This window comes from Rhinopithecus roxellana, chromosome 8 (genome assembly GCF_007565055.1).
Source record: "Rhinopithecus roxellana isolate Shanxi Qingling chromosome 8, ASM756505v1, whole genome shotgun sequence".
NCBI classification, from domain to species: Eukaryota; Metazoa; Chordata; class Mammalia; order Primates; family Cercopithecidae; genus Rhinopithecus; species Rhinopithecus roxellana.
Window position 1 is genome coordinate 98,688,862 of NC_044556.1, and position 144,179 is coordinate 98,833,040.

The 144,179-nt window shown below is 42.3% G+C and overlaps 1 protein-coding gene across 4 annotated transcripts; it reads right to left on the reverse strand.

Annotated features, from left to right (window-relative positions):
- Positions 1-1,830: 1,830 nt before the first annotated feature.
- On the reverse strand, positions 1,831-86,218 carry TARBP1 (TAR (HIV-1) RNA binding protein 1). 4 transcript variants are annotated; one of them, XR_004058825.1, is made up of 31 exons: positions 85,218-86,175; positions 79,607-79,704; positions 78,111-78,180; positions 74,495-74,643; positions 72,639-72,691; positions 70,890-70,987; positions 67,325-67,460; positions 66,275-66,371; positions 64,689-64,778; positions 57,340-57,478; positions 55,391-55,490; positions 53,704-53,876; positions 47,075-47,172; positions 43,222-43,383; positions 39,569-39,783; positions 38,907-39,168; positions 38,625-38,813; positions 37,026-37,216; positions 36,767-36,838; positions 35,155-35,275; positions 30,383-30,493; positions 27,797-27,946; positions 20,091-20,177; positions 15,322-15,518; positions 10,324-10,405; positions 10,000-10,092; positions 8,188-8,359; positions 4,104-4,295; positions 3,821-3,945; positions 2,893-3,029; positions 1,836-2,236 (listed from the first exon to the last, which is right to left on the reverse strand). XR_004058825.1 is itself a non-coding variant. In XM_030936172.1 (30 exons), exons 1-30 carry the CDS (start codon positions 86,146-86,148, stop codon positions 2,068-2,070), a joined length of 4,866 nt encoding a protein of 1,621 aa, XP_030792032.1. In that variant the 5' UTR covers positions 86,149-86,218; the 3' UTR covers positions 1,831-2,067. The 4 variants fall into 4 exon arrangements, 3 of the variants coding, with proteins under 3 accessions (XP_030792032.1, XP_030792033.1, XP_030792034.1); XM_030936172.1 differs by lacking the exon at positions 10,000-10,092 and having other exon boundaries at positions 1,831-2,236; positions 85,218-86,218; XM_030936173.1 differs by lacking the exon at positions 10,000-10,092 and having other exon boundaries at positions 1,831-2,236; positions 55,391-55,487.
- Between the last annotated feature and the right edge of the window lie 57,961 nt (positions 86,219-144,179).

A 144,179-nucleotide genomic window follows, 5' to 3' on the forward strand; every position in this document is an offset into this window, starting at 1 on the left:
CCCACCACAGAGTTTACATTCCTTACCCTTTAGTATAGACTGGGCTTAGTGACTCACTTTTTTTTTTTTTTTCCTGAGATGGGAGTCTCCCTCTGTCACCCCAGCTGGAGTGCAGTGGCGCGGTCTTGGCTTACTGCAAGCTCCGCCTCCTGGGTTCACACCATTCTCCTGCCTCAGCCTCCTGAGTAGCTGGGACTACAGGTGCCCACCACCACATCTGGCTAATTTTTTGTAGTTTTAGTAGAGACAGGGTTTCACCGTGTTAGCCAGGATGGTCTTGATCTCCTGACCTCGTGATCCGCCCGCCTCGGCCTTCCAAAGTGCTAGGATTACAGGCGTGAGCCACTGCGCCCAGCCTAGTCACTCACTTTTAACAGACTGAGGAAGGGGACAGGTAGCAGCTTCCCAGAGAAGAATGTGGCAAGCGCAGCCTTCACCCGATGATGGGGGTGGTCCATCCTGCTAGTGCCATGCGCCATCTAACACGATGCGATGGGAAGGCACCTGACCACGGGCATGTTCTTCCTTAAAACCCACAACCTCAGTCTAATGAGAAAACACAAATTATGGGACATTCACAGAATACTTGGCCAGTACTCTTCAAAAGTGTCCAGGTCATGAAAGACAAGGAAAGACTGAAGATCTGTCAGAGATATGAGGAGACTAAGGGGACATGCAATGTGGTATCCTGGGTTGGCTCCTGGGGCAGAAAACAGAGTGGAAAACAGAGTGGAAAATGGGATACCTGAATGAAGCCTATAGACTAGTGAAGAGAACCACTATCAATGGTTAATTTCTTAGTTTTGATGAAGGTTACCATGGTTATTCAGATCACATTAGAGGCATGTGGGTAAAAGGTGTATGAAAACTTTGTGTACTGTCTTTGCAACCCTTCTGCAAAAGTTATTTCTAAAGAAAACTACAGAAGAGAATATTTACAGGTAATGGACTCAAATTTAAATATTATTAAAAAGGACCCAGATATAATTGAAGTTCATTGCTGGGGAGTGATAAATAGTTATACATAATTAAGTAATAAATGCCAGAGAAAAAAATCAAAAGAACAGAAACAGTCCATCAACACTTATAGGTTCCATTCTGTTTCGATAATGATATACAGGAGTAATTCAATTCCTTTAGGTCCATGTTCATAGTTGTCAGAACCACTATTTGATCTCCATGTGCAAAGGTGATATGAAAAACTTCATACAAACTTTTTTTTTGAGATGGAGTCTCATTCTCTCACTCAGGCTGGAGTGCACTGGCGCCATCTCGGCTCACTGCAGCCTCTGTCTCCCAGGTTCAAGTAATTCTCCTGCCTCAGCCTCCCAGGTAGCTAGGATTACAGGTGCACGTCACCACACCCAGCTAATTTTTGTATTTTTAATAGAGACAAGGTTTCGCCACGTTGGCCAGGCTGGTCTCGAATTCCCGAGCTCAGGTGATCCACCCGCCTTGGCCTCCCAAAGTGTGGGGATTACAGGCGTGAGCCACCGCACCCGGCCATAAACTTACTGTGAGTGATTATGGCCTAGTTCATGGCTTAAAAATAGATTAAAGCCTATTGCCTGAGCATTCTGAGCCTCACAGGGATGCTGGCTCTGCATCCTGCCAAGCGTGCTTCCCGAGGGGAGTACCGAGACGGAAAGTGGCACAGAGGCTGATGACCCCTCTTCATTCGGAACCTTCGCCTCAACCTCCCTGGTCTCCTTATGACTCAAGGGTATGAGTGTTCACAGATGATCGCTGCTTTAACTCTGTATTATCATAGACCACATTTCTGAGAATAGGCGTTTCTAGGAAATAAATTATCTCTTTAAAAATCCATTCTTTTATTTCCACAACTGCTTATTTTATTAATGGAAGAATACAATTTAACAAAAAGTGTTTATTAAAGGGGAAAATATATAGTAATATGTTTAAGGCACATGGCAAACTTTTGGCATTAAATTGCAAGAAAAAAGAAATACAAATTATCACAGTAAATTTCAGAATCTGTTTCTTTAGTCCAAATAGTTTTTTTAAAAAAAGTTTGAACAGCACCAGCACTTCACTGAGGAAGGCACATCATGGCTTGGTGTCTCCCTGCGAGAGCAGCTGCTGCCTGGTGTACTCCCAGATCAGCAGGGCGCCACTCACGTGGACGTTCAGGGAGCGGATAATGCCCTGTTGAGGAATTTCCACACAAACGTCCAACTGCTGGATCAGATTTGCTGGAATTCCCTCACGTTCATTTCTGAGGAAGAAAATGGAAGAAGGGTTAGTTTTCCTGTAAAAAACAATTTTTCTCTATTTTTTATTTACGTATTTATTTTTCTCTTTGATATTCTGAATGTTACTAAAAGAGACATTAACAAATGAAGTTAAGTCTGCAGCACTGGGAAATAAGTAAGAGTGTAAGAAAAAGACTGATGGGTCAACTCCGTGTTCACCTGACGATGCCAGAGAGATGAAATAAAAGGAAAGTCCGGGGCTTCTTAAAAATATTACAAATCAAAGAAAAGTGCAGGTATGAGCAGGAGTCAGGGTAAACTGTAAAACAGAAAGGGAACATCTTCCTAGCCAGGCACGGTGGCTCACGCCTGTAATCCCCCCACCACGGAGGCCAAGGTGGGAGGATCACTTGAGGTCAGGAGTTCGAGACCAGCCTGGCCAACATGGTGAAACCCCGGGTCTGGTGTAGCATGCCTGTAATCCCAGCTACTTTGGAGGCTGAGGCCCGAGAACTGCTTCAGCCCATGAGGCAGAGGTTGCAGTGAGCCAAGACTGTGCCACTACACTCCAACCTGGGCTACAGAGTGAGACTGTCTCAAAAAAAAAACCCCGAAAACCTAACATCTTCCAGTAGTTTGGGGCTCAGAGAACATACTATGGACAAGAGAAGATTCTTACCCCAACAAGAGTAGAGATTTCTCAGGAAAGCAATATTGGGTTAGGTCTAAACTTTTGGCAGTTTGTTCCACTCCAATGATGGTATAACCTTCTGTTTTCTTCTGCTGCAGATAATCAATTAGGTGAGGTGGTTTTACCTGAATATTAGTTTAAAAAGAACAGAATATTCATTCAGTTATAGCCCTGCTTGGAGTAAACTAGAATTAAAAAACATATTAACCTAAACTTAAGTCTTTTTAAAAGAAAAAGAACAGAATCATACATTATAAAAAAGAACTCTCCCAACATGATATATATATATATTCTTTTGAGGCGGAGTCTCGCTCTGTCCCCCAGGCTGGAGTGCAGTGGCCCAGTCTCAGCTCACTGCAACCTCTGCCTCCCGGGTTCACGCCATTCTCCTGCCTCAGCCTCTCGAGTAGCTGGGACTACAGGCACCCGCCACCACGCCTGACTAATTTTTTTTTTTTAATTTTTTAGTAGAGACGGGGTTTCACCGTGTTAGCCAGGATGGTCTCTATCTCCTGAGCTTGTGATCCACCCGCCTCGGCCCCCAGAGTGCTGGGATTACAGGCGTGAGCCACCGCGCCTGGCCAACATGATATAAATTTCTAAGAATTATTCCTAAATCAAGAGTGGGCTGTAACAGGGTATGTTTTACTGAACAGAATTCTACATTATTGATGATTTCTAAAGATGTGACCTATAAAAAAATAAGTAGAAAAACAGAAGTGAACTGTATTTTAATTTAAATATTGTTCTTAAACGATTAAAGGCTGCACTGCTATAAATATGCAAAAGAACTAATACACAAAGAGCACTACAAAATATTTTTACAAATACAAACTTTTTAAAAAAACTGTTAGGTTCACGGGTACATGTGTGGGCTTGTAATAAGAACTTTAATAATAAATTCCTTTCCACCCACCTCCACTAGAGGGAGCCACTGTTCGGCGGAGACACTGAGGTGCTGGAACTGTTTGTCGCTGATACACTGAAGGCTGCCAACAACGAGCGCCGAAGCCCCAAATACCTCACAGGTCCTGCACAGTCCTGCACAGAACACCTGGAATCATTCAGATTGTTCCCAACACGATGCTAAGCTCATCATGTCCCATACATTCCTTTGAAGCTCCCGTGGCAGTGGATTAATTAAAAAATGTTTAAGACCAAAAGATTTTAGGCAAGCTCCTGGAAAACTACCACTTTACCTCCTAAATTGGTTGGTTTGTCGATGAGCGAGGCCACGACGATGAGTCTACTAATTGACTTTCCAAGTCTGGCAGCACGATCCTGAAACAGGAGCTCCAGGTCTAAGTCGGGAACACGATTGTTCCACGGGATAATCTTCTTCTGAACGTCAGTCCACTCTGCTTGGTTATCTGCTTCGACCAAATTAGTACCTGGGAAGGAAAAAGAAAACAATCCCACATATAAATAAATCTGAATCTCTATATATTTATTTATACATGTATATGTATTTTTAAGAATTTGAAATACTTTAGAATGAGATTTATTTAACTAAAAAACTTCAGTTGGACTCAGACACAATTCTCATTTTTAGTAGCAATTTTAAGTTTTCAAACTCAGCTCTACTAACCAATATACTGTGATACTTCATGAAAACATGAGATACACATTTTTTCACATTTTAGCATATCTGAAATTGAGACACATCTTAGAATCAGAGTATCATAGTTTGGTAACTTTTTTTTCCTTGGAGGTACATAAAATAATGATGTATCTTACAAACAATAGCATATTAGATTAGGATTTTCTGTGGAAAGACTATTTCTGAAAACAATATAATAAAATATGATAATTTTATAAGTGCTTGGGGTAACTTTTCTAAAATGAAGGATGTTGTATAAAGTAGTTATCTCTTGACAGAAGTGATGAGGACACAGAACGTTACTAGCCTATCTGACTGCAGTGTTTTCATCTCTGTGGTACAGGACTGAGACTCTACCTCTCAGGCTCTTCCTCAACTCTGTCCTACTTCAAACTGCTTTCTGAGCAATCAAGGAGCACTTAGTTCACTTAGGATAGGAGAGACATGCAAATAACTGTAACACAGTACAAAAGCGAAGGTAATGCTCACACAGAAAGGAGTTACTAACGTCTAGGGGAGGGAGAGGCAAAGGGTAAGACCCCAGGAAGGCTCACGGGAAGGAAGGCAAAAGTTTGCAAAGCAGACAATAGATACAGTGCGTGCACATACATGGGATGTGCGAGCAACATGGTTCAGGCAGCAAGTACGTTGGTTTAGTGCAGTCTGCAATGGAGTGGAGAGAGATGGCTCAGACCAAAGGGCTTTGCTTATAATGATAAATAATTTATTCTACTGGCTGGGCACAGTGGCTCACACCTGTAATCCCAGCACTTTGGGAGGCCAAGGTGGATCACCTGAGGTCAGGAGTTTGAGACCAGCCTGGCCAACATGGCAAAACCCCGTCTCTACTAAAAATACAAAAAAATTAGCCAGGCATGGGGCTGGCGCCTGTAGTCCCAGCTACTTGGGAGGCTGAGGCAGGAGAGTGGCGTGAACCCAGGAGGCAGAGCTTGCAGTGAGCGGGTGTGCCACTGCACTCCAGCCTGGGCAACATAGTGAGACTCCATCTCAAAAAACAAAACAAAACAAAACAAAAATACAAACATTAGCCAGGCATGGTGGTGGACGCCTATAATCCCAGCACTTTGGCAGGCCAAGGCGGGAAGATCACCTGAGGTCAGGAGTTTGAGGCCAGCCTGGCCAACATGGCGAAACCCCGTCTCTACTAAAAATATAAACATTAGCCAGACGTGGTGGTGGACGCTTGTAATCCCAGCTACACGGGAGGCTGAGGCACGAGAATCGCTTGAACCCAGGAGGCAGAGGTTGCAGTGAGCTGAGATCGTGCCACTGCACTCCAGCCTGCAGCCTGAGAGACAGAGTGAGACTCCGTCTCAAGGAAAAAAAAAATTATTCCACAGATAAAAGCCATGAAAAAAATGTTAAGGAGAGTAACAGTACTGCTATGTGTTTTACAAAAATCTCTTTTAATAGCTATGTGGAGGCTAGAAAACCAAAGGGACTTTTGTACTAGTCCAGGTAAAGACAATGCCAGTCTAAATTAAGACAAAGCAAGAGGGGCTAAAGAAGAGGAGGAGGAGGCAACTTTGGGAAGTGAAATCGCCAAGACTGGTAACAGATGGATGTGGCAAGAGCAAAAACAGGACAAGAACGACTTCCGTGATGACTGAGTGACACCATTAATAGGCATACAGAGCAGGCAATTTTGGGCAGAAAGGCAAACTGAATTTGGATATGGTGATATTTTAAGAGCTTAAGGAATATCCCAGTGCTAAGGTCCAGTCTGTTCAGGACAGAGGCTGGGCAGTAGGTAAGGACTTGAAGGTTATAGTTGCACAAGCGGTGGGTTCAAGTTGGGGACATTAATAAATGTGTTCTGGGAGAGCATGAAGAGTGAGAAGAAGACCGGGCCAGTGAAAACCTTCAGTGGCAGGAGGAGAGGTTGGTCAGAGGGTACAAAGTTAGCTAGTCAAGAATAAGCTCTTGTGTTCTAGTGTAGGGTAAGATGACTATAGGCGACAATAATGTACTGTATCCTTCCAGATAGCTAGAAGAGAGGATTTTCCATGTTCCCACCACAAACGTGAGAGGTGACGGGTATGCTAATTACCCTGATTTGACCATTACACAATGTATATATGTATCAAACCATCACTGTACCCCATAGATATGTACAATTATTATTTGTCCATTAAAAATGAAGTAAAACTTTAATAAAAAAGAAAAAAAAATTAGGGGGGATGCTAACATTTAAGCCTCAGCATGGAAAGCCTATTACAACATGCCCCTCTTTACCAAAAACAGGTGGAACAAACAGACCTCGTTAGCCATTCTGCCCGTCCAGTAACGCTGTATTTCCCTGCTCCGCTTTACGCAGAACTCGACAGTTGTCTATAATGACACCCCTCTTCCCTCTCCTCCCCGGCTCCACGCAGCCACACTGGGAAGTGCCTCCTGTCACTGTCTCTTGCTCCAGAATCTTCACAGTTGCTCTTCCTTTCCAGTAAAGCTCTCCCCGGGACGGACCTTGCCTTGCCTTGCCCGTGCTTCCTTGGGGTCTCTGCTCAATGTCAACTCCTTAGAAAGGTCTTTCTCACCCTCCGTCCCTCTCTTTACCCCGCTTTGTTTTTTCACGGTACTTCTACTACCAGACACTATGGTAGGTGCGTGTCCCCTGTTGTCTCCTCTGTAAGAGTGTGGGCTCTGTGAGGCAGGGACTGGGTCCCACATCTAGCATATGGGAGACAATCAATCAGTCTTTGTTGAATGAATAACTTTAAGACAGTACGTCTTAAAACACATTAGTGAACCATCCAGAGGCCTGAAAAAATTTGCATTTTCCCAGAACTCTCCCCCAGAGATACTGAATTAATCTAAGGGTGGTTCCAGACCTATAATTGGCCTTTTTTAAAAAAAAAGAAAAACAAAATCTAAGGATGGGACATAGAATCTGAATTTTCAACAAGTCACACGTAAGTCCTGAAGACATGAAAAGTCTGAGGAAGCACCAGTGTCAGGGGAATGTGGGGGACTCAGAGCGAGAAGGGTCAGAGTGAGGAGAAAAGGCAGGATGGCGGGAGACCAGCAAACACGTGGCACAGAAAGGGCAGGTGCGATCTGAGGGCAGCCGTCCATCTGTCCACTCGGACTGTGTAAAGGAAACGGAAAGAAAAGGGAGGAGGAGGAGGAGGGGGAGGAGGACGGGGAGGGGGAGGAGGGTTCCAGAGGAAGCTGATGGAAAGGAGTCCCTGTACAGGGAAGGGTGAGACAGAGGAGAAGGGATAACATGAAGCAGCGCCCAACCAACCAAGAGGGAACTAGAATCAAGAGCTTTGCTTTATTCCTAAGAAGGACAAAAAAAGAGATTTCATCATTTGGTCCTTTGGGAAATGTTTATTTTTACAGAAATATACAGTAGAAAAGCAATGAGTGTTAATGAACGATACTACTTAAAAGGGAGGCCGCTGGCCATCAGCTTTATATAAAGCAGATCAGGCTTTCTTTGGCTTTTTTTTTTTTTCTTTTTTAAATAGCAAAGCTAACTTTCACTAAAAGTGTTAGTCAAAGTTATACCACACTTTTTCACTGTCTTTTCCCTAAGTGGAAAGGCAGAGTTCACCATGTCAATGAAAGTGATATTATTAACTACCTGTCCTTAGTAACTTAAAAAAATCTAACCAGATCAACAAGGAGAAAAAAATAAAATGAAAATTATTTTTTACCTATGTCCTGCTGAGACCAGTCACCTGGTTTTAGTTTACTAAGTTGAGTTTGAGAAAGGTACCACTGAAATCCCGCATCTAAAGGAACATCAGTGAATCTGGTAAATTTATCAATGGTGATCCACTCATCTTCAATAAGGCCTGAAAGGCGTGGAAGGATGTAAAATATGGTCTGAAAAGAGAATTATAAAATCTAAATTTCTTCCCTTAAAAATAACAAAGAAATATATAACATATTTAAAATACAACTTAATTATTAATGATATATTCTTCAAACTATTACATCTGATCAAACTATATACTTTCATTTGTATCTTATAGCAACTGTCTATATATATTTCTCATCTTCTCTGAGAAATTAGGGGATTAATTCAGGGAATCCCTGAGAGGAGAAAGAACTTGTACTCCAGTACTTCTAACTGTGTGTAATAAACCAGTATGTGCCTAATAAAAACAGTGTTTCAGAAGTAATCAGTTCTAATGATGGACAGTATTTGGATAAGTGCAATTTACTGATAACTAAATACCTCCAAAGGCAATCAAGTTCAAGCTCTTTTCATGACAAGTCTTTTACTCTCGTACCCATTAGATAAATTCACAATCTGAATTCTGGTTTGACTAATATAATTAGTTGTGTGACATTAGGCAAGTGATTCAGCCTTTCTTGGCTTCAACTTCCTCATTTGTAAGATGAGGATAAAATCAGATTACAACAGCATATTAAAGTGTCCGTGAAAACGGCATAGTCTGACAGCACTGTAAACAGTCATTGCATAAGCAATCCTCCTTTGCTTTTCTTACCTACTAAAAGAACTGAACCAGAAAAATAACCAACAGTGAAAAAAGTACACAGGAAGCAGAGGTCCAAGTAACAGGCAACTTAAAAATGAAACAATACTCTTAGCAGCAATGCACATGTCTTCATGAAAGGCTTTAGAATGAATATGGTTTTCTTCATGCTAGCCATATCTGTGCAAACTTAAACTGGCACAATGATCATGACGACATGTTGATTGAGGGGGCACTAAGTACAGCTCCAAATACATGAAGAGATACAGTTCTTATGAACAATTAAGCCCCATTATTTTATTTACACATATCGTTTTAATTCATTTCATGACTGGAGAATACATCATAAAACATATGAGAGTGAGGTGGCCAAAGGTAAGGATGAGGGAGGGCAGGAGGGAGGCAAAGGACTTACTCCTGTTGGAGGACTGTATAGAAAAAGGTTGACTTAACACTAGAGAGTGACTAGAGGAGTCCTGCAGAAAGATGCCGGACAAAGCATTCTGGGTGCTAAAGAACACAGAGCAGAGCATATTAAAATCTTTGAAAAATCCTAAATGATATTTGCAGTGAAGCAGCAGAAAATACACATTAGTGTTCTAGGATGCATATCTCACAATATATAGATCTATACCTTTTTAAAGATCAGTTTATCAATAATCTTAGTAATCTACCAAAAAAAGTGCTTATGCACAGTAGCTTAAGTTACCAATAACTTATACGTTCTTCAGAGGAAAAGCCCTAGGTCAATGATTTAAATTCAAGGGCGGCACATCATAATTACAGATGAAAAAGGGAGAAGGCAATGTCTAATGATTTACATATTGAATTAATTTACATGTTAATCATAATAAGCATGTTTATGGTTCTTACAATTATATAAGCACATTTTGTTACAGCCAATGAGGGGATGTATCATTTGCTACACAATTTTCATTACCCAGAACCTAAAATCTGCCATTAACAAGAGTATATCTTTTTGTTCTTTCATTAACAATGGGCTTCAGTACAATGAAATCTCACCTGCACAAATGTTCTCACTCATTTCCTTTTAATGTCAGAACAGATTTCTGTTTAGTTAAATATTCCCTTCCATGTTTACAAGCCAGACACTGCCTGAGAAATAGAAAGTGAAAATGACTAGCCAATTTTCACTGCTTAAGAGTGAAATGAAAGCAAGTCATCTGCATAAAGTGACAAAGTTAAATTAGAGCTTTAAAATGTTCAGGTGATGTTTGTAAGCAAGAAAAACACTTTACCCTAATCATAACCCTTCAACAAAAGCAGAAAGGAAGCATCAGGAGTAAACGTACAGTAGAGAATTTACACATGATATTCTCTGCTCACCTCTAGACAATAATCCTTGAGTGGGTGAAATGTTGCAAAAAAGAAATGCTCTTGAATGCGCTGCCAATTCTTCTTGGCATTCCTAAGGATTAAAAATATGGTATGAGCCACAGACAAATCAAACAACTCTGGTGAGGGGAGAATCAATCAGATATCTTAAAAAGGGGCTGCAGAGGCCGGGCGCGGTGGCTCAAGCCTGTAATCCCAGCACTTTGGGAGGCCGAGGCGGGCGGATCACGAGGTCAGGAGATCGAGACCATCCTGGCTAACATGGTGAAACCCCGTCTCTACTAAAAAAATACAAAAAACTAGCCGGGCGAGGTGGCGGGCGCCTGTAGTCAGGGCTACTCGGGAGGCTGAGGCAGGAGAATGGCGTGAACCCGGGAGGCGGAGCTTGCAGTGAGCTGAGATCCGGCCACTGCACTTCAGCCTGGGCGACAGAGCGAGACTCCGTCTCAAAAAAAAAAAAAAAAAAAAAAAAAAGGGGGGGGGGGGCTGCAGAGTTGAGAAGGAACAGAAAGTTTTATGAGCTTTATCCTAAGATTTATACACACCTCTCCAAGATCAATACATACTTTAAAAACCGACACTTACTAACTTTCACATTTGAAGTGGAACCTTAAACCTGTGTCTGGCAGAAAACTCTTTCTTCCAGGAGAGAAAACCATTACATAAAAGTCACTTTTTCTACTCTAAAGACTCATATCACATAGCCAAGCTGTACCCACTTTCACAAACCAAACAAATTTACTATGAGCAGGGTTTAAATTTTTAAAACATCTGTTGTCAAGTTTATGTTTTAAAAGGCAAAAAAGGTAGGGATAAAAGTTATACAATATGACAGGCAGGTTTCAGATGAAATTCATGATCATCAACCCATAAACTAAGCAGCAATTTCAAGACATTTTTCTCGCAAGATCACGCTCCTGCTCCGGCCAATGTATCTTCTTCATTCCCTGGAGTTCCTATGCCTTCCCCGACCCTCTCACTGTCAGCAGACGGCCATGCCTCACACATCACAGGAGACAGGAGTGAGAGATCCTTCTTCCTGCCACCTCCTTACCCCCCTGTCCTCTTTTCTCCTTCACTTTCAAGAGTCTCTTTTCAAATGGCAATCCCCTGCCCCCCAACAGATCCCATTCCCCTGGGTTTTGCCGTATCTCCCCCAACTTCTGCATCTCCCCTGTTCTCTATTCTAGCCTTTCCTTCAGCCTTTTCAAAAGGGCTTTTATATCTAGTCTTAAAAAACAAAACCAAACCTTATCAAAGTGTCCATCAGTACTAGACTCAAGTGATAACCTAAGGCATAGCCATACGATGGAATATTAGGTAGCTGTTAAAAGAAAAGCCAGTTTACTGGGGTTTCACCTTTGGTGGCAGAAGGGAAGAAGGAGACTGTCTTGTTTTTATTTGATGGCTTTCTGCAATGTTCAACTTCCTAACTATGAATATCACTTAAAAACAACTAATGTTACCAAAAATGAAACAGAAGCCCTCTTTTGACAGCACCTCCACCACTAGCTGTGGAACTTCCTAATATACTCTTTTTTGAGAGAATTTTCTAAATAAGTTGACTGTGTCTCACCTTCCTCATTACCCATTTTTTGAAAAATTAAAGACATGAAATATTTTAAACATTCCAAATATTCAGGTAAACAAAATTATAGACACCAATAAACCTACCACTCTGATGTAATATATGTTAATGTATCATCCTATCCACATTTGGACTGGGTTTTTTTGTATTTGTTTTTGTTTTCTGAGACCGGGTCTCACTCGGTTGCCAGGTTAGAATGCAGTAGTGCAATCTCAGCTCACTGCAGCCTCAACTTCTTGGGCTCAGGTGATTCTCTCACCTCAGCCTGCCGAGTTGCTGGGACTACAAAAGTGCATGCCACCATACCCGGCTTTTTTTTTTTTTTTTTTTTTTTTTTGTATTTTTATGGAGAACAGAGTTTTCCCATGTTGCCCAGACTGATCTTGAACTCCTGGGCTCAAGCAATCCACTCACCTCAGCCTCAAAGTGCTGGGATTACAGGTTAGAGCCACTGCACCTGGCCCCATCTTGGACCTATTTTAATTTGGTTTCAATCCCCTAACTATGCTATCGAATTGGCTCTTGATAATCCTTTAGGCTCTTATTTACCTCACCTCAAAGCCTGTCCATTTCTCTGGCCCTCTACTAATCTCATACTAATCTAAACCACAATTTTCCTCCCACTCTCTCTTGCTCACCTCTGATCTGCTCTTCACACTTTAAATAATGCAAAAGAAAACTGGATGATGTCATTCTCCAGTTTAATTTTTTGCTGGCTTCCCAATTCACTCAACATCAACCCAAACCCAGTCCTGGCCCCCTCCATCTTGTGGCTGCTCTGTTCCCTCCCTCAGCCAGACCAGGCTTGCTTTAGTTCAAGCTCTGGGCAAATCAAGTGGGACTGGGCATTCCCAAACACTGTCTTCTCCACAGAAATCTCTCTCCTTCACTCTTCATTGACCTAGTTCCTATTCACGCTTTGGATTTTAATGTAAACATCGTGTTACTTAGAAAGGCTTTCCCTAAACCACCCAGACTGAATAGTCTGTATTTCCTCATCACCACATATACTTTTCTGTGATTTATTTTAAAACTTAAAATTGCTCTGATTCCTTGGTGTCTATTCCCATCTGACTGTGAGCCACACGAAGGAAGAGGCTTCACCTACCTGGCTAACCCCCAGCACGTGGTCTTGTGCCTGTCATAAGCCGATCCCAAGGAGGTATGCTATCACAGAGCAGAGGCGGCTTAATGCCCGGCGTGCCTTATTTATTTATTTATTTATTTGACGGAGTCTCGCTCTGTTGCCAAGGCTGGTGTGCAGTGGTGTGATCTCGGCTCACTGCAACCTCTACCTCCTGGGTTCAAGAGATTCTCCTGCCTCAGCCTCCCTAGTAGCTGAGATTATAGGCGCCTGCCACCAGGCCCAGCTAATTTTTGTAATTTTTAGTAGAGACGTGGTTTCACCATGTTGGCCAGGCTGGTCTCAAACTCCTGACCTCAGGTGATCCGCCTGCCTTGGCCTTCCAAAGTGCTGGGATTATAGGCGTGAACCGCTGCACCCAGCTGGATGCCTGATTTTGATTGGCTGTATCTCCTTCCTGGTACTGAGATTTTTTAAGTTATTTTTTTAAATGGCATTTTATTGCTTAATAAAAAATATGAGTATAGCCAATTGCTTTTCGAAATCAAAACACAGCTATCAAGAAACTTAGAATAGAATCAACAACCAGGATCAAAATGTCTCAATACCAAATAATCACCATCTAAACATAGAGAAAACAAAAGCTGACAAATACCTACCTGCATGTTAAATTGTGGCAATTCCCTCAAACTCCCTTCCATTAAGGAAGGGCCGAAAGTCTATGGGGTAACTATACCCTCTGTTCCCTGGTTACCTATCTCTAACCATCAAACACAAGTAGCACGTAAGTTCATTAAATGAGGAGCAACTTTGGTAGCTTGACTTTGGATTATTGAATGATAATGCAAATGCGATCCTGAGAAATATTAATGTTCAAATCTACACACGTAAACTCAGCCATGTATTCACTAAATAATAGGAAATACAGCATACACCAAGGAGAAATAAGACATTTAAGGTTCCTTGAAAAGATCCAAGATTTCTAGTTTTCAGATGACAGTTGGGATTTTAGGGGTCCCTGGCAATGCTACAGTGAATGACTAATTTTCATGACCAGCCTTTGCTGGGCCAGGCACAGGGAGGTCATTCTCCAGTACACAGAACTGTGCACACTGTACCAGGAGTCCATTCCCACCTCTGTCCCTCCTCTGGAACCCATCTCCCCACAGCGAACTCTCTTTTTCTCCTGCTATTCCCTTTCCCCTGTTTTATCTCAAGCTATTCACTTTTCTCTCTTCTCCATTTTAGTATTTATTTATATTTACCAAGTATCTTTCTCCCAAGCCCCCTAAAACCTCCCTTACCCACTTAATGCCCAAATGCCTCTTTTCAACTAATGCATCAAAAGTCAAGGAAGGTAGAAAGGTACGTCGTGGCCAGGGAGGTACTCTCGCCCTGCCCCCATATGAAGCTACACAATGACTCAGTCTTATTTGTACCATGTACAAATAACTTGATGGTCACGGCCAAGACCTCTACATGTTACTGGTTTTCCAAATGCTATTTCATTTGCTTATTATGCTGTTTCCAACACTTAACCATTTGTGTATATAAATTAGTGGGTGCTTTTTCAGCTTTTAAGATGAAAAATCTTTTATGTTGGTTGATATTGCCTGTGTCTTTAAAATTAAAAAAAAAAATCCAGAATTCTTGGATGGCAGTAATCCATGATAATAATAAAAAGGCAAAACAGCGCCAACTCAGAGACGAGGAAACAAGTGCAGAGACCCAGAGGTGCTTATGACACTGCAGCCTGCTTCTGCGCCGTGACGGGTGCGGAGAAAGAGAGGCAGACAGGGGAACTACTGTGAGGGCTTCACAGACACTGGGTCCTGCACCACTCCCTCACCCCATCCACGTCACTTGCTTGATACTGAGCTTCCATGTATGATTTTGTTTGCGGAATAGCAGAGTTCTCTTAGAAAAGAAAAAAGGCTTTAGCTATAACTAGTATAGCTGAGAGGTTAAGAGCATGTCTTTAAAGTCAGGTCGTGCCACTTCTAAGCAGTTCTCAAACAACAGAGGATGACCTTTAGCTATACTGAAGAGAAACATGTAAAAGTATGTAAAAGATTATTTATACAATAAAGGATTGAGGATAAAAGGGCAGTAAGAGGTCAAGGTGGAGCTGACAATGAACTGTCATCAACCACACCCCACAGTGAGCTGGTGACGCCTGGCCCAGTCTGAGCCCGCGATGCCCAGCACAGCAGCATGAGGATGTGGAAGGAGAAGCTGGCGCGGCATGGGCACCACCCCTCCCTGTGGGCCCTGCTGGAGGAGAGTGAGGGCAACGAGGGCGACGAGGGCTCCTTACCCTGCCCCGTGCATGCTTTCCACTTGATGGAGGCTGGATTCAATCACAGGAGTCAGGGCATCAAATTCTTCAACACTTAACACTTTACACGCAGTCCAGAGTTTCTTAAGAGCAACTAAAGCATACAGTCGAACACTAAAATTGTGATTGAAGCACCACTGCAGCACAACAATAAGGGCTTGCTTCAGAATTAGTTTCTGAAAAGAAAGGCAAAACATTCCTCAAAACACAGACACGGCCCATTTTACTCTCACTTGTATGACACACAAAAATGTATACGAATGATACAACTGCTCCTGGTAAAATTTCTTCCACTGGCTTTGCCACCAGGGCCTCTCATTCTTCCCTCCTGGACAAATTCGGTGCACTGGCATTTGCAATTTACTCAAGGAAAAACATACTCTCCCAGCTCTAGTTTTCATTAATGCTGCAGTACATTTTCCCCCCATACTCTAGTACCTGAGTTAACTTGAAAAAAGTATGCTTTATGCTAACCATTATACAACCACAGTGTTTTTCAAATGGAGCCTCCATCACTTATTATCTTAATTTGTGCTGAAAAAGTCAGAAATAGTCTTCGAGTCCTACTTCTGAAGGCTTGAAAATGCTCCTAGAGCAAGATGCCACACCAAGTGCTGTCCTCCTCCTCGCCACTGATTTCTGAGCTACTCTGTTTTCCCTAAGGGTGATCCTGGACCCACACAGTACTGAGTAGTGGCAGGAAAATTAAGAAGTGAGGGGGAGGCTGGGCGCGGTGGCTCACGCCTGTAATCCCAGCACTTTGGGAGGCCGAGGCGGGCGGATCACGAGGTCAGGAGATCGAGACCATCCCGGCTAACTAAAATACAAAATACTCTACCAAAAATACAAAAAAAATAGCCGGGCGTGGTCACGGGCGCCTGTAGTCCCAGCTACTCTGGAGGCTGAGGCAGGAGAATGGCTTGAACCCGGGAGGCAGAGCTTGCAGTGAGCTGAGATCGCGCCACTGCACTCCACCCTGGGTGACAGAAAGACTCCGTCTCAAAAAAAAAAAAAAAAAGGGAGGGGGAAAATTAAAAAAAAACTGTTTAAATTTCCCTGTAGTCTTTTCCTGTGAACTTTAGTCTTCACACATATACTAACGAAGGAACCAGAAGGACCCAAACGTTTAATGAAATATCAGAAACTATTTGGATGCTCCTACCAAATGCACTTCTCCCCTAAGGCTCATGTGCTCACCGGCTGCACCTGGCAGCCCAGCTTCTACTGACCAATGAAAAACAACCATATTCACAGACTAGTTTACCAAAGGCATCAGCACGGCTGATAACAGACTTCAGTTACCCGAAGTTTCTCTGAGAAGGATAAAACAGATACAAATAATCCTCTCTCTCATTCCTTTACTCAACATGTCATCAACATTTATCAAAGGTCAGTGACTGTACTGCCAACATTACAAGGTATGATGTTATGATATACACTGGTTTTCATCCACAATTGCTGGTTTCTAATTCCCACAGTCCTTGTTACTGTCTTTTGTTATAACGATCCCATTTGGAAGGAAGTCACCCGTGCAGCCTACACTGAAGGAGTGAGAAGTCATACTCCCCCTCCTTCAGGGCAGAGCATCTATAAAAGTTACTTACAATTTTTTTTTTACAAGGGATTTGTCTTGTCCAGCCCGTCTTTTTTTTTTTTTCTTTTTGTCGCCCAGGCTGGAGTGCAGTCGCACGATTTCGGCTCATTACAATCTCTGCCTCATGAGATCAAGCGATTCTCTTGCCTCAGCCTCCCGAGTAGCTGGGATTATAGGCGTGTGCCACCATGCCTGGCTAATTTTTGTGTTTTAGTAGAGATGGGGTTTCACCATGTTGGCCAGGCTGGTCTCGAACTCCTGACCTCAAGTGATCTGCCCGCCTTGGCCTCCCAAAATGCGGGATTACAGGCGTGAGCCACCGTGTCTGGATTCATTTATTGATTCAATCATTTATTTGTATCGGTGTGGGCTCGAGGATATTTACTTTATTCTTTGGGTTGGGATCCAATACTGCTTTATTTTGTCGCTCACACTGTTTCAGCTTTAGCCAGTGGGAACACCTTCCCTCTGCACTCCCATCTCACATCACTGTGTGTACGTGTGCCGTGCCTTCTGACTCTACAGGATGCTCCACCAGGCTCATCTTGTATACTTTCTGCCCTAGTTTTAGAATCAGCTATTTCTCCAGCGATCCCTGGTTCATTTTATTGGAGAATAGTGTTAGCAACCAAGATCTTGGAGCTAGGTATACATTACTTGTCAATGAAAAAAAAAACCCACTATAATTCTCAATAGGGAAAACAGTGCTTCCTATGGAGCCCACACTCAAAAATGTTGGTACTGCCAGTGATTGCTTGGCTGGGGCTTTCAGGACTTAAATGATGCTTTCATATACATCAGTGTAAAAAGCCCTGCTCGTGAATTCTCATGTCCCGCTCATTTTATACAATGAGAAAGCTGACAGGACAATACACAACTACGAGCATAATTAAGAAAGGTTTTTTCTTTTTCTTTTTTACTCTTAGAGGAACACTTCATCCTCTGATCTTGAAACCACATTGCAAAATTGTAACTGAGGCGGGGAAAGAGATCTGACCTAACCAACTCCATCTTGCTTGTTCCTCCAAGCTGTCCTTGTTCATTCCTGGGTGTAGGCTGAACTAACTTCGGGAGGAACTTATAGTTTAAAACAATGATAACAGCCCTTTCCCAAAACAAACCTCCTACTTGTCTGGGGACTAGATTTTCTTTGTAGGACTAACAAATTAGCCTCAAGATTAGAAATAATGGTTTAGGAGTCATGTAGCTAGAGGCTACAAGATTCTGACCCTCCCTAAACTGCTCCTATGTCAGTGCTGGAGATATTTTGCAGACCCTGCACTCGATGGACCAGCTGGCACCACCCAGATCGATAAACTGGCTCATCTGATCTTGCGGCCCCCACCCCGGAACTGACTTAGCACAGAGGACGCCTTAATTCCCTATGATTTCATCTCCAACCCAACCAGTCATCACCCCTGACTCACTGGCCTTCCCACTCCCACCAAACTATCCTTAAAAACCCTGATCCCCGAATGCTCAGGGAGACCGATGTGAGTAATAAGAAGACTCCAGTCTCCTGCACAAGCAGCTCTGTATACTCTTTCTCTGTTGCAATTCCTGTCTTGATAAATCGGCTCTGCGTAGGCGGCGGAAAAGGTGAACCTATTGAGCGGTTACAACCTCTGTCATGTGTGACAATTGCTTTGAATCGTTAATTGCTCAGTACAGGTTAAGTAAGACGCTTTGAAGAGAATGGAAAGTCTTAAGTGATTGTTTCCAAGAAATCAGTCCTACATTTATCTAGGTAACAATGGACTTTACCTATCAGACATGAAGTGACTGACAAAGTCAGTCAGTTTGGCCTTTTCTTAGGTATGTCGGGTCAGATTTTTTTTTTTCCTAAGGTGTTGAAGTGGAAATTATTCCATTCGACTAATTAGTGCTCCTTTTTGGATGTTTCAAAAATAAAAAATAAATCTAAAATATGTAATATACAGCAAGTACAAAAAGGGCTTGATGGAAAAATAACATGCTATTTTTACCAGATCTAACATGAACATCTCCTAAGATAAATTCATTTTCAGAATTTGTCTAAACTATTCTTAGGCTATTCATCTACCCTGCAACAGGACAATGTCTGCTCTGTTTTAGCTTTCTCAATAGATTGTAAACAAATCTCTTTCCTGCACATATTTAAAACAGAAAGACAACATTTGTTGTCTTTGAATGAATATTTGTTTATCTGAAGGCCAGAGCCTTCTTGATCTTAGGAAAGGTGTGAACAAGTTTTCCTGGAACTGTAACACACTGCCATCTGGCTGATACACACTAGAAGACACCATCAATTTAAAAGTGTTACCATGATTTTAGAGGTTAAAATGCGGTGTGGAGAAAGGCCTGTCTTAGAATGGATGAAATAGGTCAATTAAAAACATACCACTGTTTAAAAACTAGAACACTGAAAAATTCTAGGAAAGCTTATTTTCCCTTATATTTTTATGGCACTTTCAACACTTAATAACACTATTTCAATTAAGTTTTCTCCTAGAGTTTATAGTGTATCAGTACATTCTTCTCTGTGGATGCAATAATACAGAATCTTATTGCAAATCTTACTGGCAGGTTCTCCTAAATTCTTCAACGGTTGCCATAGTGATTAACCAAAATTAAGTTATGATTTCTGCTTATCTGTGTGAGAACTTACTGGGGAAATTGTTCTAAACCTGAGAAACGTAAAGCAACTGTACTGCACACTCCAAATGATGCCAGTCATTTTATATCACCTTGAATTACCCAACAGCTTTTAATAGTCTGGCCCTAAGTTTCTTTGCATGAGCATTTGCTAAATAACTACCATTCAGTCAAAGAATGCAGTAAGGGAAGTCCTGTTTAAAGAATCCTAAGTAACCCTAATCCTAAGAATTATAAATAATTATTAATTTTATCCAAGTATCAACAAAAACTTACCCAGTAACTTGTCTATAAATTTGGTATGTACTCATGCACACCTCAGTGTGTATGCATGTAAATGGGTAATTCCCGTTTACTGGGTATTCGTGTCTAATACATGTGCACATGAGCGGGGCAGTGGAAAGGAAAGGGAGAAATTGCAAAAATCACAGGAATGCTCCACATATAAAAAACTGGTACGACTATATAAAATTCTTTTTTTATAGTCAAGTTTAAATTCCTACAAACAACTTAAACTCACCTTTTCTGGAATGTTTTGAGTAACAACGTCCAAATGTGATAAAACTGCTAAAAATGTACAAATGCTTGTTTTAAGATTTTCTTCACCCTGAAAAAATAATCAGATAAATATTCATTCAAAGCTTACTGTGAGCCACGCACGTGCAAGGCGCCGTGCTGGACTCTATGAGGGCCCAAGACGGGAGGCCGCCTCTTCCCTGGAACAGCCCAGGGTCTCGGTGGGAAGGGGGCTGCAGTGGCAGGCGCAGGACTGAAAGCGAAGGAATAATTTCCTAGAGCCACGTGCCAGTGCACAGAAAAATCAGCAGGTCACATAAAGTACTGAATAACTCAACTCTAAGAACAGCGGGGCTGGGCACAGTGGCTCACGCCTGTCATCCCAACACTTTGGGAGGCTGAGGCAGGCAGATCATCTGAGGCCAGAGGTTTGAGATCAGCCTGGCCAACATGGTGAAACGCCGTTGCTACCAAAAAATACAGAAACTCGCTGGGCGTGGTAGTGCGCACCTGTAGTCCCAGCTACTGGGGAGGCTGAGGTGGAAGAATTGCCTGAATCCAGGAGGCAGAGGTTGCAGTGAACTGAGATCATGCCACTGTACTCCAGCCTGGCCAACAGAGCGAGACCCTGTCTCAAAAAAAAAAAAAAAATGAAGTACAGTGTGCCCTCTGTATGCGTGGGTTCCGCATCTATGAGTTCAACCATGGATGAAAAATATTTAAATAAATAAAAAATTTTGAAAACACAATTAAAAAGTAATACAAATAAAATTTCAAACTGTATAACAGCGATTTACATCGCATGTACATTGTACTAGACATTGTAAGTAATCTAAGATTATTGAAGTATATGGGAGGATACAGTTACATGCAAATACTATGTCATTCTAAATAAAGAACTTGAGCATCCTCAGGTTTTGGCATCCATGGGGGGCCTGGAACCAATCACCCTGGAACCAATCAACCCTGGATACCAAGGGTTGATTACAGGTGGCAGAGCCAAGGGCATGCTCACTTCAGGAGAGGAGAGGCCTTCAGGATGGGAAGGACTGGCCTGGAGAAGGAGCAGGAAGGTGAGAGAACAGATAAGTGAATAAGAACAAAGGCACAGAGGCAAACTTAAGGGAAAGGCGGCAAGAGGAGATAGAGCCAGTTTGACAGGGAGTGACAGGGATAAGGCTCAAAAGCTAAATGGAATTATACTACAGAGGCTTTAACAAGCTATAGCAAAAAACCTATATAAGACTTAATCAGCTATCTTAGGGAAAGTTTTTTAAAAAGACTGTTCAATTGGAATCTGGAAACTTCTGATTCCAGTTGAAAAAGACTGTTCAACTGGAATCTGAAACTATTATTATTCCATAATAATAGTGGTTTGGAATAATACATTATTTTAGTGATAACAAACTGATAAATGCCAGACAGATTGGAAAGAAAAGACCATATAAACAGAAGACCAGTTTGGAAACCTCTCCAAGAGGCAAATCAGATGATTATTTAATTCCTTTATTTAATTAACAGTTACTGAATGTCTTCTACATGACAGTTACTATAGAAACAAGTTCCTGTAACTTAAAAAGCTACTGGAGAAGAAAAACACCAGATCAGATTAGTATTCTAACTTTAAGCGACACTATTTATGTGCTATGAAAACCTGAAATTAGGGGATCTAAATACTCGGGGAGGTAACTTCCCTTAAGAATGACAATATAGGCTGGGCGCTGTGGCTCATACCTATAATCCCAGTGCTTTGGAAGGCTGAGGCAGGCAGATCACAAGGTCAGGAGTTCAAGATAAGCCTGGCCAATATGGTGAAACCCAGTCTTTACTGAAAATACAAAACTTAGCTGGTTGTGGTGGCAGGCACCTGTAATCCCAGCTACTCGGGAGGGTGAGGCAGGGGAATCATTTGAACCCTCAAGACGGAGGTTGCAGTGAGCCAAGATCGCACCACTGCACTCCAGCCTGGGCGACAGCAAGATTCTATCTCAAATAATAATAATAATAATAATAATAATAATAATAATAATAATGACAATATGGGCCAGGTACAGTGGCTCATGACCAGCCCAGGCAACATAACAAGACCTCATCTCTACAAAAAATTAAAAAAAAAAAAAAAAATTGGCCACGCATGGTGGCATGTGCTTGTAGTCCCAGCTACTCAGGAGGCTGAGGCGGGAAGATCATTTGAGCCCAGTCGTTCAAGGCTGCAGTGATCTACAATCGCTTGGGTGACAGAGCAAGACTCTGTCTCAAAGACAAAAAAAAGAAGACACATGAACTGAGATGTGAAGCGAGAGAGAGTTATCTAGATAAAGAGAAGAAAGAAGACCGTTTTGTGTAAAGGGCACAACATGTACGATAGCCTGAAACCAAAAGGACTAGTGATAAGCAGGAAATACTGAAAAGGTCAGTGTGGTACTCAGTTACCTTGGGTGACCCCCAGTCAACCAACCCTCCCTACGCATGACTGATGCAGGCCCCTTCCACCCCAGCAGGGATGGTCATGTGATTTGCTCTGGCCAATGAACATTAGCAAGCCTGATGCACCCAGAGGCTGGATGAGCACTTGCCCATCAGGACATGTCCCCCCCACACTCCCGTCGGCGGAATGCTTATTCTTGCAGAACTGAATATAAAGAGGTCCAGCTACCCTCCTGGAGACATGGAGTGGGAGCGATGCCCAGCCACCAGAGCTGCTCCTGCCATTGCAGCTGAGGTGACAAATATGTGAGTGAAGGAGCCATTTGGAAGCCCCAGCCCCAGCAGACATCACAAGGAGCAACACTGCCTAGCCAGACAACACACACATCACGAAAAAAACCAAAACACTGTTTAGGCTGGGCGCGGTGGCTCACGTCTGTAATCCCAGCACTCTGGGAGGCCGAGGCGGGTGCATCACTTGAGGTCAGGAGTTTGAGACCAGCCTGGCCAATATGGTGAAACCCCATCTGTACTAAAAATATAAAAATTATTTAGCCAGGTATGGTGGCGGGCACCTGTAATCCCAGCTACTCAGGAGGCTGAAGCAGGAGAATCACTTGAACCAGGGAGGCAGAGGTTGCAGTAAGCCGAGATTGTGCCATTGCACTCCAGCCTGGGCAACAAGAGCGAAACTCTGTCTCAAAACAAAACAAAACAAAAAATATTGTTTATACCGCTAAGCTTTGGAGAGTTCTAGCAACGGAAAACAGATAATCAGTGTGCCTCGTGTAGTAAACTGAGAATGGACCATACAGAGAGACTAGAGAGGAAAGAGGCCTAAGATCATGCAAGCCTTACAGGACACTCCAAGGAGCGTAGTCTTCGTCCTGAGAAGACGTAAGACACTGTCTTTAGCCGGCGGGGTCACCTGTTGAAATTCTCACCGTGGAAACCCTGCCGGGGCTTCAGGGTGGAGAGCAGATGGAAACAGAGCCAAGAGTGGATGTAGGCAGCCCAGTGAGGGAACCACTGCAAGGGATGACAGCAGCGTAGACTGAGATACAGTGGCAGAGACAGACAAGAGAGAACTCAGAACTATTCAGGCAGAAAGATCAGGACCTGGTCACGAATCAGACACAGAGCATGGACGTGTCAAGGTTTCTGGTTTGTGCAACTGTATAGATAGCGGTGGTGTTCACTAGAGTAGGAAGAAGATCAAGTTTGAGGAAAACAATAAGGCACTCAGTATGAGACATCTACGTTTTAGATGATTTAGTCTAAGGGAAAGTCATCTACAAGGAAAACGTCTACAGCAAGGGTCAGAAAACTTGTTCTGTAAAGTGCCAAGCAATAAATAAAAACATGGCTTTGCGGGCCACACAGTCTCTGTTGCAATTGTTCAACTCTGCCACGTTAGCACAAACACAGCCACAGACAATATGAAAATGCATGGGCATGGCTGTGTTCCAATATAACTCTGCCAGGCCAAATTTGGCTGTAGCTTGCCAACCCTTGATCTAGAGTCAGGGGAAGATGTGCGGCATACAAATACAAATGAGTAAGTCATTCACAGTAGGCAGTATGTGAATCCACAACATAGATAAGACTGACTATAAAAATAAGAAAATAAAAAAAAAGCCTAGCCCTAGAGAAGCACCACCATTTAAGAGGTGGGCAGGGAAGGAAAAGCCTGGAAAGGACACAGAAAAGAGGGCAGGAGGGACCAAAAAAGTGTGTGTCACTAGAACCAAGAATAAGAAAATGGTCAGCAGCACGCATGTGGCTGAGAGAAGATGACGAAAGCTGACCACTGACTCGTGGAGGTCACTCTTGACCCCTGCAACAGTGTCTTCTGAGAACTGACTGAACTGGAAGTTGGTCTACCATGGATTCAAGTGTGGGTAGGGGAGGATGTGAAAAAATAAGGCTGGGTGTAGTAGCTCACGCCTGTAATCCCAGGACTTTGGGAGGCCAAGGCGGGCAGATCACCTGAGGTCAGGAGTTCAAGACCAGCCTGGCCAACATGGTAAAACCCAGTCTCTACTAAAAATACAAAAATTAGTCAGGCATGGTGGCACACACCTGTAGTCCTAGCTACTCAGGAGGCTGAGGCAGGAGAATTGCTTAAAGCTGGGAGGCGGAGGTTGCAGTGAGCCGAGATCGCACCACTGCGCTCCAGCCTGGGTGACAGAGCGAGACTCCATCTCAAAAAAATAAATAAAATAAGTAAATTTTAAAAAGTAATAAAACTCTGGAACACAGGCACCTCTTTCAGGAAGTCTGACAATGAAATAGCAGAGAGCCAGGGTGATTAGAGGAGAGGGACGAGAAAATAGCCGGTATAAATATCCACAGAAAATGGATGCAACTCAAACCTGCTGAAAAGCCAATGGAACCATTTGGTTAAGGCGAGACTGCGGATAGAAGACAGGCTGATAGCAACAAATGCCTAAGATGACAGGAAGGAAAAGGGCCAAAGACCCAGTGGAAGGATTACTCTGGCACTGGAGAAGATTCTACTTCTTTACAGTAAAAGGAAGGAAGAAATCTCAGATGGATACTGACATAGGCAGATTTGTCTGATTGCTCTTGAGAAGATATAAATATTCCTACGCGGCAACTGTTATTTTCTCTAAAAAATAAAGGGTAAGGTAATTTGCTTTGAATAAGGGAAGAAAAGGGTGTAATGGACAACTGCCCCTTTCTTTGATATCTATCCTGAATCCCCTTCCAAGTTTAGGGAATTCTTCCATCTTATGAGTGTTGGGGGACACTGAAAAATGCCAGATATTCATCTTCCCAGCCTCCTTGCCACTAACAAGAAGGCACTTGACCTGGTTCCAAAGACCCCAATTCTGATTTCTAAATTGAGAACTTACAACTTAGAGGAGTAGAGCTCACAGAAAACCCTCCTCCACTGCAGGCAGCAGAGACAGCAGGTATACAGTTAGCTATGGCAAGGCCCTGCTGAAGGCACCGTGTGTCCAGTGAACCAGCTCTCTCTGGCCTGCCTGTGGCTGCAGTTGTGGAAGCCACCGAGCCTCCCCCGTTCCTGCCAGTTTTCCAGGTCTGATTCTGCAGCTTTCCTGGCATTATGTAAGCTGCCTACTACCCCCCCTTCCCCACTACCTTTTTTGAATCCCGTTTTGATTCCATCAGCAAAAGCTTCCTTTGCCTACACCAAAAACTCTGACTTATGTCCACAGGTAAAATCAGATTTGAAGAGAATATACAAGGCCTAATGACAAGTGAGAGGCTGCGCTAAGCAAATAAAAATAACAATTGGCACTACTGTGGAGGGGAGCACCAGGAAGTTTTGGGGGTACACCAGAACCAACCTGCCCTTTGTGAGAATTCCTGGGGCAGTGCTAACCCATTTGAGAGTTGACATGAACAAACTACATTAATAAGACTATGGATCTAAAAATCAATTCAAGGAAAAATAACAGAATCTGTTTCTTCATTATAGGAACATGAAGATGAGCCAGAGGAGCATGGGAAGAGGTGAAAATTTTGAGATGGAGTCTCACTTTGATGCCATCTGGAGTGCAGTGGAGCCATCTCGGCTCATTGCAAACTCCGCCTCCCTGGGTTCAAGCTATTCTCCTGCCTCAGCCTCCCGAGTAGCTGGGACCACAGGCGTGCACCCACCCCACCTGGCTAATTTGTGTATTTTTAGTAGAGACGGGTTTTCACCATGTTGGTCAGGCTGGTCTCAAACTCCTGACCTCAAGTAATTCTCCCGCCTCAGTCTCTAAAAGAGTTGGGATTACAGGCATGAGCCGCCACGCCTGGCCAAAGCATTGTTATTTCTTAGTGGTGTGACGACTGACTTAATCGTTGTTTTCATCATCAGGGTAAAAACCCCAACCTGTCTTTGGGGATTACTGTGAGGCTGCTGTTTCTGCTGCTTATGGTGACACCCAGGTTTTAAGCTAGGAGACTGGAAGAATGAAAGATATCAGAAAGGGGAGCCAATTTTAGGGCCAGATGCTATCACCAGTTTAGTTTAACACAGGGTGAAGTTTGGGGATTATGGAAAGGCCCTGCAGGTAGCTAGAGAAGTAGGGACCGGCAGAGATGGGCTTTAGTATGCTAAGGGAGCACAGAAAGAGAAGCAGACGGGCTAACCAGCGACTCTTCAGATAAAACCAAGCATAAGGGTTGGGAGAGAGAAGGAAACATGAAAGAAATAGAGAAGTTATCAGCACAACAGGAAGGGAATTATGAAGTTGACCGCAGTGTGAGGATCAGCTGTGGAGAAAGCCACCCCAACGCAAAGGTGTGAAATTAAAGTGGGGAGTATGGAGGAAAAGAGAAAGGCTGTCTGCAGCTCAGATGAAATCCCTGAACCATCACTGTTGAAAATGGAGTGGACCGCAGTGATTTGAGTATGGCAAAGATCACACACTGAAGTTTAACAGTAAAGAAAGGAAGACACTGGATGAGAGCTGGGTGGAGGAAAAGTCAACAGAGCAAGTGTGAAGAATTCGGCGAGGTCCCAAAGGAGACACAAATAGGTCACAGGGGATATATGTGAAAAAAAGAATAAGGATATCTCTCCTGAAATAGGAAGAAATGGAGAAAGAGATATCTTGAGGAAGGCACTCCATTTTCACACAAAGTAGAAGACAAGATCATCTACTATGAAAGGGAAAGGTGATTTTGGGAACCAAAAGAAAACATTCAAGATTTAGAACTGATACTCAGGAACAATTTGCTATTTGTCAGGAAACCAGCAATGATAAACTCTATCACTAATTTTAGTATCGATTCCTTAAAAATGATTTTCAATATATGAGAAATGTTGGAAAGCAATTAGGGGAGTATGTGAGGGTACAGATGAAATAAGAAAGGAAATGAACTGATATTACTTCTATTCTTTCTACTTTGATTACGTTTGAAATCTCCCAAAACCTTTTTTTTTTAATTTTAAGGAATGCAATGAATTCCTCATCATTCCTATTTCCAAGATCAAAGACATTGCTTGGTAAATAAGAACATAGAAGGCACCTATTTCCCTTACTTCTTAATGACAAATGCCCTTTCCATCTTCATTTTGTTGCATGTAACAGCTCTCAAATAAAAACTATGAAATACTCAAAATTAATGCCAGAGATTTCGGTCTTCTGAATTAATTCAGATCTTGCAAAACATAACTTATGAAGTCAATACATTAGGGCAACTGAGAATCGAAAACAACTATTTAAGTGAAACAAATCCCCCAGCATTGTCAAAATCATTTCTTAGTTTAAAAAAATATTTAAAATGTTCTTTACTTACATAAGAAAAACAATCCCAGAACTTTGGAAGAAATTGAGGGAATTTATGAAGAATCAATATAATAATCCATTCTATAAAATATTTTATGGATGCTTGATTGTTGGTGAAACCAGCCTGGAAAATCCTGTCAATAATTCCATTCAAGAAATTCTGAGAAAAAAAGTTCAGAATTAAACAGTTACAGTTATTCATTTTAATTTAAAAAGTCTCCATTTAAAATAAAATAGCTTAAAGTTTTTATCATGTTATTTACTGAATCTACAACTCTCTTGAGCAAAGACTCTAAAAACTACTGATTAAAATATAATGATGAAGTACCTTCATTCAGTACTTTATAATTTACCTGGACATCAGTTGTATCTATAAGGAAGATTATTCATCACCTGTATTTTTGCAGGGAAAGGAAAAGACTCAGAAAAGCTGAAAAACCTTCCCAAAGTCACATACCTAGTAAGTCGAAGAATTCAGGTTCAAATCAAGATCTCCCAAGATGCCAGGGCTTAAAACTTGCAATAAGGGATGGTCCAGAGACTGAAGTCAGCAGGTGGGAAACAGCATCCCAGAGGGGCAGGTCTCAGGCCACTGAGCCCTCTGTTCAGGCTCCTCGTCCTCCTGCCCTCATGGTCTGTGTGGCCCCACAACTACTGCACTGTTCTCTGGCTAAGACCTTGAGCTCCAAAATGATCCCTCCCCCTTCCACCCTCTCCTCTTCAAAACTGCATTTCTATCTAGGGGACCGAACCTGTATCAGTAGCAGATGAAAGACAATACCTACTTATATAAGCGTATAAAAGTAGTATGCAGGGCTGGGCGCGGTGGCTCACATCTGTAATCCCAGCACTTTGGGAGGCCGAGGATGGACAGATCACCAGGTCAGGAGATGGATCCTGGCTAACACAGTGAAACCCCGTCTCTACTAAAAATACAAAAAATTAGCCCGGCGTGGTGGCGGGTGCCTGCAGGCCCAGCTACTGGGGAGGTTGAGCCAGGAGAATGGCATGAACCCGGGAGGCAGAGCTTGCAGTGAGCTGAGATCCGGCCACTGCACTCCAGCCTGGGCGACAGAGCAAGACTCCGTCTCAAAAAAACAAAAAAAAGTAATAGGTATTATGTACAAAAGAAGAAAAATCTATCTTACAAGAACTTCTACTTGGTAGAAAAAGAGCAGAAGGACTCATTTGAAGCCCTGAGATAGTCAAGTAGAGCATGAATCTTGTAGTCAGGCTTGATTTTGAATTCCACCTCTATCCTTCACCACTAGCTGTGTTACCTCTCACACAGGACATCTGACCTCTCTCAACTGCAGTGCTCTTGGAAGCAAAATGAGAATATGTATGGCCTACTTTGGAAGACTATTATGAAGATTAAACAAAACAGTAAGATATAACAGTTTACAACTCTGAGCCCCATAACAGACTGCTAGGTTTCCTTTTCCTTGCAGGTGTGCATGCTCGGGCATTTCCCCACCCTCTCCAACATTACCCTTCTCTCTAGGAGGCCCTCTCCATTCTAAGAAAAACATGTTCTCAGTAATCTAGTTGAGCATTTCTAAAATGTTTCCTTTTTTAATGCATCCTTATGTTTAATGACATACTTTAAATCAAATAATACAAAAAGACCTATGATGAAAAACAGCAACCTTCCCCACCCCCCACATCCATCAAAACTACTCCCCGGAAGCAATTCTTTTAGCTATTTCCTCTTAAATTATTCCAAATAGTTTTATTTGAATATACTTACATACTTACACTGTTACTGAAATGTTTCTCACAGATATAAGACTTCATAAGATTGTAAAGAAAGAGGCTAGTATATATATATATATATTTTTTTTAATTCTCTCACACATTTAAAAGAAGGTAGGGAGGATAGTAGGAAATTTTAATGTCTGAAGGATGTTTTTTGCATTGAAAAATGTTTTTAAAAACTGCATGAGTCATATACCATCACTTTCTCATAATGATGATCTATTTTCTCAACAGGAATATTAAGCAAAGATGGTCAGAAAAATCAGATTGTCCATTCAACTGTTTCTTGCCTCCTCAGGGAAGAGAAAAGATAACTTTGGATAAGGATACTTTGTTGTAAGAGACTTGGCCTTTACCTTAGCTGGTTTATGTCATCACGCTATTCATGAAGTTAAGGGCAAGGAAACCCACCATGTGAAACATTATTCCCATCCCAAACGATACAATTTGTCTGGTTTCTACAGTACAGATAATCCAAAATAGTAACACTCCAAAATAACGTACCTACAGAAAATTAGGAGTTAAGTATTTGCATTTTCTAATCAAATGGCAAATCAGACTTATTTAAACAGTTAAAATGTCACATTAAAATACCGAAGGGAAAAAATATTAAATGGGGCCATGTAAACCAACTTCTAACTTCTTTCTGCAATACCTAATTGCCTTGGTATTCTCTCTGTTAATAAAAACTTTTGAATAACTTCAATGTGAAGAACTGAAGTATAAATTTTAAACATTATCTTTTTCAATTTTAAAACGCTATATGACAGTTTCTGCAAAGTAGTTCAGTCATGAAATCATATGCTTCAAAGGTACAACTATAATAAAAATCTGATACCTGATCGAGTCTAGGGAAAAGTACAAGCAGAGTCTGCCAGACGCGGTTTTTCACTCTGTGCTGCAGAGAATTCACATAGTAGCGTTTTTTGGACTTGGACACGAATTCATCCTGGAAAGGAGAAGGGAGGGAGTCAATATTAAATTATCCGTTGAACTAGTGATTAACGAAAAAAATCAATGACAACTTGAAATGTAAGAGGCTTAAATTAGGTACAGGGGCTTTTTGTTCCCCCAAAAAGCAGTTAGGAGGATGAGAAAAAGAATTGCACTTTAAAATATTTCAAACATTGACATTTTGGGCTGAATGATTAAGAAAAATAAAAAAAAATTTTTAAATAAAACACTTCAAACCCTGAACTTAGTTGCTTTTGTTTAACTTACGTGTTTTTTTTTTTTTTTTTTTTTTGGTTTTTCTCTTTTTTGAGGTGGAGTCTCACTCTGTTGCCCAGGCTGGAGTGCAATGGCGTGATCTTGGCTCACTGCAACCTCTGCCACCCAGGTTCCAGCAATTCTCCTGCCTCAGCCTCCTGAGTAGCTGGGATTACAGGCACCCGCCACCACGCCCAGCTAACTTTTGTATTTTTAGTAGAGATGGGGTTTCACCATGTTGGCCAGGCTGGCCTCGAGGTCCTGACCTCAGGTGATTCGCCTGCCCCAGCCTCCCAAAGTGCTGGGATTACAGGCATGAGCCATGGCGCCTGGCTATGTGTTTTTAAAATTAGAAGAGGGGCCAAAAAACTGGGAGCTATGGGTTCCAAGGGTGAGAAGAGATTGAGATACTGGACATATATTGCCACATACTACCATGTACCTCACAGGCACATCTCACCTTGTGCCCCCGTGTGATATTCACATTTGGAATACCGGTATCTACAATCTGATGCAAACACCACGAAGAAAGAAGCCACCCCAGTACGAGACAGTGCGAGGCATCTCTAGGCATGATGTGTCTCTAGACACAAGAAAATGGCAGCACTGAGCCTTTCATAGTAGCAGAGAGCTCTCCCTGGCTTTTCATGGCTTGTGCCACCTAAATTCAGCCAGCTGTAAGATTTACTTTTATTACCATAACTATTAGTGCTTTGGCCATAAAGCAAGATGGCACTGAAGGTATATCAACTTACTCAAATGTCGTAAAGGTGAAAAGTCATTCACCACCTCCAAAACCATTTTCACATAATGTAGATGATCCTCTTCTACTTTGTAACTTCTCTGACCTTTCTTCTTCCATAATCTCATTCTCTGCATTTTAGTGTATATAGTTTCATGTCAGTAGCTAAATTAATATAGATTTTAATGACTCCCAATGATGTTTAAAATCTTATAATCTCTATGTAATTTCTGTTAAGAAATTTTCTTCTGATATAGGTGTGTTTAAGTTTCATATACTGCTCAACCTCAATGCAACTAAAAATGGAATCAGTAGGGTGGATCACTCATGCATTCAGGAAAGCATCTTCATGTCAAGAAAGCTGCCCTTAGGACCTCACCAAGTCACCATCCTCAACTGGAAGTTGAGAATTCTAAAATTCCCTTTCAGCTCAAAATCTTCTGTCCTTCTACTTGTTCCACTCAGTGTGCTCCTTTACTCAGAATATCTTTTCTCTATTCGTCTTTTTAACTCGTGGCCGGGTACTACTGAAGAAATTAAAAGTCACCAGCCACAACCGACTTCATTAAAAATATGTATTCCACACAATGGAGTACTATTCAGCCATAAAAAAGAATGAGATCCTGTCATCTGCAACAACATGGATGGAACTGGAGGTCATTATGTTCAGTGAAATAAGCCAGGCACAAAAAGACAAACTTTGCATGTTTTCACTTATTTGTGGCAGCTAAAAAATAAAACAATTGAATTCATGAAGACAGAAAATAGAACGATGGTTGCCACAGAGGCTGGGGGGGTAGTGGTGGTAGGGGGAAGGTGTGGGGATGGCTAATGAGTATAAAAATATACTTAGAATGAATAAGATCTAGTATTTGATAGTACAACAGGGTGACTACAGTCTACAGTAAGTTATTGTACATTTTAAAATAACTAAGAGTATAACTGGATTGTTTGTAACATAAAGGATAAATGCTTGAGGTGACAGATACCTCATTTACTTGATGTAATTATTACATACTGTATACCTATATCAAAATATCTCATATAACCTATAAATATATACACCTATTATAGATCCACAAAAATTAAAAATTTAAAAATATGCATTCCAGCTGTTTCTGGGCCTTCATGATTGCTAGACCAGTAGTTCTTAAACTGTATCAGCTCCAGAATCACAAGGACTCATTAAAACAGAGTGCTGGGCACCACCCCCGGAGCTTCTGATTCAGTAGACTGGGGCAGAGCCTAGGAATATGCATTTCTAACAAGTTCCCCTGAGGCTGATCCAGAGACCACACTTTAAGAATTACTGTGCTAGACAAGCATTTTGCTTTTTCAAGTCTGTTTTCCAAAGCAGCTGCACTGTTTTGTATTCCTATTAGCAACGCATGAGGATTCCAGTTTTGCTACATCCTCACCAATGCTCATCATTTTTAGTTTGTTTTCTTAACAGCCATCCCAGTGGGTATGAGTGGATAGTATTTTGCCTGTGTGATTATTGCTGGCCTCTCCCTAACTGTCATTTTTCTCTCTCTACTGGATCGAAATTTCCTTCAACATAGAAACATGCTCTAATTATCTCCCATCTCTAAAAAGCCCCCTCTTTAACTCCAGGTTCCGCTCCAGGAACAACTCCTTTTATTCCCTTCATACCCTTTCTAGGGTAAACTCCTAAGACAGTCCATACTCACTGTCTCCACTCGTTCAACTCCCATTTTCTTCTGAACCGGTTCTATTAGGTTCTCATCCCAGCAGTTCACTGAAATGCCTTTGTGGAGGTGACCGAGACAGCTGAAACCAATGGCCAGCCTGTGGCCTCCTCGTCCTCCATGCCGCACCTCCTTTCCTCACTTGGTCTCCGGACAGTGTCCCCTCCTGGTATCCTCATTAATTCATCCAGAGCTCAGCCCAAATGTCACCTGATTAGACCTTCCTGACCTTTTTAGACCTGTTTTTTTCTGAATTTTGTTTCTTTTTTTAGAGAGGCAGTCTCACTCACTGTGTTGCCCAGGCTGGTTTCAAACCACTGACCTCAAGCAATCCTCCTGCCTCGGCCTCCCAAAGTGCTAGAATTACAAGCATGAGCCACCATGCCTAGCCCTGACCCACTACATAAATAGTTAAACACATAACATGTATTTTTGTTATGATAGAATTCCCATACCCAGCTCCCATCACTTTAAACTCTACTCATCTTTTAGAAAACCAGTAACATACTATTTCCTCTGGGACATCTTCCTTGACTCCAATGCTACAGAAAGGGAATTGTTGCATAAAAACTATTTCCAAGGTTTTATATAATAAAGCTGACGTGCTATACCTTCAGAAAAATAGAAGTACGATGAACACTCCTGTTTTAACAGAGGGACTGATATGAGTTCGGTAGTCATCCATATGTCCACACCAAGGTCAGAAAGGTAACTGTATCTGTCATTTAACATACATGGGGAACAGAGCACCATGCTCAACTCTTCCCCTTCCTATTTAACTTGTCCCCAGATTTATTAAACTTGTTCTTCAGACACTATAATGTTCATTTAGAAATGATTTAGCAGGCTCAAAAACAACCTAGCTGGATTGTTTTTATCTGAATAAATAAGGAATTTTCATCAATCTTAGACAAACATCACACACCCAGATCTAGAAATAACAATACATTACAATGGAAGCAAATCCTGGGGTAATCTTTCACAGGTTCTCAAATCACCGCAATCAATTCCTAACATTTGAGGCCATTTTCTCAGTTTTTACTTTTTCATTCCATTTCTTACAGAAAGCAACGTATGAATATAGCACTGAAAACATAACTGGGGCCAAACACAGTAGCTCACACCTCTAATCCCAGCACTTTGGAAGGCCAAGGCAAGATGATCACTTGAGGCCAGGAGTTCGAGACCAGCCTGGCCAATATGGTGAAACCCTGTCTCTACTAAAAATACAAAAATTAGGCCAGGTGCGTGGCTCATGCCTGTAATCCCAGCACTTTGGGAGGCCAAGGCGGGTGGATCACCTGAGGTTGGGAGTTCGAGACCAGCCTGACCAACATGGAGAAGCCCCGTCCCTACTAAAAATACAAAATTAGCTGTGCGTGGTGGCGCATGCCTGTAATCCCAGCTACTCGGGAGGCTGAGGCAGGAGAATCACTTGAACCCGGGAGGCAGAGGTTGCCATGGGCCGAGATCCTGCCTTTGCACTCCAGCCTGGAAGACAGAGCAAGACTCTGTCTCAAAAAAAAGAAAAAACAAACAAAAAACATAACCGGGTTTGACTGGCACTGGAAAATACAGAGTAAAGTACAGATGGTACAGGAAAAACACTACCATTATTGTTCTCTAAAACCAAACTTGAGTTGGACAATTACTAACCAAGATATTTTTTTCTTTTTTCTTTTTGTAGAGACAAGGTCTCACTATGTTGCCCCAGGTGGTCGCAAACTCGTGGCCTCAAGCAATTCTGCTGCCTCGGCCTCCCAAAGTGCTAGGATTACAGGCGTGAGCCACAGTGTGACCTAATCAAGACTGAATTAAAAATACAGAACATAAACTTTGTGTTTTCTCCTGACAAAAGGTATGTAGAAGTACATATTCTAGCAACACAAAGAGCAAATGTTGACCTCCGATTGTTAAAAACAAAGATAATTTAAAGTAAAATACACTTACTTTATCTAATAGCTTGATTGCAAGATCTTCCATAAACAACTTATGGGACATATTGGAGCCATCTAATAAACACAGGAATTTGATGGCACAAATTCTCACATAATGGTCTTCTCTCTTAGTACTAAAAAAAGTAAATGATAAATTATGTTAATACATTTTGAAAACAGAAAGATAACATCAAATATTAGTTTCAAATATCATAACATGATGAAAACCTCTCCAAAGTTTTCTAAAGTTAAGTAGGTCCATACTTAATGGCAATACTTTTTAATTTAGAATAGATAACAGAAGATAACAAATGAATGTATTACAAGAAGGGTCTATACAGAAAGTATGAATGAGCACAAATCCATCCAGATTTCTGGAGAATCAATGCACATGCTGCTGAACCTCGCTCAACAGTACCTTATCTGTGGACAAAACAGATCACAGCTCATGAGCCTGTCCCTGAAAGAGGACCACAGATACCTCCATTCACTCAGGGGCATGAATACGCATCAAACACGTCAAGGCCTGTCTCTACCACGCACTATCAGCGCACATTCTCCAACTGAGGGGCAAACTCGGGAAGCACTGTGCGCTCTCCACGCCCGGCATTTTCAGTAGCCAAATGTGGAAAGATAAATGAAGTGAAACCGTTAGTATGTTCACATTCCATGATAGTTGTTATAATGTGAATAAATATTTTAATTTAACAACAAAGCAACTGTCTAGTAGAAATCACAATAAAATTATTTGGCAACCACCAACTAGAAAAAGTCACTTTTATTGCCACACCAAGCCAGCCAAGAAAAAACAACTAAAAACAATGAAAAAAATGTATATATTTAATGAGGAGTGACAGATGATTTAAAACGTAGTTAGGACTTTCAGAATAATAAATACTTTATAACTAAATATTATAACAATTTGATGTCCTAAACTCTAAAATTAGACTGAATGATACAATGCTATTTTAATCTTCTTTATAAACACACATACACATTTTTGAAAGCCATGTGAAAAAGCTACTTGACAAGCTCCAAAAAAATTAATTCAGTGGTTAGATAAAAATAGTCTTATCCCAGAAATCAAAACTTTAGGGCCTATCCCCACACTTATCGAGTTGCACACATTAACTATGTACAGCTTTTTACATGTTAATCAAACCTCAATAAAGAGTTTTTAAAAAACCAAAAAATTTTAGTCTGTTCCAAGAGTAATTCTATTTTGTGTGTAACTTGTTAAGCGGTGAATTTTAATTTCATATTAAACTTTACGCCAAAAAAAGGACTGGAGAATAAAGTGTCTATGCTGATGATCATCCCATCCCCGCAGAAGAAAGACAGGGGCTTTAAGCTCTCCACAGTCATTTCCTTGTTTATGCTGGACTCTGCACTAAACACTTTTAAAGTTTTATCAAATTCTAGTGAATACTGAAAGATGTAAAGGCAATATATTAGCAAGGGACTATAATTTCTATCATAATTTTGAAGGCTCATCCCATCTTATTAATACATTAGATGTCACTAGCAACATTTATTAAATTTAGCAAATAGAGAATGTTTGTCATATGACGTTAAATTTTTAATATCTCATTTATGTGAAGACAGAGAAAATCCACCATACTTACTTTTCCATAACAGTATTTGCCGCACAGTCATGTCCAAGGTTTTCTATGAAGGTCTGTACATCCTGAACAAGTCTTTCCATAAAAAACATTTGATAAAGAACAACAGGTTTTAAATAGAAAAAAAATTAAATCCCCAAGGTTAAAGTTAACGAATAATTTATATTCTTCTAATTGAAAGACTCAAAACAAAGACATAATTCTATCCCCAAGTAGGCACTTAATATAAGTTATGACCAGCTGAAATAATCGCATCTTTTACCTTTGATCACGCCTAAACACAGTTCCAAATATACAAGCCTCAAGGATAAGTTCGCTATAATTTTTAGCACTTGATAAAGATCCTTGGGACACATTTGAAGCAGACACTATCCAAGACTGACAGCAGTAACTTATCAGTGTATTGAAGACTCCAGTCTTTATAGCAGACATTTCAATTATCTTGTACATAATCTGGAATAAAATACAATGGTCATTTTATCCTTTGATTTAGTTTAAAAAAAAAATCAGTGCTGCTAAAAACTGTTACTTAATGTCAACATAATCAGAATAGTCTAACAACTGTTAAATTCATTACTGTTAGAATAACTTTGCAAGATGATCAATAATCAGCGTGCTATTTCATCTCTTGATAATAAAAATAAATAAAACTTTACTGATAGTGATATTCAAACTCTTCAAGAGAAACAACTGCCCAAAGCAGTAGAATCAAAGGGGAAAAACACCTCACCCACACACATTCAGCTTCCTTTGTTTGCATTTTGCCAGTGGCCTTCCTTGGGCTGAGGCAGCAAAGACCAGCGTCTCTAAGTGTGTACTGTGGGGCAGAAAAGGATCAAGAAAGGCAGCACAGGGCTACAGAGAAATAACGGAATCTGACTCTCCCCGTTCCCCTGGGGATCAGGAGCTACACTGGAATTCCACCTTGATATGTTCCTATCTCAGTGGCTGCAAATGAAAATACCTCCATAAACCAGCAAGACCTTTTGATAAGCATTACAGTCAGAAAAATATTTCTCTACACACACACACACACACACACACACACACACACACACACAAATAAAAAAAAAAAAACCTGAGCCAAAGTGCAATGACAAATGGCGCCTGACATTTGCCTTCAAGTGTCCGGGTGAAATGAGACTGATTGTGGAAAGAGCATGCCAACTCCTACTCAACTCAGCAATCAATTACATTGTCATGGAGGAATGACCGGTGTTGCTAGATTATCTCATTTTCCAAGAAATCCAGTTTTTCATACAGATTTCCCAACTCTCTCTTTTTTTTTTTTTTGAGACGGAGTCTTGCTCAATTGCCCAGGATGGAGTGCAGTGGCGTGATCTCACCTCACTGCAACCTCCACCTCCTGGGTTCAAGCAATTCTTCTGCCTCAACCTCCTGAGTAGCTGGGATTACAGGCATGCACCACCACACCTGGCTAATTTTTGTATTTTTAGTAGAGACAGGGTTTCGCCATGTTGGCCAGGCTGGTCTCGAACTCCTGACCTCAGGTGATCCGCCCGCCTCAGCCTCTCAAAGTGGTGGGATCACAGGCATGAGCCACCGTGCCTGGCCAGATTTCCCAACAATTAAATGTTGCCAGGTAATCAAAATTTTAAACACTGTATGAACCAAACAAATTGTTTCTGAGGCAGATGTGGCTCCAGGCTACCGTTCTGTACCTTCTCTTCTACATCTGTCAGATATTCTCATTCTTACTCTTGATATTTAAGAAGGTTCAAAAATATTTTTGACTGAAGGAATAAAGAACCACAAATCTGAGAATATAACTCTCATGTTCCTCATGTGCTGAAGCTCATACACGTGAAAAGAAAAGCAAAAAGAAAAGAAAGGTAGTTACCTCTTTTATTTTGAAATATGCCTGGCCTTTGATTTTGGCAGCAATGGTAAGAATTTTGTTATCAAAAACAAACTGAACAAAAGCTTTTAAATTAGGCCAGAATATCAGCTGAGTGTTGCTTAAAGAAGATATAATTTTCCAAGCCATGTCAAAAGACTCTATGCAGAGTGATTCAGAGGAGGTCAGAAGCTGGTAGGAAAAAAAAAAAATACATAGTTATTTTAGAAACTTTGATCGCCACTCCTATAGTTCCTCTTCAATTCATGTTTCACTCTATGTTACCTTGGGAACCAACACTTTCAAGCAATGGAACACTGGTAAAACTTGATCAGAAGAAAGAACGGTGAGGGCTTCTAGTGCAGACTGCAAAGTCCTGATTGGCCTCTGAACGGCAGGCAGAAGCGGTTCCAGAATTTCACTCCCTGTGCTTGGTATAAGGGTGTGATATTTTTTCAACAGGAAAGAGAGGCACACCCATTGATCATGAATATATTGTGCAACTATTTTTCCCCATCCTTGGGAAGATGACGATTCTTCTAAAACACTGAAATAAAAAATAAAGTTACTAGGCCATACTTCCCCAACTTGCATGTCTTTTGCATGTAGCACACTATCCTTCTAAAGGGGGGGTATACAGATATAAATGGTCATTATCAAACACACTACCTACCAATAACTAAGGAAACCACATAAACCTTAATTTTCTAACTCCTCTGAAAGTAGGCACTTTTGCTCATGTTAAATGATTCAGAGAAAACTAGATGCAGAAAAGTCAGCAAGTCTCCAGCAACAGAAATGAATAACTCCAGTAACAGTTACACTACACTTTCATCCTGAATGGGGCTTCAGCTCCAAAATTCTGTAACTATATAAGCAATGTTGGGCAATCATGAACCCCCGATGACAACAGAAATGGATTTTTTAAGCCTTAATTTTCCCTGTACCTGGTACACTCCGAGGGGTGAGCATAACTGCTCTGCTCCTCTGCGTGGGGCTTCTGCAGTGTCTGATTGAGCTGAAGAGAGGAAAGGAAGCTTTCCAGGGGCCCAGCATGGAGAGAGTCCAGCTGCAGCTCAGGCTTCTGGTCTATGGCCTCACACACCATGGCCAAGGCAGCCATACTCACTACTCTCTGAATCTGACTTCCAAGTGTTGGCTCCTGAAAAGGAAATGTGACCATGTTTTATTTAATATGCGCAAGTCTTAATCAGTAAGGACCTCAGTTGCCAGTCTATGGAAAGCTCAGGCTCTCCTTTTTCCTCTTCCTGCCTGCTCCTGAATATCAGGAGAAATAAAAGGAAATCCAACACACATCATTCACTTCCACTACTTCTCTATAGATTGGCAGTGAACAATTTTAAAGTAGCAATAAGAACTCAGCAATTTAGATTAAGACAACAATGGGATCTTTTCATGTGGTAAACAGGTAACTGGAACTGGTACATGACAGATTTGCTGCGTACAGAACCCAAAGCTGTGTGTAAGTCCTTCTCGACCTTTCTCCTACTCGCATACACGTCTGCATGCAGCATTCCTATGGGTGAGCCTTATTTTAACTGTCTGCTGAAACAAGTTAAAAAAAATATAAAAGACTCCAGGTTACAAATAATTCCTTCAATCAGCTGCACACTACTTTTGGAGAAGTCACCCAGCCCAGCAGTTAAGAGCTGGACTCAGGAACCACAAAGCCCAGGTCTGAATCCTAGCTCTGTGCTACTACCAGTATGAGTGTAGACATACTACACCTTAGTTTTCTCATCTGTAAAATGGGGACAGAAAAGAATCTGCTTCATGGGGTTACTGTGAAGATTACGCAAATGGGTTACTGCATGTAAAACACTTAGAACTCTACATGTAGGAAAGGAGGGTAGCCAAGACAACCTGGTCTATACTTAAAGAGAAAATCAACAATCTCTCACCAAGCTAGGAGTGCACGCAAGAAGTCAGACACAGAAAACAGCAGCACTGAGAGACTACAGCAGTTCTCTCAAATACTGCCAGCCAGTAATGTCTGTATCAGAAAGGAAATTTCTGCTTATTCCATACCCCTCCCTCACTCTCCAAAAATAAATCAACCATCTCTACAGAAAAATTTTACGTATCAACACTGCCAACATATGAAATAGAATTTAGGGTTACCATTGGGCCAACTATGGTCCCCACTAACCTTAATGTAATTCAGTGAATTACTAAAGGAAGCCGATTTTTAAGAATAAGAGTTACTGTGGCATGGTTCATGGTTTGGTTGTATATTTAGATATACAATGTTCTTTCACAACACTAACAGACTAATAGGTACCAGACAGGATGCTGAAATATTAATCATCTTCCTTATCATTTCCTCCTAGAATAAAATAAAATTATTAAAGCAATCGAGTACCTTCTTTGTTTTTCTTCGTAGCCTGGACTAGTTAGACTGATTGAGTTCAACTTATTAAACACTCACCACATGTTAAGTGAAAATGGCTTTTACTGAGGCCTTTCTATCTGCCAGGTACGGTTCTAAAGATTTAACATGTATGAATCTTCTTTAATTCCCACATCAGCTCTATAATCCCCATGTTGCAGGTGCAGTAAATGAGACACAGAGGGGTTAAATAATGTCGGTCACACAATTAGCAAAAATGAAGCCAGAATTCAAACCCAGCAACTCTAACTCCAAAGCCTGTGCTCTTCATTGCTAAGCCTTATTGTGCTATGTTCAAGAAATACCTTGACCAGGCGTGGTGGCTCACGCCTGTAATCCCAGCACTTTGGGAGGCCGAGGCAGGTGGACCACCTAGGTCAGGAGTTTGAGACCAGCCTGGCCAAAATGGTAAAACTCCATCTCTACTAAAAATAAAAAAATCAGCCAGGCAGGCACCTATAATCACAGCTACTCGGGAGGCTGAGGCAGGAGAATTGCTTGAACCCAGGGGGCCGAGGCTGCAGTGAGCCAGTGGCACCACCGCACTCCAGTCTTGGCAAAAGAGCGAAACTCCATCTCCAAAAAACAAAACAAAACAAAAAAAATGCCTTGAGACCAGGCACAGTGGCTCACACCTACAATCCCAGAACTTCAGGAGGCTGAGGCGGACAGATCGCTTGAGGTCAGAAGTTCGAGACCACCCTGGCCAACATGGCAAAACCCCATCTCTATTAAAAATACAAAAATTAGCCGGGCATGGTGGCACATGCCTATAGGCCCAGCTACTCGGGAGGTTGAGATAGAATTGCTTGAACCCAGGAGGCTGAGACTGCAGTGAGCCAAGATCACACCACTGCACTCAGTCTGGGTGACAGAGAGAGACTCTGTCTCAAAAAAAAAAAAAAAAAGGAAAAGATATATATGCATACATTACTCCAAAAACAAGAAAGATGGAAATACACACTATAAATGAGGCATAAAGAGCAACGGGAAGATGAAAGAGAGTGAGATACTAATCGATGAAGACCGCTAAGAGAAAAGAGATTCCAGCTGGTCCATAAAAGGGGGGACGAGATGCTGACAAGCATATGCTGGAGGAGAGGGCACCCATTCTCATGGAGGGACCAGACTAAATGACAGCCTCCAGGAGGAAGACAGGACACATGCTTGTGATTTGTAAAGCTCTAAATAGCCTAAAGTGGCTGCAAAGTCATGGCACTGTGGGAAGGAGGGGGAAAGGCAGTGGACAGTGGACAGCTAGGCTGAAAAATGAGGTACGACACCAAGCATGGAGGGCAATAATGTCAGACTACAAAATGTCCTTTACTGGACACGTTTGGGCAAAAGACCTAGTACAGGTGAAATGTCTGTTATCTAAATGATTTTAAGATCGATGCCTCTTATATGTTTAGTATTATATTAACAGCATCACCTGTAATCCCAGTACTTTGGGAGGCCAAGGTAGGTGGATCACGAGGTCAGGAGTTCGAGACCAGCCTGGTTAACATGGTAAAACCCGTCTCTACTAAAAAATACAAAAATTAGCCAGCCGTGGTGGCACGCACCTGTAATCCCAGCTACTCAGGAGGCTGAGGCAGGAGAATCACTTGAACCCAGGAGGTGGAGGTTGCAGTGAGCCAAGATGGTGCCATGGCACCCCAGCCTGGGTGACAGAGTGAGACTCCATCTCAAAAAAAAAAAAAAAGAGTATCAATCTTAACCACATCTTATCACCAGAGGGTACTATTTTAAAACTGAATTTTAGCTGGGCGCGGTGGCTCAAGCCTGTAATCCCAGCACTTTGGGAGGCCGAGACGGGCGGATCACGAGGTCAGGAGATCGAGACCATCCTGGCTAATACGGTGAAACCCCGTCTCTACTAAAAAATACGAAAAAATAGCCGGGCGATGAGGCGGGCGCCTGTAGTCCCAGCTACTCGGGAGGCTGAGGCAGGAGAATGGCGTGAACCCGGGAGGCGGAGCTTGCAGTGAGCTGAGAGCCGGCCACTGCACTCCAGCCTGGGCGGCAGAGCAAGACTCCGTCTCAAAAAAAAAAAAAAAAAAAAAAAAAAAAAAAAAACTGAATTTTAGCTAATGCTTTGTATGGTATCAAAATAGTGTATAAGAACTGAATATGTATTCCCTGTACGCCTTATTCAAGAACTGCAAACCTGGAATCAAAGAGGCTTACCTGTGCACTGTCCATCTCTTGAAGATGCTGAATGGACGCATTTTTCAAAAGAGAAATAACTCTCCAAATAGGGTTACCTCTTTTCCACCCAACCTTCAAATGCAGATTTATAAGCTCGGTTAACACCATCAGGTATAAACGGCAACGGTCCAGATCTGAAACCTAAGACAAGGATTAAAACACTTACGGGTACAAGCAAGATTCACGATTCTCACAAAACCACAAGCCTTCAGGCAGGAAGTTTACTTAAAAGACCACAACAACTACACTGATGAGAAAATAAGTTCTTTTCTCCAAGCAGCCTTCCATAACCTCCCATGCAGAGCTAAGGACTTCCTTCTCTGTGCTTACACAGTGACTGTGCATTCAGCACAATTACGGTGCATTTCACAATTAAGTCATCTGTCTCCCCACCTATGAGGGAGACCTTAGATAGCAGAAATTACCGTCTACCAATTCTTACGTCCCAGGGCTAGTACATCATAAATAGTAATGATAACGGTTATAGCAATGACTACTTCCATTGTTTACAAAAATCACTTCTCACAAAAAAGATCACTGTCCCACTTTCATAAGACAACTAAGTTTCAGGGAAGTTAAACAACTTGCCCAATAGCTCAGAGCCAGTAAGAGGGACAGCATTAAATGCAAATTTTTTGACTCATAAACCCAGAAAAAAATGGGTTCAGCTCTACTATGCACTAGCCCTGTGACATAGGACAAGTCATTTAACTCTTCATTACTAAGCCTTATTGTGTTAAGGTCTCATAATCCAGGTGGGGAGATGGATGACTCAATTGTGAAATGTGCCGTAATTGTGCTGAATGCACAGTCATTGCCTAACCTTGTCCTTGTCCATAATATAGAGATAGTAATATTTATCCATCACAGGGTTTCTGAAGGTATCAATGGGAGAAACTATTACTATATTAATATATTATTACTATACCAGAAGAGGCCTCCTATGGCACATAGAAAGCACACAGGAAGTAATTTGATCAATTTTTACTGAGCAACCACTGGATGCCTAGCACTTTGCCAGGTGCTAGGATACAGTGCAGGCAGAAGGTAACAATTACAAGACTGAACAAAAGGGCAAGAGTGAGGGATGAAGGTACCAGGGAGGGTTCCTAAGTTTTTGGCTTAAGAAACTGGCGGGATGGTGGGACATTCACTGCGACAGTGACCTGGAGAACCTCCTGTAGGAATGATGATGAGGGGGTCAGTTTTGAACACTGTGAGAAATTCGACTGACACCATCAGAGAGCAAGCGACTGAGGGTGTTAAGCTCAGAAGGGTGGTCTGAGGTGGAGACAGAGATTTGAGGGTCCCTGGCAGAACTGAAGCTGGGGATGTAGATGAGATCATCAAGTGACAGGGGAGAGAAAGAGAAAAGAAGGGGACAGGGCCAAGCTTTAAAGAGCTCTGGCTTCAAAGGTTAGGAAGCAGAGAATGGACATTCAAAGAAGAAATGGAAATAATGGCCAGAAAGATGCAGGGGCTGGGGTAAGGAGAAGCATGAGAGAACGACATCATAGAAGTTAAACAGCGTTTCAAGCGGGAGGTGGTCAGCAGTGTCCACTGGAACAAAATAATCAAGAAAAATACAGTTTGGAAAGTATCCATTAAGTTTATGACAAAGAGTCACTGACAACTTTTGCGAGAGTCATTTCTGTGTTGTAACAAAGATAAAAGCCAAATTAGAATTAAATTGGGTCTGCTTAAAGAGAAGGACATAGGGTGCTAGAAGGGAACATGAAATTGAGAGAGGGTTCTTTTAAAATGAGGGACCCTTGGCTGGGCGCGGTGGCTCACACCTGTAATCCCAGCACTTTGGGAGGTCAAGGTAGGCAGATCACCTGAGGTCAGGGGTTCAAGACCAGCCTGACCAACATAGTGAAACTCCATCTCTACTAAAAATACAAAAATCAGCCAGGCATGTTGGCGTACCCCCGTGATCCCAGCTACTCGGGAGGCTGAGGCAGGAGATCGCTTGAACCCGGGAGGTGGAGGACGCACTGAGCCGAGATCAGGCCACTGCACCACAGCCTGGGCGACAGAGCAAGACTCCATCTCAGAAAAATTTTAAAAAGATAAATAAATAAAATGAGGGACCCTCAAACCTGTTAAAATGCTCATGAAAAGAATTCAGGGGAAAAGCAGTCGTTGAAAACACAAAGAAAGAAGATAATCAATAGTGTAAAATGCTTAAGAAAATGGAAACGGATGGAATCCCAATTTCCTTACTCTCTTGTAACAAAGGGAAAACAGGGAGGATGGATTCAGGTGTGGGTGAGCATATAGCCTAAGTCCATACATCTGGCAACTGGAAATTGAGGGCATTCTAGCCAGACAGCCACTATTTCCTCTGTGAACCAAGAGAGGCAGTGGCGTAGCAGCTGCAGTGCAAAGACCGAAGGTCATCTCTCTTTCCAACTCAATGGCCTCACATTGGTAGGTTGAAATCGGCCGTGGAAATTGGTAAATACTACAGAGGTAGGCTCTTATTTCCCCTCGAGTCAGTCATTAAACTCTGACCAGCACACTACTGACAGGGGAAAGTGTGGGAAAGATCGCTATTAAACTCTAAGCTACTAAACAAACGTACTTAATTGGAAATTCGAATTAATTTATTAAAGAATGGCTTTTTCAAAACATTTTAAAACTATCATATATGGAATTATTTTTTAAAATCTTTGCACCTAAAAGATAAAATAACATCAAGCTTTCCCTTTAAGTTATATTTAGCTTCAAAATCCAAACAAACCAAAACATGTTATATAATGGGGCATCATATAAGCATAAGGGAGGGTCATTAAACTTCTTTTATATATGTTTGGAAATTTCCCATATAAAAAGGTAAAAATAATACTGAAGATAAAAAGTGGTATTGGAGCAAAACTTAAATTTTAAAGTTACTTAGATATTTAAATGACTTCTTGGTTAAATACATACACCAACTATGTACCCACAAAAATTAAAAATAAACATACACCAACTATGTACCCACAAAAATTAAAAATAAATAAATGACTTCTTAAAAATTTAGGTGTACTAGAATTCATATTAATGATTGCTTGACAAACATTAAGGAAGATAGAGATAAATATTCCCCACTCCAAAGAGATTTTCATAATAGTTTCCTTGACTTTCTATAATAAAATCTCAAGTCTTTCAGTCGAATACTTGTATTTTTATATTTTCATACCTGTGTAAGCTGTCAAACAAATGTATTAATATTTAATTGGGTATTTAAAAACATTCAGATTATTTCAACATTTGTCCCCAGAGATTTTAAACAAACAAACAAAAATTAACAGACATATAAGAACTGGTATTTTCAAGGTATTCTTTAAGGGGAAAAGCTTGTTTAGATGTCCTAAAAGAACAATTATGTACAGTCTAGAGATAGAGAAGACAGCTACAGTCACAGAGCATCCTCTATACCTAAAAACTAATTGCATTTAAGAATCACTGATGGATTTTTAACACACGCACCCCGACTCAGGGTCCGGTCTCAAACCTGCCACATCAGAATCTCAGGATATGGGCCCCAAAATGCACTGAATGTGTGTAGTACTTCAAATATGTTACATCATTTGAAACTCTCCAAACCCTTGGATGTAAACGGGGTGAGGCTCAGAAGATCTATGTAACTTGCCCAAGGTCATAGCTAACAATACAGATGGAATTGGAACTAGGAGACTCCAAAGTCTAAGTTTTTTTCTGCTGCTTCCTAAGACCGTTTCTTGAGAAAATTAATTTTTCTTTTCAATTTAATACAGTGTCAGTGATCACTGAAATATTGGTGAAAAGAATGAAAGAAATGAAAGTTACTCCAATGAATACTTACACTATTTAGCTCATTCATGGTAAGTCGTCTGAGAATAAATTCAGAAATGCTCTCTGTAGTAGACATGACAAAGTTCTGAAGAACAGTAAACACCTCATCTGTAATGGGGGAAAAATGCATGCAACTAAAATGATAGCAGTTCTTTGGTACAAAACACACCAAATATTCTAGTAATTGTACAACTGGGCTAAGCACATGAATCACTTGCCAAAAATAAACTGCAATAATATAATCATTATTCGCCCCATGGGGAAAGCTATACTTAACCTTAAGTCACTTAGGAGTCCCAGTTGTAGGTAGAATGGATCAGGGACACTCTTCCCTTCACCACTGAACACAGCTATAAACCCTGGACAGCATGCATGAAGCAGCTATTTGAAAACTCGACAAGGAAAAAATAGCAGGCGGATTCAGAGAGAAGTAACACTGAACAGTGGTGAGTTTACTAATGTTTCTCCCTCTGGTCCTCCTCCCAGTTGTAACCAGATGCAGAAGCAGTCAACAAGGTGGGCAGCAGAATGGGCGCCAGCTTTCTGGTCAGGGAATGACCAAGGAACCTTCAAACAAACTCCTAGAATTAATAAGTCCTTCAGCAAGGTCACAGGATACAAGGTCAAGAAACCAAAATCAATCATATTTCTATATATTAGTAACATCTAGTTAAAAATTGAAAATTTTAAAACTATCAATTATAACAGCTTCCCCTCAAAAGAAATCGTTATAAATCTTACAAAACCGGTGTAAGATCTATATGCTGAAAACTATAAAACTCTGATAAAAAAAAAACTGAAGACAAACTAAGTAAATGTAGAGACAGGCCAGGCATGGGGGCTCATACCTGTAATCCCAGCACTCTGGGAGGCTGAGGTGGGCAGATCACCTGAGGTCAGGGGTTTGAAATCAACCTGGACAACATGGCGAAACCCCATTTCTACTAAAAATACAAAAATTAACCAGGCATGGTAGTGAGCGCCTGCAGTCCCAGTTACTTGGGGGGCTGAGGCAGCAGGATTGCTTGAACATGGGAGGTGGAGGCTGCAGTGAGCTGAGATTGCACCACTGTACTCCAGCCTAGGTGACAAACTGAGACCCTGTCTCTAAATAAATAAATGTATGGAAATACCATATTCGTGCATTAAAAGTTTCAGCATAAGAAAGCAATTCCCCACAAACTGATCTATGTATTTAATGTAATTCCAGTCAAGATCCCAGCAGGACATTTTTTTTTTTTTGTAAGTACATGTAAGTTGATGATATAATTTATACGGACGGGTAAAGGAACTAGAATAACTAAAAATATTTTTGGACAAAAAAGAATTCGGAAGGAACCACACTACCTATTTTAAGACTTATTATAAATCTACAGTAACCAAAACTTTGTGGTATTGGCAAAGGAATAAACACTTAGATCAAAAGAACAGAATAGAGTCCAGAATTACACCAATACAAATGCAGCCAAATTAATTATTTGTAAACAATTTTTTGAGACAGAATTCACAGAGCACTCAATTCCCCCATTAAAGGTATCTAATTCAATGGTGTCTTGTATAGTCACAGATATGTGCAACCATCACCACAGTCAATATTAGCACATTTCATCACCACAAAGAGAAACTTCATACCCTTTAAATCATCAGGCCCTTAACCCCTGTTTCTTCCCAGCCCTAAGCGACCCCAGTCTACTTTCTGTCTCTACAGATTTGCCTATTCCGGACACTTCATTTAAATGAGATCATATAATATGTGATCTTTAGTGATCACCTTATGATAACGTTTTCAAGGTTTATTCATGCTGTAGCATGTATTACTACTTCATTCCTTTTTATGGCTGAATATGTATAAACCACCTATTATCCATTCCTCTACCCATCGACTTTGGATTGTTTCCATCACGGCCAATTAATTTTTGACAAAAGTACAAAACAATTCAACAGAGAAAGGATACTCAGGCTCCCCAACAAATGGTGCTGGTGCAACCACACACCTAAAGGCAAAAAAACTAACCTTGACCTAAACCTTACACCTTAAAAATTAACCCTAAATATATCATAAATCTAAAAGTAAAATAATAAACTAAGGAGAAATCCTGTATGACCTGGGGCTAAGGCAGAGTTCCCAGTCATAATACCTACTGCATGATCCATAAAACAAAACAAAAATAAACTGGATTTCATCAGAATAAAAACTGGGTTCCGCAAAAGACACTGTTAAGAAACTGAAAAGATAAGCTGCAGACAAGAAGAAAATATGTGCAAACCATGTATCTGACAAAGGACTAACTAGGCAGAAGACTTAATAGACACCTCACAAAATGCTGTATCTATCACTCTGAGAAGTGTTCATTAAGAGATTACACATATTAAAAATTACTTTTAAATTTTCATGTTACCCAGGGGCTATATTATATGGCCTCTGGAGTATCTCATGAGTCACATGCCAGGTCAAGAAGCCATCAGCAAATGATTGGAAAGTAAAAGGCTTTATTAAAAAATTTAAAACTATAACCAATGAATATGGGAAAAACAGAATACTCTTATTTTCCATATTCCATACTACTCTTTCTGCCTTTTCGTTCTCCTATATATACAGTCAACTCTTTAAATATCAAACTCACATTAATAGCATAAAATAGTTTTATTTTCCTTGTATACAACCAAACTCATTCAATTAAAATAAATTTGAGATTTCAAGGGAAAGCTTAGGCCTTGGAGAAGAGAGAACAAAATGATACGAAGAAAAGTAGCTGCCTTCAAGGCAACCAATATTATCATCCCTACCCCAGGGGGTTCCTCTTAATTACCACAATACAAAAGAGCCTCTGTCTCACCCTCAAGGCACATCCCTTGGTCACTGCCACATCTCTGAATTTAACACCCTGTCACAATATACAAACTGTGGTCAAAAGTTCAAGCCAGAATAAAAATGATGGTTTGGGGCCAGGCACAGTGACTCATGCCTATAATCCTCATGCCTGTAATCCTAGCACTTTGAGAGGCCAAGGCAGGCAGATCACCTGAGGTTGGGAGTTCAAGACCAGCCTGACCAACATGGAGAAACTAAAAATACAAAATTAGCCGGACATGGTGGCACATGCCTGTAATCCCAGCTACTCGGGAGGCTGAGGCAGGAAAATCACTTGAACCTGGGAGGCAAAGGTTGCAGTGAGCCGAGATCGTACCATTGCACTCCAGCCTGGGCAACAAGAGCGAAACTCCGTCTCAAAAAACAAAAAAAAAAAATTATGGTTTGGTTTCCTTCCCTATGCCTCATATAATTTGTAGTAGTAAACTGAATCCCAAAAGAAGTGGTACCAGAATTGGTCAAAAAGCGATCACAGTCAAAATCATGATGAAGTAGCACTTTATACCCATTAGGATGGCTGTTATTTTTTAAAGCCCATTAACGAGTGTTGGAGAGGATGTGGAAAAACTGGAACCCTTGTGCACTACTGGTGCAAACGTAAAATGGTTCAGCCACTGTGGAAAAGTGTATGGCAGTTCCTCAAAAAATGAGACATAATTACCATATGATACAGAAGTCGCACTTCCAAAAGAATTGAAAGCAGGAACTCAGACAGACATTTGTACACCCATGTTCACAGCAGCATTATTCACAAAAGAGAAGGTGAAAAAAATCCCATTGTTCATCAACAGAAGAATGGATAACTAAATATAATCTAGCCAAAAAACAGAATACTATTCAGCTTTTTAAAGGAATCAAAGTATGATACATGCTACAATATGGATGAACCTATAAGAAACGATGTTCAGTGAAATAAGTCAGATGAACCTATAAGAAACGATGTTCAGTGAAATAAGTCAGACACAAAAGGACAAATGCTGTATGATTCCACTTCTAGGACGTACCCAGGGGAGTCAACCTCATAGAGACAGAAAGTAGAATGGTGACTGCCAGGGCCTGGGGAAAGAGGAAAATGGGGAATTAGTGTTTGACAAGTACAGAGTTCCAGTTCAGGAAGAGGAAAATTGGAGATGGATGATGGTGATGGCTGTACAACAGTGTGGATGTACTCTATGTCACAGAACTGTACGCTTACATATAGTGAAAATGTAAACTTTATGTATAAAACTATCTATGTGTAAAACTATGTATAAAAAGCTATGTCAGGAAGAAAAGTTCCAATAGACAAGAGATTACTCCCACAAAAAAAGCGAGACTCAGCAAAGAAGACCAGCCCACCACAGTGACCAATTCAGCCATCAGTGAGGACAGAAGCAGTAATAATTACTGAAGGCTCATATAATCCAGTGTAATGAAAGGGAAGCTATATTGTAACTAAAAGTATGTTTCCTCAAATTTAAAAATAAACATTATACAGTTATTGCAGATTAAACATATAATCATGGAAACATCATTTTACAAAAACTGTATCTGCAGAATGGCAATCCCTGAATCTCATCTGATTAGGCACAGTAAAGTGGTATTGCACATCACAGGCTGGAGGATAACACAGCCGTCTGGACTGCCGTCACTGTGGATTCGCGATCGCAACCTCAAGGGCGCGCTCAGCAAGCCCAGCAATCCTACAGCACCGCCTTAGAGCACTCACAAAGCCTCCTTCCCAGACAGATGCTTATACCCTGTCCTCACACTGCCAACACTTCCACCCCTACCCTCACTCTATCTCCTCTTTCCTTAAAAAACCAGAATAAATTAGAAAAGAACTTCTACAACCCCCTATATCCACCCACCTGCACTTATCTCTATCAGTGCTCCTTCTGGAACCTTCTAGAACCACTTGTGTCCTGGATTCCATACACTCTCACCTATGCTTGGATGCCAGTCAGCAAATACCACCCCTTTATGTCTTCAAAACCTCCCTCAGTGAAATCATTTCCAACAGCACATACACATGGCTACATTCACCTCTTAAGGAAACAAAAAAACTTCTCGTTCCTCACCACCAATGGCCCCATTTCTCTGCCCCTCCACACAAAAAACTCGCAATTTTACTCACTATTTTCATTTCTCTCCCTGAGCGGCCCCACCACTGCCCCAGATTGCTTCCATCGAGGTCGCCACTGATTTCCATGTTGCTAAACTGCACAGTCAATTCCCAGTCCTTCTGTCAGGGCATCAGCAGCCTCTGGTGTGGGATCCCGCCCTCCTTCAGGAAACACATTCTTCACTGGCTTCCTAGTTTTCCTCCTCTCTGGCTATGAATTCCCCTAGGTATCCTCTGCTGTTCCTCTTCACCTCCCTAACCTCTAGCATTGGTGTCCCCAAGGTACTTGGACCCCTTCTCCATCTACACTTGCTCCCCAACACTCTCATCCAGTCTCACAACTTCAAATACTACCTGTATGTTAATGACTCCCAAGTTTCTAACTCTAACTCATAAATTCGAGAAGAGGGAAGATGTTAGGTTAAGTCTTCTTATTACAAAGAGTAATAATAATAGGAGCAGGAGGAAACTTTGGGAGGTGAAGGATACGTCTATGGCCTTGATGGTGGTGATGGTTTCACAGGTACCTATCCCCAAATTCATCAAGTTGCACACATTAAATATGTAAAGCCTTTTAACATGTAACCTCAATAAAGTAGTTAAAAAAAATAGTATCTTGTTGAGAAATATCTATATATGTGCTAAAAATCCTTTTCTAAAATGCATGGATGTAATAAAAGTCAAAACAGGAAGACAAAGAGTAACAGGAGGGCGCTAAACAGGTAAATTCATTCTTACGTTGCATGTGAGTACACAGGTGTTTAATTACTTTGCATCCTAACTTATATATAACTTACGTATCACACAATATTTTGTTTGTATTCAAAATTATGGCCATTTTTCAAGGGCACATGTGAGCCAGTTCTACACTGAAAGCATTGAGCATAGGAGTAAACAATCAGGACAGCTCCAATGAATTCAAATGTATGCCCTTAAGGAGTTGAAAGTCTTCTAAAAATTTACTGTATTTTCATAGCATTTGGTTCTGCTACTATCATTATAAAAAACAGGGTATTTCATAAGCATATATTAAAATATAATTGTATCAATTTTATTCTCAGGTTTAACCTAATACTAATGCTCCTCTAGAATTTTTAAATAGGAAATTTCTAAAACTGCAAACGACACTGGTCAGGAAGGACTGGGAGGTTCACCTGTCACTACTCTCATCTCTGATGTCTATGGGTTTTCAACTGCTGTTTTACATACCTTAGTTTAAGGAGAGAAGAAAGAGCTCAATGCTTCTACCTATTATCACTAACTTTCTCTGTGAAGTATTTTCTACTTAAAAGGTACTCAAAGATGAACATATTTAAAAACAAGTAATTATAAAATCACTGCCAAGAGTGGCAATCAGAAATGGATCCTGCTTAAACATATACAAAATAGTGACCATTTAAAATGGTCTGGAAATCAATAAGCACACACAAATTTTTCTAAAAAGCAAATGAAATTACATTATAGTAACCAACGCATGTAAACCACTGGAGTGTCAACTCACGAGAACAGATGGTTGCTCCTTCAACACTGTATTCCCAGCGCCACTGCGAGATTCTCAATAAATTATTTAAAGTTTTCTATTTTAAAAAGTCAGAAATTTCTTCTCACTCTAAATACCAATGCTGTATCAAGCAAGACACCAAGAGAAACAACTTATCCTCACCATCTTGGGCACTGGAACCTTTCAACCTGCATGTGTTCAATAGCTTCAACAGCAACTGGAGGCATCTGTCAGTCTTCAGCAAGGGCATGTAGACATTGGTACCAAACTTCATAAGCACATCCAGAAGAGGATCTAAGAATATCCGCAATACATTCTCTGTTCTCTGCTTTCCACTAGACATTAAAAGACGTGCCAAAATCAACCATTTCAAAAGCATAAGCAAATTGCTTCCCGCCTATAATTGGGTGAAAACTGGTTAGCTAACGGATCCAATTAGACAAAGTTACTCTCATGAAAGACCCAGACAACCAGCAGCTATGAGGACTCATCTTCTGGTCCGTGCTTTCCCGAGTGTAGCGACTCACTAAAGAAAGCACAGGGAAGAACCACCGTCCTCAACACCAGGCACCAGCAGGAAGGAAATCCTATACCCAATTTATGTGTAAATTAAACTGGTGAGACCCTGCTTCCATAATACAAAAATATAAAACCAAAACAAACATAAGTTAGTCAAGGAAACAGAACATGTTTTTAAAAATCCAAAACAAACAAACAAACAAAAACAACTAAGGATTTATTAAAAACTGTTATAACCAACTTTTTTTTTTTTTTTTGAGATGGGGTCTCACTCTGTCGCCCAGGCTGGAGTGCTATGGTGTGATCACAGCTCGCTGTGGCCTCAACCTCCCAGGCTCAAGCAATCTTCCCACATCAGCCTTCTAAGTGGCTGAGACCACAGGTGTGAGCCACCATGCCCGGCTAATTTTTTAATTTTTGTAGAGACGGGGTCTCACTTATCTTCCCAGGCTAGATAACCAACTTCAGTCTTTGTCTAGAAAAGAGATTTGGTGTAAGTCAAATTTACTGTATACCATGCAAATATCCTACCTGTTCTACCTAAGGATGCTGCTTATTGCAAAACTATAATCTAGTGAAAACTGATCTGCTTCCATTCTCACAAAATATAAATCAGATTGTTATGATTGTTTTATCTTTATTACTATTTTTTTAGATTATGTATTGTACAAAGGAGTCAAATCCAGTAAATCTCTTTACCTAAACTTACAATGGAATCTTGTAATCCACTTCTAATATTCTGATATAAAACCAGTGATTATTGTATATAGTTTTTTAATCTTCTCTAATTTAACATTAAATTTTTTTCAGACAGAGTCTCACTCTGTGGTCCAGGCTGGAGTGCCATGGCACAATCTTAGCTCACTGCAACCTCCGCCGCCTGGTTCAAGTGAACTTCCCATCTTGGCCTCTCTAGTAGCTGGGACTACAGGCATGTGCCAACACGCCCGGCTGATTTTTGTATTTTTAGTAGAGACAGGGTTTCACCATGTTGGCCGGTCTGGCCTCAAACTCCTGATGTCAGGTGACCTGCCCACCTTGGCCTCTCAAAGTGCCGGGATTACAGGCGTGAGCCACCGTGCCCAGCCATCTAATTAACATTAAATTATTAAGTTTAACATTTAATTTACCAATTTAAAAGCACTAATATGCCCTATTCCTATTTATTATTAACTTTAAACATTTCTTCGGTATACGGTGAATGTTCTAGTACCCTCCCTTAATACCTTGTGATCAACTCACTTCAATCATTCAAAAATCTGAATACACATCATAATTCTGATCAGGATTTTTTAAAATAGGCTTTCTTTTCAATTATAGAAACAATTACCTATATTGAGTCTTCATTCCTTCCACATCCACAGCCAGCAAGACCATCAGAGAAACAAGCTTGGCTTCAAACCAATCAGGCATAAAGCAGTTTTCTCCTGCTTAAATAACAACAGTTAAAGTTTGCAAAGCATTAACAAAATCCTTCAAGGATGATGCTTCAAAAAAAAAAAAAAACCCCACTAAATGATTATGCCTTATTAAATTATGAGAGAAATACAATTGAGATGAAATACAGTAGAACACCCTAGAGCATGGCTCATTATAATACGTATCTATTTCAACATGAACAAAAAACAAATTTGTGTACCTGCTACATGCCATGCCATTACCTGGGTGCTGCAGACACAGTGGTTCCTGTGCTCATGGAATTTAGCACACAGGAGAAAAGCATTAATCAAAGAATAAATACATAGAAAATTGCAATTATAGTGAGGGCTATAAAGGAGAAGTAAATGGTGCTAGCGGAGTCTACACTAGGAAGATGTGCCCTTATCTGGAGAGTAAGAGGAAGTTTTCCTGAAGAAATGACAATTGGGCTGAGTGTGACAACTCAAGAGGAAAGATGAAGGGACATAAGAACTTTCTAGACAGAAGGAAGAGCATATCAAAGGTCTTCTGGCACAAGAAGGCATGCATATTCCAGAAAACAGAAGTATGCTCAGGTGTGCACTACGTGACAGGGAGTAGCAAAAACTGAAGTGGCATACACAGGCATAACAGAGACCAGGAAACTTTGCAGGCCATGCAGAGGACCCTTGTCTCTGCCCTAAAGGCAACAGGAAGCCACCGAAGGTTAAAAGGAATAAATACAAAGAAGTGGAGGAAAAATGTCTAAGATCAAAATTTGTATTTTGAAAAGATTTATCTAGGTATCATGTGGAAAAGATATTGCAGAGGAAGCAACAGTAGATGCAAGGTAACTCGGTAAGAGGCGATTCTAGTATTTCAGCTGAAATGAGTCTTCCCTAAAATGTGACCAGCAATGAGATTAAATGAAGACACAAAGGCCATGGCCTCTCAGGCCCCTATCTGACCCCCCAGTGGATGTCCACTTCAGTAGGGACTAACATATTTACTTCAAATAATCTTCCAATGTAATAGCATAGGACATTTACTAGACATAGACAGACCAAAAAAGACTAAAAACACAAAAGACAAATGTTCCAAGAAGCATAAACTCATGCATTTTGGAAGGATAATTATCTCATCATTTAAGACCTAGTACATGGTCAGCTTAGAGAAACCAGGAGATGAAAATGACTTTGTGTGAGACACAGCTAGGAAATTTAAGACATGTTAAATTCGAAGATGCAATTTTCCTAAATTATCACCAATGACTTTAATGAAAAGGAAGCATTAGGAATATAAAAAGAATCCTAATTAATGAATCTGTTAAGAGCGCTTCTCTAATGTCTTACATATTTCCTCAAAGAAAGGATCTTTGTAAAATTGATGTTGCAAAGTATCTGCTGAAAAAGAAACTAACAAAACTATCCTTTTAAACACAGCTTTTGTTTAAAATTGTTTTTCATAATCAGTTCATACTAAACGTAGTGCTTTAAAAACGGAAAAGATAAACACATATTTCCAATGCACATATTTCCACTACAGAGGCTCCAAAGCCATATCTGCAGTATCTAGTTCACAGGGACCCAGTAACTGTAGAATAAATAAATTACTTTGTGTCCACTTCTTAACTCTGGCAACTTATTAGCGTCCTTAAATGTAAAGTAATTTAAAATCTCAAGTCTCAGAAGAGATAAAGTATTAATACAAGTTAGGAGACAGTATCTTTCCTTTTTTTCACATTATTTTACTGAAATACAAGTTTGGCATCAATAAATCATCATATATTCCATAAAGCCTAACTCTTGGTCTGAAAAACTAGTTAAAAGTTCTTTAAAATATTTTGGTTATATCAATCGATAAAAATGATTGCAGACTTACTTTCCCAAGCAGATGACTTAACATACTCTTGAATAAGGCTCTTCACATAAGCATTTAAAGACGACTTGTGAAGTCCAATGGAGCTACACATTGGGGATGGCTTAAAATAGCTTTCATTAACACGTAGCCAGTCACACAGCTGGAAAAGAAAACAGTTATTACTTTATTTTAAAAACCTAACCGAACAAAGGGTTTCTAATCTCCTTAAACCAATTTTCTTTATTTCACAATAAACTGAATTTAAATAATTGAATACAAAGTAATAAACCATTTACTAGCATACTTGAGTTCCACAGACAGTAAAAACAAAAAAACTAAGTGTATATATGTATGTATGTGTATATGTATGTGTGTTATATATGTGATATATATGTGTGATATATATGTACTATATGTGATATGTGTGTTATGTATACGTATATGTGGTGTATATATACATATATGTGATATATATACACACATATATATGTGTGTATGTGTTTTCTAATCTCCTTCAAAGAATGTATAAACTTCATTAACAGGCAAGAATTTCTAATGTAGCTTATATAAAATGTACATTTTAATGAGGTAAAGATCTCTATAAAAAATAATGCATTACATAAAACAAATTACAACCTTCAACTAAAACTTCTTCCAGCTTCACATGCTAAAACAAGAAGTTTTATCTTTGAGAGAAGGTAGAATTTGAAAATTAAGTTATAATCAAAGTTCCTACCCTCCTCACAAGTTTATTTTCTATCATACATGCATATTAAAATACTGTATATTAATTTAAAAGAGAAACACTGTCCAAGGCCTTCTCCATTACATCTCTTAGAAGGTTTGCACATAAAAGTCACATAACTTCACAACTCATCTTTGGTCACGTGTAATGGTCAAACTTTTGTTTTAAAATCTAAATATGTTCTCAATTTCCTTTTCATAATATCTGTCTTAATAAGCAAATTCAATAACTGAGTTTAAATATGAAGAAAATAATTATGAAATGAGTCTTTCTAAAAAGTAAGCATTTTTGAAAAATTATTTTTTGTGTCCATTAGGGTTATCCAAAGTTTACTACAAGGAGGCAAAGGAAGAATACATCATTCGACCAAAGATGAAACTGATGGATGACTCTGGATGAATGAAGTGGTCAGGACTAAAAGACACCACAGAAGTACAATGAGTGAGCAGGTCAATAACGCTAGAGGAGGTTGTTCTGTGTAGGTCTTTATCAAATCGGATAATCTTAAGATATTATCTGTCTAACAGTGAGGTCAGCCAGTATTTATCTTCTAACAGTATATACTTTTCTTTGTATTCCTCTAAAACTGGCCAGACTACATTTCCTAATTATTCCTGTAAAACATGTGAGGCTTTTCAAAGCTTGTATTTCCACAGGCATGATTCTGCTGTACCAAAATTATTTTTGACAACTAAACTCTAATTCATATTTGATATTTTTCTTTCCCTCTATCAAATCTGTCACAAAATTCAGAATATTTTCCCTTCAAAGAGTTTTCATGTCAGACTTATGGTTTAAAATGACATTTAAATGGCAGTCTCTGGGTAGGCAGGCTCCCTTGATTCCCCATTAAAATACAAATCTCAAAAATCTATGTGGACACATAAAGAGAATGAAAGGACAAGCCACAGACTGGGAGAAAATATTTGCAAAACACGTATCTGATAAAGGACTGGTATCCAAAGTGTTCAAAGAACTTTTAAAGCCTCACCATAAGAAAACAAACAACCTAATTTAAAAATTTGCAAAAGAACTGGACACCTCCCCCAAAGAAGGCATACAGATGGTAAATAGCATATACAAAATGCTCAGTATCATCTATGTTCAGGGAATTGGGAATTAAAACAGTAAGACACCACTATACAGCTATTAGAGTGGCTAAAATCCAGAACACTGACAAACCAAATGCTAAGAGGATGTGGGGCAGTAAGAACTCTCATTCTTTGCTGGTGGGAATGCAAACTAGTACGATTCGAAAGACAGCTTGGCAATTTCTCGTAACACTAAACAGAATCTTATCACTCAATCTGGCAACTGTGCTCCTTGGTATTTACCCAAATAAGATGAAAAGTTATGTCCACACAAAAACCTGCACAAAGATGTTTACAGTAGTTTTACTCACAACTGCCAAAACCTGGAAGCAACCAAGGTGTCCCTTAGTAGGTGAATGGATAAATAAACGGTGGTCCATCCAGATAATGAAGTCTTAGTCAGCACTAAAAAAAAATGAGCTATCAAGCCATGAAAACACAGGAAGGAACCTTAAATGCATATTACTAAGTAGAAGAGCCAATTTGAAAAGGCTATGTCCTGTATGAGTCCAACTATGTGGCATTACAGAAAAGACAAAACTAGAGACAGTAAAAAGATCAGCTGCCAAGGTTTGGGGGAAAGGAGGGATGAACAGGCAGAGCACAGAGAATTTCTGGGGGCAGTGAGACTATTGTGTATATGATATGTCTGTCAAAGCCCATGGAATGTACAATGTGAAGAGTGAACCCTAATGTGAACTATGACCTTTAGTTAATAATAGTAATCAATATGGGGGTCATGAATTGTAACAAATGACCCACATTGATACAAAATGTTAACAACAGGGGAAACTGTATGTAGGGATGGGAAGAGTGGTATGGGAGTATGTGGAAACTCTCTGTACTTTTTTTTTTTTTTTACATTATTACTTTATTTTTAAAATATATTGAGACAGGGTCTCGCTATGTTACCGAGGCTGGTCTCAAATTCCTGAGCTCAAGCGATCTAGCCTACTGGGCCTCCCAAACTGCTGGGATTATAGGCATGAGCCACCATGCCTGGTGGGAACTCTCTGCACTTTCTGTTTAATTTTTCTGGAAACCAAACACTGTTTCAAAAAATAAAGTCTATTAATTAAAAAGCTATTTAGAGTGAGCTACATAAAAAAAGCCATTTCTACAGGTTTAAAATGACTGAATATCAATGACTTTACATGACTTAACATAATAACTAGATATTTAGATAATGAGAACACTATGTACAAAAGTTATAGGATACAGTCGCATCTACACTAAAATATATATACATATATGTAAGTGCTTTCCAACAAAAAAAAAGAACTGAAATCTGGATTCAGCTATAAACAACCAACTAGAAGCTTCCTGAGGGTAGTCAACACGTTTCTCTCACTGACCACCGTATTCCCAACACTCAGCACAGTGCGTGGCCTGTGGGAGATGTGCAATACATAGTTCTCAACAAATGACTCCAAGACATCAGGAGACAGGCAAAACAAACCAAAGGAGAGTCAAAGACAAAAACACACCAAAGCATCACAGAACCGAAAAATCAAGGGGAACAGACAAAGAAATCTAACAGCTGGTTCCTTAAAAACAAATAAACAATACAACAGGCAAACACCTCACTCCTTAAACCAGGGCGAAAAGACATTATTGGTAACAGTAGATATTTACATTTAATACGGGCTAAAGGCAGCCTAAAGCATTTTTACACGAATTTTATCTTTTAAAACTCACAACTCATACCATACAACAAAATAAATTCCAGCCGGATTACAGTCCACAATTTTAAAGCTATGCCTATCAGCTGTAGTGAATAGGCTTTATTTGAATACCTGAACAAACACAATTGGACATCTGACCAAACAGAAATAAAATAAATTTTAAAAATACTGTTAGTTTTTTTAGGTGTGATAAGGGCTTATTTTTAAGCCCTTTAAACTCCTTATCTTTTAGCAGTACATACTCAAATACTTATAGATGAAAAATAAGATTTGATAGGATTTGATTCAAAATAATTGGGAGAGGAAGGGAGAGTAGGAGGTTCGGGTCAAAGAAGATGGGCCAGTCGGGTGCGGTGGCTCATGCCTGTAATCCCAGCACTTTGGGAGGCCAAGGCAGGCAGATCACAAGGTCAGGAGTTTGAGACCAGCCTGGCCAACATGGTGAAACTCTGTCTCTACTAAAAATACAAAAATTAGCTGGACATGGTGGCAGGTACCTATAATCCCAGCTACTTGGGAGCCTGAGGCAAGAGAATCGTTTGAACCTGGGAGGCGGAGGTTGCAGTGAGCCGAGATCACGCCATTGCACTCCAGCCTGGACAACAGGGCGAGACTCTGTCTCGGAAAAAAAAAAAAAAAAAAAAAAGACCGTAGATGGTGGGTGATGGGTACATAAGAGTTCATTATATTCTTCTAAGAATTTTTAAAATTTTTCAGAGTAAAAAGCTACCAGGAAAAAAACTGAACAAAATCAAAAATCAAAATGAAACTGAAAAGATGCCCAAACTTACAAACTATAAGAGAATGGTAAATTATAACTACATTGAAATGCCTTTTCCCATCCTTTTTTTTATAGTTACACTGAAATGCCCTTTCCCATCCTTTTTTACCAATCTGGGAAAATGCGTTTTCCCAGATTGGTAAAAAATCCTGCTTCACAACAGGAACTATCATACCCTGTGAAATTCCTGCAACCCTATGGTAGGCCCCAGAGATACCGAGGTCCTAACCCTGGAACCTGTGAATGTTACCTTATGCAGCAAAAGGAGCTTTGCAGATTAAGTATTCTGAGATGGGGACATTATGCTGGATTATTTGAGGGGGTCCAATGTAATCCTAAGTGTCCTTATAAAAGGAAGGCAGAGGCAGATTTGGCCACAGAAACAGAAGAGAAGAATGTGATATGAAGATGAAGCAGAGATCTCGAGATGCCAGGCTGCTGGTTCTGAAGATGGAGAAAGGACCATAAGCCGGGAAATGCAAGCAATACAGCTCCAGAAGATGAGGAAACGGACCTGCCCCTACAAGGAAGCACAGGCCAGCCAGAATCTTAATTGCAGACCAGTGAAACGGATTCCAGACTTCTGGCCTCCAGAACTGTAAGGCAATAAATGTATGTTATTTTAAGCCACCAAGCTCGTGGTAATTTATTACAGCAGCCATAGGAAACTATGGACGGAGATTCGGCAATCCCCAGAAAGATTACACAGTCGCCCAACCTCTGACCACTGATCCCAATTCTAGGACTCCATTCTGCAGACTATTCATTTATTGTGGCATTGTCTGTAAAAGCCACAAGACTGGACAACTCAACAGTTCGGCAATGGGAGAAGCTGAATAAACAATGGTACAACCACCAGATGGAATACTACGCAAGGTTTACTTTACAAAATACTATGCAAGCTTTACTTTACAAAAAAGACTAAGAAGGGTCTTTGCCTACTGAGATAAAGAAATCACTATGAATACATATTTTAATGAAAACTTGCCAGGTACTAAGCAGAGTCTATATCAAAAACACCTTTGTTTAGGGATAAGGTGGGGTAGGATAAGGATCAAGGCAGGATAGAAGAGCAAAACAATAATAAGACACTTCTGACCAATAGTTTTAATCTTCAAATCACGTAAATTCATTACCCATTCAGTGAGCAAAGCTAAATTTTTTAAAAAGGAACTAAAAAAAAAAGTTATTTGCAATGGGTGTAACAACTTGTCAATACCCTTTTATTTATTTATTTTTGTTTGTTTGTTTTTTGAGACAGAGTCAAAATCCCAAAACAAAATGGGGAAAGGACAGTAACAGACAATTCACAAAAGAAATACTACAAAGACATGAAAAAATGTTTTAAAAAACTGTCATCAGAATAATGCAAATAAAGTCACCAAATGCTGTGTTTCATCTACCAAAGTGGCAAAGAATTTACCATGCTGATACATTTGGTATTGCATCACTGTAGATAAAGTGGATGTCCACTGTCATACTTTGAAACCTCTCTCAATCTATATCAAGAACCTTAAAACTACTGAAATACAGCAAAATTCAATTTTATGAGCTTATCCTAACAAACAGGTATAAATAAAAACATATAGGAATAAGTTCCTCCCAATGTTATTTACTTTTTGAGACAGAGTCTCACTCTGTCGTGCACGCTGGAGTGCAGTGGCACAATCTCAGCTCACTGCAACCTCCGACTCCCGGGTTCAAGCAATTCTCCTGTCTCAGCCTCCCAGGCAGCTGGGACTACAGGCATGCAGCGCCATGCCTGGATAATTTTTGTATTTTTACTAGAGACGGGGTTTTGCCATGCTGGCCAGGATGGTCTCTAACTCCTGGCCTCAAGTGATCTGCCCACCTCAGCCTCCCAAAGTGCTAGGATCACAGACATGAGCCTCTGCATCCAGCCCAATGTTATTTATAAAAGCAAAAACTTTGAAACAAAGTCCAAGAAAAGGAACTAATTCAATAAATTTTACAAGATATAATCAACTGAATTTTTACTACATCTTGAAAAATTACTTAGCAACATGTTAAAATGCTCCTATGTGAATACAAAAAAATAAAATTTAAAACAGTTCAATCTATATTAAGAAAGATTGTATCATTGTAAATACACATATACTTATCTATAATGAGATAGCAAGTAAGAGAATACATATATTCATAGGGAAAAAGAATTAAAAACTAAACAAAAAAATATGAATTTAGTTTGATGGTAGGCATTACAGATCATTTCTATTTTCTTTATATGGTTCTACATTTTTCAAATTCCATATAATTAGATGCATCAAGAAAATAAAACTCCATTTTTTAAAGGCCACAATTTGCCCCTTCTTCATTTCTCAAACACGATATAACCCAGAGGGGACAAAGATCAGAACTGAACCACATACACAACAAATAAGCACCAAATTCAGTCATATCAACTAAATCCCGTGGTTTACAAAAAGAGGGAGGAGGCTGGCCCTGAAGAGTCCTGAGGAAAAGGGTGGCATAGTAAGAGGCCTGGAGGCCAGGGACACAACATCAACAAGACATCATCACAAGGGGCTTCGCATGAGGAGGGTCTGAGCTAGAGCCACAGCAGGGCATGGAGAAGAGGAAAGATGTTTATGAGACAGGAGAGTTTCATGATGAATTGGATGCAAAAAGTCAGAACAAACTCAGAATTACCAAAACGTTAAGGACTGGACAACGGAGGGGAGGAAGGAGCCATTCAATGACAGAAAAAAGAGAAAGAGGAGTTTGTGTCACTTACTGTGTTTGAGTCTAACATCGTCATTATTCCTAATGCATCTCATCCAGAGTTGAGATCTGCCCACTAGCAAGTAAAGATTTTCTTCTAAATACGTCTATCTCTACTGCAAACATTTTCCTCTCTCCCACCTCTCCATAAGCATCTTAGCAGAATTAGTTAAGTCCACTCAAAGCAAATATACAATATTTCAAAGTCTCTGTTGACAGATAACAAAGCAATCATTATATTTTATATAAATGGTTACTCAGAAATTCATTAAGAAAATCATGTTTTATAGTTCTCAAAGACTTTATTAAATTATCTTCAATCTCACCTCTGTCCACAATGAAGTTCCTCGTCCTAAGGACTCCTCTTGTCTCAGAGACATGAGAAAAGTTGAGACATCAGAAAGTGACACTTTCTCCTGGGCAGGGCAGGAAAGGTTTTAAAAATTACTCATATTAGAATGTTTAAGTGAATAAAACCACTGTGGAGGCAACCAATTAATACTATTTAAAGTAGGTTATCATTAGCTAAATCAAAAGAAAGCAAATATCATTAGCTAAATCAAAAGAAAGCAAATATCATTAGCTAAATCAAAAGAAAGCAAATATCATTAGCTAAATCAAAAGAAAGAAAATAAAAAGAAAATATTACTCAACTTTTAACATAAAGATACCATGTTAACTTAAAATTGAAACTTAAAATTGACATTACTATCTTAAAGATGGTCACAATCTTAAAAAACAAAAAACAAAAAAAAACACCATTCTATAAGAAGAAATTACTTTCAATCAAAATGTGAGGCCAGGCGCAGCGGCTGACGCCTGTAATCCCAACACATTGGGAGCCCAAGGCGGGTGGATCACCTGAGGTCAGGAGTTCAAGACCAGCCGGGCCAACATGGCAAAACCCCATCTCTACTAAAAATGCAAAGATTAGCATGGTGGTAGGTGCCCTGTAATCCCAGCTACTTGGGAGGCTGAGGCAGGAGAATCACTTGAACCTGGGAGGCGGAGGTTGCAGTGAGCTAAGAATGCACCACTGCACTCTAGTCTGGGAGACAAGAGCAAAACTCTGCCTCAGAAAAAATAAAGTGATTATTTTCAATGCCATAAAAATGACCCCGACTAAGAAAACCACCTAGGTCTTTCATTCCCTTAAGGTTGTGCATCTTGAATGATGATACCTTGCTCTATCTAGGCCAGGCATTGGCAAAAACTACTCACGGCCTGTTTTGTAAATAGTTTTGTTGGAACATAGTCAACGCCTGTTTATTTAGTTCAGAAGTTTCAACACAGATCATAAAGCCAGCTACAAAGCTTAAAAAATGTTTGCTACCTGGCACTGCACAGAAAGAGTTTTCTGACCCCTGTAGTAAGCAATGTTTATTGACGCTTTGTAAAAAGCACAGAATATTCACCATATATATTCCTTGAATGTCGATACAGGGGAAGATGAGGGGAAAAGTATAAAGGGAACGAGGTATAAGCTCCAAGAATCCTCTCCCAGTGGGCCACCCAGGACACGCTTAGCTCCCCCAACAACAAGCTGTGACAACACAGTGAAAGTCTGTCTACCAGGGAAGCTCAATAGAGACTCAGTGCCTCAGGCTTTTACAGGGACGTGGTCATGCAGATACCTTTTGCCTCACACATACTGAAATTCCAGACTCCCAGAAAGAAAGCAGGTTTTCAGGATAAACCACAATGAACAAACACTTTAGATACAATAAGCCACTCTTAGCAGTTAGGATAGTGTAAATCCTCCCAAAATCCAAGGTCCCATTGCCAGCCAAGGGCCAACCTTACAAGCAGGCCTTTCTAATGGTAGTATCATAGGTCTGCTATGTTAACTCATTTCTGTACAACCACTCACTAAGAAAGACTTGTAAATGGAAGTAACAAAAGAGAAACTTACCACATCTAGCAAATTCATAGCTGTTTGAAGAAGGTAGCATTGGGCTGCCCCTCTCAGGAGAATCTGATGTGTGATCATAGTGCAATGAATAACATCCCTGACATCGAAACACAAAAAATGTGGTTCCGTATTCCCAAAGACAATTCTGATCATCTGTGATTATCAACAAGTTGATTTATAACATTTACAATTTCTAATGCAGAAAGTCAGCACAATTTTAAAGCCGTTATTTCCCATTATGGCCTCTATTAGAGCTCAATTTTACTATGAAACAAGTCTCTTAAAATTAAGACTACAAGCCAGGCACAGTGGCTCACACCTGTAATCCCAGCACTTTGAGAGGCTGAGACGGGCAGGTAACCTGAGGTCAGGAGTTTGAGACCAGCCTGGCCAACATGGTGAAACTCCATCTCTACTAAAAATACAAAAATGAGTTGGGAGTAATGGTGCACACCTCTAATCCCAGCTACTTAGGAGGTGAAGGCACGAGAATTGCTTGAATCCAGGAGGCAGAGATTGCAGTGAGCTGAGATCGCGCCACTGCACTCCAGCCCGGGTAACAGAGCAAGACTCCAGCTCAAAAAAAAACAAAAAAAAAAAACAAAAGAAACTACAAATGAAGATGCTTTGAAAGAAGTTTATATTTACTGAAATACTTTTTCTTTTTTTCATCTCCTCAAATTCCTTTTTACCAACATTTTTGAAATACTTTCTATTAAATATTATTGTTTGATATTTTATCTTTAGTTTTCTACCTACAAATGTAATTAAAAAAAAAAAAACTTACTGGCCTTATTTAAAGAGGTCAAAATTCAACAGTATATATCATCAGTACACATTTAAACTAGTAATTTGTAAAACAAAGTAAGTTCAACTATATGAATAATGTATTTTTTAAATTGTTTTCTTATGTAAAATTAAGAGCTCAAACATCCCAATGCCAATATTAACTATTTCCATTTACTGTCAATTAAAGCAGAGGGAAAAATATATACATTGATGGAAAGTCATGGCAAATAATCGTACAAGTACATATCCAGAGTAAATTACCTGAGAGCAAGAAGCCCATCTATACCCAGGGCCTTATATTTTGGGACATTTGCCAAAGCCTTAGATAGAAATAAAATGGGAACAGCACACCAATGCCTACTTGTCATCTTCCGAATAAACTTCAATAGGAAGTTACCTGAAAGAAAAAGTTTTAAATTATCATTGTTGCCAATAAGCACACGAAAAGAAGCTCAATACCATTAGGTATTAGGGAAATACAAGTGAAAACCACAGTGACGCTCCACTTCCCACACACTAGGATGGTTATAATCTAAAGGACAGACAATAATCAGAGTTGGGAGGATGTGGAGAACCCAGAACCCCCACAATGCTGGAGGGAATGTAAAACAGTGCAGCCACTGTGGAAAACAGTATGGCAGTTCCTCCAAAACTTAAACAGACTGACCACATGATCTGGCAATTCTACTTCTAGGTATATATCCAAGAGAACTGAAAATTCTACTTCTAGGTATATATCCAAGAGAACTTGTACATGAACATTCATAACAGCATTACTCAGATAGTCAAAAGTGAAAACGATCCAAATGTCTACCAATGAAATGAATGAACAAAATGTGAAATATCTATACAGTGAAATATTATTCAGCTACATAAAGGAATGCAATGCTGATACATGCCACAACATGGATAAACCTTGAAAACACTATGCTAAGTGAAAGAAGCCAGACATAAAAAGCCACGTATTGTATGATTCCGCTGATATGAAATGTTGAGAATATGCAAATCTATAAAGACAAAGATGATTCGTGGCTGCCAGGAGCTACGGGTAGAGGAGAATGAGAAGTGACTATTTCTACGCCTGGGGTTTCTTTTTGAGGGTGATCAAAATATTCAGGAATTAGACAGTGGTAATGGCTGTACAACTTTGTGAATACACTAAACACCACTGAATCAAATGGTTTAAAAGGGTGAATTCTATCTCAATAAAGCCGTTGTAAAAGAAAGTTAATTTAATTTCATTTCTATTTTAGTAAGTATTCTACTATACTATAGGGATTCTGATACCCATGGAGCTATATTTTTTTTTAAAGGTAATTTTTTTTCTTTTCTTTTCTTTTTTGAGACACAGTCTCACTCTGCTGCCCAGGCTGGAGTGCAGTCGCTCGATCTTGGCTCATTGTAACCTCCGCCTCCCAGGATCAAGCAATTCTCCTGCCTCAGCCTCCCGAGTAGCTGGGATTACAGGCATGTGCCACCATGCCCAGCTAATTTTTGTATTTTTAGTGGAGATGGGGTTTGGCCATGTTGGCCAGCTGGTCTCAAACTCCTGATCTCAGGTGATCTGCCCACCTCAGCCTCCCAAAGTACTGAGATTACAGGCGTGAGCCACCACACCTGGCTGGTAAAAGATAAATTGCTTATGATTAGAAGCCATTCTTCTATTTGAGATGTTAAGGAAAAACAGGATAGGAAGTATTGATGGTTAGTGGCCTCTAGTATCTGCAAACAGTAACATCTTTCTCATAGGCTGTTTCTTGACTACCTTGGATTTAATGACTATCATTTATATTTCCATTTTGAGATACAAAGGGATAGTGCTTCATTCTGTCCTCTCTGCTAATGTGTGATTTGTTAAGGACCCTCAACTCATGAGGTTAGTGAAAATGTCTGTTTTCTCACATAGTTGTAGAATGACTTTTAAGAAATCCTCAGAAGCTCCTAAAAGGACATTATGTGTATTTTCTATCTTTTGAAATACCTAGTATGAAAGACATTCCGAATATACAGAACATATTCACTGGAAACATGACTGAAAAATGACTAAGTAACTGTGAATGAAAGTTTTAATTGTTCTTTTTGAACTCCTGGCCTCAATTTTTCTTTCTTCCATTTGCACTAATTAAATCCAGTAAATCTCATCTTTTGCCTAACACTTCACTCATGACACTGGGAAGATGGCAATGGCCAAGTTTCCATTTCGCATTGACTCAACACATTTACCAAGCATCTGTGATATGCCTGGTCCTGGACCACAAACACCCGGCTCTCAAATTCTGGGAAGCCCTGACCGACATCATTTCACTCACATGTGCTACTGACATGCGAGGCAGCAACGTGGCTGACAAATTCATCCCCATGTGGCTGCAGCCCAGATGCTTAATTAAACTCCTGAAATCTACCAAACTAACGAATGACTCTAGGCTGGGTGTGGTGGCTCATGTCTGTAATCCCAGCACTTTGGGAGGCCGAGGCGGGCGGATCATGAGGTCAAAAGATCGAGACCATATTGGCCAATATGGCCCTGTCTCTACTAAGAATACAAAAATTAGCTGGGTGTGGTGGCGCACGCCTGTAGTCCCAGCTACTCGGGAGGCTGAGGCAGGAGAATCGCTCGAACCCAGGAGGCAGAGGTTGCAATGAGCTGAGATCATGCCACCGCACTCCAGCCTAACAACAGAGCAAGACTCCATCTCAAAAAAAAAAAGAGAGAATGACTCTAATAGTTATCTTCCCCATCTTCCCCATTAACTCATTTTTTTAAAGAAAAAGTAATCAAAACAATCAATTTTCTATAAATTTAAAGTCATGATATACAGACCATATTTTCCCTTTTTTCTGACGTTTGAATAGACATTACTATTGGCCATCTTGTCATCCTATTTGCCAGATTAAATACAAAAGAAAAAAATACGTATTTCATACCTAGGCTCACTTTATAAATCACAAAAGTGGGAGTAACACAAGGAGTCACAAAGCAGAGTAGGTCCTGCTGCTGCTCAGCAAACAAAAATCACACTGCTTTTGTGCTCTGCTTTCCCACCTACCTCATTAGAATGAACCTGAAGAATGGGGATGGCTCTAGGACAAGGTCTTACATAAAACAAGTGTTTTTTTGTTTTGTTTTGTTTTGTTTTTGAGACAGTCTTGCTCTGTCACCCAGGCTAGAGTACAGTGGCACTATCTCGACTTACTGCAACCACCGCCTCCTGAGTTCAAGTGATTCTCCTGCCTCAGCCTCCCAAGTAGCTAGGACTACAGGTACACACCATCATGCCCGGATAATTTTTACATTTTTAGAAGAGATGGAGTTTCGCTGTGTTGGCCAGGTTGGTCTCAAACTCCTGATCTCAGGTGATCTGCCTGCCTCGGCCTCCCAAAGTGCTGGGATTCCAGGCGGGAGCCATTGCACCTGGCTTATTTTTTCTTTCTTATCTTCCTAAGTTAGCATCTATAAAGGGACAACTTGCCACAATGAGTATTCTGTTTACTACTTTTTCCTAAAACCAGGTTCCCTATTTCTTGAATATATTTTACTAATTCTTGAAACTGAATAGTAAACAATTAGAAAAGACGGCTAAATTGCAGCACACCTTCTAAAATTACCTCCATGCTACTCATGCCAATACTGGTAATATGTCATACACAATGACTAAAGTGTGAATTCAAAAAAGATACTGTATAATTCTGAGAAAATACGCATATCCTGGAAAAGGAAATCATTTTGAAAATATTTATTATAATAGTTGATGGTGATTATAACTAATTTGCTAAAAAAAAAATTGCAAGCTAATGCATTATTAAAAAACCCTTTACTGACACATACTCTTTATGTCTCCTGGAAGAAGAGAAATATACGTGACTAAAAACTTCTGTAATTTCAGTCCCAATGGAGAACAGCTTCCTATCGGCTGGCCTGGGGACCTACAAACAGAGACGGGGGAAAACAAATATTTAACATTTATTTGCAAGTGATTACACTGAAACTAGCCTAAATGGACCATGGCCCAAAAGTCTTTCAACAATAAAACAATCAGTCTTATTTTTCTGAACCTGCATTTCATTTTTCAGTAAAATTCTGAGAATCCTTCTGATTATAGAAACATCAGGACCTTGTAGGAAAATGGACGTGAGATAATAACCTACTATACTGAGGATTTCCTTTTTGTGACACTTTCCCTTCCACATATATAAATCTTGCTAAATAGTATCATAAAAAATAAGAGCCTGAAATGATAATTTTAAATTATATTTTATTGTTCCCAACATGTAATCCAATGACTTTAAATCTTTACGTCTAAAATAAAAGAAGTAACATTCATAACAAAGACATATATTAGTAATAAATTACTTTTGCAAGAGCATCTAATTGTTAACATCTACTAAAGTCACATTTTTCCTGTTATATGTTTCTTCCAGGAACATTATCTGCTAATTGAACACATTAGAGTGCTAGAAAACTGAAGACATTTCATAATAAATGTGTTTGTCAACTCTTAGAAAACACTAAGATCTTTTCATTGGTTTTACTGCTCTCCAGCTGTCTAACTGCTACAGAAAACTATTCAATAGTAATGAGTTATTTGAAAACTAAAAATAATTGGCAAATCAAGTGTTGCTATGCTCTTTCAATATTATTAAACAGGACTAAATATTAATATAATGTGGCACAGATTAATTAAAAATGTTTCAAGAAATTGGCTGGTGGGGTGATGTAGCTCTGTTTCAAGACGCAACTATAAATTTAGTTAATATTAGAAAGATAACAATTTCAAGAACAGAGGAGATTTTTGATGATGAGAATTCAAGAGTCATAAATGATGCTCAAAAAAATGAGGCTAAGGTACAATCCTGACAAACTTCTCATTGTCAACCTTTTCAAAATATAACTGTGGCCTGTAAGTAGAGACAGGATGAATAACAGCAGCCACTGCCAGATATGGAAAGGAAAAGGTTAGAATGAACCCTGCAGTACTGAACTGAAATTGGACGTCCTGGTGTGAATTCATGGTTCTTAATATGGATGGATGGATGGACGCATAGACAGGCATCGGAAAAGATAAATAAGTAAGTCTGGTCAGTAGACAAAGCTAAGAAAGATGCACACACAGGGAGATGCAACGATCAAGCAAATGCAGTAAAATATTAACATTTGGGGAATATGGATGAAAGGGAAATGAGAATTCTTTGGATTATTCTCAAGACTGTTCTGTGTGAAACTAAGTTAAAAGAAAAAGGAAAATAAGTTTAAAGCACTGGTTAGCCAAAGTCATTACAACTTCCAAGAGGGCAGAAAGCAGCAGTAGGGAGAAGAAAGTGAGCTACAGAAGACAGTTTCCAACAGCCCAAGAATAGAGGAGCTCAAGGCAGAAAAAAGGAAACAAGAAAAAAGAAAGGAGAAACACTTGGTGCAAATCAGAATGCAAGAATAACGAACAGGAAAAGGACCACACAATAAGAAAAACTTGACTGTCTATTCAGCAACATACCGTATGTGCCAAATGCATTAAACAATCTGGTCAGGTCTCCTAACATGAAAATGTATCAAATACATCATAACATAATGTCTCTTTACCTGCTATACAGAGAGCTCTCTGAAAGTGCATCCATTAATGGTCCAATAATAAACTAAAAAAAAAGACACATAATTGAAACTTAGTTGTAAATGCAATTTTGAAGTCAGCTTCCCTGACTGAACATCCTACACAGGCTTACAGAAGACCTGCTATAAGCAAAGCTGATCTCTTATGCTGCAGGCTAAATTTACTGATGGTCCTGGAGAGGAAGCTTAATTCTACCAGAAAAACCAAGTAAGTACAGAATGTTCCCACCTGATTAAAATGTATGCCATACCAAGAAGAGAGTTCATGTGTTGGGTCAAGAAAGAAGGAAGGAATCCAAAGAAGAAACATATGCTAGAAAATAAAGGTAATGACAGAAAAACCAAAAAGATACTCAAGAGAAAACTTAAGCCCCTATGCCTAGAGGATAAAGAGGAAAAAATTATACTCAAAAATTACTATTAGATACTGGTCAGAAAAGCAAGCTTACATGAAGTACACAAATAATAGAATGTAGAAACATGATGCATATCAATACAGCATAGCACATACTAAAACAATTAGAAAAAACTGACTTAGGTTGGGTGTGGTGGCTCACACCTGTAATCCTAGCACTTTGGGAGGCTGAGGCGGGTGGATCCCTTGAGGCCAGGAGTTTGAGACCAGTCTGGCCAACATGGCAAAACCCTGTCTCTACTAAAATTACAAAACTGAGCCAGGCATGGTGGCGTGCACCTGTAGTCCCAGCTACTTGGGAGGCTGAGGCATAAGAATCCCTTAAATCCAGGAGGCAGAGGTTGCAGTGAGTCAAGATCACATCACTGCACTCCAGCCTGGGCAACAGAGTGAGACTCTGTCTCAAAAAAAAAAAAAAAAAATTGTATCACTATCTGAGAAATAAATTCAATCATTCTTTAAAAAAAAAAAAAAAAAAGCAGCAGCAAGCAGCCAGGCACAATGGTTCACGCCTGTAATCCCAGCATTTTGGGAGGCCAAGGTAGGTGGATCACTTGAGGTCAGGAGTTCGATACCAGCCTAGCCAACATGGCAGAACCTTGTCTCTACTAAAAATACAAAAATTAGCTAGGTGTGGTGGTGCCCAACTGTAATCTCAGCTACTCGGGAGGCTGAGGCAGGAGGATCACTTGAACCTGGGAAGCAGAGGCTGCAGTGAGCCGAGATGACGCCACTGCACTCCAGCCTGGGCGACAGGCGTGAGACTCCATCTCAAAAAAAAAAAAAAAAGAAAAGAAAAAAACCTATTGAAAGAAAAAGAAGAAAAAAATTGACTTCTGTCACCTCTAAATGAGAAGTAGATTACCTAAGGAAGTCATCATGGGACTCATATGGCACTGTAAATATAAAACTTAAAATCATAGCTCTAACTCCCACCGTCTCTGCCTTGTGTAGTTCCTGACAAATGGAAGTATAGATTCTAATAAATATTGCTCAGAAGGCAATCATAGTAGACAACAGCAATTCATTGAGTCAGAACTGGAGAAGTAGCATCGCTAAACGATTAACAGTCATCAGTGGCTCAGAACCGTGAGAACAGCATCACCTGATAGCTTCTATACCAGTTTTCATATGGTGAAAACTTGACTTACGCTTACGATTCTTGACTTACGCTGTTCTGAATATTGATAATATAGAACTACTTTTTCACAATGGTAATAATGCAGGCAGTTCTACCTTTTGGCTTGTTGAGAAACAACATAAGCTTTTTTCCAAATAGGAAAGCTGGGTTTAGAGAAATATGATTTGTTGGATGCAAATCAACAAAACGTTACTTGCTGATATAGAACCCTAGTGTATTTTTACCTCTCACCTTTCAACAATGGGAGGAAGGAAGGGGATAGGCTGTCATTACCTCAGAAAATTCTGGTGAAAATGGAAGAATCTTTGTTTCATACAGCTCCAAAAAATGGATAACACCTTCTTTGGTCAGGATTTTGTTTTCACTTTCAAACATTCTTTTATAAATACACATATGCCAGGATGGGTGAAAGAGCCAGCATCCTGTGGAAATAAACATCTAATGTTGACATCTGCTTCTGTCTTTGTTTCACCATCAAGACTACATACTCGTAAATAAATACATGTACAGACAAACACAATAACTTCATTATAACACTACAAAAAAGTTTTTGTTACTGTTTTTTGAGAGACAGGTTCTCACTATGTCACCCAGACTGCAGTGCAGTTGCAAAATTCTAGCTCACTGCAACCTCAAACTCCAGGGTTCAAGTGATCCTCCAGCCTCAGCTTCCTGAGCAGTTTCCTAGTAGGACTACAGGTACGCAACACCATGCCCAGACAATTTTTAAAATATTTTTTAGAAACGTGGTCTCAGAATGTTCCCCAGGCTGGTCTTGAACTCCTGAGTTCAAGTGATCCTCCATCCTCAGCCTGCCAAAGCACTGGGATTACAGGTAGGAGCCACTGCACCCAGCCTGTTTTTAGTCACATATGAGTATGTTAACCAAAATAATTTTGGTATTCAGTATTCCGTATTCAGGCAGCTTCATTTTGAAAAACTGTAAATGGGCCAGGCACAGTGGCTTGTGCCTGTAATCCCAGCACTTTGGGAGGTCAAGGCAGGTGGATCACATGAGGCCAGGAGTTTAAGACCAGCTTGGCCAACATGGCAAAACTCCATCTCTACTAAAAACACAGAAATCAGCTGGGCATGGTGGTACATGCCTGTAATCCCAGCTACTGGGGCAGGGGGGTGGTTAGGGGCTGAGACACAGACTCGCTTGAACCCTTGAACTTGGGAGGCAGAGGTTTGAAAAAATAAGAAAGACTGTAAATAAATGCTATAACTGCTACAGTGTACAAAGATTAAATATTACCCCACGCATGCAGGTTGGAACTTCAGATTTGGAATAGTTTCAACTAATTCTTCTCTTATCCCACTTCAATCCATTTTTCACACAGAAATATGAAATTGTCACGCCTCTGCTTAAAATCCTTCAACATCTGCTCATTGTTCTTAGAATAAAGTCCAAACAAGGCATGAACTGACCCTGACTGCCACTCCAACCTCATCCCCTGCTCCACACACCAACTCTGCTACAGCCTCACTGGTCCTTCTGTTTTGCCCCCTACAGCTGCTCCCATCTCAGGGTTTGCGCCCCAGGTGGTGCCTCCTCAGCCTGGACTCTTAGCTTAGATGTCATCGTAAGACAGGCCTTCCCTGACTACCCCACTCACCCATTAGTCCATTTCATCAGCTCCTTGTCTGTTCCCCTCATATACCTTACAATCAAACTATTTTTTCATGGAAAACACAAAAGTCAGGTGAAAAATACCACATCGCTCTCACCATTTTACCCCCAGTAATTACTAGGTTGGTGCAAAAGTTGTTGCGTTTTTTGCCATTAAAAAAATGACAAAAACTGCAATGACTCTCGCACCAACCTAATAGCATGTACTGGACACTAAGTAAATATTTATTCAGTAAATATATAAATGAGTGAGCAAATAAAAAACATGGAATAAATATCTTAGAGATATTTTTCTAACTCTTTTGAAATATCTTTTAATTATATTAGAGAAAAATACTCAGCATTTTTAACTCACGACATTCTATAAATAAATTAATCCATTATTTGTAATTTACACCAAGATGCCTGTTCAAGTCTTCGGCAAAGGTAATTTTTCAAAATCAGTCACTACTATTTGATTTGGTTTGCCAAGAGCTGTGGGCAAAATGTGGTAATAAGAGCATCGTTTTAATGGTAAATGCCTAAGTGAAGTCACAAGATTCAATTAAATTCTAGCCCCAGGTGCAACTATAGATGCTTATGGTCTGTGAAAAAATCCCAGTGTATCAGAAAACAACTACAGCAATCAGCTGAATAAAGCTCAATTCCTAAGGGGTCAAGTTGTAATTATCTAGAGTAGGCACTAAAAACCATTTACCCAGGTTAATTCTCATGTGTAAACACAATAATGTCGCATTTTATCATTCATATGAACACAGGCCAAAACACTATTGGGCTGCATTTAGCTATTTCATTAATCTAAACTTAATTGTATTAAGATACATTTAGGAAGCTCCAGCCTGTGTAGCTCCTAAAAAGCTCTCATAATATAGTGATCAAGGGCTTATAAACAATATTTGAAATTATATCCTGGAATTTTCTCTTCCTAAGAAGTACAAGATACAGAACAATAACTGAAAACTTAAAAAAAGTAACTCTAACAAACACTGGAAAAGATATACTAAGTGAGTAAGAATGGGAAGCAGTTAAAAAGATATATTCATACCAAAGAGCGATTATTGGCCAGGCGCCGTGGCTCACGCCTGTAATCCCAGCACTTTGCGAGGCCGAGGCAGGTGGATCACCTGAGCTCGGGAGTTTGAGACCAGCCTGGCCGACATGGCGAAATCCCATCTCTACTAAAAATACAAAAATTAGCCAGGTGTGGTGGCGCATGCCTGTAATCTCAGCTGCTCGGGAGGCTGAGGCAAAAAAATTGCTTGAACCTGGGAGGCAGATGTTGCAGTGAGCTGAGATCATCCCACTGCACTCCAGCCTGGGCAACAGAGCAAGACTCCACATCTCAAAAAAAAAAAAAAAAAAAAAAAAGAGCAATTATTAAAACCACAGACTATGTCATCATTGAAACCCTATCAACAAGTCCTTATCTTTTAAAGAAATGTGCTAAAATATTCACAGATAAAATGATAGGACAGCTAGGGATTTGCTTCAAAACCATTTAGTGAGAACGGCGCAGGAAAGGCTACATAGGATAGACTAAGCAAGGCTGGCCATGAAGGGATCATTATTAAAGAGAGTGGTAGGTGTGTCACACACACTCTTCTCCTTCTATAAATGTTTGAAATTTTCCATCATCAACAGTTTAAAAAATTAACCATATCTCTAAATTATAGAAAATTCTGTGGCTATTTTAAATTGTGTTCTTTTTTTTTTTTTTTTTTTTTTTGAGACAGAGTCTTGCTCTGTCGCCAGGCTGGAATGCAGTGGCGCAATCTCAGCTCACTGCAACCTCCGCCTCCTGGATTCAAGTGATTCTCCTGCCTCAGCCTCTTGAGTAGCTGGGACTACAGGCACACATCACCATGCCCGGCTAATTTTTGTATTTTTAGTAGAGACGGAGTTTCACTACATTGGCCAGGCTGGTCTTGAACTCCTGACCTCAGGTGATCCTCCCACCTCTGCCTCCCAAAGTGCTGGGATTACAGGCATGAGCCACCATGCCTGGCCCAAAATTGTGTTCTTAAAGACGATTTAAGGATATGAGTAGACGGATATAGTTATTATGCTAAGTGAGATAAACATGAACAACATGATCCAGGTATGTATCTGGAATGGTAATAGCTGTTACTTCTTGGTGGCAGCATTACAAGATATACACTTTTATGGTTTTTCAAAATTCTCTACAATGAACAGGAGTTAGTTATAAAATCGGGGGGAAACCATAAATGTTATTTAAAAAATAAAAGTAATCGTTACCATTTTCCTCTGACACCGCATATTCAAACAGATTGTTTAGCTTTGGTAAAACTGGCTTTATAACATGTATCTAAAAATAAGAGCAAAAAAACATATGAAATGAAAATGCATCTTGAAAAATAGGCAATTTTCATCTCTTTATTTAACAGCAGCTCTTCTTATAAAACATATGTAGAAAGAGCCTGATTTATCCGGTTTTTCAAACAATAGTATGATTCAGGTATGTAAGACTGAGTATGGCAAAGCTAATGAATATAACCACATTATAGCTACGTTAAAGTCTGCCATTTATATAGTGATCATCATAAATCATGTCATAGCATTCTCAACTGTCCTGGGAGACAGGTAGGACTGCCAATACTAAGATATTGCAAAGAGAGAAAAAAAAAACTGAAATGTCTTCTCCGTTACTCAAGTGTTCATGGCAGCACACACTTAGAAGGGCCAATTCGGAGTTCCATGTTCTTAATACCATGTAGCCAAAGTTGCTGACACGTTTGTTCGAGAATTTACATATCCTTCAAAATACGGATAAATTTGGGTTTCTAAATAATGGGGGTTTTATGGACCTACTGATTAAAGAAAACCATAAAAGTTAATTTGAATTTAGAAATGCTTTTTCTTTATTCCTCCTCCTTGCATCTATATACATTTAGCACATATAAGTAATTATTTACTTAAAGTCCACAAACAAGATTTGGTGCACATTTGGACTGACACAATGACTCCACAGATGGCCGGCACCTCTGTGGTCCCTAACTTGCAGAATGGAAACCATGGTTCTCAAACCCATGAGTTCCCAGAACAGCAGCATACGTATCACCTGGGAACTTGTAAAAAACTCAAAGTCCTGGCCAGGTGCGGTGGCTCACACCTGTAATCCCAGCACTTTGGGAGGCCAAGGTGGGCGGATTACTTGAGGTCAGGAGTTCGAGACCAGCCTGGCCGACAAGGTGAAATCCCATCTCTACTAAAAATACAAAAATTACCCAGTGTCGTGGCTGTAGTCCCAGCTACTTGGGAGGCCGAGGCAAGAGAATCACTTGAACCCAGGAGGCGGATGTTGCAGTGAGCTGAGATCATGCGACTGCACCCCAGCCTGGGTGAGAGAGCAAAACTCTATCTCAAAAATAAAAAAACTCAAAGTCCCAGGCCCCACCCCGACCTACTGAACCAGAAAGTCTGAGGATAAGGCATGGCAATTTATACTTTGTAACAAGCCATTTGGGTGATACTGATAGTGATAAATGTTAAAGTTTTAGAATGGCAAGGGAAGATCAAATTTTTGAATAATTTAGGTCAACTGAAAGTATTCCTTAACTTACTGAAACAAGTTACACTCTAAGTTGCATTTATGCCAGAAAACAAAGTATACTTGGATTCTATCATCACCAGCTATATCTGAGTTGGTCTTTTTGTATTGCTTTTAATGAATGTTTTTAAAAAATAAAAATTGTTATCTACTGTAGGATTTGCTAAAATAGAAAAACACTTACCTGATTTCCTTCTAAAGTCTCCATAATTAAAATATAATTTTCCCAAAACTTCAGAAGTTCATCTTTTTTCTTCTCAGACCACCAAAACAGACTTGGGCCTGATATGGTTTAAAAAAGAAAATTAGTTCTTCCTTTGCAAATTTCATAAGTTTCTCAATGACAGCAGTTCTTAAGATAATACTACTATTACCAAATATATTCTCTAATAATGGAGATGCCCCTGTATCAGAGCCTGGATGGGGAGGGGGCTTGGGAATCTGAGGGAGATTTTTTTTTTTTAACACTAGGATTACTGTTTTGGAGTTCTGAGTAAAAATGGCAGATTTGCACATATAAACTCTACTTTCTCTCCCTAAGAATCTCACTATAACAGTAAAGGATTTTTCAAGGGCAAAACCCCAAAAGAATGGAGGACACAGGTGGCAGACAACAGCAGTAAAATACAGAATGTGAAAATCAGATGAAAACCAAGTTGACTCAAGTCATGAGAATTTTAAGTTGAGGGAAAGCCAGGAAACAATTTGATTTACACTGCAAAATCCCCCTGAACCAAAGGAAGTGATTGCAAAAGTTACTTCTGGTAAGTGGAGTGAAAAGCGAGGCCAAACTAAAGAGCATGTGTTCAGTGTTTAAGAAACAGTCACATCCCCAGGCCCCTTTCCTATGCCCTAAACAGCAAAAAGACTAGAACTGCTTTTCTGGAGAAGGTAAAATAGTGGGTCTCCAAATTGGGAGGCACAGGACACAGCAGACATTTGTCTTACTGACAAAGGGGATTCAGCAAACATGTGTGCACCCTGGGTGCTGAGACTCCTTTCTACCTGTCCCCTCAGGTCCCAGAATACTACTGGCCAGGCCCTCACTATGCATCAGACAACCGAAGATGTTCTCTGCACAATCTGGCCAGCCCAGGAGGAAAGACTTGAAAATACATCCGAGATTCCCTAGTGAAATGGCTTGGCCAAATCACCTTATGGTGAAGTTCAGTCAACAGCACCACTCATGGGCTTAGAGCTTTAAACCCAATTTTGATTTCTTATCCTTAAACATAAACAGGGATCTAAAATCATCAGACAGTTGGGGAAACCTCTACACTAAAGATCAAGACCAAAATAAACGGAGGAGGAGGAGGAAATTGGAGAAAAAAAAAAAAAAAGAAAACTTTTAAAAAAGCTTTCAGTAATATCTTAAGAAAACAGTACTGTTATAAGAACAGGATATTATTAAAAAGGGGACATTCTGACCAGGCATGGTGGCTCATGCCTGTAATCCCAACACTTTGGGAGGCTGAGGCAGGAGGACTGCTTGAGACCAGGAGCTTGAGAACAGCCTGGTACAACATAGCAAGACCCTGTCTCTACAAGGAAATTTAAAAAATTATCAGGGCATGGTGGTACACACCTATCATCTCCACTTCTCCGGAGGCTGAGATGAAAGGATCACTTGAGCCCAGGATTTTGAAGCTATAGTGAGCTATAATCACGCCACCACACCCTAGCCTGGGCAAGAGCGAGGATTTGTCTAAAAAAAAAAAAAAAAAAAACTCAATCCAAAATCACAGAAAATCCTTAGGAGAGAAAAGATGCTTTCAAGAAAGTCCAGTAAGTTCACTATCTAAAAAAAAAAACAGAAAACAGAAAAGGACGAAATTATCCACAAAATATTCTAGAAAATTTCCCAGAACTGAAGAACATGATTTCCAGATTGCATAGGAAGTCCAGCAAGTGCCCAGCATAAGGATGAAAATAGACACCTATCAAAACTGTGAAATTTCAGAATGCTAGAGCCACTGATCCTACACACTTCCATAGAGAAAAATAGTTCCTGTATAAACAAACAGGATTCAGAACGGCTTCAGATTTCTCAACAGAGGAAGCTCTAGCTTCTGGGACAATAGATACCTTTAAAATTTTGCATGGAAATATCTTCCAGGCTCGAATTCTACCCTCAGTCAAAAAATCAATGAAATGTGAGGACAAAATAAAGGCATGTAGACATGTATGGTTTCAGCTGCTGATTAGGATATAGAAAACCACAGGAGATCGTTATTGTCATACAAAGAGGAAAGGCTAAAAAGTCTACAAAATCCTAAACTGTTGTGCGGTGGGTGGGGGGAGCATCAGAGCTAAGGTCACAATGCAACCAGGTGGTCTGAATTCCAAAAGGAAGGAAGCCGCTCCAAGAATGGAAAGGCCACACAAACTGTTCTACCTCTGGCGCAGGAGGAAGACATGGTCACCCAAAAAGCAGTTTTAAAAATGGCATTTTGACAAGTTTTTAAAGACCAAGGTGGGCTAGCCTGACAGCTTGCTGAAGGAGTCCACATCCATTTACCAGCAATTTTCTTCAAGCCTGCCCTGGTGCTCTCAAGAGAGACTGTGACCAGGGCAGGAGATCCCCAGAGTAGGCACCTAGGGCAGCAGGACTAACTATAGAGGCCCAGCCATGCCCTGCAGGAGTACAAGATGGTGATCAACTGCCAAAACATGCCTGCCCCTCTGGATCCTTCTCCGACAGGAGGTCAAAGCTGTCTGCCCCTTGTGGAGGGGCAGGAAACCCCCCCACACTTTCACCCTTGTCCCTGACTTCATACCAGGCAAAAGTTGGCTGCCTCTAGGGCAGGAACAGAAAACCTGCTCCCTTCACCCTGCACTGACATAAGGCAAATGCATCTTATGCTGTGGAAGGGGAAGAAAACCCCCTACTGCCAGATATCCTGCACTGACAAAAAGCTGGTCTGCAGCTGCTGCAGGAGGGCAGGACACTACACCCAAGACCTACCACAGACACATGCCGGATACAGCTGCCACAGGTGAGGGCCAGGAAACTAAACCCACCCCTAAGTAGGTGGCAATGATTATTGCCACTGGAGAGGGAGCAGAGACAGCGAAAGAGCAGGAATGCTGATGCTCAGACACATGGGGCCTAATACAAGGCCGCAGTGGAAGAAATGAAAAGCCCCTGCCTCATCTCTTGCACCAAGGAACAAGCATCAGCAGTCTACCCGAGGGATGGACAAAGCCTTGACTGAAGACCTCCAACTGTGGCACAGGCCTCCCAGGCTGGAGAAAAACCTGCTGGGATTCCAGGCTTCAGCTAAGCAAGTAGCCACAAAATCCACCTGGGAAAAGTTTGTAGAGTGCACTGAAAACAAATATAGCAACCAACGCCAAACCCAGCTCAACTACAAACTAGACTAACTCAACGCCACAAAGTAAGGGTGCCTATCCCTAGGCAGAAATATTTACTTCCATCTCTACTGTTATTACAGTAAGACATAAAAAAAGCGACTCCATAGCCAAACACTACAACAGATAACAAAGCCAAACTTGGATGGTCCGGGTATCAAACTTGCAGGTAACTATAATTAATATGCTAAAAGATCTCATGGAAAAGGTAAACAATATGCATAAACAGATGAGCAGATGGGGATTTTCAGGAGAGAAACTCCAAAAGTGTCAAATGGAAATGAGAGAAAAACATGATGGCAGACATAAAGGAGCATTTGATGGAATTCTCAAACAAGACCTCAAAAAAAATCCTATTTCAGGAAACTGCTAGAGAATGCACTGCACTGACAAGTGAGTAAAGCAAAAAAGAGAAAAATAGGAACTACAGGAAATGAGATCCAACAGCACACCCAGGTGAAGGGAATCCCAGGGTAAGCGTGAGGTCTGTGCACCAGGCACAGGGAGAAACCTGCCACATCTGGGCATGTAAGGGGACTCTGAGAGAAGCTTCTTTAGGAAAATGTATAAAACCTCTGATGATCTGATTCTGTAGAGGAAAGATTTAGTCAACTGGTTAAGAATTTAAGAAGGAATCCGTGGTAAGTATAGAAAGAACCAAACACATTTTAAAACGTCAAAATTACATGAAAAACTTGCAGGAAGAGAAAAATGATCAGTTTCCTACATAGATCACCTGTGAGCAGCATTTACAGTCATAACCGTATAAATGCTGAACATGCATTTAACCAAAATTTTAACTGTGACAATATATTTTATTATATAACTGAGATACATTATGTCAAGACATAGGGGTAAGTCCCAAAATATTTCCTTAGAAGAGGCCACAGGATTTGCTTTCTGTAACAGAGGAAATGGGAGTTGCAGGAAGCATGGAAACAGCATTGCTCATCCTTAAAACTGCAAAATAACTGGCCGGACACAGCGGCTCACGCCTGTAATCCCAGCACTTTGGGAGGCCAAGGTGGGCAGATCTCGAGGTCAGGAGATCTAGACCATCCTGGCTAACACGGTGAAACCCCGCCCCTACTAAAAATACAAAAAAAAAAAAAAAACAAAATAAAATAGCCGGGCGTGGTTGCGAGCGCCTGTAGTCCCAGCTACTCAGGAGGCTGAGGCAGGAGAACGGCGTGAACCCAGGAGGCAGAGGTTGCAGTGAGCCGAGATCGTGCCACTGCACTCCAGCCTGGGCGACAGTGAGAGACTCCGTCTAAAAAAAAAAACAAAAATACTAAAATAAACAAATTATTAATAAATAACAAAATTAGTCGGGCATGGTGGCGCATGCCTGTAATCCCAGCTACTCAGGAGGCTGAGGCAGGAGAATCACTTGAATCCAGGAGGCAGAGGTTGCAGAGAGCCGAGATTGTGCCATTGCATTCCAGCGTGCGTGACAAGAGTGAAACTCCATCAAAAAAAAAAAAAAAAAAAAAAAACTGCAAAATAACTGACTCATACAAATAAATGAATGTTTAACTTTTGATGATTTTTAAAATGTTTTCCAGTGAAAACTCTCAGGGATGATCACACCCATCTAATGTTTTAAAATTACTTGAAAATATAACCTCACAACTTCAGCCAAACAAAAATCCTTTACCTGTAATAAATGGTCAGCTACCGTTGAAAAAGTAGAAATATTCTATTGAGACAATTTTGAGTCGATCTACTTTGTAGTTTGATAGTTTAAACGCAATTTTAACATGACTGAAGTCAAACCAATCAACAGTAACATACCAACTTGAAGGGAGGCCTTGCTGTTTCATTACTCTTGCACATAGCAGGGAGCACAGCTCAGAAAGTTAAAAAATAAAATCTGATTCATTCTATTAAATGAATGGCAAAAATACACTCAAAAGGTCGACTTAAGAAACATGTTTAACAAATATTAGTAAATCCTGTTCCTAATTACCAGGGGAAATTTCAAAAGGGTGTGATGGTCTCTAGGACGCTTAATTCTAACACTCAAGACTCAATCCACTGGTCAGTACAGATAAATAATAAATAATTTTTCTTTCAACTTGATAGATATCAACCGTTTCTATTGGGACGAATCTACCACGATATAGTGCAGATTTGGGTAAAATCTTGCACGGACTCCATCATCTTCCTAAACTATTCCACGGGTGCTGTATTCCACCTGCTCTGGGTCAGAACGTTCCCAACTGCAGTGATTTGTGACTTCAGAGAACACCCTCGAGAGGGGGTTCCAAAGGTTTTCAGGCTTTAGGGGAACAACCCGGAATAACCAAATTCTGCATGGATCGGAGTGACGACCCCGATAAGCTAGTTTTCAGAAGCATGAAGGCTCCCCTCCAGGGCAGACAAGTAGGTAGCACTGGGCTGAGGGTCAAAGAGGCAGGTACCGTTTCCTTCCAGGGGCCCGCAGGTGCAGTCGGTCCCCAGCTCCGCCGACACCTCTACCGCCCTCTGCAGTAGGTAGCGCGCTCGCTTGCGCGTCAGGGCGTCCGCCTGGCCCAGCCCCGTCTGCACGGTCCTCCAGAAGCGCCAGCAGCGCCTGGCGTCCGGGCCCGCCTCGCGCGCGCTGCGGGCGCGATCGCCGCCGGGCTCGGGTAGCAGCTTCTCGGCCAGGGCGCTCAGGACCAGCAGCTTCTCCTCTACGCGGCCTGACCCCGGGGACGTCCCGGGCGCGGCCAGCCCGCCCCACACGGCCCGCAGCGCCGCCCCGCCGCATTGGACCAGCACTGGCAGCAGTCGCCCGGCCACTAGCGCCGCTGAGTCCTCGGCGGGCCCGGCCTCATCCCCATCCCCGCCCCCGCCTAGCGCCAGGGCGACGGCGGCCCCTGCCACGCGCTCCAGCAGTGGCCCGTCCTCGCGTGGCCGCAAACAAGGCCCGACGGCCGCCAGCACCTCCACGGCAGCCTCGGCGCCAGGCGCGCGCCACCCGGCGAGCAGATCGCGCAGCGCTTCCTCCGCCAGCGCGGCCGCCAGCTGCGGACCCCCAGCCAGGCGGGCGCACGAGCGCAGGGCCGCGCCCGCCGCCCTCAGCACGCGCCGGCGGTAGCGAGGCGGCAGACCGGGGTCCGGGCCGCCCGCTGGGCGCCCGCGCAGGCTCCGCAGCAGTGGCACGAGGTACCCTGCGGCCACCTCGCGCGCCGCCTCCGGGAGCGCGCCTGCGCCCCCGCCGCCGCGCGCCTCCTCGTCCTCGAGCCGCTGCAGAAGGAAGCGCAGCGTTTCCACGCGCTCCGCGGATGCCTCCCCTTGGCACAGCGCCCCAAGCAGGGCCCGCGGGTCCCGGCTCTGCGAGAGCAGCGCTTCCGCGAGCACCCACTCCATTTGCCGAGCGCCCGCGCCACCGGTCCGGGCTCCCAAAGGAAGGCGCCGGCGTGCGCGATGCGTGCGCACAGGACCGGCCGGCCCCTGCGTGCGCGTGCGCCGACGGAGCCGGGCGCGCGGCCGCAGAGAGGGCCTCGTAGCCCGGCTTGGTCCAGCTTAGCGTCCGTTGGGTTCCTGCCACCAACCCTGCCTAGAACCCCACCTGGTCTCTTATTTTTAGGAGAAACGAGGCCCTCGTTAAAAGTTAATGTAGTATCTACACCACCTCCATCGATTCCTGATTGGAGGTTGGTCTGCCTAGGACCCTAAATCAGGCGTGCCTGTGAGCATAAACCAGTTCACAGAAGGTGCACATCACAATCACTTTAGATTATTTTCCAAACGTTACATGCTGGGCACCATCCACAAAGAGACTGACACAGTAGGTCTGAAATTGGTTCTGGACATCTGCATTAAAAATAAGTCAAGAAAACACAAGAATGATTTAGACCTAAGGCCAGCAGTGAGAAGTGTTACGGATGGATGGTTTCCAGGTTCAGGAATTGGACGAAACGCACAAACAGAGCAAAGAAAGAGCGAAGCAACAAAAGCAGAGATTAATTGAAAAAGTACACTCCACAGGGTGGGGGCAGACCCGAGCAAGCCGCTCAAGGGGGCCTGGTTACAGAATTTTCTGGGGTTTAAATACCTATAGAGGTTTCAGTTGGTTACTTGGTGTACACACTATGTAAATGAAGAGGATAAAATAAAGTTACAAGGTTATTTACTTGGTGTACTCCCTGTGTAAATGAAGAGGATATTTCCTGTCATAGCTGAAGTGTTCCCATCTGATTTGGTTCTAGGAAGTTTTTAGGCTCCCTGCCTCCAGGCCCTATTCTCCTGCCTCAGAGGTACCTATGGCAATGTGCTAGGATTCAGCTAAAACCAAGATGCCCACGCCAGCCCTCACAACCAAATGCCCAAGATGACTCCAGGATGCAGAACCCCCCACACAATGCATGTGCTCCCGTGTGCAAACTCAAAAATAGTACCTGTGTCTGTCTTTTCTGTATTTCTGACAGCATCCATTGCTAAATACAGAAACAGAAAACCTCACCTCAGCCTGCATGGTGCGGATTTGGTTCCTGGCTCAATTTGAGACAAACTGGATCAGTGACATGGGTTTTCTTCGCTACTAAACACAAAGGTCTGCCCCTGAGTCAATAAAGAAAACAGGGTCCCAACCTCAAAGAGCTTGACATATAATAACATCATGGATAAGATAAAAATTAAAGTTATTTAAATTTAGTTATTTTTATATAATTTAAAGTTATCTGACTTAAATTTAAGGTTATCTGACATTAGACAGGCAAGACTTTTTTCATATTTCAGAGGCATTCAGTTTTTCTTTAACAAAATGCATAAATGGTTCTATTTTAAGCCCTTTAAAAATGTGTCAGTAAGTATCAATTACCTTCAACATAAAATGGGCAGACAGCTATCATTTCTCTCAACATATATCTAACAAATATAAATGGGCAAATGTCTTGAGCACTTAACAAATGAAGATATACAAATGATAAGCACTTGGAAAAGTGTTCAACATCATTAGTCATCAGAGAAATGCAAATTAAACCCACAATGAGATACCGCTTCATACTGATAAGAATGGCTAACATTTAAAAGCTCGAAAACACTAAACGGCAAAGACTAAGGGTGTGGAGCAACTGGAATCCTCATATATTACTGGTGGGCATGAAAATGGTACAATCACTTTAGAAACTGTTTCTTGTAAAGTTATAATATAGCTACTTTATGATTCAGCAATTTCACCCCTAGGCAATGACCTAAAATAAATGAAAACATGTTTCAAAAAAAAAAAAAAAAAAAGGCTTGCAGAAGAATATTTTTGACAACATTATTCATTATAGCCAAAAGCTTTTAACAACCTAGTAGGTGTTAGGTAACAACCTACGTGTGAATCAAATAGAATAATGAATAAAAAATTGTGATCTATCTATATAATAATGCCCCCAGCAATAAGACAATGAATTGCTAATCCACTCAACATAGATAAGTCTCAGAAACAATATGTTAAACAAAGGAAGCCAGTCACAAAGTTTACATCCTCGTGATTTCATTTATATGAAATCCAAGAATAGAAAAAAGTAATCTGAAGGATAGAAATGAGAACAATAGTTGCATATAGGAGTAGAGATTTGACTAGAATTGGGCACAAGGCAACTTTCTGGGGTGATGAAAATATTTTATGTTGATCAGCGTGTTGGTTACACATTTGTCAAGACTCTTTGAACTGAACCCTTAAGATCTATGCATTTTGCTCTGCAGAAAGTTTTCCTCAATCAGCCGGGCGCAGTGGCTCACACCTGTAATCCCAGCACTTTGGGAGGCCAAGGCAGGCGGATCACGAGGTCAGGAGATTGAGACCATCCTGGCCAACACAGTGAAACCCCGTCTCTACTAAAATACAAAAAATTAGCTGGGCGTGGTGGCACATGCCTGTAGTCCCAGCTATCTGGGAGGCTGAGGCAGGAGAATCGCTTGAACCCAGGAGGCAGAGGTTGCAGAGAGCCAAGATCACACCACTGCACTCCAGCCTAGCCTGGCGACAAAGTGAGACTCAGTCTCAGAAAAAAAAAAGTTTACCTCAATCTTGAAAAATGACTAAATGACTTATACCCAAAAAAAAAAAAAAGTTGGCCTAAGTGTTTTGTTCTCTGTTGCCTACGGAATAAAGCCCAACTGCAGAGCGTGGCATTGAAGGCTTATTGAGATTGGGGAAAAGGCAGTTGGCCTCATAACCCGATCCCCCTACTCTGCCCCCTGTCCCAGGCATATGGAACTTCCCTCCTTACCCACAACATGTTTGCACTGTCTTCTCTCTTGGAATATTTCCCACAACAGCACTTTTCTGATTCACCAATGTGGGCAGCGATCTCCTAAATGCCAAAGCTGCCCTTTTTCGTCCTTACCTGAATGGACTCTGTGGAGTATTTCCTATTTCTTGAAACACTGTCTCACTCTGGTTTTCATCAATGACTTCCTCCTGTTCTTTCTTTTCTCTGCTTTCTCAGCTGTTTCTTTTCCATCTCTTTCAGCATCTTATTTTTCCTCCTGACCTTTCCCTAGTGATATTTCCAGGGTTTTATCTTCAGGTCTCTCTTCTCCTCACTCTGTAAATTTTCTCTGAATAACTTCATTAACACTATAGATCTGATTACCATTTACATGCTAATGATGAAAAAAATCTGTATCTCCAGCCAAGGTCTCTCTCCTGAGACTTATCCTTAGGAGATAGCTCCAAACCTATTTCTCCAACTGCCTACCACACGTCTTCATTTGAATATTACTCAGGACATCATTCTCAGTCTCCACTTTTACAAATCTAACCTCATTCCCTTCATCCCTCCCCCCAGCATCATTCCTCCCCACCGATATACTTCTTCCCAGGAATTCCTTATTTAGGGGAATGGCCATCATTGCCAAATTGCCCAAGTCAACAACCTGAGAAGCAATAGACTTCCTACTCTTACTTGATTCTCACATGCAATCACTCCTCAAAGTTATCCATGTGACTTTCTAAATCTCTCGGTGGTCCTCCTCTCTGTGCCCCACTAAGACCTCAGTTTTAGACCCTCCTCATTTCTTGCCAAGATAATAGCAATCACCTCCTACCCCACTCCCAGCTCTATGACATTTAAGCAACGCTTATTGAGTGAATAGTCAGTCATCTCCTACTCCTTTATAAAGACCCAAATTTCAAGGCACCTCTTTAAGAAGCCATTCCTAATGCCCCAGTCATGTAATGCATACTCCATATTGGCACTAGGATGATCTTCCTAATATTAGATCATTGGCTACCCAGAGCCCTCAGAATCATGGTTGAGTTTCTTAGCATGTCATCCAAGATGCCTCAAGATGGAATGCCTGCCTAATTCTCCATCTTCACACTCCTGACATATATACCTTAATGTTGAAGTCCCTAAAACATGTGTGCTCTCAATTTTCTTTTGTTGTTGTTGTTGTTGTTGTTGTTTTCAAAAGCCTTTCTCTCTTTTGGAAAGCGCTTACCCCTTCTCCACCTGACTTTTACTTTTTTCTTTCAAGACAAAGTTCAAATGTTCTCTCTCCAGAAAGTCATTTCTTAATACCTTTCTCCTGTCACCAACACCCCAGCTAAATTAGGTGACCCTCTTTCAAATTCCCCAAACATCCTGGCATGTCACTAATACAGCAATGGTCACACTGCGTTGTAATTGCAAGCCATTTCTCTACCCCCCACTCCTCCCCTCTAAGCAATATGAGGGCTAGGCATGGGGTATGAGGTTTTGTCTGTTATTATACTCATGCCAGTACCTCATCCCAGACATATCACACTTCAGTAACGCTTTATTTTTTATTTTTATTTTTGACTGAGTCTCACTCTGTCACCCAGGCTGGAGTGCAATGGCACAGTCTCAGTTCACTGCAAACTCCGCCTCCAGGGTTCAAGTGATTCTCTTGCCTCATCCTCCCAAGTAGCTGGGATTACAGGCGCCCACCACCACGCCCAGCTAATTTTTGTATTTTTAGTAGAGACCGAGTTTCATCACGTTTGCCAGGCTGGTCTCGGACTCCTGACCTCAGGTGATCCACCCGCCTCAGCCTCCCAAGGTGCTGGGATTATAGGCGTAAACCACCATGCCCGGCCCAGTAACACTTATTTAGTGAATAGCCATCTCCCACTCTTCTATGAAGACCCAAATTTTAAGGCATCTCTCTGTCGTCCAGGCTAGAAGGCAGTAGTGCCATCTTGGTTCATTGCAACCTCCGTTTCCCGGGTTCAAGCGATTCCCCTGCCTCAGCCTCCTGAGTAGCTGGGATTACAGGTGTGCACTACTACACCCAGCTAATTTTTGTATTTTCAGTAGAGACGGGGTTTCACCATGTTAGCCAGGGTAGTCTTGAACTCCTGACTTCAAGTGATCTGCCCAACTCAGCCTCCCAAAGTGTTACAGGCGTGAGCCACCATGCCCGGCCTTCCTCAAACTTTTAATTGTAGTAATAATAATGGCTATAGTTACCACACTTATTAAAGACCAGACATGGTAATATCTATCTGTATATATTATTGCACTTCACCCTCAAAACAACTCATAAACGAAGTGTTTTTACTTTTCTTATTTTACAGATGAGGAAACTGAAGCTAGGAGAGGTTGAGTTACTTGCCCTGATATCACAGGATGAAAAAAGCAGCAGAGCTGTCTGACTCAAAGGCTGTGCACTTTTCTGCAATATCTCCAAAACATCAAGGAAGAAAAATATACAATTGCCACGTCCAGTGTACTGCCTGTAGAATTTCTGTGCTCCCGAAGTCTAGCACATAGTAGGTATTCAGTAAATTATGGTTGTATGAATGATGGAGGTGTAGTTTCTGCAACTACTTATGTGCCCCTTAAGAATTGGGATTTTGGCCGGGCGCAGTGGCTCACGCCTGTAATCCCAGCACTTTGGGAAGCCGAGGTGGGTGGATCATTTGAGGTCAGGAGTTCGAGACTAGCCTGCCCAACATGGTGAAACCCTGTCTCTACTAAAAATACAAAAATTAGCTGGGCGTGGTGGTGGGCGCCTGTAATCCCAGCTACTTGGGAGGCTGAGGCAGGAGAATCCCTTGGACCTGGAGGCAGAGGTTGCAGTGAGCTGAGATTGCACCACTGCCCTCCAGCCTCGGCGACAGAGTGAGACTCCATCTCAAAAAAAAAAAAAAAAAAAAAAAAAAAAAAAAAACACACCCCCCCCAAAAAAAATTGGGATTTTGCTTTAATTCATTTGTATCCTAAATATCAAACATATTACCAAAAGCATGTTAGTTACTCAATAAGTACTTGAAACTGGATGAATGAAAATTCAGTATTTTATAGTGATAGAATTCTAAGTTAATCAGCTGGAAAATTTCTAGTGACATAATTACCCTTGAAACATGAACATTTGCAAGCTGAAATCGTTGTGGCCTGGTTCAACATGAAACAATACGCAGCTTTGATACACACAGGAGATCCAGCGTGTGAACAGCCAGCTACCCCTCCGCATCCTCATGGGGATGAATAGTTGCATTAGAAGCCATATGTGAATAGGATTTAGAATAGTTTTCTTTCCTCATTCCTTGCAATTTCCCTCCTTCACCCATGGATGAATTAGGGTTGAAACTGTTATTTTAACATCAAAAGCAGGTGTACTATGGATGAGTGTCTGAGTTTTCCTCCCTTTAAAGTAGCAAAGTTTAGTTACTTCAGTCTATCTCACATATCCCTTACACCAGGGGTCCCTAACCCCTGGGCCATTAACCAGTGACCCTCCGTGACCTGTTAGGAACCAGGCTGCACAGAAGAAGGTGAGTTGCAGGCGGGTGGGCATTACCACCTGAGCTCCGCCTCCTATCAAATCAGCAGCAGCGTTAGAGTCTCATGGGAGCGTGAACCCTAGTGAACTGCGCATGCGCGGGATCTAGGCCGTGCACTCCTTATGAGGACCTAATTCCTGACCACCTGAGATGGAACAGTTTCATCCCCACCCTCCCACCGCCACCTTCCTCGCTCCATGGAAAAATTGTCTTCCACGAAACCTGGTTCCTGGTGCCAGAAAGATTGAGGACTGCTGCCTTACACCCAAAGTCAGCCGCATCCTCTGTTTCCTGGGGCAACAAATACGTACAGTTTTATTTGTTTGTTTGTTTGTTTGTTTGTTTGAGACGGAGTCTGGCTCTGTCACCCAGGCTGGAGTACAGTGGCGCGATCTCGGCTCATTGCAAGCTTCACCTCCCGGGTTCATGCCATTCTCCTGCCTCAGCATCCCAAGTAGCTGGGACTACAGGCGCCCACCACCACGCCCGGCTAATTTTTCTATTTTTAGTAGAGACGGGGTTTCACCGTGTTAGCCAGGATGATCTCGATCTCCTGACCTTGTGATCCGCCCACCTCGGCCTCCCAAAGTGCTGGGATTACAGGCGTGAGCCACCGCGCCCGGCCATACGTTCAGTTTTTTAAAAGAGGCCTGTGCTCCGGGCGTGGTGGCTCATGCCTGTAATCCCGGCACTTTGGGAGGCTGAGGCATGTGGATCACCTGAGGTCAGGAGTTCGAGACCAGCCTGACCAATATGATGAAACCCCGTCTCTATTCAAAACACGAAAATTAGCCAGGCATGGTGGCACATGCCTATAATCCCAGCTACTCGGGAGGCTGAGACAGGAGAATCGCTTGAACCCTGGAGGTGGAGGTTGCAGTGAGCCTAGATCACGCCACTGCACTCCAGCCTAGGCAACAAGAGCCAAACTCTGTCTCAAAAAAAAAAAAAAAAAAAAAAAGCCTGTGCTTTTGTCATCCTGGATGGGAATATCCAGCAGAGGGCTCAGAGGAGTCATTTTCTGCCCTGAGATCCCTCCTCCACCTCTGGATCCCACAGCTCTGACTACACTGGTTCCAACAAACTTCAAATGTAGGGGTGCTATTGTCTACACCTTATGTTTTAAAACTCACCGTGAGGCATCTAAAAATGGCAATTTTTTTTTTATTTCCTTCTGATCTGAAATGGTACACCTATAGATGGAATTGCTCTGCTGCATCTCTGACTTTAATTCTGCCTCTTCTCACTTTCCCAACTTGAAATGGACACTGCTTCCTTCTTAGTAAGGGTAATGGATAAAGGAGCAAGAATAAAAGGGAAACAGAAAGCATAAGTCAGGGAAGCTGATCCAGACAAATGTTCTCTCAAATGTCTCCTTCCTTCACGAGTGTTTGCATGGGGCCAGCCATGATGGCTCTTACCTGTAATCCCAGCACTGTGAGGCAGAAGCAGGAAAATCATTTGAGGCCGGGAATTCGAGACCAGCCTGGGCAACATAGGGAGACCCTGTCTCTACCAAAAAAAAAAGAAAAAAAAAGGCTGGGTGTGGTGGTATGTGCCTGTAGTCCCAGCTACTTGGGAGCCTGAGGCAAAAGGATCACTTAAGCCCCGGAGATTGAGGCTGCAGTGAGCTGTGATTACACCACTGCATTCCAGCCTGGGTAACAGAGTGAGACCCTGTCTCTACAAAAAAGAAAAAAAGTGTTTGCACAGACTCACTGTTTGGGATTTTCAAGGCACACGCTGCAGGTGCTTGACAGTCTTTTACAGTATTACCATGAGGGAAGCACTGGGCAAGGGTGCTATGGCACTGTGAGGGCTATAGGACTACATAATGAATGATGACAATGTTGACATGAGAGAGGTACACAGAGCTCCAACCCCACTGAAAAGATGCTTCTTAAATGCACAAATCTTGCATGCATTCATGGTCCAGAAAGCACAGGCAGTTGCATAACCAAAAACTATCATCTGTTCAGAAGCTGATATTTCTCTGGACAGAAGATGGTGCTGTTGTCAGTGCAGTGTGCTTTTTCCATCCTTTCAGGTAAATGTTCATAGTTGCAAAGTGGAAAACAAGTATAAAAAGAAAGAAAATAGCAATTACATAGCAAGACTTCAGCTATAGCTTTCAGCTGTTTACCTCTAAGGCTCTAAGAAAGGGAAGGAGATTCTTGACAGGCTCTGTCTGAAATTTTTGCCTTGTAATGTTCCCCCCTGAAAACCCTCAGAGAACCTCCATGGAAAAATGCAGCCGCAGAATCATTAACACGTTTATGGTAAGCGCAATATCTAGAAAACTCAAATTCCCAGTGGAGATCTGTGGCAGACACCATTCATTATTAACCCCACAACCATCCTCCCTTCTCCCTCGCTGTCAAACCCTCATTTTGCTCAGGATGGCAATATACTGACCCTTGGCCAATGGCTCATGTTTAGGCAGCAAACAGGACAGGCCTGTTCCCTGCTTGTCCAACCATCATGACAAGTCAGGCAATGGATGCTGCTGGCTGTGTCCTAGTCTTGGACAATGAGACATAAGCAGCAGTCTGCTAGGGATGTGTCTGGGAAAGCTTTTGCTTCTGATAAAAGGAAAGAAACCATCGCTACCACAATTCTCCTCTGTTCCTTCCTGCCTGATCATAGAGTGCTCTCTGGACCTATAGCAGCCAGCTTGAACCCATGAGAGAACAAGCACAAGATGACAAATGCCACACACAAAGTGGCACGGGAGAAAACGCAGAAGGAACCGGGGTTCCTTGAAGCCATTCAACCAATGCTAGCAAATGTCTATTTCTTGACAGTTTATAATATGAGAAAAATAAGTCCCTGTTTGTTCAAGCTTCTCTTGAGTTTTCTATATTTCTATCTGGTACAGGACGCCCACCCGGTTGCTTATCGTTTAGTACTGCTAACTCCATTAGTTTTGACCACCTCACTCTTTCCAGGGTTAGAGGCCTCCTCCTGAATGATCACCACCATCATTTCTGCCTTCACTGTTGTGAACTGACATTCACTGTTGCCCAGACTTGATCATCCTGGTTAGACCTATAAAGAAACAGAAAGCAACAAGTAGAATCACCAGAAATCTTTAATCACTGGAAGACACATTTTCATACTGAATGCCTGGGCCTCACCCCAGGCCAGTTCATCTAGAAACTCTGAATACAGGGCACAATCATCTGTATTTCTTTTTAAGGTTCCACAAGTGGATTGAGAACTGCTGGTCTTACTCATACGTTCCCCACTCACATGGCAGATATGCATAGCAAACTGCCAAGGAAAGGAAGGAAAATAGTTAAGTATTGAGATAAGCCATCCTTTCAACAGTCAGCGATTCATTCCATTATACATAGATACCGTCTCACCTTGGCTTGGTCAGCCTTGCTCTTTGACTGATGGGCATAAAGAGAAGCACGAACTACTTAGAGGTTCACTGGACTAACCAAAGGGAGGAAAGGGTGGCCTGCCCACTCTCACGGTGTCTCCAAAACCATGCTCATATCATACTGACTGCTTCTGTGTGTGTCGCCTGAGACTCCAGTAAAACTACTACAAACTACTGGAGTCACCAAATTTTCCAGCAGTTTATCTTTTAAACACAATCTAAAAGCATTTTTAAAAGAAAAAAAAGTTCTTACTCTTGCTACTAACTACTTATTTCCTTTTTGTTTGTTTGTTGTTGTTGCTGTTGTTCTTTTCTGCAAACAAACAAACAAAAAAGCCTCTGCTTAAGTGGGTGGCACTGTTTCAATACCTGTAAGGTAATCCATGGAGGCTCCTTCCAGTCCTGGGTCTGGCTTCTTTAGTCTTTAGTTAAATCCATAAGGGCTTGGCAGGCAGAGAGTGCAGGATTAAGCCTGCCTGTCCAGCCTGCTTCTGAGGCAAAATCAGAATTCTCGGGCTCTCTGCCACTGTCAGAATCGCTCCCTCTGCTGCTTCTGACACAGGAAAGAGATGGCAATAGATTCAGTCACACAAGGATTCCTATTAAATGATGAATTGTGATGCCATAGAAGGTAGCACCTCACTGCAGGGAGAAGTCAAAACCCAGGGAGTTCTTGCCAGTGTGAGCACGCCGGAGGGGCCTTTAATAGCTGCATTTGCAATAAAGAAGGAGGTGAAATCCATTACCGGCTGTCTTTATTTTGCTAGCCCACTGATAAGCGATTGAAGTCTAGAGAAAGCTCTTCCAAACACGTTTTACCTGCTCCATTTAGCCGGAGACTTGGACATACCAGGCCAATCAAATCATCACCAATAACAGGAGCTACGGAGGTACTAATAGCTTTTCCTGGAATACTGGGAATTCCCTTTCCCTACTTTGTAAGTAGGTATCCTTAAGAGAGGGTCTGGCAGAGAGATTTAAATGTTTGTACCAGGTCTCAGAGCCAGAGGGCATTGACTGCCTATTAAGTAGATGTTGCTGATTCCTCAGGAGGGTGTGACAGGTTCTTTAGGTGAGCTACTGAAACAGTTTTCAGGTTTCATGCTTGAGGTAGTGTATGGGTTTTGGGGTTATTTTTCTACTTACGGCAAAAGTGTCTTTCACCTCACAAAACAGATGCTATTGGCATCAGACACCTCTGCAAGGCAGTTTGCAGGCTTTGTCCTAGTTCTCCTGCAGTGTGGCATCTATGTTTTCTTCCCACTTAAACATGTTGTCTGCTGGGTTCTTTCTTTGTAAATGAGGATGTTTTAGGATGACAGTAACACTATACTGGTGAACTCTAAGTAAGACAGATTGCCCTCTGTAGTGTGGGTGGGCCTCATGCAATCAGTTGAAAATGTGAATAGAACAGAAAGATCAGCCTCCCGACCAAAGGGTAATTCCACCAATAGACGGCCTTTGAACTTCATCTGCACCATCAGCTCTCCTGGGTCTCCAGGCTGCCAGCCAATAGTGCACATTTGGACTTGCCAGCCTCCATAATCACATGAGCCAATTCCTTATAATAAATCTCTTTCTATATATGTATACATCTCATTGGTTCTGTTTCTCTGAAGAATTCTACTACACAAGAGTTCCCAAACTCTTAAGTTCTTCTGAAAACATTGTTTATCAAATGCCGTAAAGTGAAAAGGAAAAGACATCTTTGCTGAAAGTGTTGAGATGTTCAGTTTAAAGATTGATATGTTTTTATTTTTTTATTTATATGTATACTTATTATTGTTGTTATTATTAGTAGTATTATTATTATTTTGAGACAGAGTTTCACTCTTGTTGCCCAGGGTGGAGTGCAATGGCGCAATCTTGGCTCACTGCAACCTCCACCTCCCGGGTTTCAAACGATTCTCCTGCCTCAGCCTCCTAAGTAGCTGGGATTACAGGCATGCGCCACCACACCCAGCTAATTTTTTTTTGTATTTTTAGTAGAGATGGGGTTTCTCCATGTTGGTCAGGCTGGTCTCGAACTCCCAACCTCAGGTGATCTGCCCACCTCGGCCACCCAAAGTGCTGGGATTACAGGCATGAGCCATCTCGCCTGGCCAGATTGATGTGTTTTTAAGCTGGCTTTGAGATGGAGTCTCGCTCTGTTGACCAGGCTGGAGTGCAGTGGCGCAATCTCGGCTCACTGCAACCTCTGGCTCCTGGGTTCAAGCAGGTAATCTCATATCTTTCTAATGATGAGTGGTTCTATTTTTTAAGTTCTGTGTTGCTCCCATCAGCTAATAAATACTTCAATGTTTCTGAGTCTGTAGGAAATAGGTGCTATTTAACTAACTTTTCTCAATCTAGCAGTCAATTAGTCAAGGTGGATTTCTGCCTCTGTCTGCTGTATACTCCCTGTGCATTTCACAAAAGCCCCTGTGACAGGGCAGGTTTATCTTCCTCCCCCTTTCCTTGTGCCAGCACCTACCCAGGCTAAGGGAAAAGAAGGGAGCTTGTCATGTGAGCCAGGCATGGGAAGGAGACAGCCAGCTATGTAGCATAAGGCCATAAAGGAGATATACCAGCAGGAGGTAGGTTTTTTCAGTGTGAAAGGATGAATTGTTTTTCAGTTACTTTACCCAGAGACTAAACCTTGGAAGAATCCTCTTCCTGTTTCCCTCCTCCATCTTCAAAGTTGAAGACCTCCTCCCCACTCCTTTACACACACACACACACACACAGACAGAGAGAGAGAGAGAGAGAGAGAGAGAGAGAGAGAGAGAGAGAGAGAGAGAGAGAGAGAGAGAGAGAGCATCCCACTCCTTATCTGGCAGCAGATAAGAACATAAAAAGCCTGAGCATCTTAGCAGCAGGAGACCTGAAACTAGACCAAGAAGACTTTGGGGGTAGGTGGAGTGAGGGAGGGGGTCTGTGTAAGCAAAAGTGTTAAAGAACAAAGAAACAGTGAGAGAATGATAATAGTCAGTTATTGCAAAATGTACTGCCCCACCGTCCCCACCCAATTCCTTTTGCTAGGAGGAGCAAAGTGCTGGGTTTGGCTGCAAAGGAAGTAGAAGAAATAGTCCTTGATCTTATTTGCATTCAGTTTGAAAATCTGGGTATCAGTACACTAGCACCAAATCTAGTATTCTTTGGGCAATTTCTTTTCATAGCTAGAGATGACATTACGAAAAATATTAATGTCTGTATGAATGAGCAGGGCTGTGCAGTTTAGCATTCGTCCACAGTTCTCTATAAATACTGATGCCCACCAGTTGGGAACTATAGTGGTGGGTTTGTTTGCTTGTTTGTTTTGAGATGGAGTTTTGCTCTTATTGCCCAGGCTGGAGTACAATGGTACAATCTCGGCTCACCGCAACCTCCGCCTCCAGGGTTCAAGCGATTCTCCTGCCTCACCCTCCTGAGTAGCTGGAATTACAGGCATGCACCACCGTGCCTGACTAATTTTGTATTTTTAATAGAGACAGGGTTTCTCCGTGTTGGTCAGGCTGGTCTCGAACTCCTGACCTCAGGCAATCCACCTGCTTCAGCTTCCCTAAGTGCTGGGATTACAGGCCTGAGCCACCACGCCCGGCCACTGGTGGTTTTTGAAGAGTGTGTTGCAGCTAATAACTTTGCCCCTTTTTTTGTGCCAGGGACCGTCCAATGGCTGTACTCAAATGAATTTACTTTGCCTAGGTTCTTAGCACTTGCCATGCCCCTGAAGATGGAAAACAGTGTCAAGATCAGTAAGAACAATGTGAGATCCAGCAGATATTGGCATGCCTGTGGTGCCCCAGGCACTGTATTAGGGCAGTCACTATTCCAGGCCTCCCCAGGGAGCTTACAGTCTAGTTTATCTTTGTCTGTTTGGCTGCTAGAAGACACTATGATAGACTGGGTCACTTATAAACAACAGAAATTTATTTTCCACAGTTCTGGAGGCTGGGAAATCCTAGATCAGAGCAGTGACACATTTGGTGTCTGGTGAGGGCCCTCTTCTAGGTTGCAGAGGGCTAACTTTTCAGTGTATTCTCACATAGCAGAAGGAGCAAGGCAGCTCTCTGGGTTTTTTTAAATAAGGGCACTAATCCCACTTATGAGGGCTCTGCTCTCATGACCTGATTACCTCCCGAAGGCCCTACTTTCTGATACCATCACCTCGAGGGTTAAGATTTTGACATGTGAATGTGAGGGGACACAACATTCAGTCTGTAGAATAGTACAAATAATTCTATGGAAAATTAATAATTTTATTTATCTATTTATTTATTTATTTGAGATACAGCAAGACTCTGTTGCCCAGGCTGGAGGGCAGTGGAGCAATCTCGGCTCACTGCAACCTCCACCTCCGGGGTTCAAGCAATTCTCCTGCATCAGCCTCCCAAATAACTGAGATTACAGGCACCTGTCACTACGCCTGGTTAATTTTTGTATTTTTAGTAGAAACGGGGTTTCGCCATATTGGCCAGGCTGGTCTCGAACTCCTGACCTCAGGTGATCTGCCCACCTCAGCCTCCCAAAGTCTTGGGATTATAGGCATGAGCCACCATGCCAGCCAAATTAATGATTTTATAACAACCACTATGCAAAAGAAGCAGAGAACGTGCTGAGAGCCTATGATCAGATGTTTCACCCCAGTCTGTGCAGTAGGACTGGCTTCTCTGATCAATGATATTGTCAGAGGTGTTTGAACCAGAGCAACTCCATCTTGAGTAGGGGCTGGGTAAAATGAGGCTGAGACCTACTGGACTGCGTTCCCAGATGGTTAAGGCACTCTAAGTCACAGGGTGAGATAGGAGGTCAGCACAAGATACAGGCAATGAAGACCTTGCTGATAAAACAGGTTGCAGTAAAGAAGCTGGCCCAAACCGAGAGGGTGACGAGAGTGACCTCTGGTCGTCCTCACTAATACACTCCCACCAATGCCATGACAGTTTACAAATGCCATGGCAATGTCAGGAAGTTACCCCATATGGTCTAAAAAGGGGAGGCATGAATAATCCATCCCTTGTCTAGCATATGATCAAGAAATAGCCATAAAAATGGGCAACTAGCAACCCTCAAGGCTGCTCTGTCTACAGAGTAGCCATTTTTTATTCCTTCCCTTTTCTAATAAACGTGCTTTCACTTTATGGACGTGCCCTGAATTCGTTCTTGTGCGAAATCCAAGAACCCTGTCTTGGGGTCTGGATCGGGAACTCTTTCCTGTAATAGTATGTCAGCTGATACCTATGGAAAGAGGGAGTCAACTAGACTAGAATTGGGTAAACAGCCTCCCCCATCCCCAGGGGAAACTATGTGGAAACCCCAAGGCAGTGGGGAGCAGGGAAGAAGGTGAGTGGGGAAGACCAAATGAATGGAGTTGACAGAGGAGGCAGGACAGGTGGGCACCCCAGGCCAGGTAGGACAATCAGCCATGAATATCAGACTCATTCTAGGTGGGAAGTGACTGTAGGGTTGTTTGAGGGGAAGAGGGAATGGTGACTGATTTGATTTGCATGTTCGAAAGTATAACCATTAGGTTGAAAGAACAGGATCCCAAATGTATAGCAGAAATCATTCCCCAACTCCTTGATTCAACATTCCCAGGTTTTTCCTTCTTTTCTTCTTAAAAAAAAAAAAAAACTTGGTAAAATATACATAACTTAAAATTTACCATCTTAACCATGTTTAAGAGAACAGGTCAGTGGCATTAAGTACATTCGTATTGTTGTGCAACCATCTTGCAAAATTGAAACTCTCTGCCTATTAAAAACTAACTCCTGATTCCCCACTTCCCCAGCCCCTGGTGACCACTTTCTCTCTCCTCTAGGAGTATGACTCCCCTAGGTACTTCATTTTAGTAGAATCACAGAGTACTTGCCCTTTGTGACTGGCTTATTTCACTTAATATAATGTCCTCAAAGTTCATCCATGTTGTAGCATGCGTCCGAACTCCCTTTCTCCCTAAGGCTGAATGATATTTCCTGTATGTGTGCAGTGTTTTGTGTATCCATTCATCCATCAGTGAACTCTTGCACTGCTTCCACCTTTTGACTGTTATGAATAAGGCTGCTATGGACATGGGTGTACAGATGGTCAAGGCCCTGCTTGCAATTATTTTGTAAATATACCCTCAAGGCCTTTTTCTTGAATCCTAATTCTGGAAATTACACTATACCAAAACACTACGGGGGTTTAGAAACCTAAATATGACAGTCTCTGACACCCCAAAGAGACAGGAAAATGTCCCCCACCCTCTCTCTGCAGCTTTCAGTGGAGTAAATAAATAAGTGGTGACTGATGAGAGTAAAAAGACAGAACTAGTTAACAGGACTGGGTAAGACGTTTCGGTCAAGTCAATAAAAGATGAAGAACTACTGGAGGGCTTTTGTTTGCTTGCTTGCTTGCTTGCTTGGTAAATTGGTTGGTCAGTTGGTTGTCTGATTTGTCAAAAAATCAAATTAAGTTAAACACAGACAGAAGCACCTGAACAAAATTAGGCTACAGAAAAATCCCACCAGAGTCCATATGTAGGATGAATTGGAGAAGGGGGTGGGGGAAACTGGAGGCAGAGGACCTAGAGAGGAGGCTGTGGCAATAGCCCAGACAAGAAATCAGGGTCTTAAATGACACCGTATCAGTGGCCATGGAAAGAAAGGACTCTTTCTTTGAGGTTAGTGCCCGTTTGCGATTGGTTGACCCTGATTTCAGGAAGGTCTGGTCTCTGAGCCCACAATGTGCCTCTACCTTCTGGACTGTCAGTCTCTGTCAGAGGTAGAACATTTCTTCCCCTAGGGGGTCCTTCCATTAAGAAACATCTCCATCTGCTTCAGCTCCTGCTTCCTTGTGACCAAATGCAATCTGCCCAGGAGAGCTCTGCATCACACACCAGCGGTCTCAGGGCTGTTTGCAGCAGCAGCTTTGAAGGACAGCTTCTCCGAGCAGGAACTCCCACTGGGCAACCCAAGAAGCCTCTAGGCGACTCAGTCCCTTTAGCTATTTTTAGTGTGCCTTTTACATTCAGAAACAGGAAGCATTCTGTACAAACTCATTTTTTTCTGCTTCCCTCAGGCAGAAAATTTCAATCTTAAACCTTTATGCTAAATGACATAATGTTTGAGAATTTAGCTTACTTTCTTTCCTCATTGTTACCGCACTATTCATACCTCTAAGTACGCAAAGAGCTCTGAATCTTACAGTTCTAGCTGAAGCAGCAGTCAAATTGCAATGAACGAGGTCTCTGACTGTATTAAGACCATGATGTCAAGCTGGGGTGGGGTGGGGACAGTGTGCAAAACTGTGCAGTCATTGAGGGACACAAACTTTAACCTCCACCCCCACCCCAAACACACTACAAAAAGTAATGCCTTAAGCTTGAACATGAACACAGTGCAAGAGGTCCTCAGATGCAGGGTTTGTCTTGAAAGACCCATCCTTCCTTCCTTCCTTCCTTCCTTCCTTCCTTCCTTCCTTCCTTCCTTCCTTCCTTCCTTCCTTCCTTCCTCCCTCCCTCCCTCCCTCCCTTCCTTCCTTTCTTCGCGCTCTCTCTCTCTTTTTTCTTTTCTTTTTTTTTTTTTTGAGATGGAGTCTCAGTCTGTCACCCAGGCTAGAGTGCAGTGGCGTGATCTCAGCTCACTGAAACCTCCGCCTCCCGGGTTCCAGGGAGTCTTCTGCCTCAGTGTCCTGAGTAGCTGGGACTTCAGGCACCCGCTACCACGCCTGGCTAATTTTTGTATTTTTTAAGTAGAGGCAGGGTTTCACCATATTGGCCAGGTTGGTCTTGAACTCCTGACCTCAGGTGATCCACCAGCCTAGGCCTCCCAAAGTGGTGGGATTACAGGTGTGAGCCACCACACCCGCCCAAAAGATTTTATTTTTTTAAGAGCATTCTTTCTGAATAGGATATAACTAGCTTTAAAAAAAATTCTACTTTAACATCTTATTTGCTTGGTACTATTAAGAATTCTAAAAGAAATTGAGCCATGTGACAGTAGAAACATTAATGTTTCATGTTTCATTTACTTTTTTTTTGAGACATGCTGGAGTGCAGTGGCATGATCATAGCTCACTGCAGCCTTGATCTCCTGGGCTCAAGCCATCCACCCACCTCAGCCTTCCTATTAGCTGGGACTACAAGCATATGCCATCATGTCCAGCTAATTTTTTTTTTTAAATTTTTTATAGACCTGAGGTTTCTCCATGTTGCCCAGGCTTGTCTCAAACTCCTGGACTCAAGCAATTGACTGGCCTCGGCCTCCCAATCATTTACTTTTTCTTATTTGCAGTACCCACTGCAAAAAGTCAGACTACTAACAAACATCTATAATTGGCTCATCTCTGAAGTACTGGAAAAACATCCAGAAGAATAGGACACGAAGCTGACAACACGCTTAATGAGGAATATGACATAAACTTATACCCCCTTGCCCAGTTTTTTACTTTGAAATTTGTCAAACATATGGAAGAGTTCAATGAATGGTACACCATTCAAGGACACCATACTTCACCTAGATTCACTAGTTGTTTATAGTGTACCAATTTTCCTTCTCTTTTTCCCTCTTTCCTCCTATATATGTGATGTATGTGTGAGTATGTACAGATACACACACATTTGTATTCATATATGCCGAACCATTTGAAAGCAAATTGTAAGCATGACACTTCACCTTGTCACACAAACAGCCTTGTTGCTAACACAAAGCCTGTTGGTGGATTCTCTTCACACGGACGCGTGTGACACACCTTAAGTGCTTTAGCATGTACTCCTAAGAGCAAAAACATTGTCTTTTATAATCCCAATGCCATTATCACACTCAGGAAGCCTCACATTGGTATTTTAAAGGATACTTTTTCAAAAAAAGGTAAAATCATGACTTGTACAGATACTAAAAAAAAGTTAAAGATTTATTCAATTCATTATTAATGAGGAAACTACAAGAGGCTACAGCCAGTTCAAAAGAGAATCCAAAAAAGACACGCATTTATCGATAAGGATACTGAAAGGAATAAGCAAACTGAGGCAAAACTGGCTGCTTCACTTCTGTAGGCAAGGATTGTTTTGCATTGTTATCCATTATGTCCAACTTATTGAGTTGTAAAATAGCTCAAAGGCCACGAAAGGTGCAGAGCCCCTATAGGATCAAAATTAGATAACCCTGAAGAGTGGGTGGGCTCTAGACCTTTTCCTATAAAGGGCTAGATAGTAAATGTTTTCGGTTTTGCAAGCCATGTGGTTTTTGTACAGATATTCAACTGCCATTGAACATGCAAGTAATCGTAGACAAAATGTGAAGGGTGAATGTGGCTGTGTGCCAATAAACTTTATTTACAAACACAGGTGGCTAACTGGATCTGGCTCACTGGCTGTAGTTTGCCAACCCTGCTCTAAGCAATGCATAATTTTCCATTGAAGCATATATTTTACCCTACAGATACAACAATAAGATGTTGTTACGGGCTGAACTGTGGCTTCCCAAAATTCCTTTGTTAAAGTCCTAACCCCCACTACCTCTAAATGTAACTGTAGTTGGACATGGGGACATTAAAAGGGTGATTAAGGTAAAATGAGGTTGTGTTGGTGGGTCCTAACCCAATATGACTGATGTCCTTATAAGAAGAGAAAATTAGGACTGGGCACAGTGGCTCATTCCTGTAATCTCAGCACTTTGGGAGGCTGAGGCAGAAGGATCTCTCGAGCTCAGGAGTTCAAGACCAGCCTGGGCAACATAGTGAGACCTCCATCTTAAAAAGAAGAAGAGGAAGAAAAGGAAGAAGAGGAAGGAGGAGGAGGAGCAGAAGAAATGAAAAAAAAAAAAAAAAAAAAGAGAAGGCAACTAGGACACAGATTGGCACAGAGGGAAGACCATGTGGTGAAACAGAGAGAAGACGACCATCTATAAGCCAAGGAGAGGGGCCTCGGAAGAAACACACCCTGCCAACACATTGGTCTTGGACCTTCAGCCTCCACAACCGTGAGGCAATATAATAGCCCTAGCAAACGAATACAGATGTTTTCCAGCTTTAAAAAGATAATCATGGGTCAAGTGAACAGGATGCTACTTTTCCTTAAAATTGTTTTATTAAATGCAATATTTGCAACATACACTTCAAAAGTGGGGATAGGAGGAAGGTTTTGATGTCAAACAAGTTTAGACACTATAGCAAACTGTAGTCCCTTCTTAGAAATCCACTACATTCTCAGTATGCGTAATGCTCCTGAGATATCCTGCAATAATGTCTGTTCAACCTTTGCGTAACCCTGACTTTCCCAAACTTTGAATGCCTTTTCAAAAAGAGATACAATTCTGATTAATAAAACCATCATTCTTGGAACACACTTTGGAAACACTAGCATGAACAAATTATGAGGCAAATATTCTAAGGATATAAAGATGTCTGTGGACTGACCCTTGAGAACTGTGGGATTCAGAAGGCTGGAAGGGAATACACACGTTCCAGGTAGAGGCAAAGAGAAGACTCCTGTGGCCCGTCATGTGGGGTCATGATGTGGAAAGCAAGGCACAGAGGGGCCAGGCTGCCCAGAGCTGAGTGCTCACATTGCTGTGTGATAGGAAGGCTGGTCCTGAAGGAAGGATCAGTGCCCCCTTGTCAAAGAGAACCTGAGGCTTTCAGTGTCCAGTTGTAGGATAAGGAGTGGAATTTGGAACATCTGGCCCTTGGTGTCCTCCTGGTGATCACTTCCAACAGAACTTAAACGCCCACAATGGGTTCCTTCTATGAAGTCTCTGTCAATTCATCCGGGTGAAAGCCCGGATGGTGCGCCCAATGTCAGCCCGAAGCCACCAGATGGCGCGCGGAACCCGCAATGCACGTACGCCAGCCCTGCGTTTGTCCCCGCACTGGCCCCAGGCCTTGGGAAATGTGTCTTTCCCCTGCCTTTTTACACTTTAGGAAGCTCATCTTTAGAGATGCATGTGAAACACCGCCCCCCCCCACCTCCCGCACAGCTGTGCTCCTCCTGCCCTTCCCCTCCTGGGACACATGGGCAGCCTTTCCCCCGTCTGAAGAGTTTCCAAGCCGAGGAGTCTCTTGCACGTTTGTTTTACTGGAACTCGAAGCCGGAAGCACTGAGCTTCCATTTTGTAACCCACAATCCCGGTGAAGTACAATCGTTAGGGAAAAAACATCTCAAGGATTGTGTGTTAGGGCAACCTCATTTCTGGCGTGAAAACAAGCCCTGCAAACACTCTGTTAACTCTGGTGTTCTGCCTGCAAACACAGGGGGATGTAAGATTTTTACGTAATCCCAAACCTCAGCCCTGAAGAGTTAATGATGTTCTTCATGCCACTGGGGCACGAAAGAAAGACTTGCATGTTCGGGTGGTTATGGCTTGCCCAGAGCGGTGGAACGAGCCATAAGGCTGAAGGCCAAGGGATTCGGGCCACCCATGCAGTGAAATAATCCCCCAGAAATGCGGAGCCGGGAGTGGAAATGAAAGTAAAGAGAAGAGTCATTCCAGGGCATTGGCTAAACCTGACTAAACCTGACTGATCATCAAGCCTAAAGTTTGCTCGACTCCCGAAACTGCAAATCTCAGATTTGGGATGTACTGCATAGATACCAGGAAATGACAGAAGTCAAGCAGTTGGAACACTGTTCTTGTCCAACTCTGGGTCTTAAGCTCTGTTCTCATTTTCAGTTCCAAAAGCAATGAATAATTAATAAGGTAGTTTTTGAATGGAAAGCACATTTCAATGGATGGGTGATGCTTTCCGAAAGGCCTCTGACAGTTACTGTTTATTTCCCTCTTTCTTTCTCTTTTTGAAATAAAACCGTGGAAGTGAAGACTGAAGCAATATTCAAATATACGACATCCCACATGTTTGACCCACCAGAAACTTGCACCAGTAATGAAAAGCAGGATCTAATATTTATCTTGTCACCTACTGTATGCCTCACACTCTGTTCCATGTTTTTATGGAAGTAATGTCTTATTTAATCCTCACAGTCATGGCTCCATAGTTGGCACTGGCCCAGGTTTTTAGATGAGGACCCTAGGCTCCTATAAGATTAAGCAGCTCACCCAAAGTCACACAACTAGTAAATTTGAGAGTAAGGAATTGGAACTCGGTATATCTGACTTCAAAGCTTCAGTTCCTCTTCCTTTGCCCATGCATTTCACAGACTCATGGGACCTCATGGAGTTAGAAGGGATCTGGGAGGGCATTTGGATGAATGCTCTAAATAATACATGAATCTCTTTTCCAGCATTCTCTGTAAGTTGAAAGCTAAACAAGTGTGAATGTGCCTGAAATCAAAAGCTGAAGCCAAAAAAGAAGTCAGAGCAAGACTTCAGAATTCAGATAGAGGGCCTAAAATACATGTAATAGATTTTGGTCCTATTTTCTCTAAAAGTGGGACAGATGTATATATTTAAGTCTGTGAGAGGACCAACAGTGCACCTAAGGAATGAGTCCAGACTGTTGTTCTCTTAGCCCAGCTCAAAGGGGAATAGTTGAAGAAAAATGACTAGGAAAAGGCGGCACGTGTTAGTATGGATGGGATGTCTGTGATATCCTGAAGATATGTGCACTGTAATTCAAAGAGATTCAGAAGAATGCTACTGTTTCAGCATACACACCCTCAGGTCCTGGAACAATATGGTAAAAAGCTCCCCTCTCCCCCAATACTAGGGAAAGGTAACTAAATGAGAGCAGGTGACCAGCCTCAGGCCACATAGCAAGGAGGTGGCAGAGCTAGAAATAGAACCAAGTGCTGAGTGTCTCAGTTGTGCCGTGGTGCTCGCCCTTGCTGCCTCACACATCTTCCATCATGACTGGCTCTGTGTGAATTTGGAAACTCAAAACCAGGTTTCAGTTTTCATGGCATACTGGAAACTTGGCCTTGGATCACTAAGAAGTTCAGTATGGGGGCCGAGCACGGTGGCTCATGCATGTAAACACAGCACTTTGGGAGGCCAAGGTGGGCATGAGGTCGAGATGGAGACCATCCTGGCCAAAATGGTGAAAACCCGTCTCTACTAAAAATACAAAAATTAGCTGGGTGTGGTGGCACATGTGCGCCTGTAGTCCCAGCTACTTGGGAGGCTGAGGTAAGAGAATCGCTTGAACCCAGGAGGCGGAGGTTGCAGTGAGCCGAGATCGCGCCACTGTACTCCAGGCTGGCGACAGAGCCAAACAAAACAAAACCAAACAAAAAAGAAGTTCACTGTGGCTTGTGAACCTTTCAAGCAAATGGAACCAGGTTTCTGTCATGTGTCGACCCCCACCAATGCCAGGAGGGATGGATGGGTTTGAGTGGGAATCAGGTACAATTCCATCGACGTGGTATTGACATGTCCCAGAGTGCACGCTGGCCTGGAAGGACACCTGGAAATGGGGGGCCTCTACAAATCCCAGCTGCAGTGGAGTCTCTCAGAGTCAGTCAGGGAATAACTTGGGGAGAGGGAGAGAGTAAAGGAGGGAATGATTTAGGAGGTGTGCATATTCGTTGCAAATAAAGTTATGGAAGTTGCTAGTGAGATTTTTATTGGTAATTAAGTGATAATGCCTGTGTAAAGCTGCTAGAGTTGGAATTCCTGTAAAATACTGAAGGGACTGAGGCACTTTTGAGAAATGTCTTCTTGTTTAGCATTTTCAGAAACAATTTAGGTTTCCGTAGTATCTTGTATCCTCTAACTAGTAACTCCTCAAAGCATTCTTGCGAGGCAGGTCACTGGGCTAACCTATTTGTGCACCTCCAAAGATTGTTTATTTACATGTAGAGGATGTTAGATGACACATCTCTCTCTCTCTCTCTCTCTCTGACACACACACACACATACACACACACACACACACGCCAGGATAGAGGATCAGATGTCCTTCAAATGGCATGGCCAGGTAGAGAGTGTTTTGTTTTGTTTTAAATCATTAAGATCCGTGTATGATTAGCTTGAGATAATCCAGTTTAATTAATGGAATTAGAGGAATTAGGAAGGATACAGGTACAGTGACTATTGAAAGACCTTGCAAGAATTTATGTTTGGGCCTGGCATGGTGGCTCATGCCTGTAATCCCAGCACTTTGGGAGGCTGAGGCACGTGGATCATTTGAGGTCAGGAGTTCGAGACCAGCCTGGGCAACATGGTGAAACCCCATCTCTACCAAAAACACAACAAAAAAAATTAGCCAGGTGTTGTGGCATACACCTGTAATCCCAGCTAGTCAGGAGACTGAGGCAGGAGAATTGCTTGAACCCAGGAAGCACAGGTTGCAGTAAGTCAATATTGCACCACTACACTCCAGCCTGGGTGACAGAATAAGACTCCATCTCAAAAAAAAAAAAAAAAAAAAAAGGAAAAAGGAAAAAGAAAAAAAGAATTAGTGTTTGAACTGCTATGACTGCTATGTAAAAAAGTAATTACTTTCTTCCCTTGGTGGCTGGCAATGGTGGCCTCAACATCCACAAGGCTGGGAGAAAGGAATAAAGGAGAAAATCAAGAACCTGGCCCCAGTTCAAACTGGATAATAAGCCCTTGATTAATTAATAACTGCCTCTTCTCTAAATATATTATTTGATATTGAGAGAGAGAGACAGAGAGAGACTCACTTATCTACACACGTGCCCTGTCTGTAGTGAGAGGTCAGCCAGGGCAGGTAGGTCAGAGGGTGAAGTCCAAACCAAGGAATTCCAATGTATTAATTTTTCCAAGAGGATACTTTATTGTCTTTAACATATAAAAAGAAAATGTGTTAAATTAATAAATGTCTAATCAAAAGTCTGAAAGAGTACTGTGCTAACATACCAGCAGGTAACAGCTCTTAATAGTTACCTGTTCATGTGGGAGGTGGGTACATATGAACACGCCTGATATAATGTCAGGGGGTGAACATGACTCCAAAAGTTAGAGGGTCTGAGCTCCAGGAAGTGGGTAATGCAGCCCTGGGCACTGGGGGAAGAGATTGAAAAAAATGAGGCCATTAGGGTCAGAAAGGAAAAGGGAGAGAAAATTTGGGAATAGGAAAGATGTTTCATTTTAAGCACCTGGTGCTTAATCCAGGATTTTGTAGCACATCCTCACTTTTTCTGGAGGTTCCTAGATTATATCCTCTAAAAATACCATAAGCTTCCTAAGCCCAGATGATGTAATAATCCATGTTCTCATGGACTTCCCTCTGCCATTGGCTGGTTGTTCTATTGTTTTCTGGAGAATAAAGTGACCATGGAGATATTGAAGGTGATAGACACTCAACCAAGGCTAGTTAATGAAAATATGAAGGGTATTTTGGAGATGGCTACTTGCTAGGAGTTTCCAGAGATGAAATGAATTGTCATATTATCTGGTAGTATAATTAGTCACAGACTTTATCCATTTTTTCCTTCCCTTGTTTAGCTAATTCTAGTACTTCCTGAGGGATGTTAGTTTTAAATTTACTACTGATGGCCAAGACTAAGTTTCAGGCCAAAAATCTTAGTTCTTGCAAGACTATAAGGCCAAGTCATCTTGTGGAATTATCCGAAGACGTAAAACAGAGAACAGGAGAAAACAAATGTCAACCACGCATTTAAACACACAAATGCACATTTAAAATGGTCACCACCCGTTGGAAATCTACTAGATGAGTGACACTCCACTGTGCCCATTAAATAATGGGATGCATGAACAACTGAATAAACCGATTGCTGTGTTTTGATTGCTAGTTCCTCTTTTTTCCTCACTCCTTACTCCCGTTGACCTTTTAGCTTCTTTTGCTCTGTTTTAGCAAGCGCATCAAAGATTTAAATGTCTGGGCCAGGCGCGGCGGCTCAAGCCTGTAATCCCAGCACTTTGGGAGGCCGAGACGGGCGGATCACGAGGTCAGGAGATCGAGACCATCCTGGCTAACATGGTGAAACCCCGTCTCTACTAAAAAATACAAAAAACTAGCCAGGGCGAGGTGGCGGGTGCCTGTAGTCCAGGAGAATGGCGTAAACCCAAGAGGTGGAGCTTGCAGTGAGCTGAGATCCGGCCACTGCACTCCGGCCTGGGCGGCAGAGCAAGACTCCGTCTCAAAAAAAAAAAAAAAAGATTTAAATATCTGCTTTTTGTCAAAACATCTCAAATTTATATTATTTTCTGTGACCTTTCCCCTATGCCTATCAGATATCTTTACCTATCTGATATGGGTTGACTGTGTCCCCACCCAAATCTCATCTTGAATTGCAGCTCCCATAATTCCCATGTGTCATGGGAGGGACCCAGTGGGAGGTAATTGAATCATGGGGACAGGTCTTTCCTATGCTGTTCTTGTGATTGTGAATAAGTCTCATGAGATCTTATTATGGTTTTATAAACAGGAGTTCCCCTACACAGGCTCTCTCTTGCCTGCTGCCATGTAAGATGTGACTATTCCTGCTTTGCCTTCTGCCATGATTGTGAGGCCTCCTCAGCCGGGTGGAACTGTGAGTCCATTAACTCTTTTTCCTTTATAAGGAAACCCAGTCTCGGGTATGTCTTTATTAGCAGCATGAGAACAGACTAATACACTGTGAACCCCAAATATTTGAGATAGGTCTTAGTTAATTTGGAAAGTTTATTTTGTCAAGGTTGAGGACATGCCTGTGACACAGCCTCAGGAGGTCCTGACGACATATGCCCAAGGTGGTCGGGGCACAGCTTGGTTTTATACATTTAGGGAGACATGAGATATCAATCAATATATGTAAGAAGTACATTGGTTTGGTCTGGAAAGGTGGGACAACTTGAAGCAAAGGCAGGAAGACTAAAAGCGTGAGGGAGCTCCCAGGTCACAGACAGGTGATACATTCTTTTGAGTTTCTGATTAGCCTTTCCAAAGGAGGGACATCAGATACACATCTATCTCGGTGAGCAGAGGAGTGACTGTGAATAGAATGAGAGGCAGGTTTGACCTAAGCAGTTCTGGGCTTGAGTTTTCCTTAGTGATTTTGGGGGCCCAAGATGTTTTCCTTTCACCACACTATCCCAGCCATAACATGAAAGAGGACAGAGAAGGGAAAGAGAGCTAGCTCTGAGCCCTGGCTGGCCACTTACTGGCTCAGTCACCTGGGTAATTGGCCGCGTCTTTTGGCCTCAGTTCTTTTTTGAGTTAAATTTCATTCTCTGGAACCACAGGATGGGTTGCCTTGTGTTTCCCAAGAAGAAATGCTGAAGTCCTAACCTCAGTACCTGTCATCATGACCTAATTTGGACACAGGGTCTTTGCAGATGTAGCCAAGTTAAGATGAGGTATGCTGGAGTAGAGAGGGTCCTTAATTCAATATGACTGGTGCACTTACTAAAGGAGGAGAGTTGCCGAGAAACAGACACAGAAGGGGGCAGGCCATGGGAAGACAGAGACGGAAGTGCTGCAGCTACAAGCTAAGGAGGACCAAGGGTTATTGGCATCACCAGAAGCTAAAAGAGGCAAGGAAAGACTCTTCCCTGCAGGCTTCAGAGGGAGTGTGGTCCTGCCGACACCTCAATCTCGGATTTCTAGTCTCCAGAACTGTGAGACAATAAACTCGTGTTGTTTCAAGCCACCCAGTTTGTAGTGTTTTGTTCCTGGCACTCCTAGGAAATGAAGACAGTGCTATGGGGGAGCAGTCGAAGACCCTGGGCTTTGAAATCAGATCAGGATTTGAATCAAGTTTCAATCACATACCAGTTGATGATGATTTGGGCACATTTCTCACTAAGTCTCATTTCTTTCTTGAAATCTAAGTGGCCCATAAAAGGGAAATGATGAAACTAATCTTGTCAGAAGGACTATTGCATAATGAAATGAGACAAGGTGTGTGTATTAGTTAGGAATGTTTTTACTGAAAGGAGAAACTCAACATGACTCAGTAAAAATGGGACTTAGGTGTAAGAATTGTGGGATGTCTCAATCCAACTTGGCCCTAGATTCTAACATTGGCAGCTCTTCTTCATTTTTCTTTCCTGCCCTCCTCTGAATATCTGAACACAAGCTTCTTCCTCCATTCCCCTCTCTCTCCCTTCCATTAGACCAGGTGCCTCTACTTTTCCATTATTCCAAACTTTGCCTCCTTTAGCCACCTGGAAGAAACTAATTTGAACCTCCCTCTTCAATATATACTGCTTGGGTGATGAGTGCACCAAAATCTCACAAATCACTACTAAAGAACTTACTAATGGCCAGACGCGGTGGCTCATGCCTATAATCCCAGCACTCTGGGAGGCCGAGGCGGGCAGATCACAAGGACAGGAGATTAAGACCATCCTGGCCAACGTGGTGAAGCCCCGTCTCTACTAAAATACAAAAAAACTAGCCAGGCGTGGTGAGTGGTGCGTGCCTGTAGTCCCAGCTACTGAGGAGACTGAGGCAGGGGAATTGCTTGAACCTGGGAGGCAGAGGTTGCAGTGAGCTGAGATCGTGCAACTGTGTTCCAGCTTGGCAAAAGAGTGAGACTTCATCTCAAAAAACAAACAAAACAAACAACAACAACGAAACCATCTGTTTCCCAAAAACCTACGGAAATAAAAAATTTCTTTTAAAATAATAATTTGAACCTCCCTCAGCTTGCAAATTCAAAAGTCCAATGGGAGTGGGAGAGACATAATGGTCCACTTGAGGTCAGATGTCCCACCCTCACCCCAACCGGCTATGCCAAGAGAAGAGGGTTGTATATTCCCAAACACATTGTGAAAATTACAGGAGACACTATGTAAAAATTACTTTGGAGAACTGTGACAAGTGTAAAGTGTCGTTATTTTCTATTTGTTTTTTATTATAATTTTTTGATAGAGTCTTGTTCTTTTGCCCAGGCTGGAGTGCAATGGTGCCATCTCAGGTCACTGCAACCTCTGCCTCCCAGGTTCAAGCGATTCTCCCACCTCAGCCTCCCGAGTAGCTGGGATTACAGGCTATTTTCTGTTTTAATTCATCACACCCTAGTGGGGACTTTTCGTCTTTCTGCCTCCTCTACTCCCTCAACCCTGCCCTGATGCCCTTCTTTCCACTCCACCCAAATCCTTCCTGGGCTTCAAGTCCTTACCCAAATCTTTCCAATCCACAGTCACAGAAGTCTTTTCTGTTTGCAAACTCCTATTACCCTTAGAGTTGATTTCTCTCACAGTTAAGTCCTTAATTGTCTTCTAATTGGTCCTTGGCCTAGATCCTAAGTCACCAGAGGGCAGGAAGCATGTCTTCTTGTGCTCCTAGAGCCCTGTGCCACTTCACATATTTCCAGGCACTAGGAGGCGTCCATCTGCAGTGCTGGTCCTGTCCCACCACCCCCCCCCACCCCGCCCTCGGGGTTCCTTGGAAGTTGCTGCCTGCAGACTTCCTCCTCATTGACCTGGAGCTCCAGAGAGGCCCCAAGATAAACACAACAAAAGCCTCAAATCTGCAAAATCTGCAAAAGATTTAGATTAGGGGTGTCCAGTCTTTTGGTTTTCCTGGGACACTCTGGAAGGAGAAGAACTGTCTTGGGCCACATATAAAATACACTAACACTAATGACAGCTGATGAGTTAAAACAAAAAAAAAAATTGCAAAAAATCTCATAATGTTTTAAGAAAGTTTCTGAATTTGTGTTGGGCCACGGGTTGAACAAACTTGCTTTAGATAGTGTTACTGCTACTCAGGGTCTGCAGGGCTGTTTCCCTCACATGGCGCATGATGTAACCAGTTCACCTAATTGCAACCAGTTTCAACTCCATGCTATTGGATTGTTTCCTAAGGTACCAGATTCCAGAAACGTCCTGCTCTTCCCTAAATCAGCTGGGGAGGTGCATGCAGCCTATTTTCCACCTGCTTTCTGATTTAGTCTTGCTCAGGAGCCTGGGTAGGCCAGGTGGGTGCTCCCCTGGGCTGATCCTGACATTGGGTCATACTGGGAGATGTGGTGGAGGAGCATTATTACTAGGAAGCAAATGAGAACCTTGATCATGAGGAGGCAAAGTCTTGCCTGGGAAGAAAAGAGCACATGTCAAATTAAGGTAGAGACCAGGACAAAGGAAAAAAAAAAAAAAAAAGCTAAACATAAATTGCAAGATGTTCAGGCATGGTGAAACTAAAATAGCTCTTTCCAGATTGTTCCATCAAAAAAATTCAAAATACGTTCATTGAAGCTGAACTTTTGTTCTCTCCCTCCCACCCTTTCTTCATTCCTTTCCTTCTTCCTTCCCTCTCTTCCTCTTTCTTTCTGCCCTTGTTTGCCACTTGCCTAAGCAAAAACACAGCCACATATTCCAGCTTTCGGCTTACGGAGAGTGCTAGAAAATTGAATCACTGCTTATCTAGAAGATTCATCTCAATGACCTCCAAATCCCTCCCAACTTGGAGGTTCTGCGGGTCTGTAGAATGCCCTGGTGAAAGAGAAAAAACACAGGCTTTGAAGTCAGACGAGGTATGTCCACTTCAGACCAGGTATGTCCGACTTCAGACCAGGTATGTCCGACTTCAGACCAGGTATGTCCCACTTCGGACCAGGTATGTCCACTTCAGACCAGGTATGTCCGACTTCAGACCAGGTATGTCCCACTTCGGACCAGGTATGTCCACTTCGGACCAGGTATGTCCGACTTCAGACCAGATATGTCCACTTCGGACCAGGTATGTCCCACTTCGGACCAGGTATGTCCGACTTCGGACCAGGTATGTCCACTTCAGACCAGGTATGTCCGACTTCAGACCAGGTGTGTCCACTTCAGACCAGGTATGTCCGACTTCAGACCAGGTATGTCCACTTCAGACCAGGTATGTCCGACTTCAGACCAGGTATGTCCACTTCAGACCAGGTATGTCCGACTTCAGACCAGGTGTGTCCACTTCAGACCAGGTGTGTCCGACTTCAGACCAGGTATGTCCCACTTCAGACCAGGTATGTCCGACTTCAGACCAGGTATGTCCACTTCAGACCAGGTATGTCCGACTTCAGACCAGGTGTGTCCACTTCAGACCAGGTATGTCCCACTTCAGACCAGGTGTGTCCACTTCAGACCAGGTATGTCCCACTTCGGACCAGGTATGTCCACTTCAGACCAGGTATGTCCCACTTCAGACCAGGTATGTCCACTTCAGACCAGGTATGTCCGACTTCAGACCAGGTATGTCCCACTTCAGACCAGGTATGTCCGACTTCAGACCAGGTATGTCCACTTCAGACCAGGTATGTCCGACTTCAGACCAGGTGTGTCCACTTCAGACCAGGTATGTCCGACTTCAGACCAGGTGTGTCCACTTCAGACCAGGTATGTCCCACTTCGGACCAGGTATGTCCACTTCAGACCAGGTATGTCCCACTTCAGACCAGGTATGTCCACTTCAGACCAGGTATGTCTGACTTCAGACCAGGTATGTCCCACTTCAGACCAGGTATGTCCGACTTCAGACCAGGTATGTCCACTTCAGACCAGGTATGTCCGACTTCAGACCAGGTATGTCCCACTTCAGACCAGGTATGTCCACTTCGGACCAGGTATGTCCACTTCGGACCAGGTATGTCCCACTTCGGACCAGGTGTGTCCGACTTCAGACCAGGTGTGTCCACTTCGGACCAGGTGTGTCCACTTCGGACCAGGTGTGTCCACTTCAGACCAGGTATGTCCGACTTCAGACCAGGTGTGTCCACTTCAGACCAGGTATGTCCGACTTCAGACCAGGTATGTCCACTTCAGACCAGGTATGTCCGACTTCAGACCAGGTGTGTCCACTTCAGACCAGGTATGTCCGACTTCAGACCAGGTATGTCCACTTCAGACCAGGTATGTCCGACTTCAGACCAGGTGTGTCCACTTCAGACCAGGTATGTCCGACTTCAGACCAGGTGTGTCCACTTCAGACCAGGTATGTCCCACTTCGGACCAGGTGTGTCCACTTCAGACCAGGTATGTCCCACTTCAGACCAGGTATGTCCACTTCAGACCAGGTATGTCTGACTTCAGACCAGGTATGTCCGACTTCAGACCAGGTATGTCCACTTCAGACCAGGTATGTCCGACTTCAGACCAGGTATGTCCGACTTCAGACCAGGTATGTCCCACTTCAGACCAGGTATGTCCACTTCGGACCAGGTATGTCCGACTTCGGACCAGGTGTGTCCACTTCAGACCAGGTATGTCCGACTTCAGACCAGGTGTGTCCACTTCAGACCAGGTATGTCCGACTTCAGACCAGGTATGTCCGACTTCAGACCAGGTATGTCCCACTTCAGACCAGGTATGTCCACTTCGGACCAGGTATGTCCGACTTCAGACCAGGTGTGTCCACTTCAGACCAGGTATGTCCGACTTCAGACCAGGTGTGTCCACTTCAGACCAGGTATGTCCGACTTCAGACCAGGTGTGTCCACTTCAGACCAGGTATGTCCGACTTCAGACCAGGTGTGTCCACTTCAGACCAGGTATGTCCGACTTCAGACCAGGTGTGTCCACTTCAGACCAGGTATGTCCGACTTCAGACCAGGTGTGTCCACTTCAGACCAGGTATGTCCGACTTCAGACCAGGTGTGTCCACTTCAGACCAGGTATGTCCGACTTCAGACCAGGTGTGTCCACTTCAGACCAGGTATGTCCCACTTCAGACCAGGTATGTCCCACTTCAGACCAGGTATGTCCACTTCAGACCAGGTATGTCCGACTTCAGAACAGGTATGTCCCACTTCAGACCAGGTATGTCCGACTTCAGACCAGGTATGTCCGACTTCAGACCAGGTATGTCCACTTCAGACCAGGTATGTCCCACTTCAGACCAGGTATGTCCACTTTGGACCAGGTATGTCCACTTCGGACCAGGTATGTCCACTTCGGACCAGGTATGTCCACTTCGGACCAGGTATGTCCCACTTCAGACCAGGTGTGTCCGACTTCAGACCAGGTGTGTCCACTTCGGACCAGGTGTGTCCACTTCGGACCAGGTGTGTCCACTTCGGACCAGGTATGTCCGACTTCAGACCAGGTGTGTCCACTTCAGACCAGGTATGTCCCACTTCGGACCAGGTATGTCCACTTCGGACCAGGTATGTCCACTTCAGACCAGGTATGTCCCACTTCAGACCAGGTATGTCCGACTTCAGACCAGGTGTGTCCACTTCGGACCAGGTGTGTCCACTTCGGACCAGGTGTGTCCACTTCAGACCAGGTATGTCCGACTTCAGACCAGGTGTGTCCACTTCAGACCAGGTATGTCCCACTTCAGACCAGGTATGTCCGACTTCAGACCAGGTGTGTCCACTTCAGACCAGGTATGTCCGACTTCAGACCAGGTGTGTCCACTTCAGACCAGGTATGTCCCACTTCAGACCAGGTATGTCCACTTCGGACCAGGTATGTCCGACTTCAGACCAGGTATGTCCCACTTCAGACCAGGTATGTCCACTTCAGACCAGGTATGTCCGACTTCAGACCAGGTATGTCTGACTTCAGACCAGGTATGTTTCACCTCAGACCAGGTATGTCCACTTCAGACCAGGTATGTCCACTTCAGACCAGGTATGTCCACTTCAGAGCTTGTGTTCTTTCCGTTTCACCCAGGCATTCCATAGACCCACAAAACCTCCGAGTTGGGAGGGATTGGGAGGTCATTGAGATGAAGCTTTTTTTTTTTTTTGAGACGGAGTCTCGCTCTGTCACCCAGGCTGGAGTGCAGTGGTGCGATCTCAGCTCACTGCAACCGCTGCCTCCCGGGTTCAAGCAATTCTCCTGCCTCAGCCTCCCAAGTAGCTGGGACTAGAGGCATACACCACCACGCTCAGCTAATTTTTGTACTTTTAGTAGAGACGGGGTTTCACCACATTGGCCAGCCAGAATGGTCTTGATCTCTTGACCTTGTGACCCAAGTGCCTCAGCCTCCCAAAGTGCTGGGATTATAGGCATGTGCCACCATGTCCAACCTAGATGAAGCTTGTTTATAATGAGTGAATCATAGCTCTCATATTTACTAGCCATGTGACTTTGGGCAAAGTACTTAACCTCTCTGAACCTAGGCTCCTCATCTGAAAGCCTGGCCAGTGCCAACTACCAAGTTGTTGCCATGAGGATTAAATGAGAAACTACTTATAGCACATGGAGCTACAATGGAAATGGAAGACTAGGTCCAAAAATCTGCTGCTGGGAAAGCAGAGGAGACAAGATCAGGCTGCGGAGTGGGAGGTTCATGGGACTGGGTGGGTGAACAGAGGATGTGGCATTGTTGCTTAGAAAAGCTATTTGGGGCCAAGTGCGGTGGCTCACGCTTGTAATCCCAGCCCTAGATGAAGCTTGTTAATAATGAGTGAATCATAGCTCTCATATTTACTAGCCGTGTGACTTTGGGCAAAGTACTTAACCTCTCTGAACCTAGGCTCCTCATCTGAAAGCCTGGCCAATGCCAACTACCAGTTGTTGCCATGAGGATTAAATGAGAAACTACTTATAGCACATGGAGCTACAATGGAAATGGAAGACTAGGTCCAAAAATCTGCTGCTGGGAAAGCAGAGGAGACAAGATCAGGCTGCGGAGTGGGAGGTTCATGGGACTGGGTGGGTGAACAGAGGATGTGGTATTGTTGCTTAGAAAAGCTATTTGGGGCCAAGTGTGGTGGCTCACGCTTGTAATCCCAGCACTTTGGGAGGCCGAGGCAGGCAGATCACCTGAGGTGGGGAGTTCAAGTCCAGCCTAACCAACATGGAGAAACCCTGTCTCTACTAAAAATGCAAAATTAGCTGGGTGTGGTGGCACATGCCTGTAATCCCAGCTACTCAGGAGGCTAAGGCAGGAGAATTGCTTGAACCCGGGAGGCGGAGGTTACGGTGAGCTGAGATCATGCCGTTGCATTCCAGCCTGGGCAACACGAGAAACTTCATCTCAGAAAAGAAGATACTTGGGCCAGCTTATTTCCCAGAGCCTGGCCTTGCCCTGTTCTCCCTGCCTTCTCGTGCAGCTGGATTCTTGTGAACAACCTGGGTCTACAACCGGGCCTTCCACCACGTGTGCTGTACCTCTGAGGCTGCACCCTCTCCCACCCAGTGATTTCCCATGGATTTTCTGCCCCTAACTGTCCTGGATCTACCCCAGTCCAATTTAGACCATCTACCTGCTGGCCTTTTTTATTCACTTATTCATTCATTTCACAAAATACTTTTCTGTCCATCTGCCCCATGATCCTTTCAGCTTCTTGCCAGTTCCCCATCAGCCCCACCCTCAGGCTTGTCCCTCCCTACCTGGAGGCTGGCTGCATCAGAGGTTACCTTCACCCGCTGCCAGGAGCAAATGCTGACACTCAGTCGAGATTTGTTGACTAAATAAACACATAGAAAAAGACTTTTAAAAAAAGTACCACCCCTTCTAGATCCCCAGCCCCCTTTTGGGCTGATGCAATCCAAATTTCTCTGCACCATGATGAGTTCAGTGCTGGCAGCTTGGTGGTGGCGCATAAGTAACTAGGTTTCCCAGCTCTCAAGCAGCCTTTCCCAGCACCTCTGTGAGTTTCTGATTTTCAAGTATCCCTGGGGCTTACAAATGCTAAATAGTGGCTCTCTTCATATTACTGTAATAATACTCAGCACTCATGTCCTGACACATCAAATCAGTTCAAGTGCACCCACATCCCCTGGTGAGGTAGGACCCTTATAGCGCGCTGCTGTAAATGAGCAGCTGAGGGTGCTGGGGGGCAGCTAGGGCCACACTTGGCTTTGATCTGAAATACCAATTTCTTTTTTTCATTGCTTTCTTTTTCTTGATACACGCATACAACATGTAATGATGAAATCTTGGTAATTGGAATATCCGTCACCTCAAACATTTATCATTTCTTTGCATTGAGAACATCCAAATCTTCTCCCTTCTAGCTATTTCAAAACATACAATAAATAATTGTTAACTCTAGTCACTCTACGGTGCTATTTTTATTCTATCTGTTTATTTATTTATTTTGAGACAGTCTCACTCTGTCACCCAGGCTGGAGTGCAATGGTGTGATCTCAGCTCACTGCAACCACCACCCCCTGTGTTCAAGTGATTCTCCTACCTCAGCCTCCCGAGTAGCTGGGACTATAGGCACACACCGCCACACCCAGCTAATTTTTGTATTTTTAGCAGAGATGGGGTTCCTCCATCTTGGCCAGGCTGGTCTTGAACTCCTGACCTCGTGATCCACCCACCTCAGCCTCCCAAAGTGCTGGGATTACAGGTGTGAGCCACTGCACCCGGCCTCTCTCTACGGTGCTATTGAACACTAGATCTTATTCCTTCTATCTAACAGAATGTTTGTACCAATTAACCAACTCTTCTTTTTTCTATTTATTTATTTATTTATTTGTTTGTTTGTTTGTTTGTTTATTTTGAGATGGAGCCTCACTGTGTCACCCAGGCTGGAGTGCAGTGGTGCTATCTCTGCTCACTGCAACTTCCACCTCCCAGGTTCAAGCAATTCTTCTGCCTCAGCCTCCCAAGTAGCTGGGACTACAAGTGCACACCAACATGTCTGTCTAATTTTTGTATTTTTAGTAGACACGGAGTTTCACCATGTTGGTCAGGCTGGTCTTGAACTCCTGAACTCAAGTGATCCACACGCCTTAGCCTCCCAAAGTGCTGGGATTACAGACGTAAGCCACCATGCCCAGCCTCTTTTCATTTTCAAATGTACAATTGGCTAGACACGGTGGCGCATGCCTGTAATCTCAGCACTTTGGGAGGCCGAGGTGGGTGGATCACCTGAGATCAGGAGTTCAAGACCAGCCTGACCAACATGATGAAACTCCATCTCTACTAAAAATACAAAAAATTAGCCGGGTGTAGTGGCAGACACCTGTAATCCCAGCTGCTCAAGAGGCCGAGGCAGGAGAATTGCTTGAAACCAGGAAGCGGAGGTTTCAGTGAGCTGAGATCACACCACTGCACTCCAGCCTGGGCAACAAGAGTGAAACTCCGCCTTGGGGGAAAAAAATGTACAATTAAATTATTATTGACTATAGTCACCCTGTTCATGCTATCAAACAGTAGGTTGCAGGTATTATTCTTTCTATTTTTTATACCCATTAACCCTCCTCACCTCCCTGCAGTCCCCAACCAACCCTTCTTGTTTTTTCTTTGTTTGAGACTGAGTCTCACTCTATCACCCAAGCTGGAGTGCAGTGGTGCCATCTCAGCTCACTGCGACCTCCGCCTCCTGGGTTCAAGTGATTCTCTTGCCTCAGCCTCCTGAGTAGTTGCGATTACAGGTGCCCACCACCACGCCTGGTTAATTTTTGTATTTTTAGTAGAGACGATGTTTCACCATGTTGGCCAGGCTGGTCTTGAACTCCTGACCTCAACGGATCCACCTGCCTCAGCCTCCCAAAATGCTGGGATTCCAGGCGTGAGCCACCGCACCTGGCCCAACCAACCCTTCTTAATACTGCCCTCCCCACTACGCTTCCCAGCCTCAGATAACCACCATTCTACTCTCTACCTCCAAGAGATCAAAATTTTTTGCTCCCATATGTGAGTGAGAACATGTGTTATTTGTCTTTCTGAGCCTGATTTATTTTACTTAATGTCCTCCAGTTCCATCCATGTTACTGCAAATAACAAGATTTCGTTCCTTTTTATGTCTAAATAATATTCCATGGTGTATGTATACATTTCCTTTATTCATCCTTTGAGGGACACTTAAGTTGATTCCATATTTTTGTTATTGTGCATATTACTTCCATAAACATGGAAATGCAGATAGCTCTTCGATATATTGATTTTCTTTCTTTTAAATATATTCCCAGCAACAGGATTGCTGGATCATATGGTAGTTCTATTTTTAGGTTTTTGAGGAACCTCCAAACTGTTCTCCACTGTGGCTGCACTAATTTACATTTCCACCAACAGCATTATAAGGGCTCCCCTTTCTCCTTATCTTTGCCAGCATTTGTTCGTTTTCTCTTTTTGGTAATAGCCATTCTCACTGAAGTTGAGATGGTGCCTTGCGAAATACCAATTTCAAATGACTACATTCTCAGATATATCGTCATCTGACTCCACAGCAGCCACCTGCCCTGCAGATATTTGCTGTCTCCTCAGCATTCAAATGAAAAGTACCTCCCTCAGACCCCACCCAACGGGAGGCCCGGGCCAACTGTCCAGAGGGCAGTGCTTCTCCTTCCTTCTCAGAGGCAAAAACCAAACAAAACCCTGGTAGACATGTGATAGAATAATCATAAATACATAAAATTAGTCATGTAAACTGTGAAACATTAAGTTTCAGTTCCACGGACTGTGAAAACAACAAAGTTTCCAACAAGGTCAAAAAAGTTAATAAGCACTGGGAGAGATGAACAGAATACCCCAGTGTCCCAAGTGAGAAGAAGCCCTGGCCAGGGACGGATCTCACTCCTCTGGAGCAACCCAGACCCCCCGCAAAGCCGGCCACCCCCCACCTCGCATCGCCTGGAAGAAAATGAGAAACTCCACGTGCCCCAAAGCACCCCCCAGAGTGCTCCCCTCCCTGCCAAGTGGTTAAAGACAAAAAAGAAAATCACTAAAATGTACATTTATCATTACATGCACATAAAATGCACCTATATAAGAAGGGGAGGCTGGGTGCCGTGGCTCACACCTGTTATCCCAGCACTTTGGGAGGCCGAGGCAGGCGGATCACCTGAGGTCAGGAGTTTGAGACCAGCCTGGCCAACACAAATACAAAAAAAATTTAGCTGGGCGTGGTGGCATGTGCCTGTTATCCCAGCTACTCAGGAGGCTGAGGTAGGAGAATTGCTTGAACCTGGGAAGCAGAGATTGCAACCAGCCGAGGTCGTGCCACTGCACTCCAACTCCAGCCTGGGCAACAGAGCAAGACTCCATCTCAAAAAAAAAAAAAAAAAAAAATGGAGGACTCTATGAGCCTCAAGAAATGTAACTAGTCCTTCTTTCAGCTGCACTAATGGTTCCTTGCTCTCATTCTATGTTTCTCAAACTGGAATACATGTTCAAAGGGGCAGATCTCAAAAGGGATGGAGGCGGAGGAGGGGCGATGGGGATTCCCAGCCATGGGCAAACTCAGCACATTTCCTGGAGCTTTAGAGTTACTTGTTGGTTAGCTTCTCCATTTTTTTAAAAAACAACATTTTTATATGAAAACAAACTGGTCTAGTATGGAATGAATTGCAAACTTTCCATGAACTTTTAAAATCTAACATCAGTTTTCAAAGCAATCTCTCACCTCTGGCCAGAGAGGTGTATTTATGTCTTCTGGTCTCAGGGTTCCTAGGTGGAAGTTGGAAGACCACTGAATTTGTTTTCATCTTGGAAGGCGCAGAGTCTCATCTTGCTGGAATGAGGTTCCCTAAGTGCTGGGGGGCGGGTCAGGGGGTACAGATCAGGGTCAAGCTGAGGATGGCCCAGTGGCAGCCCAGAGCTCCCCACTGAGAAGGCGGTCCTCCTCCATGTGGCCTGTGGGTCTTAGCTCTTGGGCTACCGGGAGCAGACCCATGAAAGTCTGGGAGGTGAGCTCCTAGGTAGAGGTGGAGGAGAGAGGGAGACAGGAGAGAGGGCGGGTGGGACAGTATAGACAGGGAGCCCTCAGCGACCTCAACAAGAAATCTGTGAACAGTTCTGCTCAAAGCCAACCCAGGCGTGCTTCAGAATCACAGAGTGTAGGTGCTAAAGGGAACCGGAAATATTCTAGTGCAAACCCCTCGTTCTACAGTTGGGAAAACTGAGGTTCAAAGCATTCAGCTGACTCGCAGGAGGTATAAACCTGATTAGTGCCAGAGTTTTATTTTTAATATTAACAAGATTATCAGGATTCTTTTTGTTGTTGCTTGAGACAATCTTGCTCTGTTGCCCAGGCTTGAGTGCAGTGGTACCGTCTTGGCTCACTGCAACCTCCGCCTCCTGGGTTCAAGTGATTCCCCTGCCTCAGCCTCTGAGTATCTGGGACTACAGGAGTACACCACCACACCCAGCTAATTTTTGTATTTTCAGTAGAGACGGGGTTTCACCAGGTATGTTGGCCAGACTGGTCTTGAACTCCTGACCTCAGGTGATCCGCCCGCCTTGGCCTCTCAAAGTGCTGGGATTACAGGCGTGAGCCACCATGCCCGGCCAAGATGATCAGGATTCTAAAATCAACTTGCAATGTATACCAGCCTGACAGTTGAGTCAGAAAACATTATCCTGCTGAAATAAAACACATATGAAAAGATAATTGCAAAAAGGAACAAAATTAGTTTAAAAGCAAAAAGAAGAGTTGCTAATCAGATCAGCAGCATTTTCACCCAATGAGCGACTGAGTGTGTTGTCCCCGGATTAGTTTGTAGGGTTCGATGCTATGGGATGTAGTGGGAGCTCAAAGTGTTTTTTCACCAAGCAGGATTTAGGACTCCTGGCATTGCCTCTGAAAACATTTTCATGCCATTTTATGTAAAAACAAAACAAAAAAACCTTACGCCACTTGACTTTGCAGTGCCTGACTTATTTGCCGAGAAGCTAGAAACTTCACCTCATTACAAAGATGCGAGTCAGAGCTACAAAATGCAAAACTAGTGTGAAGAACAAGGGATTCTGGAGAGGCAGCTTTAGCAGTTGGGCAGGGCCTCCTGCAGGAGGTCACCCTGAAGATTTTCCATGGTGTTTTTATGGTAAGGAGGACTGGGAATTGTTGCTCCATAAATACATATGCTGTGTTCTAACAAAACCCAGCTTTGCAGTGGCTCTAAGGCTGCCTCTGTCTCTGTCAAAAATCCTCAAATGGCAAAAACTAGGTGCTCAGTTTGAACCATGAGAAAAATAAAAGTTCCCATTCGGAAACTGCCTGCTAATTATTCCGGGGACATTCTTCCTGTCAATCTTTTATTAATTATCCAGGGGAAGTGATTCTGTAAAGCAACACACAGTGAAATGATTCATCTGACATAACTTCCTTCATTTTGCATCCAACTGAAACAGTTCCAGAGACCTCAACTAGCAATAAAGTTGAGAGAAAACTAAACTGAATGCCCTCCAAAAACACAGCCATATTCTGAGCTGCCTTCCACAGCAGAAGCATGGGCTTAGGCAAAAACAATAGGTAAGGACAATGCACCTTTCACTTCCCCAGGTGTTTATAATGAATAATGGATTCAATGAATAAATTCCAATAAATGACTGAATACATTTTCATAACTAATGACTCAAGTGATGAGTAAGAATACTGCGGAGTCTCGAATACATATTTAAAGCACTATAAATTCTAAAAGTTTAAATTATACATTTAAAAATATATAGAAAGCTTTAAAAATAAAATTTACTATAATGTTATCACACAATTATACAATTATTATCAATTCATGTTATCTTACTGTAATCTATACTTACTATATATTACATGTTATCTTAGTTATACTTACGTTATCTTATTATTTCTTTCTCTCTCTCTCTTTTTTTTTTTTTTTTTTTTTGAGATGCTATCTTGCTCTGTCGCCTATGCTAGAGTTCAGTGGTGCAATTGCTGCTCACTGCAACCTCTGCCTCCTGGGTTCCAGCAACTCTCCTGCCTCAGCTTCCCGAGTAGCTGGGATCACAAGTGCCCACTACCACGACCAACTAATTTTTGTATTTTTAGTAGAGCCAGGGTTTCAACATGTTGGCCAGGCTGGTCTCGAACTCCTAACCCTAAGCACTCTGCCGGCCTCAGCCTCCCAAAGTGATGGCATTACAGGCATGAGCCACATCGCCCAGCTTTCTTTTTATCTTTAAAAAGTTGTTTATTTTTGTTAAAAAATTGTATATGTAAAGTACACAATGTGATGTTTTTGTTTCTGTTTTTGAGACTGAGTCTTGCTCTGTCACCCAGGCTGGAGTGCAGTGGCGTGATCTCGGCCTACTGCAACCTCTGTCTCCCGGGTTTAAGTGATTCTCCTGCCTCAGCCTCCTGAGTAGCTGGGATTGCAGGCACGGACCACCACGCCCAGCTAATTTTTGTATTTTTAGTAGAGACGGGGTTTTACCATGTTTGTTCAGGCTGGTCTCGAACTCCTGATGTGATGCACCCACCTCGGCCTCCCAAAGTGCTGGGATTACAGATGTAAGCCACCGCGCTTGGCCGCAATGTGACATTTTAATACACATGTACATTTAGGACTGTTTACTATAGCCAGCCTAATAAGTTTCTCCTTGTCTGTCTCACTTTCTTTCCTTAAAGGTACACATACACTTATATGCACTTATATGCACCTATACACTTCTCTAAATAACTGTGAAGCAGAGATCAAGGGTAACAAAAGTATTCTTTTAAATGCACAGACTGAATTCAAGCAAAAGACGTGCTTAGGAAGCTGTGCCTACACACAACAAAACTGAAAATATACTATCCCTTAACCACAGGCAGTTGCTGAGTGCACTGAGTTTTAGGAGCCTTTAAAAAAGATTTCATCAGTCATTCAAAGGCATGGATTTTAAATGCAATTACTGTGTATAATTAGCCATTTCATCTTCAGTGTCAGTGAATTTGGAATTTAATCTCTGATTGCACAAAATAGAATACTAAGTAGCTTACTCAATAGAAGGGCCGGTATCGTTGTTTGTTGGTGGCCGGATAATGTGGCCAAATCCCTTACAGCTGCCAAAGGACAAAGGTTGAAGAGAAACGAATGGAGACAAGGCACTGGCTCTTATTAGATTTGTAGGTGTCTTTAAAGACACAGTTCACAAGTCATCTCCATTCTGGAAAATTCTGTCATCCCCTTGCCCATGCCAGTGGAGCTGATTACCCCCACCTCACATACATCATTTAACACACACTGTACCACAACAATCCAATTGTCTCCATGTCCACTTTCCTTACAAGATTATGAGTTCCTTCAGGGCAGGGACCATTATACTTTGTGTTTTTACACAGAGCCTGGTGCACCACAGCATTCAATAGATAAATGAATGAGTCAATGAATGGGCCACCAATTAAAAGCAGCTAGAGGCCAGATTTACAAAAATAAGTAGTTTATAAATAGTTGCTTTTTACGTCCCTAAAGAAAAAAAAATGAACTATCTAGGCTGGGCGCAGTGGCTCACGACTGTAATCCCATCACTTTGGGAGGCGGGGGCAGGCAGATCATGAGGTCAGGAGATGGAGACCATCCTGGCCAACATGGTGAAACTCTGTCTCTACTAAAAATACAAAAATTAGCTGGGTGTGGTGGCATGTGCCTGTAATCCCAGCTACTCCAGAGGCTGAGGCAGGAGAATCACTTGAACCAGGAAGTTGGAGGTTGCAGTGGGCCAAGATCGCGCCATTGCTCTCCAGCCTGGTGACAGAGAGAAACTCCATCTCCAAAAAGAAAAAAAAAGAAAAAAGAAAAAGAAAGAAAAGAAAAAAAGAAAAGGAAAGAAAGAAAGGAAAAATGAACTATCTAAATTATATTAGCTTCTCAGTCCTCTTCTAAGGACTTAATTCTCAGCCGCAGTCCCCACGTTCAAGTCACCAATAAGTGATTTGATAACAACACTTTAAAATGTATGAATAAAAATAGGCCATCAAGTTCAAGTGATGCTTCATGGATTGACCTTAATTCTGGTTTTGGTCTATGACCTATCTATGAAATTTATTTTTAGCTATTCCTGGAATATAAATTTCCTGAAGACAAGAACTGTGTCTATGCCGTTCACTGCCATCTCCTCAGCTCCCTGAACAGTACCTGAACTACAGAAGGTGCTCAGTAAATACATCTTGAGTGAATTCACATGTGTGGCAGCCACTGGGATAGAAGTTTGCTATTAAAAAATTATGAGCTACTTTCTTGTCTCCTGGGAAAATGTTCAATAAATCAACCATGAAAAGAACATGCATATCACAGGCATAAAAAGATTGATGGTTTTATTGTAATGATTTTTATCCTCCAAATAATAAAAGAAACTCAAAAACCTGTACGGAACTCACAACAAGAAAAATTTCCCTCAAAATATGTCCCAAGTATTCCCAAATAAAGTCTTTCTCTTGGCACCAGAGGAAACGCGCAGATGAACGTTGCGGCTGATCCCTAGCTTGCTCTGGGAGTCAGCTAGCCAAATCTAAAATTGGTTTGTTGAGTCAGAGGCAAGAGAGGAAAGGTTGCCCCCGATAGTAGAGAAATTGGGTTAGCAGCAGAAATGGCACCTCCCAGCCCCCTCCCAGCTGAACTAAATGTATACTATTGCATGCAGAATGGACGTGTGTCATGCAGTTGTGATACGTGATTCCCCATCCCTGCGGCCACCGCGGGAGTGAGGAGAATGGAAAAACACAAAGACCCCACTGTGGTTTCTAAAGATTAGGGTTTCTATAGGTGACATGAGAGATTTGTAGTTCCCACATGAAGCTATTTGCCAAATGACTCATTCCAAAGCTTGAGAGAGAAAGGTTGGTTCCCAAATCAGCACACTCTGTTTTCGTGATGGCAACAGAAACACTGGGAAACATAAAGGAGGATGTTCCAGTTTTTCGTGTGTCCAGGCCCTTAGCCCCAGACCCTTGAGGGAAGCAAAAGTTCTGGTTAGTGAACTGGTGTATGGGATCCTCAGTGAGGGCCAGGAAGGCTCTGCAGCCACCCCACTGAAGAATCCCAGGGAGCTGGAACAAGTGTAGTGTCACAGTAGGTAGCTAGTCAAGTGTGAGCAGGGCAGACGGGGGCTCCACAGACACACATCAGGAGTATGGCGCGACCACCAGGTGATGGGCAGGTGGCTGTTAACCATTTCTCTAAAGTAATAATTAGTCACAATTCATGCCAGGGAAAGACCATCTCCTAATAGACAGCAAATGCCTGAAACTGATCACCAGCTTCCCAGTAAGATCCCGGAAGTATGCCCACACATAACACCCAAAGTCAAGAGGCAAGCTGAGCACTTGGTTTCTCAGCTCACCCGCTTGGCCTTCTTCCAAGTTGTGCTTTTTGGTTTTTTTTTTGAGATAGAGTCTCACTCTGTCACCCAGGTTGCAGTGCAGTGGTGCCATCTCAGCTCCCTGCAAACTCCGCCTCCCAGATTCAAGGGATTCTCTTGCTTCAGCCTCCCAAGCACCACAGGTGCCCCCTGCCACACTCAGCTAATTTTTGTATTTTTAGTAGAGACGGGATTTCTCCATGTTGACCAGGCTGGTCTCAAACTCCTGACCTCAGGTGATCCGCCCGCCTAGCCTCCCAAAGTGCCAGGATTATAGGCGTGAGCCGCCCTGCCCAGCCCCTTCTTTTCTTTCCTTTCTTTCCTTTCCCTACTCTTCTAAAGCTTTTTAATAAACTTTCCCGCCTGCTCTGAAACTTGCCTCCGCCTCTCCTTCTACTTCATGTTCCTCAGTCAAATTCTTTCTTCTAAGAAGGCAAAAACTGAAGTTGCTGCAAACCCGTAGGGATTTGCCACAGGTACCTTGTGATAACTTGGGTACCTGCCACCAGTAACAGAGCACAGACCCAGCACTTGCCAGCGCGTATACCTCATGCCCATTATCACTCACCCTGTGTGTGCTTGTGTGTAGGTAGGTGTGTGACTGTGCTTGTGCATGGATGCACGTGTGTGCATGTGTCTATGTACGTGTATGAGTGTGCTTGTACGTGTGTGTGTACACATGCATATATGTGAGCACCTGTGTGTGTAAGCATGTGTATGTTTGGCAGTGTGACATGCGGTAAGGGAGGAAGATTTCGAGGGAGGAGAGTTGAGGCCTAATTCCCAACGGTTATTTGCTCTTCAGTCTGAGACAAGTCCCTGAGCCTGAGGATTTGTTTTTCATCTATAAAAATGTGATGGTAAGAAACACTACATTGGCTACCCTGCAGAGATCATTAAAGCTCTGCCTAAATGGCAATGTGTCGTGAATATGCTAACCATTATTAACTTTGTGCTTCTTTTATCTCTTTTGCCACAGCTACCCCCAATGGTTAGACTGCATGTTAGAATCAAGTGCCCAGAGCTAGGGTTGTAGGCCATTAAAAATAGACTTGTGGGCTCCCTGGCAGGGGTGGGCTGACTCTAACCCTTACATGGGATTGAGGTTGCTGTACAGCTTTGTCAGGGGCTAGGTAGTTTGTACTGTTTCCACCAAGCTGTCCGCCCAGTCTGTGGCTTCCCTTATTGTTCACCAAGCTGATATATTGGTTGCTCATGCCTTCCCACCTTATCGCTGAAAAGATGTGTGTTTATAAACGGCATTAGGAACTCCCTCCAAAAGCTGTTCTGTAAGTGATAACATTTGCGGTGACTAAGGTGTACTAATCACTCTTGTGCCAGGCACTTTGACAAACACACTACAGACTTTATCTCATTTAATCCTTGAGACATTCCTTAAAATAAATAATATTATCTCCATTTTATAGATGAGGAAACCGAGGCTTAGAGATGATAAATGCTTGCCCAACATCACATAGCAATTAAGTGAAACTCAAGAGTTCTAACCCAGAGTTGTTGCTCTGAACCATAGTTGCGCAGCTCAGCCAGTCATTCAATATCTCCACCCACGGGGGACCCACGGAGTTTGGGAGAAGAGAACAGTGAGGAGACCGTATTCAGGATGTGCAGGCTGTATGTTAGGCTCAAAGGCTCCTTCCTACCTCCTTGCATGTGCCTATAGTATTTTTCCCTCCTGGCTCCCACAGAAAAGGAAGTGACTCTAGTTAAATGCTGTCCCCAGGACAGTCCAGGTTCCCTTTTAGGCTGCCCCTTGCTGCCTCTCCATTCCTGCCATGGGACGCATGCCACCTTAGGAACAGCATGCCTCAGCTAGGTGGAGTCTAAGTGGAGTGCAGAGGAAAGAGCTCTCTTGTGGACACTCAGCTGAGGCGGAAAAATCGACTCCCCCAGAGGTACACCCATGATTACTGCTCACCCCCACACTGCACATGGCTTGCTGATCCAAGAGCCTTTCTCTCCACTGGACAGGGCAATGGGGCCCACAGCCTGCCCAGTCCTGCTCTGCCCCTGGACACTCACGGGCTGCTGTACTGAACAGGGCAAAGGTCAGTGCAGGGACATGGATTCTGGCCCCAGGTGTGATGCCAACTTGGCCATAGCAACAAAGTCATTGGACTTCTCTGGGCTTCAGATTTTTCTTTTTCTTTTCTTTCTTTTTTTTTTTTTTTTTTTTTTGAGGCAGAGTCTCACTTTGCTGGAGTGCAATGGCACTGTGTCAGCTCATTGTAACCTCTGCCTCCTGGGTTCAAGCAGTTCTCCTGCCTCAGCCTCCCGAGTAGCTGGGATTACAGGCACCCACCACCACGCCAGGCTAATTTTTATATTTTTAGTAGAGACGGGGTTTCGCCATGTTGGCCAGGCTGGTCTCGAACTCCTGACCTCAGGTGATCTGCCCTCCTCGGCCTCCCAAAGTGCTGGGATTACAGGCGTTTGCCATCAGGCCTGGTCCAGATTTTTATTTTTCAAACAAAGTGAGAAGTTTGGGTTTCACTCTAAGCATTCTTTTCAACTCTGAAACCCAGCAATTCTGAATCTCTCCACTTCTGGGCAACTCTGTTTCCATTCTCCCGGGGCTCATGGGAGAGAACCTTCTTCAGAAAGGCTGATGCAAGAGCTCCAGGGGAAGGGCACTGGGGGCACATGAACCGTGGAACAGAAACAGCGATGGTTATAGCAGCTGGCAGAGTGAGGAAGCAGCGGTCTTGGGAGTCCCAGCCTGAAGGCAGATTTCCTGGTCGCAAAAGCACCAAAGGACAAGACTCCACTAACAGCGCCCCTTGGATGGTGGAGTCGAGCTGCCAAGCTCACTCAGGGGACAGTGACTCTTTTCTCAGTCACTCATGATGGTCACTTGGGACTAAGTGCATTTAAAAACACCCCCACTCTGCATTTAATAATCCCCCAAAACCCCAAATGACTCCTCAGCACATTGAAGCTGCTTAAACCATTGACTGTGAGGAACTGCTATAGCAACTGCATTACAGTCTGGAGGGGTGTGCACAGGAAAAACATCTCAACTACCATGCATTACGTGTTCTTGCTGAGAGAGAAAAGGAAGGGACTTGAGTTCGAGGCTCCCTTTGCTCATTGCAGATGGTACTTTTCAATGTAAAATATACCAAGATGAATGTGGAGCTCAAGCTACTGAGACAGCGAATAAAGATGCCGGGAAAAGGAGAAAAGAGATTTCACATGAGCATCGGTTGACAAGTCTTTCTTGTTTGTGGCTTGCAGTGAGCAGTGGACAGGCATTCTCAGAGCAGGTCAGAGAGCAAGTCATAAATGGGGGCAAATTCCAGTCGGGTCTTTCAACCGACCGTTTTGTTCAATGAATGTCACACTGTAACAGGATAATTGGAGGGTTTGGGTAAGCTGGTGAGGGAATAAGGGCTTTTCCTAAGAATGATGAAAGCAGAGAGGCAGCTCTCAGCTCTAAGCTGGCTGCCCTGTTTCTGCAAAAATAGGTCCTTTAACATGGAGAGGCAGAAATCGAAACCTTCTTAAATCCCCTCAAATGTTTTGAATAGAACAAACACCTATTTCATGAAAGAAATACATTTTCAAAGATACAGCAACAGGACACACGAGCTGCTTGGTCACCTAAGTGTTTTTGGAAAAGGAAAAGAGCTATTCAGCATTAAAGATTCAGGAATGTCTGTTGACATATTAAGGAAACAACCTCAGGGGACAGCTGACGAGGCTCCAAGAAGCATCACCAAGGGAACAGTGACGCAAACGCGCTCCGTTTTTTACAGGCTGGCAGGCTGCCAGTTTCCCTCGCCTGACGGCTGATGTAATGCTAATCCCTATCTGGGTTAGCGTTGCTTAGATATCAACTCAAGCAGCTCAGTCAGTTGCAATCAATAGCAGGATCCTTTTATAGAAGATAGTAAAGGAAAAAAATACATGTGTGTGTGTGTGTGTGTATAGAGAGAGAGAGAGAGAAAAACTCCAGATTCTGCTGTGCTGAAAAGCTATATATCGTACCAAAAAAAAAAAAAAAAAAAAAATACATTATGCACTCAGGTGTCTCCACCTGAGTATAGCCATTTGTCTACAAAAGATATTGCTATTTCATAAGACCAGTGCTTTTTTTTAAAGCATAGCTAAAGAATATGTCTAATTCCCAGCTGAGCTAAATAATGATGGAAGAAAACGGAAGACATTAGGTGGGAATGTGAAAATAATGATCTTTTTCATTACCGAATAAATGGGCTGATTCCTTTTAAACCTACGTGTAAAATATCACTTTCCAAAAACTTATTTCTTCAAGACCGCTGCTTTTCAGTTATTTTAGAATAAATAATAAGAATAATAATTATGCAAATTTTAACCAGTCGTGGATTGAATGCTTATGTTAAGTGTCTTCTATAATCTGTTGAGGAGGCCACTTTTCATTTTTTCTCTCAGGCATAGCAATTTTAACTGTCCAAGAGCAATAAAGAAGAACTCATTTTAAAAACTCAATTCAATCATGCATATTCTTACTTATTTACAAGATTACACCTAGATGGAAGGAATCTATGTTGTCCTACACAAAAGACCAATAGCAAATACATCCTTAGTTCCAAAGACTTCAGAGAAGAAAATAGTCAAACATTCCCCTTGCAACCTGCCAAGGAAAGGTGGTGTGGGGGTGGAATGCACACCAACAAAGATAACTGAGCTATTTTTAATAATAATAAAATGATCATAACTATGATAACACAGGGCAATAGACTTGTCAATCAAGCCCACAAGGATTGCAGTTACACGATATAAATGACACATTATTAACATTTTATTTGTTTATTGCACTTTTCTTTTAAGGTAGGCTTTATTTTGCTTTCAGCCTTTGAGAACTTTACAGATAAGCTTTATAAACCACATAAATTACATGAAAAGCTGATGGGTATGTACATATTTTTCTGGGAAAAGGGCTCATAGATACCTCTAGTATCCCAAAGGGGTCCAGGGGCCCTCACCCCAAGGTTAAAACTGGTGAATTCTAAGGAGTTAAAAATCCTTTAGAAATTTGATTTCAATTATCCCCTACCTCCCAGTGAGATAATTTATTTAGGGTAGAGAACATGGGAAATTGAGAGGCCAAGTTGCTCAGCCAAGTTCAAGGAAGCAGGCTGGTTATGATGATCTAGGCCGCTAGATCAGACGGCCTCCTTGCATGAGTTTCTATGGCATGTCCATTAGTCAGGAGCATCCCATTGGAGCAGAGCTCGTAAGGGAAGGGTCAGAGGAAGCTTGGGATGCCTGTTCATTAGTTCAATTTCAACTCAAGGGACACACCTCGATTTCTAGCATCCTCCATACCCACCCAGCCCTCCTTCCCGTTCCCACATTCCTGCTGCCCAAAGTCTCTCTCTAATCAGGCCAAGGCTAGACAGAACACTCTACTGTAGTATTCTGAAATTGTAATAGTCTCCCATGAAAATGTAGCTTTAGTATCACCTTTCTTTGATAAGGCAATGTTTGCTTCAGCATCTTGAAACACTTCCTATTGGGCAGAAAGAATACAGAACAGGAAACAAGGGTGCACGAAAATGAAGGAACTTCCCACTCTGTAGAAATTAAGATGCAAATTCAGTTCTCCAGACTCATAGCCCTGTCCATTCTATGTTACCTTTCAGCAGCTCGGCCTGGTGAATAGAGTCGTGTATTCATTGAGTCCAGCTCCTCCTGCTTGGGGCAGAAGCTAGGAGTAGATGGCACAGGGAAGTCAATTCCAGTTTTAAGTAAGGAGCTGAGAAAAGAGCTGGGCTCAAAGCGCAAGGATGTGAATTTCTTCCCTTTTTTGAAGCAATAATATTTAATTCCATTTTTATGGTTATAAAATAATATTTGTTCATTGTAGAAAATTCAGGGAGAAAAACTAAAAAGAAGAGGAAGCAAAAAATATCTGAAATCCCATCTCTCCTAGATATCACACTAAGTAAACAAATAACTTGGTTATTAGGACTGGACCTGCCCTTTTTTGTGTCCCCGAAGAAGTCACAAGTGCTTAGTTTCTTTGTGAGGAAGATATAAATAATGAAATCTTTTTTTTTTTTTTTTGAGACAGAGTCTCACTGTCACCCAGGCTGGAGTACAGTGGCGTGATCTTGGCTCATTGCAATGTCGCCTTCTGGGTTCAAGCAATTCTCTTGTCTCAGCCTCCTAAGTAGCTGGGACTACAGGCATGCCACCATGCCCATCTAACTTTTGCATTTTTTGTAGAGATGGGGTTTCACCCTCTTGGCCAGGCTGGTCTTGAACTCCTGACCTCAAGTGATCCTCCCAAAGTGCTGGGATTATAGGTGTGAGCCACCATGCCTTGCCATGATTAAATTTTTCTTGTCTGCTTTACAGGGTCGTTCTATGGCTCAAAAAAGATTAAGGTTTTGGAAATGATTTGTAAATCACACAGATCTATATTGCAGAATTGAAGGATGCATACCGTTATCCTTAAAGGTTATTTGCCCCTATCATATTCATAGCTACTAAAACTATCACCTTAAAAATGTGATTTCCCATGCTCATTCTGTGCTTCAGAACTGACCGTGGATCTCAACGGCAGAAGATTTAAATCAGAGCATCCCTGGTCTGACTTCTAGGTGCTTTCTCAATGCCGAACTTGATCTTGTCTTTGTTGCTGCAAACCTTGCTTCTCATTGACCTTTGACGCAAACTCTACCCCATCAAAGTAAATCTTCCCCTTGTTGGCACATATACTGTATGTTTTATATTCTGGAACTTTCTATATGCTTTCCCTCATATACGACATTCCAGCCCACCTCAAAATGCAGATCACTTCTAATGCTTCATTTAATATCGTTTCCATCAAACAGCTGCATGCTGGGAAAAATTCAGAGCTAGTTTTATACGTGATAATTACATGACATGTCACTTAAATGTATACCCATCTTCTGATTTTTCTTTTGCAAACTTTTTCTTCGTTCTCAAACTCTTTTTCTAAAATGGTTAAAAATAGATTTTGGAAAACATTGGACATGAATGTCATTTGTTGTGTATGAATTTGCTAAGAAATAGGGTGTACCACAGCTGTTATTTTTTCCACATAGCCTACTCAATCTGTCATGCATTTACTGTGTTTTATAAATATGTGACATATTTGGAAATATATTGTTCACATATCTTGCATGTTTTCTATTCAAGGCATGCTAAAAATATAGTATCAGTTTGTCAACACGGTTTTTAAAATCAAGAGCCCCTCATTAAAAAATTCCAAGGAAGTCCATAGTTCAGACCAAGCAGTTCTTATGCTTTCTGTTTCTTACCTTGCCATGTTTATATGTGTCCCTGTCTCATGTAAGTTGTATGTTAAGCTTCTCAAATGCAAAAATATCAGACATGTGACTCAAAAGCAAGGTGATTTTCTCAAACTGCTTCATGTTCTAGAATACATGTTTAACTTGATGCAGGAATACAAGAGAAAGAATGCAGGCTCTCTGTCTCTTAAGTGAATGCTCTTTCTGATGAGTCAGCAACATCACCGTGGGATAGTGGTGTTGGTATGTTTCCATTAACCTAAAGCTTTGAGGTGTGCAAATCATAAACCGAGCTGGCTTCCACATCGTTTAAAACCCTTGTTTTCTTTTCACGACATCAGCCCCGGAGTGACATTTAAATAATGTTGTCTCCTGGAGAATTTAGAACCCAAGCACAGCCTTGTTGATAATGGCAGCTTGCAGGGAACTGAGGAGAGAGTAAGACGGGGGAGGGCAGAATTTCCCTGTTTTTTTTTTTTTTTCTTTTTTCTTTTTCTTTTTTTTAACAAATTTACTTGCTGTTTCTAAGTAAAAAAAGCAAACAAACAAACAAAAAAGGCAATGATTAAACAAGGAAAATGAGTGGTGAGTCAATATTCTCCAATTCTTTATTCATTAAATTATTTTCATTTTTATAAAGTACATCTGTCAGTTTCTTTTAAGTAAGGGCAAAATTATCCTAAGAAATCTGTAGTGTAGATCTCATATTTTTAACAGAAATAACCATTGCAATGACAGCCACTGTTATTACACTATTATTATTTATTACATGTGTATTTCCTGCATTAATCTGATCTTAGCACATTATCGGTAGAGTCTCTCCTTGCAGGAGGGAAGCCTGCTCAGTGGGAGATGGATCTACAAAGCTCTCTCCCAGCCTGGACTGGAGCTGCGTGGCTGCCTTCCTTCTGTGCAGCTGCACGCCCCGGCTAACTGAGAGGGAATTCTCACCTGACCGAGGATGGCCCCAGACTTCCCACTATCTCACTTCCTTTGTGTTCCTTGCAGAGACACACAGAGGACTGTGGAAGCTGGCTGTGGAGGCTGCTTGAGAGATTTTTGTCCCAGAACTCAACTTTGGGGTAAAACTGAGAAGAACGTTGGAGGGGTCTCTTTCCCCTCGAATGTGTGCATAGAAAATGCAATTTTCCATTGTACTGGAGAGACTCTGACTGTCTCTCAAGAAGATCTTACCGTGATGATTAGGGGAAAAAAAAGCCTCTCTTTGCTATGTGATCATGCATTCACCTTATAAGATAGCAGCATATTATTAGCCACCATTTCCTTAGCAATCCAGGCCAGGACAATAAGACCTTTGTACCCATAGTTCGTTCTTTCCAAGCCCTCTCAGCCCATCATCTCATTCTGCCTGCTCAGCAGCCCTGCAAAGGAGGATAGGAACTATTTCTCCCACTTTCCCGATAGGAAAAGGTCACCCAGCTTGTATGGGAGGAAGTGGAAGTTGAACTTAGATGTCCCAGCTCATTTTTTTCTGTCTTTTAGCCGTTGTGCTTTTGTGATTGATACCTGTCCACACTTCTCGTTACCTCAACCCATTAAGACATATTAAGGGGTAAAAAATGACCTTTTTCAGAGTGTGCTCTATAAGAAGCCTTGTGTCTTAAAAATATTAATTCATTTCCAATCACTAAATTCTCCGTACCAGTTATTTTTCTGCCGTGTGCCTATTTCTCTGCTAAGCATAATGACTGAACAAAAAATACATATGACAACACTTTTATCCACAAGTAGCTTATTGTGGTGGCCAGAATTCTAAGATGACCCCTGATGTCCCATGCTCTTGTGTAATCCCCTCCCCTTGAGTAGTAGCAGGACCTTAATTTGCTTCTAGCCAATAGCATATGGCAGAAGTGATGGGCTATTGCCCCCGTGATGACGTTACGTTATCAGGCAAAGGTGAGGGGATTTTGCAGATGTAATTAAGATCTCTGATGATTCGACTGTAAGTTAATCAAAAGAGAGATTATCCTGGGTGGGTCTGCCCTAATCAGATGAGCCATTTAAAAGATCGAGAGGTCAGACACTAAAAGCAACAGATTCACTCTCTCCCTAGCTGGCCCTGAAAAAGCAAGCCGCCATGAGAACTGTAGATTCAAAGAAACGAATTCTGCCCTGTGACCTTGAGTGAGGACCCTGAGCCTCAGATAAGACCCCAGCCCAAGCTGAAACATTGATGGAGTCTTGTAAAAGACCCTGAACAGAAGACCCAGTCACTCATCCCCACATGCGTGGCCCGTGGAAGCTGTGAGTAAATGTGTGGTGTTTTAAACCGCTAAATGTATGACAATTTGTTACACAGCAGTTATGATCTAGGAAGCAGTGGCTGCTCAACATAATTTAGCAAGGTTCTGTAAAATCTAAGATTTGTAAAAAAAAAAAAAAAGGGGGGGGTTTGTTTTTTTCTTTTTAGCTTCTTGGAATATTACATAAATAAGATGCAGAGGTGATAGGTAATACTGATAACTATTCTGTAGTAGGAAAACCAGTCTTGCCATTTGGAAACAATAGTGAGAGCTATATTTTCTTCCTCTTTCTCTCCCTGCCTCACACATACAGTTGCCCAACCAATTGCTAATAGGAAGGTCCTATTAACATCAGCAGTCGTATTTAGACACATCAGATAGCTATTCCAAAAAGGCATTTTTAATTTCTCTCCCAGCTAAAGCTGTCACCTTGGACAGGAAGTGGTGGGTTCTGTACAAAATCATAAGAAAAACTTTGCCTAGAACACTGGATTTCAAGAGATGCCCATGCTCTTTCTAAGCCTGTAGACCCTTTAAAGCAGTGCTGAAAATTGCCTGGCACTTAGTAGGGACATAGTAAGCACAGTAGTAGGTGCTCAACAAACATGGAATATGCACAAATAGCATCAGCTCTTGAAAATACTCTTCGCTTTATAATGTCAGAAGAAATCCAGGTGCAGTGGCTTGTACCCATAATCTCAGCAATCTGGAGGACTGAACTAGCAGGATTGCTTGAGGCCAGAAGTTCAAGATCAGCTTGGGTAAATGTCAGATGAAATGGTCAGTCTGTTAAACACTTCTCAATGGATTTGACCTTAAAGCTTAAGTTTTAGTGATTCTTTCTAATATTAGCTTTGCTAACTGAAGTGTGGGATTTTCTGGTTGCTGTTGTGATGGCTAGCTGATAGAATGAGGTAGGGGCAGGGACAGGAGAGGGTTGGGTGGGGGCAATGAAAGCTCTGGCCTGGTGGACCAAGTCTCAGTCTGCTCTGCAGAAGTTAAAATACACCTGGGAAGACAAGGCAGATAAAGTAGCACGCAACTGAGCGCATGGGTGGAGGAGAAAAGAGAGAATGTATCGCTGTGGGTAGTCCCTGCGGAAGCCCATTTTGCAGTAAATGCAGAAACAGCATTATTAAATCAAGATGAGGGTAAAAAGGACTGCCAGAAACAGACCCCACCCCCAACCCCCCACACGACCCCAGGTCACTGCACCTGCCCAAACCTTGGTTCTCTCCCTTGAAAAACAGGGACGATGATAGCATCTCCCTCAGCGGGTTACTGTGGTGAGGATTCAGCAAGATAATCCATGAGGCTTCCAAGAAATGAAGGATGCTCAGTAAATAGTTGTGATGATTATTCACAGAGATGAACCTAAAATCTAAATGCCACGAGTGACTGGCTGGATGTTACAATGTCTGGGGAATGCTTTGCAGCCTGACCCTTATTCCAGAAAATTCTGTGAGTATCCTCGTGACCTCACTGAACGTCAGCGCCGACTGCTCTTAACAGGGAGAGCCACAGACTCTGCAGTGTGGGGCAGGCAGGGCCTGTCACTGTCTACTGTTGTCGCTGTGGCCATAGCAGTAGAGGTGGCCGGGCCTTCTTTCCCACCTCCCCTTTTTCCCCATGGTAAGCCCCGCTCCCAGACTCTGTCTGTGCCCCTGCAGCTCCCCGGCAGTGGCCTTTTTGTTCAGTGCTTCCGGTGGCTGGGACTCACCCTGATTTAAAAGCTCCAGATGTGTTCTCGGCAGCCCGGGAGCACAGGAGTCAAAGCAAGACCAGGAGCAGTTGCTGAGAGGACGCCACGCTGACGGGGGATTGAGAGGGTGGCTTCCTTCAAACAGAAAAAGGAAAAGGCCCCTTGAACCAATCTGAATGTAAAATCCAAAAGCTATGGCCACCGCGAGGAAAACAAGAGTCATGATGCTGGCCAGGAGGCCGTCGCTGTGGGAATGCAGTCAGCCCTGCGCATGTGGTGTCTGAGCAGGGCCGGAGACCTTCCAGGGAGGGGAGAAATACTTCTTGGCTGACTTTCCTGACTCTGTGTTTCCTACAATTCTACAACAAAGATCCAGGAACATGAGAAAAGGAAAATGAGAAAATGTGTCCTGTGATCCAAATTTAAGCCAAGAACAGGACAGACAATGTGAGCCAAATAGAAATGAGGCCAAGAGTACTTTCTTGGGGCCCCAGCATTTTTTTTTTTTTTTTTCAAATGCCCAAACCTGTTTAACTGCTTAGTGTGAACTCTGGTTCTGGGATACAGTTCACTATGGGAAAGGAAATTTAATTAGCACTGGTGACCTCACCTTCATTCTTAGGTCAATACAGTAAACTGGCATAAGAATAGTGATTTCTACCAATTGACTCCTGAATGAAAAGAGAGAGAAAAGGAGAGAGGAAGACACACACACACACACACACACACACACACACACACACACACACAGGGAGATATGGAGAGACAATGAAACACAGAGAAAGAGAAACAGGCAGAGGCAGAGAGAGAGACAGAGAGAGGGGAAGAGAGACAGAGAAACAGAGACAGGAAGAAAGAGATAGACTGACAGAGAAAGAGAGACAGAGAGGCAGAGAGAGAGAGAAACAGAGACAGAAAGTCAGACAGAGAAAGAAAGAGAGGAGCAAGTGACACACTTCAAAAATTATTCTTGAGGGAGGTCATTCTGCCTCAGCTGCAGAAATCAACAATCACTTGGCATTGCCAGCTCTAACACATTCCCACATTGCGTTCTGCACGGGCATTGACTACCTTGACCCACACTCTCTATATCATGTTCACAGTAACATAAGTGGTCAGATTTCTACAATTAGGCCTTGCAAGATAATAATAACAAGCCGTATTCGTATGTTGCTTTACTGTTTGCAGAGCAGTTGCCTAATTATCATTACGTTTGGTTCCTCATGACTGTGCTGTGAGGAAGGCGTTCCTGTTCCCATTTTAGAAGTGAGGACACAAAGTTACAAGTGTCCAAGCCAGAACCTGATACCAAATCCCATGACATTTCTGCTGTACTGGGCTCTACCATGCCCTGGGAGAATGGCCACCTGCAAACACAGCCTTTCTCCCAACAGAGAGAGAAACTGAGACGCAAGCTCAGGTAGCAACTTGATGGAATGGCACAGTTGGGACCATTAGCTCTTAGAATACGTCAGTTTTGATTGGCTGAAATTGACAGGAGTATCTAAGACAAAAGAAGACCTCCAGAAAATAAAGGGGTAGGGGAGGGATGATGGAGAAGTGACTTTATGGTTATCAAGAAAAAGGCTATGTATCAAGACAGCATTACTCCTAGTGGGAATTGGAAGGATTTAGCTGTCCTTTATGTCTCAGAATGTGCTAATGTGATTATCTCGTATTAGCTATTATGTGTGCCCTATGAATAATGTCATTCCGTGCTTCTGGAGAATAGGAGTGGAGCTGCAGGCCCTTCAAAACAATCCTAGGCAGAGTCTGAGTAATCCTGCACATCTGAATCACCAGCAAAAGACAAGTCTCAATTTGGATTCAGAAAACACATGATGCAAACCTTTCTCAGCCCTGGAAGGGAGGGAAGGCATGGGAAGAAGCAGGATTGAACTAAAGGACTGGCTGTCTTTCCTGTGTGCTCTCCCTTTGACCTGCTTGGCACACCCTGCTTCCAAAATGGCCCATGTGGCTGACAGTCTGCAGGGATGTGAGTAGAAACCCAAGACTTCAGGCTGAGTGCATCTCAAAGCAGGGCCGCAGTCTCAAGCACAAGAGAGGCACGTTCGGCTCACAGCATTTCTTTCTAGTCTGAGCAAAATACTCCTGCAAGGCCAAAATCCCAATGCCTGGACACGAGCAGGGTGTACATGTTTTTCCCCTTCCAGGCTCTTTTGTTGCATTTTACTGTTTTTCCTACCTAGATATTAGGCTGTCTCCTTGATGCGAAACATCCTTCCTTTCTAGAATTTCCAGGAAGCACAATTGCCTC

What these genes read in the sequence shown, in the direction of transcription:
- TARBP1 (XM_030936172.1), bottom strand. Translation starts at nt 86,148, where the DNA reads ATGGAGTGGGTGCTCGCGGAAGCGCTGCTCTCGCAGAGCCGGGACCCG. An exon ending in TCTTCCAGGAGACATAAAGA is followed by an intron (nt 67,461 to 70,889) that starts GTATGTGTCAGT and finishes TTTTTCTTTCAG; the next exon opens with GTAACTTCCTATTGAAGTTT. An exon ending in CACCCCTCGGAGTGTACCAG is followed by an intron (nt 39,169 to 39,568) that starts GTACAGGGAAAA and finishes TTTTTATTTCAG; the next exon opens with TGTTTTAGAAGAATCGTCAT.